This window comes from Hemiscyllium ocellatum, chromosome 28, assembly GCF_020745735.1.
Source record: "Hemiscyllium ocellatum isolate sHemOce1 chromosome 28, sHemOce1.pat.X.cur, whole genome shotgun sequence".
Lineage (NCBI taxonomy): Eukaryota > Metazoa > Chordata > Chondrichthyes > Orectolobiformes > Hemiscylliidae > Hemiscyllium > Hemiscyllium ocellatum.
Genome location: NC_083428.1, coordinates 33,254,306 through 33,398,484, shown reverse-complemented (window position 1 = coordinate 33,398,484; position 144,179 = coordinate 33,254,306). Strand labels below are relative to the sequence as shown.

The 144,179-nt window shown below is 43.2% G+C and overlaps 1 protein-coding gene across 5 annotated transcripts; it reads left to right on the top strand.

Moving 5' to 3' along the window:
* Positions 1-59,821: 59,821 nt before the first annotated feature.
* Positions 59,822-125,852, top strand: tnfaip8l1 (tumor necrosis factor, alpha-induced protein 8-like 1). Of its 5 annotated transcripts, none has more exons than XM_060846167.1 (3): positions 59,822-60,437; positions 90,753-90,884; positions 121,331-125,852. In XM_060846167.1, the coding sequence occupies exon 3, from the start codon at positions 121,336-121,338 to the stop codon at positions 121,894-121,896; it is 561 nt and encodes a 186-aa protein (XP_060702150.1). In that variant the 5' UTR covers positions 59,822-60,437; positions 90,753-90,884; positions 121,331-121,335; the 3' UTR covers positions 121,897-125,852. The 5 variants fall into 5 exon arrangements, with proteins under 5 accessions (XP_060702150.1, XP_060702149.1, XP_060702148.1 ...); XM_060846166.1 differs by having other exon boundaries at positions 90,753-90,901; XM_060846168.1 differs by lacking the exon at positions 59,822-60,437 and adding an exon at positions 77,373-77,426 and having other exon boundaries at positions 90,753-90,901.
* Positions 125,853-144,179: the final 18,327 nt, after the last annotated feature.

The window sequence follows — 144,179 nt, the reverse complement described above, 5'->3', positions numbered from 1 at the left end:
CCACTGGTCACAGGCCTCCAGTCTGAAAAATAACTCTCACCACCACTCTCTGTCTTCTACTTTTGAGCCAGTTCTGTATCCAAATGGCTCGCTCTCCCTGTATACCATGAGATCTAATCTTGCTAATCAGTCTCCCATGGGATACCTTGTCGAATGCCTTACTGAAGTCCATATAGATCGCATCTACTGCTCTGCCCTCATCAATCTTCTTTATTACTCCTTCAAAAAACTCAATCAAGTTTGTGAGACATGATTTCCCATGCACAATGCCATGTTGACTATCCCTAATCAGTCCTTGCCTTTCCAAATCCTGTCCCTCAGGTTTCCCTCCAACAACTTGCCCACCACTGAGGTCAGGCTCACCGGTCTATAGTTCCCTGGCTTGTCTTTACCACCCTTCTTAAACAGTGGCACCACATTTGCCAACCTCCGTCTTCCGGCACCTCACCTGTGACTATCAATGATACAAATATCTCAGCAAGAGGCCCAGCAATCACTTCTCTAGCTTCCCACAGAGTTCTTGGGTACACCTGATCAGGTCCTGGGGATTTATCCACCTTTACCCATTTCAAGAAATCCAGCACTTCCTCTTCTGTAATCTGGACATTATGCAAGATGTTACCATCTATTTCCGTACAATCTATATCTTCCATACCCTTTCCACAGTAAGTACTGATGTAAAACTCTTTTTAATGCTATTATCTTTCCAATAACCCTCACTACTATCTGTTTCTTTTCATCTTTGCTGCTTTCCCTTGTTTAATTTGCTGTTTCATCTAACTCTCCCAGTACCCAAGCCTTTTCTTTGTATTGCATTTTTGTCCTCATGTCTTTTTAAAATCTTTCTCCTTTCACCTTAAAAATATATCCCCTCAACTCGAAATACCCCACCCTAGGGAAAAATCACCTGCCATTCACCTTACCTAAACCCCTCATTATAAGCCTGTATAAGGTGACCCCTCAACCCACTCTCATTAATCATGAGAGAATTATCTCCTACGTTTCTCAGAGATACTTACTTCTTTTATAAAAATTACCTGCCTCAATATATCCCAGTTTTGATCTTCAGATTTTCCAATGGATTATTTCCCACATCTTGTTCCAGCTAATACCGGTCTCATCCTTTTCAGATCAAATCCAAACTCTTGATGGAGATTCTTTCCATTTTTCTGGATTTCTAACAAGTTTCAGTTCATTACATTCAAGTAAGTGGAATATGACCAGTTCCCTAGTTCACTTGAGAAAGACATTGCTTAACAAAACCGCATTGAATATATTCAATAATTATATGTCCTAGAGTCATAGAGATGTACAACACAGAAACAGACCCTTCGGTCCAACCTGTCCATGATGACCAGATAACGCAACCCAACCTAGTCTCAGTTGCCAGCACCAGGCCCATATCCCTCCAAACCCTTCCTGTTCATATACCCATCCAGATGCCTTTTAAATGTTGCAATTGTACCAGCCTCCACCACTTCCTCCGGCACTTATACAAACCTCTTCTTAGTTTGATAGAGAAGTAGAACCTTTTTTTTCTTTCTGAGGCACACTTATAATCTATAAAATAATCCCGGTGGTAATTCACCCTTCCCTTCATTTTTTTTAAGCCTTGGTGAATCACCATCATCATGAGAGAAAGGGACATCAACAGTGGCATCAGTGCTATTCTGGTCACCCTGTTATAGGAAAGGTATTATTAAGCTGGAAATGTGCAGAAAAGATTTGCCAGGATGTTGCCAGGAATGGAGATGCTGAACAGATTGGGACTGGTTTCACTTGCATGTAGGAGATTGAGGGGTGGTCTTATATAGGTTATAATGATGGGTATAGATAAAGTTGAATGGCAGGTGTCCTTTCCCTAGGATGGGGGATTTCCAGACTAGGGGGCATATTTCTAAGGGGAGGAGAAAGATTTTAAAAAGTCATGAGAGGCAAGCTCTTTTACACAGAGTAGTTCATGTGTGGAATGAACTGTCAGAGCAGGTGATAGATGCAGGTAGAGTTACAACATTTAAAAAGATATTTGGATAAATACGTGAATAAGAAATGTTTGGAAGGATATGGGCCAAGCCCAGACAGGAGAGACTTCTTTAGTTTGGGATTATGGTCAGTACGGACTGCTTCGACTGAAGGGTCTGTTTCCTTGCTCTTGATTCTATGACTCCAGTACTTGCTTAGCAATACCTTGCTCACCAATGCTCCATATGGGTTCAGGCAGGGCTAATCAGATCCTGACTTCATTACAGCCTTGGTTGAAAGATAGACAGAAGAGCTGAATTCCGGAGGTGAGGGTGGAGTGGCAGCCCAATGCAGTGTTTGACAGAGCACAGCATTAAGCAAACTGGAGTCAGTGGGAGCAGAGGGAAACTCTTTGCTGGTTGGAGTCATACTTGGCACAGAGGAAGATGGTTGTGGTTGTCAGAGGCCAGTCATTTCAGCTTCAGCGCATTGCAGCTGGGGTTCCTCTAGGTCCAACCATTTTCAGATGCTTCCTCCTCCACCATAAGGTCAGAAGTGGGGATGCTCGCAGATGATTACACAATGTTCACTTCTATTTGTGGCTCCTCAGATACTGAAGCAATCCATGCTGGATCAATGAGAAGTTGGATAATTGGACCGCAGATAATGGAGGTCCCACAACAACCTCACAGCTGTACCTTGGAGTCAATGTTCCTTAATTAAAATATCTTCAATTTCAGATTGCTGCATTTTTGCAAAAATTCCAAACTTTGAATAAAAATGAAATTAAAGCTTATGGCCAAAAAAGTCTCAGGCGGTTTCATTTTCACAAATGATTGGTGACTTAAAATCAATAAGTTCTCGACTGTCAATCACTGGTGAATTACATGAGTTACACTGCCAATGTACGTAAGTTGAGTAATACTATAAGGTACAATCAGGCTATTCATGATAACAAAAGCAACGCTGACTAGTCAAATTGCTTAAAGGGCAATTGGATATTGTAAGTGAGAAGAGAAGTTGAAAACAAGAGTGTAGATTTTTGTCTTCATATCTGAACAGGGGCTGATGATTCAGTTTGCTCTGTCAGACTATGAACTTTAATTCCATTTTGTTCAGTCTGATTGATGAACTGTGATATCCAGATGACATCCTTCACCTACATTTATTTTGTGAAGGGTGACATCTTTTCACTTTCTTTCTGCCAGCTTTTGGAAAACGTCAGCTATCTCACTAATCTTCATGGAGGGCTTGAATTATAAAGAGAGCTTGAATAGGCTGGGACATTTTTTTCCCCTGAAGCGTAGGAGGTTGAGGGATGACCTAATCGAATTTATAAGAGCAGAGGGACATGGATAGGGTGAATAGCAAAGGTATTTTTCTGAAGGTAGCAGAGCTCAAAACCATAAGGTATAATTTTAAAGTGAGAGGAGAACAATTTAAAATGGGCAACCTTTTCACACAGAGGGTGGCTGGTATGTGGAATACAGAGGACGTGGTAGATGCAGTTACAACATTTAAAAGACATTTGGTCGGAAAGGTTTAGAAGGATGTGGGCCATCCGCAGGCTGAAGGGACTGGTCTAGTTTGAGAAAACTGGTCAGTATGGATGAGTTGGACTGAAGGGTCAGATTCCGTGCTGTATGACTCTATGTTTAAATACAGCTAGTTCTGGATAATATGGCTTGTGCTAACAAGTGGCAAGTAACATTCACGCCACACAAATACCACCCAATCACCATCTCCAATAACAGAAAGTCTACCCATAGCCCCTTGGCATGCAATGGCATTACCATTACTGAATCCTTCACTATTAACATCCTCAAGGTTACCATTGACTGGAAACTGAACTAGACTTATCATATAATTATTATAGCTGTAAGGTCACAGGTGAAGATTCCTGCAGCCAGCAACTCACATCCTGACTCCCCAAAGCCTGGCCATGATGTGCAAGGCAGAACTCAGACAGGCAATGGCCTATTGGTAATAATCACTGGACTGTAAATCCAGAGACCCAGGGTAATGTTCTGGGAACCTGGGTTCAAATCCCACCACGGCAGATGGTGGAATTTGAATTCAATAAAAATCTGGAATTAAGAGTCTAATAATGATCCTGAATCCATTGTTGATTGTCAGGAAAAACCCATCTGATTCACTAATGTCTTTTAGGGAAGGAAACTGCCATCTTTACCTGGTCTGGCCTACATGTGACTCCAGACCCACAGCAATGTGGTTGACTCTTAAATGTCCACGGGGCAATTAGAGATGGGCAATAAATGCTGCCCAGCCAGTGTTGCCCTCATCCTGTGAATGAGCAAGAACAAAAAAGATCAAAACTGTGATAGAAAGCTCCCCGGTTGACTCCAACCACACTCAAGAAGCTTGACACCGTTTATGTAGAGAGGTGTATTCTGTTCTGGACCTCGCTGTCTAAGCTCACACGGTGGGGTGAACACCATTGGAAGGACTAGGCCCAGCATCACTGTTTGAAGGGATCATGGACTGCTCTCTGGCTCTACTATTATGACAGTGCTGAGCAATCAGAGGAGCTGTTTACAAATGGAGTCTTCCTTGGGCAGAGAGTCGATGGTGATCTCGGAAAGGGATCTGGGAGTAGCACTTGTGATGGTGTACTGTCAGCAGTCACCCTTGGGTTCCTGGATAACAGGGAGATGGAGGTTATAAGAAGATTGTCTACTCACATAGGAGGAAAAAGAGGAAATGAGAAATGTTCTTAACATTAAGTCTTTAGGGAATTTTTCACCTGAAACAGTGTGTATGTTGTCTACAAACCCCATTAGAACATACCTATACTTAGTCATAGAGCCATACAGTACAGAGTCAGGCCCTTCGGCCCACCATGTCTATAGCAACCAACAATCACCAAACAACACGAATCTCATTTACTTGGCTCATAGTCCAATATGTTCTGGCATTTTAAATGCTCACCCAGATGCTTAAATGTTGTGACGACACTTGTCGCTACCATGCTCTTAGGCAGCATGTTCCATATTTCTAACACCCGCTGGGAGAATGTTTTGTCAGATCTCCTCTAAACCCTTGCTCCTCACCTCTGTCTTAAAACAGGTCTGCCCTGGGGAAGAGACTCCCACCATCTACTCAGCTGGTGGCCTTGATAAGCCAATCCAATCATTGAGCTTCATTTCCCATCCAATCCATAGCTCCCTGAGGCCTGGGCTCAGCCCATGACAGCAGCCTCCACACCCTGTCCTGGATGGAGACACCACCCATTACAATTCCCCTTCCCATTCCCTTTCCGACATGCCCATCTTTGGCTTCCTTCATTTCCACAATAAACCAAACTGCAAATTGGAGGAACAACACCTCATCTTCCGCCTACAGCCTGAACGACACAACATTGAGTTCTCCAATTTCAAATAATATACCTTCCCATCCCTCCGACTCCATTCTTAGCCCCTCTCCACCACCAACTGGATTCATTCCTCCCATTGATGAACCAGGTCATGCCATCTACACATCTTCACCTAATCCCACCTCACCACCCTGCCCCTGCCACCCCCTTTATCCGCAGCTCCCCCAACACCCACCCCGAGCCCTAATGGGTTACACCCAAAACGTCAACTTCACCTCCTGACACTGCCTGGCTTGGTGTGTTCTTCCAGCCTCCTGTCTGTCTACATCCTCTTAGAGTCAGTTCTGATCAGAAAAAAATCAACTCAGATCAAGAGGTTCACAGCTAGATGTGCAATAGCTGTTCAGGGTTAACATTGCCAAGATTAGAGTGGTGCTGGAAAAGCAAACATCGATTTTCCTGCTCCTCAGATGCTGCCTGACCTGCTGTGCTTTTCCTGCACCACTCTAATCTTGACTCTGATCTCCAGCATCTGCAGTCCTCAGTTTCGCTAGGGTTAACACTGCATCAAATTAATAAACCCACCTGCTGTATATTTGTGGTCGTAGAGTCATAGAACACATAAACAGACCCTTGTCAATATTCTAGGCAAAAGTGAGGACTGCAGATGCTGGAGATCAGAGTGTGGTGTTGGAAAAGCACAGCAGGTCAGGCAGCATCTGAGGAGCAGGAGAGTCGATGTTTCAGGCAAAAGCCCTTCATCTGGAATATGCTGATGAAGGACTTTTGCCCGAAACATCGATTCTCCTGCTCCTCGGATGCTGCCTGACTGGCTGTGCTTTTCCAACACCACACTCAACTCTTGTCAGTATTCCCCGAGAGCTAACTTGGGAGCCTCAATATCAATGGATTGTAATCAATTTCCACAATCTCTCCGAACACCTTTAGTTTTGAAATGGGCCTTCAAGCAGCCATGTGGTTAGGGGATGGATTAGCTCCTTCTAACAAGGGCAGTTTAACTTGTGTTGCCAGAAAGCACGCAGGGTGAAATAAGTCCCAGTAGGGTCAGCTTGCTTTTAATCATTCACAGAATGTGGACATCATTAACAAGGCCAGCATTGGTTGTTCTTCGCTACCTGAACTTTGAGAGGGTAATGGTGAGCTGCTGGTTTGGACGTTAAGAGTGAGCAGGTTGGAAGTCAGCTCAGGCGAGAGGAGCAGATTTCCTTCTCTGTCATGAAACCAATGCAGGATCTTCAACATCACATCTTTAAAAGGGCACCACAACTGCTCTTAGTTCCACCATTAAAAAAACATACATGTTATGACTGTTACATTGTGTTTTGAACACATCTCCAGAATCAAAGGCCTCGGTAACAATAACACCAACAGCTCTCACATCAAACTGGTACTTAGGTCGGATGCTGTTGCTGGGGGAAGAAATTACAGTGTTCATTCTGAAAAATATCTCACTTCAACGTGTGAACAGAATATGTTGAGTTAATTCTTGGTGATAGTGAAATGTTTCCAGAGGTCACCGTTCTGTATTCACTGTCTTTCCTCCATTGCATTCTTCTGCAAGTAATATTATTTGCGGTAAACATAACAGAAAGAGATCAATATCCGTCAGCGAGAGTGGGACAGTATCCCACAGAAACAGTCAGCGAGAGTGGAATGATTTTGAAAGGGTGAATACTGCAAAATGCTGAAACTCTGAACCGAAAACAACATTTGCTGGAAATACTTAGCAGGGTCAGGCAGCAGCTGAAGCAGAAGAAACAGCTGTACCATTTTATCTTTATTTGGTTCTGGGAAATCATATCACTGATGCTTGCATTGAATTTGCATTGTCTGTTCATGTATAGTAACTGACTGCCACCTGCTGACAACTTTGTGAATTGCAGCAAAGCATTTGACAATAACAACCTCGTTGTAACAAGTGCGTAGGATACATTTGCTAGATGTTACATATTTGCTTTCACGATGCACTTTAGACAACTGGGGACACAGGAGCACAAGTGGTACACTGTGGCATGAAAGGCCAAGTTATATATTGCTGTCCTGCCCATCTCTCCTCTCCCAAGGTGGCTGAATCCAGCTGGGATTTGGTTCAAGGAATGACGACTGTCCAGAGAAAGGTCAGCAGCGTGCTCACCACACAGAAGTGTTTGATGAGGATTGCATCAGGAGATGAGAGTGAAGTCTGATTCCTAAGGTCCACTTTCCAACAGGGATCACAGCGATCAGGAATGGAAACAGCTAGTAGTTTGTGTATGAGGTCACTATAGCCCCTATGCTGCCCAGAATCAGAGTGGGAATCAGGGTGAAGGTGAAAATATATATTTCAACTAACAAACTACATGTTATAACACTTTGAAGGAAAGGGATATGGGGATGTATTGTTGTTCTGCCTAGAATGGTGCCTTTGCTAGAAACTGAATAAAATTATTTTGACATCCAAATAGTGGATCATTCTGTTCCATTCACACAATTTGACTAGAGAGGTGCACCAAACTACCTGAGAGAGTTGGGAAGAGAGGAAGAATTGAAAACCATCTACATATACGTAGGGAAACATAGACAGACAAGATTCTATACGTAACATCATTGAGGAACCACATGAGATTGACAGTGACATAGCGGCAATATTACAGAATCAATAATCCACAAACATCACCAGTGGAGTTTCTAAATAGTCCTGAAAATCCACTGGTAGGATCCAGACTCTGACATCAGCACCTTCCCGCAGGCCCACATCCCTAACATCAAGGCACCGGTTACCATCAATCAGCTACACTGGATGGGTCAGATTGTCCACATGGCTGACAAGACTTCCCAAAGAAGCTGTCTACTCCCAGCTTCATCATAACAAGCGATTACAAGGAGGACAGAGGAAATCCATCAAGGACGACCTCAAAGCTCCCCTTAAACTACATAACCCTCACTGACCTTTGGCAATCGCTTACTCCAGACTGCTTCAACTGCAGAAGAAGCATACTGAAGGTGCCACCCATTTCAAGTCTCTCTGGCAAGGCCCAGGCAAAAATTGCAGGTGGAGTTTGCATCGCACCCAGCCACCACTTCAAACATCACCTTTTGGATCCAGCATTGAATGTTATGGTCACCTCAAGAAACATAACACTGGAGGGGAAGAGCATCATAAGACAAATAGGTCAGGAAGCATCTGTGAAGAGAAGTCAGAATTAACGTTTGAGGTCCAATGACCCCTTCTCAGAACTCTTTGGGTCACCGAATCCAAAATGTTAACTTTGATTTCCCTCCACAGGCGCTGCCAGACCTGCAGAGCTTTTCCAAAAACTTCTGTTTTTGTTTCTGATTTACATAGTTCTTTTTAGGAAGAACATCATCATCTTCGATTTCAAGGGACTGCCTAAAGAAAACTTTGAGTCTGGAGACCCGATCTCATGTTCTGGAGACAGCAACTGATTGGATTGAAATTCTATCAAGAAAATCTAGCCTTTGTAATAGCAACCGTAGAGCCATCGCTGACTGTTGTAAAAACCATCAGGTTCCCCAATGTTCTTTAGGGAAGGAAGTCAGCCATCGATATCTAGTCAGGTCTGCATTGGATTCCAAACCCATAATGGTGTGGTTGACTCTTAACTGCTCTCTGGAATGGCACAAGAGACAAAACAAACTGCAGATGCTGGAATCCAAGATAGACAAGCAGGAGACAGGTAGAACACGAAGAGTCACACCCAAAACGTTGACTTCCCCACCTACTATTGCTGCCTGGCTTGAAGTGTTCTTCCAGCCTCCTGCCTGTCTACCTTAAATGGCACCAGAAGACCATTCATTTCAAGGATGGTCAGAGCTGGGTAAAAAGAAATGGCAGTCTTTGTCAGTAACACTTAAATCCCATGGTCCTGAGAAATTCAGTCATAAGCAGTAGAGGAAGGCCAGCTCAAAAAATAAGGAACAGTGACACACCATGATCTTAATCATAGTAAAGGCCAATGGGGATCTTGAACAGCATAGTCCCCACGCTGTAGCCTGGACTAACAAGGAATGTAAAGGAATTCAAACAGAGTTTGGATCAAGAGATCAACCCAGTAACCTGGTCAAGAATTTTAGGCAGAGTTTTACCAGGAGATGGGCTGGAAAAGCACAGATACTTTGCCAGTGACCTGGCATGGTTCCAAAGCAAAGGCATGTTCCCAGCAGTGGACCCATCGATCTGTATGTATCTTTCAGAGGCTCTACCATCACTGCCCGCAACCACAGGAACACATGGACGGGTTTGCTGTCAAAGAAATCAAATTGTGAGAGCCATAGACTGATGAACGATATTCATTTTAAATTGAAATTGAGCTGGATGCAAGCTTTGTTTCACAGTCAGATATTCAGGGTCTAAAAGGTGGTCAGAAATGCTGATATTCAAAATTTTTAAATCAGATTCCCATAGTGAGGGAAACAGAGAGGAAGAGAGAAAGAGACACAGACAGACAGACAGATAGGGAGAGACAGACAGACACACTCACACACACGCACACACACACACACACACACACAGTGAGAGGCAGGCAGATAGAGAGACAGGGACAGAGGCATGAACAGATAGAGAGACAGTGAGGACTGTAGACGCTGGAGATCAGAGCTGAAAAATGTGTTGCTGGAAAAGCGCAGCAGGTCAGGAGGTCAGGCAGCATCCAAAGAGCAGGAGAATCGACGTTTCAGGCATGAGTCCTTCTTCAGAAAGGCAGGCAGGCAGGTAGAGAGACAGACAGACAGATTGAGACAGACAGAGATGCACTTCCAGAGGGTTTTTAAAATATCCTTCTAGCTTTATGAAAATAAAGTACAGGTCTATAAAATGTTGTTTGGCAACCATCAGCGCGGGTGTCATTTCAAAGCCAAGATTTCTGACTATTAAGGGCCATAAACTCACCGTTTTATCTCCCTCAAAGCTTTGCTGGTCTTTTCTCCAAAGTCATTTGGCTCTCTGTAAACAGCAGTAAGCCACGTCACACCTTGAAGTATTAACTTCATTTCCAAGAAATCACATGGCAAAAAATATTTTCAATCCAGACAGTTCTATATATCCCAGACTTTTCCATTAGAAATAGATACAGACATATATTCCTAACAATATGGCCTTGGTCAAGAACCAGAGGCATTACAAATAGAAGTCTACTTCCCCCACCATCTTTGAATCTATTTGCACTGTGAGTTCTAATCAGGCCTGCTGGTGACTTATTCCAAATGCGAGCATCTTTTGGCTGAACAAGGTTCAACCTGATATCCCTGTTCACACTTACTCTTTAGCCTCCATCCTTCTGTTTTGTAGGTGTTTTAAAGCCACAACCAACCTTCTGTTTTTTTTTGATCAAACAGTGAAGGGGATCTCCTGTTTTTTTTTTCTTCTTTTTTTTGGCAATGCTGAGTATCATTCCTGTTTTTATTTTATTAACCCCCCACACTACCACCCATGCGATAGTGCTTATTTTTTTCCCCAGCACCCATGTTGTGTGTGTGTGTAAAGGTGTGAGACACAGTGAGAGACACAAGGTGCACAAATCTTTATTCAATTTCCACCACCAGGAAGATAGGAAACACCAGTGACAAGCAGCGCCCTTCACATCAAAGGGCAATGCTGTGTGATCAAACAGTGAAAGGGAGGGCAGGGACTAAATCAAAATGGAGTTGGAGGGGGAAATGATGCACTCCACTCCCTGCGGCGCCCACCTCTCCCTGAACAACTCCAGGGTGTTGGTGGACACCGCGTGCTCCTTCTCCAAGGACACCCGGGCCCTAACGTAACCGCGGAAGAGGGGCAGGCAGTCGGCCCTAACGACCCCCTTCACGGCCCGCTGCCTGGACCTGTTTATGGCCAGTTTGGCCAGGCCCAGGAGCAGACCCACGAGGAGGTCGTCAGACCTGCCCTCCCTCCGTACCGGGTACCCGAAGGTCAGGAGCGTGGTATTCCTGTTTATTTTTTTTACATCAATCACTCCTTTTTTTTATACAACCCCCACACTACCGCCTAACTGCGGTAGTGCTTATTTTTCCCCCAGCACCCATGGTGTGTGTGTGTGTGCAGGTGTGAGACACAGTGAAAGACACAAAGTGTACAAATCTTTATTCAATTTCCACCACCAGGAAAATAGGAAAACACCCGGGTGGCCAGTGACAAGCAGTGCCCTTCACATCAAAGGGCAATGCTGTGTGATCAAAAACAGTGAAGGGGAGGGCAGGGACTAAATCAAAATAGAGTTGGGGGAGGAAATGAGGCACTCCACACCCTGCAAAAGAACCAACCTTCTGTTTTTTTTTCTTTTCCCCCACACTACCGCCTAACTGCGGTAGTGCTTATTATTTTTATCCCCAGCACCCATGGTGTGTGTGTGCAGGTGTGAGACACAGTGAGAGACAAGGTGTACAAATCTTTATTCAATTTCCACCACCAGGAAAAGTAGGAAAACACCCGAGTGGCCTGTGACAAGCAGTGCCCTTCACATCAAAGGGCAATGCTGTGTGAACAAGATCTCCTGTTTATTTTTTTTTATTAATTTTTTTTTAACACTCCTATTTTTTTTATTATTAACCCCACACTACCGCCTAACTGCGGTAGTGCTTATTTTCCCCAGCACCCATGGTGTGTGTGTAGTTGTGAGACATAGTGAGAGACGCAAAGTGCACAAATCTTTATTCAATATCCACCACCAGGAAAAGTAGGAAAACACCCGAGTGGCCTGTGACGAGCAGTGCCCTTCACATCAAAGGGCAATGCTGTGTGATCAAAACAGTGAAGGGGAGGGCAGGGACTAAATCCAAATAGAGTTGGAGGGGGAAATGATGCACTCCACTCCCTGCGGCGCCCACCTCTCCCTGAACAACTCCAGGGTGTTGGTGGACACCGCGTGCTCCTTCTCCAAGGACACCCGGGCCCTAACGTAACCGCGGAAGAGGGGCAGGCAGTCGGCCCTAACGACCCCCTCCACGGCCCGCTGCCTGGACCTGTTTATGGCCAGTTTGGCCAGGCCCAGGAGCAGACCCACGAGGAGGTCTTCAGACCTGCCCTCCCTCCGTACCGGGTACCCGAAGGTCAGGAGCGTGGTATTCCTGTTTATTTTTTTTACATCAATCACTCCTTTTTTTTATACAACCCCCACACTACCGCCTAACTGCGGTAGTGCTTATTTTTCCCCCAGCACCCATGGTGTGTGTGTGTGTGCAGGTGTGAGACACAGTGAAAGACACAAAGTGTACAAATCTTTATTCAATTTCCACCACCAGGAAAATAGGAAAACACCCGGGTGGCCAGTGACAAGCAGTGCCCTTCACATCAAAGGGCAATGCTGTGTGATCAAAAACAGTGAAGGGGAGGGCAGGGACTAAATCAAAATAGAGTTGGGGGAGGAAATGAGGCACTCCACACCCTGCAAAAGAACCAACCTTCTGCACACTAGTCTCCCGCATTCCAATTGGCTTCCTGGTGATTGCCCTCATAAAAAATGAAAGCAACTTATTTAAGTCCAGCTTTAATGATTAGGGCTTGGTAATAGTCAGTGAGCTTGTAATGAGTTTGACGAGCCATCGATGAATTGGGAAACAAGTCTCTCCCTCACTGAACAATCAATTACAACAGCCATGAATATCAGCTTATTATCACGGTCCGTCACTCGGTTATCTCCTTCAGGAGCTATATCATCAGTCAAAGTGGCCAATCAATTTCTATAATTTGTTTAGGTCACCCTTCATTTAACTTGGGAATCATCTCTTTGCAACCTGAGCAGGTACATTATTCAAGGGGATGGGATCCTGTTGTTCAGGGATAAAAGAAAGGGGAGGTCTTTTCTTGCTGTAATTACTGCTCTCTGCCACACCTTCAACAATGAAGGATGGGAAAAGTATGCCTGATCTTGTCCTGTGAATACAGGGTTGTGTAACTAACTACATCATCCATGGCTTCATGGAGTATCACCATATTTTAAATTAAACATGATCTGCATGCATGAAATAATGTGAAATATTAGGTCAGACAGTGGACACAACAACATCTTGCAATTATATAGCATCTTTAGCATAGCAAAATGTAGAAAGACTCTTCAGAGAAGCATTATGCAATTTGCTGGAGAGATCCATAAGCTGACTTTAGGTCAGACAGTCAGGCCCCTGTTAACAGCTGCCAGTGGTGGAGAGGGTGGCATAAAGAATTCCAAGCTGTCTGTACAATATCCAATAATAGCAACGGGGTTCATACCAGATACTCTGACATTTGAATTAGGTGTACATGTTATTTTCACAATGTGTTTGTGATTTCCTTTTAGTTACACCTGAGAAGATGGATGGGGCCTATAATGTAGAACACAGAGTAGTACAACACAGGAACAGGCCCTTTGGCCCACCATGTCTGTACTGATTCTGATGCCATTCCAATCCAATCCCACCTGCCTGCACATGGTTCATATTCCTCTATTCCCTGCCTGCTCACATGTCAGTCTAAGTTTCTCTGAAACCTTGCTATCAAAACTGATTCTACCACATTCCCTGGCAGCGTGTTCCACTTTCTGAGTAAAAAAATCTTGTCTTGAACATCTCTTTTAAACTTTTCCACTCTCACTTTAACCTGATGCCCCCTAGAATTTGACATTTTCAACCTGGGAGAAAGACTCTGACCAGTCTATCGATGCCTCTCACTATTTTATATACTTATATCGGGTCACCCCTCAGTCTCCAACACTCTCGCGAAAACAATCCAAAATTATCCAACTTCACCTGTTAGCAAGTGAACTCTAATCTAGGCAACATCCTGGTAAACCTCTTTTGCACCCTCTCCAAAGCCTCCACATGCTTTCCATAGTGTGGTGCCCAGAACTGCCCACAATGCTCCAAATGTGGCCAAACTAAAAGTTGCCACATGGCTTGCCAACTTTTATATTCAATGCCCTGGCCAATGAAGACAAGTATGCCTTCTTTATCACCTTATCCAAAAGTGTTGCCACTTCCAGGGAAACAGGGGCTTGTACCCTCTCTGTGTCATTGCTCCTAAGGGCCCTGCCATATACTGTATACTTCCTTCGTGCATATCCCAAAATGCATCACTTCACACTTGTACAACTTAAACTCCACCTACCATTTCTCTGCCCAACTATCTGACAGATCTCTTACCCTTCTGCACTCTTTGACAACCTTCCTCACTATCCACAACTCCACCAATTATTATGACATCTGAAAACTTGCTATTCAGGCCACTTACAATTTCATCCAAATAATTTATTATATATTACAAACAACAGAGATCCTAGCACTGATCCTTGTGGAACACCACTATTTACAGTTCTCCAGTCAGAAAAACACCCCCCCCCCAACCCCCCGCCAACTACCCTCTGTCTTTTATGACCAAGCCAGTTTTCTATCTAACTTACAACTCAGTGTTGATCCCATGTGACTGAAACTTCATGAGGGATTTCAACAAAAGCTTTAATAAAGACCATGGAGACAATATCCACAGCCTTATTCTCATCAATCACCTTCGTCACCTCCTCAAAACATTCAATCAAATCTGCGAGACAAGACCTAACCAGCAAGAAGCCATGCTGACTATCCCTATGATAACTTCAATCTGTTCTACACAAGGCCCCATCGCGGTTTTGGTCACACCTATTTTCCATTTCCAGGCTGCGTTTCCAATTCACATGAGAACATTTGACATTGCAGGTCATGTTTAGCAGAAGCTGTTTAACAGCTCTTTGGAAAAGCAGCACCTCCAACAGTGCAGCACTCCCCTGAAGGCTCAGTCTTTTAGATTCTGGACACAAATCCATGGAGTGAGACCTGAGTGGACCATCTCAGGGACTGTGAGTCTTACCACAGAACCAAGGCGGGCACTTTAGAGGTTGCCCTCAGGAGCACTGGATGAGAAAGGTGTAAATTGAGAACAATCCGGGCTCTATGGATGCCAGGCAAGGACTGGGCCAGAGTTGTTTATGGTCCCCCATAATCACCATCGTTGGTGGCAGCCATGGCAAAGGCGAGGAGCTTGTAGTTACTGCTCACTTATAGAACTGAAACCCCAGCAGGAGAATTGTTTTTAGAAACACAAGGCTCTTCATCTATTTCTGCACCCTGATGTTTTGTCTGATTCGATTAAATGTTCCTGCAGTGACAATGAAAAGCCAGATACTGGACAGGTCCTCATGCTGGAATCAGATTGTCCATACATTTATAACCTTAAAGTAAAACAGAAGAACACCTGAAATTGTCCGCCTGCACTCCCAGCCCAGAGTTAGGCACAACAGTTAGCTTCCTGGATTCCTGGTACAATTGCCAGGACTTTTGGACAGCAGTGAAACAGGGCACTGACCTCCAGACCCAATAGTCTCAGTTGTGCTCCCATTGGTGGAGACTTCACAGAGGGAGCAGAGTAATTTCATTTCAAATTCAATCCGGTTTGACCATGTGGAAAACTGAGCGAGGTGACATCTTGGAGTTGGATGCCACCTGGTGGTCACCATGCCACACTGCTTTGAATCATTTACTGACTGCAGCGAACTGGTTGCCCTTTAATTCTATTTCCCACTGTCCTTATCCTCTCTTCTCCTGACAGCCAGATGGAATACCAAAGCTACCTGCTGTCCTTTGGTATTTCATTCAAGTTTTAGTGGTTCTGTTCGCCGAGCTGGAAGTTTTTGTTGCAAACGTTTCGTCCCCTGGCTAGGAGACATCATCAGTGCTCTGGAGCCTCCTGCAAAGCGCTTCTTTGATGTTTCTTCCCGTATTTATAGTGGTCTGTCCTTGCCACTTCCGGGTGTCAGTTTCAGCTGTCCGCTGTAGTGGTTGGTATATTGGGTCCAGGTCGATGTGTTTGTTGATGGAGTTTGTGGATGAATGCCATGCCTCTAGGAATTCCCTGGCTGTTCTCTGTCTGGCTTGCCCTATGATAGTAGTGTTTTCCCAGTCGAATTCATGTTGCTTGTTGTCTGAGTGTGTGGCTACTAGGGATAGCTGGTCGTGTCGTTTCGTGGCTAGTTGGTGTTCATGTATGCGGATTGTTAGCTGTCTTCCTGTTTGTCCTATATAGTGTTTTGTGCAGTCCTTGCATGGTATTTTATAAACTACATTAGTTTTGCTCATGTTGGGTATTGGCTCCTTTGTTCTAGTAAGTTGTTGTCTGAGCGTGGCTGTTGGTTTGTGTGCCGTTATGAGTCCTAAGGGTCGCAGTAGTCTGGCTGTCAGTTCTGAAACGCTCCTGATGTATGGTAGTGTGGCTAGTCCTTTTGGTTGTGGCATGTCCTCGTTCCGTGGTCTATCTCTTAGGCATCTGTTGATAAAGTTGCGCGGGTAAGCGTTTTTGGCGAATACCTTGTATAGGTGTTCCTCTTCCTCTTTTCGCAGTTCTGGTGTACAGCAGTGTGTTGTAGCTCTTTTGAATAGTGTCCTGAGGGATTTCATATACCAACCACTACAGCGGACAGCTGAAACTGACACCCGGAAGCGGCAAGGACAGACCACTATAAATACCGGAAGAAACATCAAAGAAGCACTTTGCAGGAGGCTCCACAGCACTGATGATGTCTCCTAGCCAGGGGACGAAACGTTTGCAACAAAAACTTCCAGCTCGGCGAACAGAACCACTACAACAAGCACCCGAGCTACAAATCTTCGCACAAACTTAGAACATTTCATTCAAGTGTTGCACTTTGTCTCGAGCCTGAAAAATGAATTAGGAGGAGGACCACAATTATCCTCTCCTGGGGCTTGGCTTGCCGATCCCATCGAGGTGGGTAATGGAGGTGAATGCCAATGAACAACGATGGGATCCCATGCCCGTTCTTTCAGGGTTATCAGGACGAGTTGCCCCCACAAGGCAGTTTAACTGCTGGGCAGACAGCAGCACACTGGATTGGATGTTGGGGGGCAGGGGGAGGGGGAGAAGCAGAGGTGAGTTGGGGAAGAGGGAAGTGCTTCAGCAGGACCTATAGACCTTTCCTGTCTGTCTGGGCATGAGGAGAAACGCCAACCATGAGGAGAAATGCCCAGGACCATGTGGCATTTACCAACAGAGGCACCACAGAGACAGTCCTCAGCTATGATCAAGAACCATTATACTGATTCTTCTCTTATTGGAGAATTATATGTTTCGATGTCCCAATTGTAATCAAATGACAATATACCTAAAGTGAGCAAACATCAGCAGGTTGTAGTACTTTGGGCTGCAGGTGTGTACTCTCTGGATACTCATTCCCATTGGCTGTTGTTCCATGATGGGAACATATTATTGGAATATCAATCTCCAACATATTTCCAAATCATGAGCAGTTATCCTGGCTCTTTTTGTTGTTTCTGTCTGACTATAATTCTCAGGGTGGTGATAAAGGTGAGGAATTTGTTTGAATGAATTCAAGTTTTAATTTGCTTTATTCAAGTTCGATTTTGTTTTGATTAGCTGGTCATGCGTGACACTGCCTCCCATAACTGATGGAGATTAGAGAAACAGAAGCTGATTCTCCGTCTCTTTCTTCATGGCTGCAGCCATTTTATTGTACTATTTTGATGCTCCTTCCCCACCTTTTCCAATTTCTACCTCTCACTGGGAAATGGGTTCCAAACGTATTGTTCATTGTTATTCATACATTGGATGTGGGCATCATCGGCTAAGCCAGTGTTTATAAGATGGTGGTGTGCCACCTTGTTGAACAGAGAGGAAACCAAGCTGAACATCAGGGAGTAAGTGATAGCACTCTCATCAACAGCTTCAATGATTTTCATAATGATTGAGCGTAGACTGATTGGACTGTAATTGGCCAAGTTGGATTTGTCCTGTTTAATGTGATCAGGATGTACCTGGGCAACTTTTCACTTTGCAAGTCGATTTCAGTGCTGCAACAGCTTAGCTCCTGGTGGGGAAAGTTCAAGATCAGAAGTCTTCAATACTATTGTCAAATGCTGTCACAGCCCAGAGCCTTTGCAGTAACCAGTATGACCATCCACTCTTTGATATCATTTGGAGTCAAACAAATTGGCTGATGTCTGGCATCTGTGGTGCTGTTGATCTCAGGAGTAAGGTCATCCGTACAGTAGGGTGCAAGTGAGGGCTGCAGATACTGGAGATCAGAGTCAAGATTAGAGTGGTGCTGGAAAAGCACAGCAAGTCAGGCAGCATCCAAGGAGCAGGAAAATCAACGTTTCGGGAAGGAGCCCTTCATCAGGAATGAGGGTGAGAGCCTCCGGGGCGGAGAGGTAAATGGGAGTTGGGGGGGGGGGGGGGGGGGGGGGGGTGCTGGGGAGAAGGTAGTTTAGAGGGCAATAGGTGGATGGAGGTGGATGAAGGTGATAGGTCAGAGCGGAGGCTGGAGCAGATAGGTGGGAAGGAAGATTAGCAGGTAGGACAGGTCATAAGGATGGTGCTGAGCTGGCAGGTTGGAACTGGGGTAAGGTAGTGGGAGGGGAAATGAGGAAACTGGTGAAATCCACATTGATGCCTTGGGGTTGAAGTGTTCCAAGGTGGAAGATGAGGCGTTCTTCCTCCAGGCGTCGGTGGTGAGGGAGCGGCAGTGAAGGAGGCCCAGGGCCTCCATGTCCTCAGCAGAGTGGGAGGGGGAGTTGGAACGTATGGCCATGGAGCGGTGGGATTGATTGGTGCAGGTATCCCAGAGACGTTCAGGTCTGGCTGAAGATGGATGCAAATGCTTCAACTTTGTCCTTTACACTGATGTGTTCTGCAAATCTGTTATTGAGGATCGGCATATTTAGGTTAGATTAGATTAGATTAGATTACTTACAGTGTGGAAACAGGCCCTTCGGCCCAACAAGTCCACACCGACCCGCCGAAGCGCAACCCACCCATACCCCTACATTTACCCCTTTGCCTAACACTACGGGCAATTTAGCATAGCCAATTCACCTGACCCGCACATCTTTGGACTGTGGGAGGAAACCGGAGCACCCGAAGGAAACCCACGCAGACACGGGGAGAATGTGCAAACTCCACACAGTCAGTTGCCTGAGTCGGGAATTGAACCCAGGTCTCTGGCGCTGTGAGGCAGCAGTCCCCTCCTCCAATGAGTTCTTTACTCGTCAGTCACCATTCATAACTGGATGTGGTAACACTTTAGAGCCTAGATCTGATCCTTTCATTGTAGGATATTTTAGCTGTTTGTTGAATGTTGCTTTTGTCGCTTGGCACACAACTACTCCGGTATTGTAGCTTCAATGGGTTCATTTTTAGGTTTATCTTGGTACTGTTATGTAGCAACCAATTGATATTTGTGTGTAAGCTCAAAAGCCTAAAGCAGAATAATAGCCAGGCAGAGCACACGGAGGATTTAAAGATGGACTCTATTAAAGGTCAGAAAGACATACCACACCTTCCTGCACTCTTCATTGAAGCAGGGTTGATCCTCTTGCTTGATGGCAATGGTAAAGTGTGGGATGCACTGGGTCGTGAGGTTACAGATTGTGGTTGCATGCAATTCTGCTGCTACCAATAGCCCACAGTGTCTGATGGATGCTCAATTTTGAGTTGACAAACCTGTTCAAAGTCTGTCCCATTCAGCATGTTGGTCACAACACCCAGGCATGATGGCGGGTATCCTCAATGTGAAGACCAGATTTCATCTTCAGATGGACTGCGCGGTGATACTGTCTTGGGTAGATGCATCTACAACAGGCTGTCAGTGCTGATGAGGTCAAGAGATTTTTACCTCAACATCTGCAACACACCCAGTCTAACAACTTTGTCATTTAGGATTACTTTGTGGAAAGGTCATTTATGACTGACAGGGGTTTGGGGTTTGAGTTACTTGTGTATTGTTTCTGAGAAAGTCATTTGAGGTTGTAGACTGCCCTGAGAAAAATCAACCCAACTCAGCTTCCCCCACCATTTATTAACAAAGGTCTCTAACTGTCCAGTATGAGAGCTGGAAAATCGATGTGGCTGTTCTCCTGAGAAGCTTCTGGAAGGCTTGCTCTCAACACCTCCTGAATGACCTGCTTCAGAAAAGATCTCTATGGCAACTGCCTGAGTCTAGTGACTTATCAATGTATACTAAGGCATTAGACAAAAGGTCATCCGGAAAATTTCATAACTTATCCTTCTTTCTTCAAGAATTAACAATTATTTAATAAAAATATATTTTATAAAATCGATCTCTGCAAAGAACTTGTTTTCCTTTGACTGTTTTTTTAAATGTATATATATGTGTGTGTGATAGGGTACTTGGAAGAGTTAATGTTAATACTTTCATATTTCAAACTGTGCTTTAATCACCGTTGCTCAGTAAATCTTGTTCTTATTATTTAAAAAATTGTTTATTAAAGACACCTGGGTGATATATCTTTTGTTTGTATCCTAAAAGTAATGTAGATAAAATATATAATTGGCCATAAAAGTTATTGGGTAAACATTTGTATGTGTGTGTATACACACGTTTGAATATTCCTGGTGGAAATACAGAAAGAGAATGCACTTCACCAATCTCAGTCATAATAATATATTCACAGGATTAATATTAAAAACAAATGGCAAGCCTTTCAAGCCTGTAATTTCTTCTGAATATGGCAATCTACAACTTTCTGCACAATGTTATTTTTATTATCTGTCTCATGATGTTTAACACTAGCTAAATGATAAACTGTAAGATCAAATGGTTTGAGGTGGTATGGTAAGATGAGGTCCTTTCCAACATCTGCAGTAATTTGCTCCTTCAATAAACCCTATGCCCATTAGTAATTATGACTAATACTGGTGAACAGAGCATTTTTCTAAGGCTGCTTCTATAATTTAAAAACCGTAACGTTAACCCAAACCTTTAACAATGCGTCTGTTCTGATCAGTGCAAGAGGATAAGCTTGAACAGTTTGTTTCTGTTTCTAACGAGACCATTAGGAGACTGATGGATGATATTAAACAGTGCAATACTTGCATTGAAAAGAAAACATCATGTTTGGAATACTGAACTTTACAAGACTGATCTGGTTTATTTGATTTAATGTTGCTGTCACATGTATCTAAATACAATGAAAAGTTTTGTTTTGGGAGCAGTTTAGGTAGATATGGACCATAGGGTTTTTAGCCAAGGCAAGTAATACAAGTTATGCTTTTAAATATACATTTAATGTAAAGTAAAACAGAGAATTCCAAATATATGTATTCTCTCGAGACCTGCCTATGTGATCTGGTTACCAAAGAGTCATAGTTTCATACAGCATGGAAACAGACTCCTTGGTCTAACCAGTCCATGCCGACCATAATCTCAAACATAACTAGCCCCACCTGCCTGGTCCTGGCCTATATCCCTCCAAACCTTCCCTATCCTTATACTTATCCAAGTGTCTTTTAAACATTGTAATTGCACCTACATCCACCACTTCCTCAAAACGTTCATTCCACACACAAACCACCCTCCGTGTAAGATATTTGCCCCTCATGTCTTTTTGAAATATCTCTCCTCTCACCTTAATAATGTGCCCGCTAGGCTTGAAATTCCCCATCCTAGTTGAAACCATCATGATTTTAAAAACCTGGTCATTTTTATATCTTTTCACAGTATCGCAGAGAAAGTGACAGCTGCTGTTTGAGATGTAGAAGCAATGGGAAAGTAAAGTGAATTGTTTTGCATTAGGCACAGTTGAGATTTGGTTTCTGTTCAAAAGGAAGGGAACCAAATAGACAGAGAACGTCATGATTTAAGGAACAGGCATCCCTTTGAGATGGCCTTATAGGTAATAATCATATCTGGGAAAAGTCAGGCTGAGTGGATTAATTGTCAAGCAACTTTGGAAGAACCATTATAAGAGAAGCGAACCTGGATGGGTTTCTCTTTGGAGGGTCGGTGTGGACCTGTTAGGCCAAGGAGGGAACCTAATCGAATCTAATCAGAGAGCTGTTCCTGTAATTCTGCATTTCAGCAAGAAATATGGATTTTGATAAATGCATTTTATAAGACATGTTTTAATTATATTTGTTAGTGCAGAGTAAAACTTCTTTTCTTTAGTTGGTCATAATAGTTGCTTGTTAACTAATATCTGATCAATGCTGGTTTCGGTTTGATTGTTACAGTAAAAGTCTTAAAAATCAAAATCTTGACTACCACATTATTTCTGTTAATAGTTTGGGAAATTCATTTCTTTTTAAAATTAGAAGGGTCTCTGGAAATATTAATACTGCTTTTTTAAGCAAAGGCAGGAAACGAGTCATAGAGATGTACAGCATGGAAACAGACCCTTCGGTCCAACCTGTCCACGCTGACCAGATATCCCAACCCAATCTAGTCCCACCTGCCAGCACCAGCCCATATCCCTCCAAACCCTTCCTATTCATATACCCATCCAAATGCCTCTTAAATGTTGCAATTGTACCAGCCTCCACTACATCCTCTGGCAGCTCATTCCATACACGTACCACCCTCTGCATGAAAATGTTGCCCCTTAGGACTCTTTTATATCTTTCCCCTCTCACCCTAAACCTATGCCCTCTAGTTCTGGACTTCCCGATCCCAAGGAAAAGACTTTGTCTATTTATCCTATCCATGCCCCTCATAATTTTGTAAACCTCTATAAGGTCACCCGTCAGCCTCCGACGCTCCAGGGAAAACAACCCCAGCCTGTTCAGCCTCTCCCTATAGCTCAAATCCTCCAACCCTGGCAACATATCCTTGTAAATCAAGTCTGTTCCTTGAAGTTTCACAACATCTTTTCAATAGGAAGCAGACCAGAATTGCACGCAATATTCCAACAATGGCCTAACCAATAAATTACACATTGTGCACACGCTGGCCATACTGGTGAATTAAAAGTTGATAATTCAGCTCAACAATACCAGAATGCTAGGATTTCTAAGGATAGCGAGAAAATAATGAAATGCTGAGAAAAATAGATCCCACAATGTTCCAGAAGCTACTTATCATCCATAGGGAATGTCTGTGTGAATGGAGGTGTTGGCAGAAAGGACTTTGACCATGATAGATTAATATATAACTTTAGTGAGTCATGTAATTAGTGTTATTCTGAGTTCATGGAAAGTGGGCATCACTGGCCAGGCCAGTATTTCCTGCCTATCTCTAATTTGCCCTTGAACTGAGTAACTTAATAACACATTTCAGAGGGTTGTTAAGAATCAACTACATCTCTAAAAAAAGTAAACACGGGGATAGAATTAATCAACCAGCATTTGAAATGATGACTTTGCAATTTCAGTAAATACTCTATCTATAAGCTGTCCTCGGGAAAGTCCAAGAACAAACAAACAATGAATTTTAATCTGGAAATTGCTTGTTAGACAATGTCAAATTGAGAATTTTAAGGACTTGTCCTGGAATTGTTTGGAGGCTGCTGAGAGACATCCATTGCTACACATTGGATTATAGGGAGTGACATTAGATTACTTAGATTAGATTACTTACAGTGTGGAAATAGGTCCTTTGGCCCAACAAGTCCACACCGACCAGCCGAAGCGCAACCCACCCATACCCCTACATTTACCCCTTACCTAACACAATGGGCAATTTAGCATGGCCAATTCACCTGACCCGCACATCTTTGGACTGTGGGAGGAAACCGGAGGACCCGGAGGTGCTGCTTTAATGCATGAAGTTTGTTCCTCACACTCAAATTGTCTCGGAAAGGTCTTACTCGAAACAGACGAGGGTGGAGATTGCCTAACAGTTGTCTCAAGACTCAGGGCACCCAAACAGAGCACGTGCCTTCCATAGTTCCAGGTGGCCCACTGCCAAGAAGAACAGTGAGCTGCCAACATATTTATGCACCCTACTGCACCCTGTCAGAGTTGAGCGCTGTGTAAACTCCTCTCAGCATGGTGGCTCTGTGGTTAGCATTGCTGCCTCACAGCACCAGGGACCTGGGTTCGATTCCAACCTCGGGCAACTGTCTTTGTGGAGTTTGCATATTCTTCCCATGTCTGTTTGGGTTTGCTCCAGTTTCTTCTCACAATCCAAAGATGTGCAGGTTAGGTGAATTGGCCATGCTAAATTGCCCGTAGTGTTTAGAGATGTGAAGTTAGGTGCTTTAGTCAGGGGAATAAGTTAAAAATCACACAACACGAGGTTATAGCCCAACAGATTTATTTGAAAGCACTAGCTTTTGGAGCAGTGCTCCTTCATCAGTTGGTTGTGGAGTATAACACAAACACATCGGGGAATTGGGACTTGTGCCTGAAACTTTGATTCTCCTGCTCCTCGGATGCTGCCCGACCGGCTGTGCTTTTCCAGCACCACACTCTTTGAGATCTAGGTGGGTTACTCTTCAGAGAATTGGTGTGGACCTGTTGGGCCGAATGGCCTGTTTTCACACTGTAGGGATTCTATAATTCTCTGATTCTCACCTGGCAGGAAAATCCTGGTGACGGGGTGCAATCGTGAGGAGGGGGAGCCCAGGGAGGCAGCTTGTTTCATGGGACCCGGTTGAGTACTTCCATTCACACACCCCACCCCCACCCCCAGCCCCACAGCCATGACGCAAAGCTGAGTTTTTTTAGTCCTCTTCAGCTGTACCATCAGGACATTGTGTAGAGGCAGCAGGTTCCATCCAGCTCTGTATTGATAGTCAGGCTCCTCTGGGACATATTAAAGGGGCCTCCTGCCCGAAATAGGCAGAAGGTTTGTCCACAACAGCCTCTCACAACACACAACTCACAGAGTCCATTTTCAGTCTATTATGCTATTGCCCATGCGGTCAGGGGAAAATCAACCCTTGGCATTAACTCCTAGCCCTTGCAGAGTAACTCCAAACAAAAGCAGAGCAAGCAGAACTCAGTCCTTTCCAATTGAATCCAGCACTTGCAGGGTCTCTTTGACTCCATAAACTTTCCAGACAGAGTTCTGCTGATTATTTCAATGGGTAACAATGGAGCGGTCTGATCCGGGAAGTCAGCATCCTGTCCCAGAAAGGAACACAGCCAGGCTGGGCGTGATTGCTCATTGCAGCTGCTATTGTGATCAATGGGAGAAAAAACAGCAAACACAAGATCTGGTGAACAATGAACGGTGAAATCACCCTCTCAGGATGCAGAACAAGGCTTCCTGTTTATTAATGGAACCGAAGTCCCCGAGGGGCTCTGGAGACATGATTGTGAAATCTAAAGCAAAGGCTGAACAGCATTGAACTAATCCAAAGAGACGCCAAGATTTGAAGTTTTAAGTGGATGGCAAAAACATACTTTATCCCAGCTAAGAAGTGGATAGATTACAATAAGAGGTGGTGGCGATGGTGTGTCTACATTCATTCAGGGGTGCCCAGTTGCAACATATAATTTCAATAGGAGATGACAGTCCAGTGACACAACTAGTGATGATAACGGTTACAATTTCTTCCCATCACACAACTGACCAGCAACCTCTCCCACTCTCACCATTGACATGCTTTGGAAAGGTTTGCAAGTTGATGCTCAAACTGTTTGGCCACATTATGAACGCATCTTCCTTAGCTATCAAGTTCCTAGGGTGGAACATAAACTTGGAGCTTCCAGCTCAGAGGCAGGGACACTACCTACCATGCCAAAAGACATCACAAGCAGCAGTTCAGACTGCAACCCTGAAGTAATGCATATCATTTCCCTAGACACTCACAGAGAAGAAATAGAACAAAAGTTTAATAGTGTAATGAGGAAAGTTGAATTCTCAGGAATTTGAGGACCAAGTAATATGTAGGTAAAAGCTTTGCTTTGGACAGCAAGTGTATGGACAGCTTCTACAGTAAAGTTGATATTGGGTAGACTATTGATGGAGTTTCATGAAATAGAATTACTGCCTACAAAATAAACTGCGTATGATTAATGGGAAGAGCAAAGCTGAGAAACTAAATAACTTGTGTAGTTGTACGTTTTTTTGTTCTCTCCTCATTCTGAGGTCCTTCAGAACCACATGTGAGGAATATTTTATTATTTTTTCATCATCATGTCCTTTGTGTCTCATCCTCTGACCACAGGAAGAAATCTGTTTCGGAGAAACGCTGTGAGACATCGTGTTTACAGTGCCTTTCTGGAGCTAAAAACTTAGCCAAGTGCTGTGTCCAGTCTACAGGCAATATCTTACATGTTCAAAAATGATGTAATTCATTGTAACTGTGTGTGTGCTGATTAGCCACATACCAGTAGCTCAAAGCACCACTTGTGAGCTGCTATAGGAATGAAGGGAGCATTTACTCACACTCTTGCACAACTATGAGGTAATTTTACAATCATGATTCATTCTTGACTGGTTTCACTATTGCTAAGCACAGCAGTCATTAACTTTAATTATATTTCTCTCGAGTCATAATGGTGGAAGATAAATAGATTAAACACTAAAGATGACTGTTTGCAGCTTATTAAGGAGGCAGCAGGATATTCTAGAGTTGAGTGTGATGTAGAATGCACATGAGTAACTCTTTGGTTAGAATGTCATTTTGTTTTGTCTGAGTCAGATACTCTCCCGACCTTATAGCCTATCTTTCTATTTAAATTCATACACCCAGATTGGCCATTGGATCGTGCATCAAAGAGCTATCATTGGCTGTGATTAGCTTTACCAAAAGCCAGTTCAGAATCCACAAGATACAAGTCAGGAGTGTGATGCAATCCCGCCCCTTGTCTGGATAAGTGTAACTCTAACAACACTCAAGATGTTCAGTACTAGCCAGGATAAAGCATTCCATTAGATTGATATCCAACCGCCACCTTCAGCATACATTCCTTTTATGAGATGTTAAGTCGCACCTTCTGTAAGGTACACTGCAATAACTCACCAAGACTCTTTCACAGCATTTTCCAAACCTACCACCTCTGCAGAAAGAGAAGGGCAGCAGACACATGGGAGTGCCATTAACTGCAAGTTCCTCTCAAAGCCACACAGCATCGTGACTTGAAAATACATCATTGCTCTTTCACTGTCACCGAGTCAAAATCCAGAAATTTCTTTTCTCACAGAACTTTGGGTACAACTACACCACAAAGACCACAGCAGTTCAAGAAGGCAGCTCAACATGATCTCCAAAAGGGCAATTAGACACAGGCAGTAAATACCAGCATAGTGAGAACCAACCACACCCCATGAACAACTTTTTTAAAAAGTCTTCAGGAAAGGAGTAGAGAAAAAGGAGAGAGGAGCACAGATAGAGTTCAAATAAATCAAAAGGTGAATCATCTGTTTAGATTTTGTGTGTTGGTGTGACTGAAATGCAGAACTAAACATGTTATATTTTATGGTAAAGTGGCCAACTGCCTAAGCATCTCGACCCAACATAAAATTGGCAAAACAGTTCCTGCAAGCAAGGCCTAATGAAATGCAAAAGGGCAAGGTTCTGTGACCCATGCCCCGTAACCCCATTGACTGAAGCCAGAGAACATTCCAGAAGCACTGAGAAAGGGGATAGAAGAAGGGAGAGCTGACCGCAGTTCCCTCAGTGACGACTTAGCCTTTGCACCAAGAAGACCCTGTGTGCACCCATCGACGGAGCTCAGCAAATCAAATCGGCACGGTGGCTCAGCGGCTAGCACTGCTGCTTCACAGCGCCAGGGACCTGGTTTCAATTCTCATCTTGGGTGACTGTCTGCGTGGAGTTTGTACCTTCTCCCTGCGTCTGCATGGGTGTCTTCTGGGTGTTCCAGTTTCCTCCCACAATTCAAAGGTGTACAGATCAGGTGAATTGACCATGTTAAATTGCCTTGTGTTAGGTGCATTAGTCAGGGGTAAATATAGGGTAGGGAATGGGTCTGGGTGGGTTACTCCCGGGAGGGTCGGACTGTTTCCTGAATCTAATCTAATTAATCCAATCAAGCTCACCAGAGCAGCTCGTTTGAATGTTTTCAGGCAGTGAGCCTCGCCTGGGGAAAAGCGGACTTCATTTGTTACATCAGAGTTGTTTTCTTTAACTTGTGGGTTTAAAATGAAGTTTAAACCGTAGTTCATTTTTTTTGTCTCATACAGTAAGAACATGTTTTATGAGTAATAAGCTGGTCAAAGTGTCTGTAATAAATATTTCACATTGTAGCGTCCTTCGATAAGACGTAACTCGAAGTTACTCCGAAGTTGAAACCACCAGTCTTGTATTGTCCAAAACCCAGTCTGAGCCTGATTTCAGAGGGCAGCTGCCCCACATGATGGCCAAGACACAACTGGAAGAATGAAGATACAGGTGACCATCCTGGGGGGTCATAAACCCAAAGGTTTGTAAATTAAGACAAAAACCTGGCAGAATCTGAAGCTCAGTTCGTTAAGGGTGTGGGTAAATTCTAGAGTCAGCCACAAGAGGGGAGAAGACTTATCTTCTGGAGTTTCAGAGGGATGCAATGCACTTTTCTGATATACCTTAGCCTTAGGAGGGACTAGAATGGGAATTTAGTCAAAGATGGATCCTAACCCACATTTAGATAAACATGAGGTGTTGCATTTTGGGAAGCAAATCAGGACAGGACATATACACTTTAAGGCAAGGTTCTGGGAAGTATTGCTGAACAAAGAGACCTTGGAGTGCAGGTTCATAGTTCCTTGAAAGTAGAGTCACAGGTAGATAGGATAATGAAGAAGGCGTTTGTTATGCTTTCCTTTATTGGTCAGAGCAGTGAGTATAGGAATTGGGAGGTCATGTTGTGGCTGTACAAGACATTGGTTAGGCCCCACTGTTGGCATATTGCATGCAATTACGGTCTCCTTCCTATTGGAAGGATGTTGTGAAACTTGAAAGAGTTCAGAAATGATTTACAAGAATGTTTCCAGGGTTGGAGGATTTGATATATAGGGACGGGCTGAATAGTCCGGGGCTGTTTTCCATGGAGCATCAGAGGCTGAGGGGTGACCTCATAGAAGTTTATAAAATCATGAGAGATATGGATAGGATAAATAGACAAGGTCTTTTCCCTGGGGTGGGGGACTCCAGAACTAGAGGGCATAAATTCAAGTTCAGAGAGAAAAGATGTAAAAGAGAACTAAGGGATAACTTTTTCACGTAGACGGTGGTGTACGTATGAAATAAGCTGCCAGAGGAAGCGGTGGGGCTGGTATAATTACAGCATTTAAAAGGCATCTAGATGGGTATATGAATAGGAAGGATTTAGAGGGATGTTGGCCAAGTGCTGGCAAATGGGACTAGATTAGGTTAGGATATCTGGTCGGCATGGACAAGTTGGACCGAAGGGTCTGTTTCCATGCTGTACATCTCTATGACTCTATGATTCCCATATCCCTGTGATGAACCCCAGGGACGGTAAAAATAAAGATGCGGGGAAGCTGAATACAGGGTCAGAGCACCCACATGGTGGTGAGAAGTCCGATATTGGGGCTGGGGAGACACGAGGATACAGAAAAGTGAGAGTAAGGTCAGTGGCCCAATGTCACAGAGAAGTAAGAGTGCAGCTAATGTAGGATCAGGGCTGCACGAGAGAGAGAGAGCGTAAATTGAAAGAAAACAACAGGGAAAATGGCACAGTACGTGGAACGGGAGGAGATACTAAGAAAGGACCACAATAATAAGTGGCCCAGGGGATTGACTATTGCAGTGAGCAATTATCAGGACTAGGACCCATGGGGGTGCAAAAAGCTGAGAGGAAACGTTCTTTAAAGCTTGGCAAGGCCACTCTGATAGCCAGCTACATGGAGTGGCTCAGGGAGAAAGATTGCAAAAATACTCAGCTAACACAGGGGTTAGATGAGATGAAGCAGGAGGTGGAGAAAATAAAGATTAAAGTGATAGAACAGGAACAGTGAACCAGGTGAATTTATTGTCCATGGGCCAGTTCCAGAGCCAGTGGGAAAAGGCTATCAGGAAGGGAGAGGCAATAACCTGAGGAAATTATTGCTGGACTTTTAATCCAGAGACCCAGGTAATGCTCTGGGGCCCGAGTTCAAATCCCATCATGGTGGAATTTGAATTAAAGTTTTTAAAAATTTGGAGTCTAATGTTGTCAGAGGGTTCACCGGGGTATGGTAAGACCAGCTTGGTGCAGGACTTTGAGTGCAACCTGTAAATTAGCACCTTCTTCTGATATCTTGCCCCAGTTTTTAGTTGGTTTGATCACGGTCACTAATTGCATGCTGTGCTGTTTAAAACATTTATTCATACAATGTGGGCATTACTAGCTAGGCCATTGTCAATTGTCAGGAAAACCGATGTCATCTAGGGAAGAAAACTGCCATCCTTACCTGGTCTGGCTACATGTGACTCCAGACCCACAATATGGTTGACTCTTAACTGCCCCTTAGGGATGGGCAATAAATGCTGGTCTAGCTGGTGACTCTCACGCTGTATGAATACATTTTTTTAAAAAGCACAGCATGTGATCAGTGGCTGTGATCAAACCAAAGGTAAGGTATCCAAAAAAGGTGCTAATTTACAGGTTGCACTCAAAGTCTTGCACCAAACAGGTCTTACCGTGCCCTGGTGAACTCTCTGACAACAAGCTGCTGGGATAGCTAAAATAATGAAAATCCAATCACAGACACAACCTCGTGTACAGGGGTACAATTGGCTGAGATAGCGAGAAAGAAACCCACATATGAGCCCTCTGCTGATCTTGATGTGTTCTTAGAGATTACCCATCAATAAAGAATTTTACATAGGCCCAATGACACAGGGAAAATAGCGTGAATGTGCTTGAGTCCTGTGGTCCATTATGCCTAATCCAATCCCAGAACGTCAGGGCGAGGGCAGCTGCAGGACAGGAAAGCAGTGACTTTAGCAGCAGTCGGCTACAATAAAGGAAATCCGCTGGGAGGTTTAAACAAATGTAGTCTGAAGGAAGAGGGACAGCTGACAGCAAGCCTGCGGACTTGCTTCACTGGAGTCTTTGGGAATAACAAACAGAGCGAGGTTAAAGGGGCAAAATCTCTCAGATTGGGCCAGGGCTTTAGTAACACTATGCCACTGAAGGGGGTAGAAAGGCACGCAAAGATTTTGACCCTACAGATAATACCCGCACAGAAACATGGGCATTCAGGAGAATGGCCTGAGATTGGAAGAAGGGCTTCCAGGAGGTAGATAAGATAAGCAAGGTTGGAAAAGTGTTCCCAGTACAAGGCCCAAACACTGATCCTTATGGAGAAACAGGGGAGGGACAAAGAGGCAGAAGGAGAGTCACTTAACCCCCAAATGGTCCACCCCACCCCCCCAACCAATTTCACCGCCACAGGGAGAGGCAGTGATCAGGCCCAACATGAACAGGGTGGTGTGGCTGAAAATGCAGAGCAACAAACCAGGAACAGAGCAGGGGTATCGGACCATGCCGCTATAGGGACTGGCACCCCAGCCCCCAGAAACCCTGATGGAAGACACCACAAGCCCCTCTTCCCTGTCCCTTCAGCTGAACGTAGGCCCAGAGGCATGATAGGGGTAGACCACACCAATTGGTATCACAAGGTGGACAGTGTAGGATCACCCTTGGTGGATGGTGAGGAAGGGGGACACCCCTTGAATACATGTGGGACATAGAGGACTCCTACAGAATGCTGAATACATCCCTAAATGTCAGGGCACCATGACACCCAAAGAAAAAAAGTCATTTTTTAGTGGGTTCACTGGATATTTAGAAGAGGGAGCAGAGGCCAACCCATTAAAATTTAAATGCCCCATCAGAGAAATCAAACCCTGACTAGGACTGAACTTGTCAGAGCTTCAGGTCACAGCCCATAGCCACATAGAACAATGTACTAGCTGTACAGAAGGCAGCAGCTATCAAATTAGTGAAAAGGCTCATCCTGAAGAGAAAGTGACCCAGTAGAAAGTCGGGCAGTGGGTAATGCTGCAGGTTTTTCAGCCAGCAGTGTTCCTGCTCCCCTGGGTTTCCAGGTCCCTGTTACAGATAAGACAAGCCCATCAGTGGATAAAGTTTTATTGAACTCCAGGAAGCCTGGATGGTATCATGTGAATCAATTAAAGTCGTGTGGAGCCCAGAGCAATAGTAACCAGTTGGACCTGTTTTTTTAAAGGGTCTGGAAGAAGCAAATCCTAATTCTAAACGTGTGGCCCCTGCTGATCCAGTGCCAGTCCCAATTACTGTTCCTGATCCCGATCCCGATCCTGATCTTGATACTGGGCAAGACCCAGTGCCTGTTCCCGATCCTGATCCTGATCTTGGGAAAGACCCAGACCCTATTCCTGATCCTGATCCAGATCCTAATTGTGATTCTGGGCAAGATCCAGTGCCTCTTCCTGATCCCGATCCCAGGGTAAGCCCAGTCACTGAGGGCAATGACTAGCATCATCACTAACATTGTTCATTCCCAGGCATTGACCTCAGGATCCAACTCAGAGCTGACCCTGCCCACCCTGGCCTGGTGAGTAAGGCCTCAGCATACAGCAACTCTGAAATGAAAGAGGTGGATAAATATGAGGAAGCATCCAGTGTGGTGTTCCAGTCCAGAGGCCATGAAAGAGACAGTCCCTTTGCTGAGGTACTCACTCCAGTGTTCCAGCTGAGCTATCATGGAGGAACCAATCCTGGTCATCTGGGTTCTCCTACGTAGGCCAGGGCCCCCCTCAGCACAGGTCCAGACACAGCGAGCCCAATTCAGACCCCGACCCAATCTGATACTAAAGATCAACAATACCCTCAACTACCTTTTATTCATGTTCATTTTCTTTCAAACTGGCCCAGAGCCTACAGTCTCTGTCAATCTTTTATCTGCTCATTCATACCCACAACTCTTTAGAAAGGTATCCATCTTAGTCAGACAAGAGCATGGGCTCCTGCTCTCACAGCCCCCCATCTTACAATAGGTATTGATTATCAGCAAGCCACATCATGGTACAGTACGATTGGTAATCATTACCCTGCACTCTCCTGAAGTTGGCTAATCTCTGCCTCCATTTTCCATGCTTATATCTTCACAACACGGCATCTCTGTTTATGGGAGTCGTTGAATTTTCAAAGTGTCTGCCCACTGTTTGTCCTTCTCATTCTCACTATACCACTCTGATGCCTGTGAACTTAACGTTGTTCTTCATTCTCAAAGGTGTCCATGCGCCCACATAATCCAACTCCAAATTTTGGGTTAAATCCCCCCAAAACATTGACCAGGAGAAATAGGTACCTGACAAATTGGTGATTTTAGAATAAAAAGGGAAATTGGGAGGAACCAATTCTTAAAGAACAAAATTACAAGTGGGAAAAAGATTTGATCAAGGAGCGTGGGTCAACTGTATGTCTCTATGTGTGGGAATACTGTGAAGATGGTAATCCATATTGGTATTAAATAAGATAATGACACATGCGACCTTGACCTCTTTCAGAAATTGAGCAGCATGTAGTGACCAGCTCTTCTTCTTATCGTCTACTTTATCTCCAGGAGATCAGATGAACTGGAGAGAACTACCCTGGCTGCATTTGGTTCTCCCTGCCATGGTGGCCAAGTATGATAATGGTATTTTGTGGGTCCACTTACATTCATTTGATAGAAGTAAGAATTACTGTAAAGTATGGGGTCGATGTTCAACCAATCCTCTCCACATATATATTAAAGTCTTTCTTGTACATATTTATAAATATTTATGTTGTATTTGAATTCAGAAAGGATGGTACAAGACCAATCTATTTTTGATTTTACAACGTTTGAGATTTGTATTGGCATTTGAGAAAATGTTTAAGATTAGGACGTATTTGGCTTTGGCTTTTGCAATGCTTAGTTGTTCTGTGCATGAAGTTTGAAGTGAATATTTTTAAAGAACTTAATTAAGGGTGTTTGTGTAGTGAAAGAGCTGGAGATTTTGTGTTTACTGAGGCTCAGATGCGTGCCTGTGAAAGGATTTTGACTTGAGTTGTGTGACCCTATTTGCTGAGGCTCATGGGAGCAAGAAGAGGGACTATGGCCATGTGACCAAAGACCTAAGCCCAACATAAAAATGGCTCAAGGGTTTTTGCCAGCAAGGCAGGATGGAATGCAAAAGGTCAAGGTTCTGTGACCCCTGCCCTGTAACCTCATTGGCTGAAGCCAAAGAACATTCCAGAAGGACTCAGAAAGGGCATATAAGAGGGAGCTGACATCCATTCCCTCAATGAAGAACTCAATGTGAGACCCACCTTCTTCCCATCAAGACCCTGAGTGACCTGTTGACAGAGCTCAGTGAATTGGATCCAGGCAGTCAGCCTAGTTTGGGGAAAAGTTAACTTCATTTGTAAGAGTTATTTCTTTAATTTGCAAGTGTTTTAATAAGGCAATGTTTAAATAATGTTTGAACCGCTGTCCTTTGTTTGTCTCATATATTAAGAGCACCTGGGTAAACGTGATTTATGATAATAAATTGATCGAAGTGTCTGTCTAGAATATTTCACAGGCAACAATTTGAACATGCATACAATGCTTGAATAATCTCATTTCAATTACATTAAACTAATACTAGCCATCTGTCACAACAGTGCAAAGCATAAATTCCAACAATGGCTTCAATGCAGCTACCAGAGCTGACAGATTAATAACCAGCAGCGACATGGGAAGGAGTGGTGGGGGGGTGGCAAGGTTCATTACAATAACAGACCTGGTCGCTATATTCATTCATTCATTGGCAGTCACAGATGAGGATGACTCTCTTCCAGTCTCGGGGTAACCCCATAGGTGGCTATCAGATACCGCAGGCTCTGTTTTACTTGGGCGGATGGTAGTCATGGGAAGAGCTGGGTGGGACATTGTTTTCCGCTGGCTTCTGCTTTTTCTCAATGGCAAGTCTCAAGGTGCTCGACACCTTCCCAAATGCTCCTCCTCCATTTTGGATGATCTTGTGCCAGTGATTCCCAGGTGTTTATGGGAATGCCACACATTGCCAGTGAGACCTTGAGGGTATCCCTGAAGCACATCCTCTGTCCACCTGCCATTTCAGAGCTGGGAGTAGGGCATCTGCTTGGGGAGTCTCGTGTTGGTCATTGAGATGAGGTGCCCAGCCCATCAGAGCTGATCAAGGGGTGGGGAAGACACTGTTGTTAGTGACAGCAGGTACAGGGGGTCATGTGCAAGCAGCACTGGAGGTACTGCTCCAGCCTTCTTGAGATATCTGCTATAGACAGTCCACATCTCAGAGCTATAAAGGAAGGTGGGAACCACCACAGCTCTGTAAACCATGTGCTTGGTGTTGGATCTAATGTTGCTGTCCTCAGACATCCTTTTCTCCCAGCCGGCCGAAGGCTGTGCTAGCACACTGGAGGTGATGTTAGATCTCTTCACCCACAGCTGCTTTGGCCAACAGGACAATCCTGTGGTATTGGAAGTGATCAATGTTCTTAATGGCCTCCAAGTGGACCTTGATGATCAGCGATCACTCCACAAGGCCAGGATAGGTTGATGGAAGACCTTCATCTCGTGGCTGTTCAGGGTGAGACACTTGCTATGATATGCTTTCATAAAGATGCTGATGATAGTCTGGAGTACATCCTCGGATTGCACACACACACAAGCATCATGTGCGGACTGCAGCTCGATGACACTGGTTGGGGAGACTTTGGTTTTGTCTTGAAGGTAGTGGAGGTTGAATAATTTCCAGCCGGTTCTGTGGATTAGCTCCACTTTCGTGGGGAGCTCCTCGGTTGTGAGATATTGCAGCAAGGTAGATTGCAAACAGTGTTGAGGCAATCACACAGCCCTGCTTGACACCGGTCCAAATGGGGAATTGGTCAGTGGTGGGGCTATTTGTCATTATCACAACTTCCATGTCATTGATGGTTGCACCATGATGTTTGTCACCAAAATGGAGAAGGGCAGTGTCAAAGAAGGCCATGTACAGGGTGGGTTCTTCTCTCTGCATTTCTCCTATAGCTCTCACACGGTGAGAATCATGGCCCTCCATGGCTGAAAGCTGCACTGTGATTCTGGGAAGGGTTCCTCAGCCACAGGGAGAACATGGTTGAGGAGGACAGTTGACAGGAGGGAGGTTCCCTTGTCGTTACCACAGTCCGACCTGTTCCCTTTCTTGAAAATGTTGATGACTGTGTCAACTCAGAGCTCTCCCAGGATGCTCTACTCTTTCTAGGTAAGGAAGACAAAGGTGTGTAGCTGTATTGGGAGGTCTGTGCCTCTGTACTTCAACGCCTCAACAGGGATACTGTCTGCTCCAGCAGCCTTGTTGTTCTAGAGCTGGCAAATTGTCTTCTCTACTTCATGTGGGGCTGGAGCATTGCTGACATCGTGGAGGGTAGGGAGAGTTCAAGGACACTCAGATTGATGATTGAGCCATGGTTGAGGAAGTCTCTGAAGTGCTCCCTGCACTGTTGTTTGATAAGTGCCAATCCATTCTTGGCCAGCAGTGGGGTAGGGCCTTGGATGTTTGGTCCATATGTGGTCTTGACAGAAGAAACCTTGCACATCATGGCTGTCAGTTATTCATTGAGCCTCCAATGCTCTCCCAACCCACCGCTTGGTCCTTATATCACCGGTTTGTTGTTGGATCTTAGGCATAATTCATCTGTCAGCCTGCCTTTTCCCTTCCGAGAGCATTTGTTGTTTTACACTCAGAAATGCCACATACTTTGGATGCCAGTTCTTGGATCTCCTGATCATTCTCCTCAAACCAGTCTCAGTCATTCCTGGATGAGCGACCAGCCAAGTTTCTGCAGGCATTGATGATGACGGCCTTGAGGGCGGACCAGGGACTGTTGGGATCCTGCAACTTGGTATTGCCAAGAGTTGCTAGGTTTGTGGAGAGGAGCTGGTTGTATGAGGCTCTCTTTTTGGGTTGTTTAAGTGGCTCAGTGTTGAACCTCCTGCGGCAGTAGCTCTGTTGTCTCTGCTGCGGTGGGGCTGTATTTCTGGTAATCTTGTCTCAGATCAGGTGTTGGTCCGATCATTCAGCAGTCATCAGTTCATGTCCCGTGCTACGTGTGATTTTAATGTCTTTCCAATCCCTCACTCTGACGACAACTTAGTCAAGGAGGTGCCAGTGTTTGCAGCTCTGGTACTGCCACGTTGTCTTGTGTTTGTCCTTTTGGCGGAACAGTGTGTTGGTGACAAGGAGGTGATGGTCGTTGGTCAGGAGAAGTGTGTTGCTGGAGTTTTGCTTCGCTACTCTCTGTTTGCCAGTTATTCTGGCTGAGGTCAGCAAGGATGATTAGTTTGTCCACTGCAGGCAACTGAGAGTGGTTGGTCAAGACTGGAGTAGAATTCCTCCTTGTCCTCAACTGATGTACTGAGTGTTGGTACATACCGTGATATATTGCTCTGAACAAAGGCGAGTTGGAGTGTCACGAGGTGTTCACCTATTCCACAGGGAGAGTCTGTAACGCTTAATGTAAAGTTTGATGGTAAAGCTGACTCCATGGATTCGGGGCTCTCCTTCAACATTGCCTTTCCAGACAAAGGTGTAGCCCCCACTTTGCTCTCTGAGCTGTCCTTCCCCTGCTACCCCTGTCGGATGTCACTCAGGATCGTAGCGGCTGAGTTCCCGGGCAATGATGGCAGTGTGGCATTCCGATCTGTCACTGGCAGGACTGTCCTGGTCCCAAACTCCATCCTGAGGGTGTAGAAGGTGCCTGATTGAAAGTTCCTTTAATGTGGGGAAACCGTTGCACACTGACTACCACAGGGGATTGGTAGAACAAGGCCTGTCACGAAATGGGTCTAAGAGAGAGTAGGCACTGCTGTTCAACCTTGGATTGACTGTGGTGGAGTGCAGACACACAGCTCGGTACTGGGCAACACCTCCTACTGGGGTAGTGCAAGGTCCAAGGTGAGGAGAGTGGGGAAAAAGGGGAAAGAACAAGACGTATAGTGTGGTCATTGTGGTTGGTATCTGCGCCATGATTTTGACCTACACCGTCAAGCAGAAGCACAGCACCTAATAGCACCAACAAAGAAAACAAAAAAAAATTGCCACAAAGCATGCATTGCCTGACTGAAATTAGAACTGAAAGGGGTAGAAAGTGGAAATCTCCAGGATTTCAGGGATCTCAGACACACCCATGGTCAGATCCCTAACACTGACCTCAGCACCTGTGAGCCAGAGGCAAATTCAGCACCCCAACCCCCAGATCACTATCCAGGGGAACCTTGTTGGTAGGTGATGTGGTCATTATTGAGGACAGTTCAGTGTGGATGCCTCATCAGTGAATAGGTCAACGACACTGCCGAAGCTCATATCTTGATATGACGGGGTTGCTTTTAGAGTGCAAATCTGCCTGTTCATATTTCAAGGCTGTTCACAAAGTCCCAGAACAACAGCATACATCGACTCTCATTCCTGCCTGTGCAATTCACACCAGAGCGGTAATGGTGGTCAGTCCAACAAGCCAATCTGAGGAGTTTACACAATTCCTACATATAGGACTGTAAGCTCAGATCCTCACCCCATTGTGAACTGAAGTAGACGATGTGTCTCTTGCAATGTCCCCACGTACTCTCGCATTAGTAGAGGATGGAATATATACGGTAATATAACAAGCAGACTGTATATTCCTGCCAATGGTTTTACATGAAGAAGTTCCAGATTGATTACCTTCATAACATTCTTCTGAACCTACTCTGCCACCTTCATTAATTTGTGCACTAGTTGCCTCAGGTCACTCTGATGTAAGATTTATAATTACTGTTACTTCAGTCCAACAGATCCAGATCCTTGGTTGGATGGACAACTCAGGGCAAAGGAACAGATTTCCAAAAGGCCAGGCAGACATTAATCCAGTGTAGTTAGCAGCTAGCCATTGGGAATCCCTGGCATAATACTCTCTGAAGGAATTGCTCAGGAAATTGAATTTTCCACTGGGCAATTCATGTACGTTTGGAACTCTGAAAGGCTCCATGGAAATAGAGGCTTTGAGCGATTCCAGTGAAATTAAGTAAAATAGTTATTCAGTAAACATTAGTCTGTTTAGTACTGAAAACAACAAATGCTGAAGATCATAGTGGGTCAGGCGGCATCCATGGAGAGAGAGTAAGCTAATGTTTAGAATTTAGATGACTCCTCAGCAGACCTAACTTGAGGTGTGGAGGGGACAGCAGATATGCAGTAGTTGGGAGAGTGGATTGGAGAGCTGGGGGAGAAAGGATGTTGATAGTTCAGGTTAAGTGATTGGAATGTGAGAATGACAGGCACACCATCATTCTAACTGCAATCGTCAGTGGGGAAGCACTTTGGGGCCAGCGACCATAATTCTATTCGTTTTAAAATAGTGATGGAAAAGGATAGACCAGATCTAAGAATTGAAGTTCTAAATTGGAGAAAATCAATCTTGACGGTATTAGGCAAGAACTTTCAAAAGCTGATTGGAGGCAAATGTCCGCAGGTAAAGGGACGGCTGGAAAATGGGAAGCCTTCAGAAATGCAATAACGAGAATCCGGAGAAAGTATATTCCTGTCAGGGTGAAAGGAAAGGCTGGTGGTAAAGGGAATGTTGGAAGACGAAAGAAATTGAGGGTTTGGCTAAGAAAAAGAATGAAATATATGTCAGGTATACACAGCATAGATTGAGTGAATCCTTAGAAGAGTATAAAGGAAGTAGAAGTATACTTAAAAAGGGGAATCAGGAGGGCAAAACGGGGACATGAGATAGCTTTGGCAAATAGAATTAAGGAGAATCCAAATATATTACAAATATATTAAGGACAAAAGGGTAACTAGGGAGAGAATAGGGCCCCTCAAAGATCAGCAAGGCAGCCTTTGTGTGGAGCCACAGAAAATGGGGGAGATACTAAATGAATATCTTGCATCAGTATTTACTGCGGAAAAGGATATGGAAGATATAGACTGGAGATGGTGACATCCCACAAAGTATCCAGTTTACAGAGGAGGAAGTGCTGGATGTCTTGAAAAGGGTAAAGGTAGATAAATCTCCAGGACCTGATCAGGTGTACCTGAGAAATCTGTGGGAAGCTAGAGAAGTGATTGCTGGGCCTCTTGCTATAGACCTGTGAGCCTGACCTCAGTGGTGGGCAAGTTGTTGGAGGGAATCCTGAGGGACTGGATGTACATGTATTTGGAAAGACAAGGACTGATTTGGGATAGTCAACATGGCTTTGTGCGTGGGAAATTTTTTGAAGAAGTAACAAAGAAGATTGATGAGGGCAGAGCAGTAGATGTGATCTATATGGACTTCAGGAAGGCGGTCGACAAGGTTCCCCATGGGAGACTGATTAGCAAGGTTAGATCTCATGGAATACAGGGAGAACTAGCCATTTGGATACAGAACTGACTCAAAGATAGAAGACAGAGGGGGGTGGTGGAGGGTTGTTTTTCAGACTGGAAGCCTGTGACCAGTAGAGTGCCGCAAGGATCAGTGCTGGGCCCTCTACTTTTTGTCATTTACTTAAATGATTTGGTTGCGAGCACAAGAGGTACAGTTAGTAAGTTTGCAGATGACATCAAAATTGGAGGTGTAGTGGACAGTGAAGAGGGTTACGTCAGATTACAACAGGATCTTGACCAGATGGGCCAATGGACTGAGAAGTGGCAGATGGAGTTTAATTCAGATAAACGTGAGGTGCTGCATTTTGGGAAAGCAAATCTTAGCAGGACTTATACAGTTAATGGTAAGGTCCTAGGAAGGCATTTGGTATGCTTTCCTTTATTGGTCAGAGTATTGAGTATAGGAGTTGGGAGGTCATGTTGCAGCTGTACAGGACATTGGTTAGGCCACTGTTGAAATATTGCCTGCAATTCTGGTCTCCTTCCTATTGGGAGGATGTTGTAAAACTTGAAAGGGTTCAGAAAAGATTTACAAGGATGTTGCCAGGGTTGGAGGATTTAAGCTATAGGGAGAGACTGAATAGGCTGGGGCTGTTTTCCCTGGAGTGTTGGAGGCTGACGGGTGACCTTATAGAGGTTTACAAATTCATGAGGGGCATGGATAGGATAAATAGACAAAGTATTTTCCCTGGGATCGGGGCTCCAGAACTAGAGGGCATACGTTTAGGTTGAGAGGGGAAAGATATAAAAGAGACCTAAGGGGCAACTTTTTCACGCAGAGGGTGGTATGTGTATGGATTGAGCTGCCAGAGGATGTAGTGGAGGCTGGTACAATTGTAGCATTTAAGAGGCATTTGGATGGGTATATGAATAGGAAGGGTTTGGAGGGGCCAGGTGTGACTAGATTGGGTTGGGATATCTGGTCAGATATCTGGTCAGCATGGACAGGTTGGACTGAAGGGTCTGTTTCCATGCAGATCTATGACTCTATAACAGACATTCTCACTGGGCTTGGGGGGAGAGGACATGATGACAGAGAATGTAACAGGTCGAGCAAAAGGAAAGGGGAAAAATTGGAGTTGGTTCACAATTTGAAGGTGTTGAACTGACTATTACATCCAGAAGGCTGTAAAGTGGGGAGTCTGATGAGATGTTGTCCCTCCAGTTTGCGCTGTGTTTCACCAGAGCATTACAGCATGCTGAGGACAGACAGTGGGTATGAGAGCAGGACACTGTGTTAAAATAACCAGCTACGGGAAGGTTGGGGTCCTGTGTGCACACTGATTGGAAGTTTTCACAAAGCTGTTACCCAAGTCTACGTTCCGTTTCTCCAATGCAAAATAGGCCACGTTGGGTGCAGTGAATACCCAATGTGGCCTACTCTACATTGGAGAAATACCCAGTGTTTTTTCTCCAATGAGGTGAAATTCTGCTTCACCTGGAAAGACTGGTTAGGCCCTTGGATGGTGAGCAGGGAGGTGGTGAAGGGGCAGGTGTTGCTCCTTCTGCGGTTACATTGGAAGGTGCCGTGGGAAGGGGGTGTGGTGTTAGTGGTTGATGAATGGACTAGAATGTCCCAGAGGGAACCATCCCTATGAAATACACACAGGGGCTGAGGGGAAGATTAATCTGAACTATCAACAGCCTTTCTCCCCTACACTCTAACTCTCCCCCCGCCCCCCAACTATTGCATAAATACTGTCCATTCCCCACATCACTGCAGCTCTGACAAAGGGTCAACTAGACTCAAAACGGGAGCTTGCTTTCTCTCCATAGACGCTGCCTGAGCTGCTGTGATTTCCAGCATTTGCTGTTTTCAGTACAGATTCCAGCATCTGCAGTAATTTGCTCCTACAATAGTCTATTTAGTACTTAGTCTAACTCCTGAGTAACCATTAAACTAATCCCCATATTTATCTCCTGCTCCCCAACTTTACCCATTCTCAGATCCCTTACACCATCTAGATCCTGACCTGACACCCAAAACCCCATACCTCCCCCAGCATCTAACACCCCTGGCCTGGGACACAACACACCTCTTTCCGTTGAACTTAATCTGACCACATCACCCCCGCCAATCCCAGCCCTCCTATGTCATTGCCCCCAAGCCCCACCATCAGGCATGATCTGACCCAACACCACTACTGATGGACCAACCATCCGTTCCTCTCTCATCGCTATACCAGACTCAACCTCAACACACAGCGCAATCCATTGTCCCAGACTACTCAATATATGACCCGAATCTCTCAGACCTGGCGTACACCTTGCAAAACTCGATTTCTCCAGCCCACCCCAACATACCCTAAATACTCACCTGTCTCCCCCCTTGCCACTTTGTGCCCTACCCCACCCCAACTCCAGCTGACACCTTACCCTAACACAGATGGTTGGAGATAGTGAGGACTCAGATGTTGGAAAGTCAGAGTCAATAAAGTATGGTGGTGGAGAAAGCACAGCAGGTCAGGCAGCACCCGAGGAGTAGGACAGTCAATATTTCAGGTAGAACTCTAGTATCCTACCCACCTAGTGCCCTATCCCCTTACTATCTGATACCCTGTCCTCCCAGCAGCCGAACATCACACTCCCCTGCTAGACTCACCCTTTGACAGCTGTCGTCACAGTGGCTGGCAGGGCTTTGACATTTCAGATTATTGAAGCTGACTGTTGTGAAATGGGGATACGCTTCACCTGACTCTGACAGGTCCATAATATGAAAGGACTGTCAGAATGGAAGCTCACCACTGCATTTCTGAGGAAGGCCTGGGCAGAATCTCCTGTCAGAAATGCAGAGCTCCCTTTTTCGTTAAATTTGTGTGAAATTGTCACTGCCAGAAAATCTGGGACAACTTTTTCAAGGTAACTGCTTATTTACTTAAAACTAAAACTAGCTACCACAATCAAGCATCATGCATGCTTAAACCAACAAAAAAAAGGGCATCTATACATCCGTCCTCCTCCATGTCTCAAAGTACTTACAGTCAATGAAGTGCTTTTCACTGTAGTCTTTGTTGACAAATGTAGGTAATGTACTATTCAGTTTGACCCACAGCAGACTCCCACAATGTGATAGTAAGCACAGAATCTATTTTGGTGATGTTGACTGACTGCTAAAGGTTGACTTGATGACCATGGATAACCTCACACAGTTTCTCGTATCTGATTAAATGAACATCCAAGCAAAAGTTTACCACATCCCTTCAGAGAAATGACTATACCACCATGACCTTATCTGACCTATGCAAAACTCCTGTCCCTCACCATGTAGTTAGCTCCTAGTATCTTCCCAAATTTGTCTAACAAAGCACTCAGTTGTGTAAATATTTGCAACCACTGGGTTAAGAAATCTCACCTTCTCAGGGCAATTAGGGACAAAAGGTCACTGGCCTGAAATGTTCAATCTGTTTTTCTCTCTCCACTGCCTCTTCAGCTGAACACATCCACCATTTCTGATTGCCAACATCCACAGCGTTTATTTTTGGGAAAATAGCCATTGCCCACAATCTGAGAACAAATAAACATGAGGTTTCTCAGGTACTCATCTCATTTCCAGTTCGGACTTACCCAACATTGGCAGCCAGGGATGGAGCAAGCCAGAATGGCAACTGTATTTTCATACCACCGAGGAAGGCTAATGATCTCCGGATGTAGACAAACTTGGATTTTGACTTCCAAAAGAGTTACTGCCTCTAGAAGGAAGAAATAAAAATAAATTTTAATTGGGGGAGGAGAGTAAAATTTAAAAAAATGAATTTTCATTAGAAAGGAAAATTGAGAGGATGTGAAAGAGAGAAACAGCTGCAATGTCTGCTTTTCCATTGTATTATTTTCTGAAGTTATCTGAAAGGGGATTGAAATACTAGAGCCTTTGTGCAGACTTTGTCAAATGGGTGCAGTTAATTAATAACTGATATAATGGTCAACACAATTGAGAACACTTTGAGAAAGACAAGAAACATTGAACAATTCTCAGCAAAAACAAGACCAATTCTCTTAAAATTTCTGACTGAAATTCAATCTTCAATAGATGGAAAGATTACAGGTGTTCAGATGGTCAGACCATCCAGCTCTAATGTGTCAATTCTGGTAGGCAGTAAGGTGACACAATGGTTAGCACAGCTGCCTCACAGCACCAGTGACCCAGGTTCAATTCCATCCTTGGGCGACTGTCTGTGTAGAGTTTCTCCCCCACGTCATTGTGGATTTCTGCTGAGTGCTCTGGTTTCCTCTCAGTCCAAAAATGTGCACGCTAGGTTGGCAATGCTAGTTTGACCCATGATGTTCAGGCTAGGTGGATTAACAATGGCAAATGTGGGGTTATAGGGAAAGAGTGGAGGTCTGTGTGGGATGGTCTTTGGAGGGCTGGTGCAGATGTGATGGGCTGAATGGTCTCTTTCTGCAGTGTAGGCATTCTATAAACCACCAATGATTTCCTCAACAGTTTCCCAGAGTGGAGACTTGTTCAGAGTTTCTTGAGTCATGTCACAATGTGGAGCCATGGCCATATTAGAGTCATAGAGATGTACAGCGCAGAAACAGACCTTTCAGTCCAACCCATCCATGCCAACCAGACATCCCAACCCCATCCAGTTCCACCTGCCAGCATCCAGCCCATATCCCTCCAAATCCTTCCTATTCAGATACCCATCCAAATGCCTCTTAAATGTTGCAATTGTACCAGCCTCCGCCACTTCCTCTGGCAGCTCATTCCATATACGTACTGTGTGTGAAAAAGTTTCCCTGTAGGTCTCTGTTATATCTTTCCCCTCGCACCCTAAACCTATGCCCTCCCCAATCCCAAGGAAAAGACTTTGCCTAGTCACCCTATCCATTCCCCTCAAATTTGTTAACCTCTGTAAGGTCACCCTTCAGCATCCGATGCTCCAGGGAAAACAGCCCCAGCCTGTTCAGCCTCTCCCTCAAATCCTCCAACCTGGCAACATCTTTGTAAATCTTTTTTGAACCCCTTAAAGTTTCACAACATCTTTCCGATAGAATTGCACGCAATATTCCAACAGTGGCCTAACCAATGATTCTAATCAGTTAGGGTCTTCTTGAAAGGCAGACTAGCTCAAGGTGTTGAACGATCTACTCCTGCTCCTACTAAACATGTTTGTATGTTTTTCAATCCCTGGAATCTAGCCACCTTCAACACCTCTTAAAGAGGTTGAAGACACCCAGGTAAAGCAAAACCCAAAGCACCACTCAAAGATGCAGTGCGTCCAGGGGTTTGTCCTGGCCTCTCCATGCAAAATATTAAAACGTGCAGATATTCTCTGTCTGTCTTCCTGTGTAGTGATGCATTGTCCATATCCCGCAGGGGGCTGGCTTATTTGGCAGTTCAGTCAAAATGTTCATTTTAGTTTTTGCTGAATGACTCATTGGTATTTACAGACATTATCTTTATATCAAAGATGTAAATTACAAACTCTTGTATAACTAATGGAAACTACACCCACTACCTGTGTTTCAGTTTGAAATAACATGTTTTCTATATAATCTCTGATGTTACAGCAGTGACTACACTAAAGAGTATTTAATTTGACTTGGAAAAGTTTTCAGGTTGTGCTAGCTGAATGAAAGTTTTTTTTCTTCTTTCCTAAAACTAATATTAACTGATCATGTAAAATGACTGATATCTATTCAACAGAAATTTTCTTTTCACATTAATTGAATTGAATCATTCTTATTAATATTCACATCATCAAAATCATAATTACACCCAAAAGTGTTTCACACTTTAACGTGCAGAGCATTGAATTCTCCCACAGTCTGCTTTTAAACAAAGGCTAGGCCCGGAACAAAACCCAGCTGTTATTCTCTGGCTTTTGGCCAGGGCTGTAATTTTTACCAATCATTTACTCAGATATCCGGATGGCATTCAAGAACTGCCCATACCATTTGCTTGATCAAATAAAGCCCATTCATGGTGAATGCCTTCCTCATGAAAGTTATTCCAGCAATTTTGCAGGAATTGGGAGGAGAATTCCGCAAGCAGTGTGTTCTGGGTACAATGGCTCAGGCAAGATCATGTCCCATTCAGATTCAGACCTGTAACCCCATCACTCTGACCATTCCACTCAGTTTGGTCCAGTTTGATGCTAATTGAATAACAGAGCTGAAAATGTGTTGCTGGTTAAAGCGCAGCAGGTCAGGCAGCATCCAAGGAACAGGAAATTCGATGTTTCAGGCAAAAGCCCTTCATCAGGAATGAGGAAAGTGTGTCCAGCAGGCTAAGATAAAAGGTAGGGAGGAGGGACTTAGGGGAGGGGCGATGGAGATGTGATAGGTGGAAGGAGGTCAAGGTGAGGGTGATAGGCCGGAGTGGGGTGGGGGCGGAGAGGTCAGGAAGAAAATTGCAGGTTAGGAGGGCGGTGCTGAGTTAGAGGGAATCAACTGAGACAAGGTGGAGGGAGGGGAAATGAGGAAACTGGAGAAATCTGAGTTCATCCCTTGTGGTTGGAAGGTTCCCAGGCGAAAGATGAGGCGCTCTTCCTCCAACCATCGTGTTGCTATGGTCTGGCGATGGAGGAGTCCAAGGACCTGCATGTCCTTGGTGGAGTGGGAGGGAGAGTTAAAGTGTTGAGCCACGGGGTGGTTGGGTTGGTTGGTCCGGGTGTCCCAGAGGTGTTCCCTGAAGCGTTCCGCAAGTAGGCAGCCCGTCTCCCCAATATAGAGGAGGCCACATCAGGTGCAGCGGATGCAATAGATGATGTGTGTGGAGGTGCAGGTGAAATTGTGGCGGATATGGAAGGATCCCTTGGGGCCTTGGAGAGAGGTAAGGGAGGAGGTGGGGCTGCAAGTTTTGCATTTCCTGCGGTTGCAGGGGAAGGTGTCGGGAGTGGAGGTTGGGTTGGTGGGGGGTGTGGACCTGACGAGGGAGTCACAAAGGGAGTGGTCTTTGCGGAACGCTGATAGGGGAGGGGAGGGAAATATATCCCTGGTGGTGGGGTCCGTGTGGAGGTGGCGGAAATGACGACGGATGATACGCTGTATACGGAGGTTGGTGGGGTGGTAGGTGAGAACCAGTGGGGTTCTGTCCTGGTGGCGGTTGGGGGAGCGGGGCTCAAGGGCAGAGGAGCAGGAAGTGGAGGAGATGCGGTGGAGGGCATCATCGATCACATCTTGGGGGAATCTGCGGTCTTTGAAGAAGGAGGCCATCTGGGCTGTACGTATTAGAACTGGTCCTCCTGGGAGCAGATGCAGTAGAGACGAAGGAATTGGGAATATGGGATGGCGTTTTTACAGGGGGCAGGGTGGGAGGAGGTGTAGTCCAGGTAGCTGTGGGAGTCAGTCAGTTTATAGTAGATATCTGTGTTGATCCGGTCGCCCGAGATAGAAATGAAAAGGTCAAGGAAGGGGAGGGAGGAGTCTGAGACAGTCCAGGTGAATTTGAGGTCGGGATGGAAGGTGTTGGTAAAGTTGATGAACTGTTCAACCTCCTTGTGGGAGCATGAGGCACCGCCGATACAGTCATCAATGTAGCGGAGGAAAAGGTGGGGGGTGGTGCCAGTGTAGTTGCGGAAGATGGACTGTTCCACATATCCTACGAAGTGACAGGCATAGCCAGTGTAGTTGCGGAAGATGGACCTGCACCCACACCTCCTCCCTTACCTCTCTCCAAGGCCCCAAGGGATCCTTCCATATCCGCCACAAATTCACCTGCACCTCCACACACATCATCTATTGCATCCGCTGCACCCGATGTGGCCTCCTCTATATTGGGGAGACGGGCCGCCTACTTGCGGAACGCTTCAGGGAACACCTCTGGGACGCCCGGACCAACCAACCCAACCACCCCGTGTCTCAACACTTTAACTCTCCCTCCCACTCCACCAAGGACATACAGGTCCTTGGACTCCTCCATCGCCAGAACATAACAACACGACGGTTGGAGGAAGAGCGCCTCATCTTCCGCCTGGGAACCCTCCAACCACAAGGGATGAACTCAGATTTCTCCAGTTTCCTCATTTCCCCTCCCCCCACCTTGTCTCAGTTGATTCCCTCGAACTCAGCACCGCCCTCCTAACCTGCAATTTTCTTCCTGACCTCTCCGCCCCCACCCCACTCCGGCCTATCACCCTCACCTTGACCTCCTTCCACCTATCACATCTCCATCGCCCCTCCCCTAAGTCCCTCCTCCCTACCTTTTATCTTAGCCTGCTGGGCACACTTTCCTCATTCCTGATGAAGAGCTTTTGCCCAAAACGTCGAATTTCCTGTTCCTTGGATGCTGCCTGACCTGCTGTGCTTTAACCAGCAACACATTTTCAACTCTGATCTCCAGCATCTGCAGACCTCACTTTTTACTCGATAACTGAATAACAGTCAACTTGCTGGAGTCTCGTTCCTGATGAAGGGCATATGCTCGAAACATTGATTCACCTGCTCCTCGGATGCTGCCTGACCTGCTGTGCTTTTCCAGCACCACACTCTGATCTCCAGCATCTGCAGTCCTCACTTTCTCCTCCCTGCTGGAGCAGGGAGTCAAACTACATACAGCAATATGCTCAAGCAAAGTTAAAGAGCAGAGGATGACTGGAGCCAAATGGGGTTGGGGAAAACAAAGCAGATGGAAAGAAGGGTTCAGTGAGAAAGAAGGGAAAAGGAGCTGGAGATCAAAGGAGAAAATAAATAGACACGGGAAAGTATGGAAGGGTAGAAATTCAAAATGGAAGGTAGGAAGTATCATGTGACTGCGGGAGCTGTGTTACCAAAACAAAGGGACATTCAAGCAATCATTAAATGTTTATGAATATTTCTGTTTCTGTTCTGCAAACAACCATATTTTCCTAAATAAAAACGTAAAGAGCTGAGAATGCTGTAAATCAGAAACAAAAACAGAAGGACCCAAAACGTTAACTCTGATTTCTCTTCGCAGATGCTGCCAGACTTGTTGAGCCTTTCTAGCAACTTCTGTTTTTGAATCGTATTTTTCTGTTTTTTGTTAAAGAGGTGTTTGTTGAAGTGACTTTGGCCAAGCGGCCATGAGAGTGGCCATCTTTTTAAACAGGACCATGAGATCTTTAGCAAACAGCTGAACCAAAATAAGTGAAGAATCCACGTGACACTATCGGTCAGGTTTGCAGATGTGATTGCAGCAACTACGAGCATCGCCAAGTATGTATTTTTCAAATTATTCGTGGGACTTGGGCATTGTTAGCCAGGCCAGCATTTATTGCCCACCCTTAGTTGCACTTGAGAAGGTGGTGGTGGTGAGCTGCTTTCTCGAACTGCTGCAGTTTATTTGCTGTAACATTAAGTAAGGAGTTCCAGGATATAGCATTGTGACACTGAAGGAATGGCGATATATTTCCAAGTTAGGATAGCGAATTGCTTAGAGGTGTACCACGTTGTAAAATTAGAAGGAGCTGTCTTAGTGATCATCTTTCTTTTCAGTTAAGGCACTGCGGCCTTATCTTGCAGTCCTGTGTTGTATGCTTAAAAACCCACAGGATAGAGGTAAGAAGAACTTTATCTTAATTCTTTCATCCAAAATTCATCACAACTCCTGAAACATAGCATTCATAAGGATTTTTAACAACAGCAGAATATTTTCTTCCACTATCCAAATTGTAAATGAATTTCCTATGTTGATCCCCCTTTTTGTGAAGTAGTTCTTCCTGATAGAATTCCTAAATTCATCTGTCAGCAGTTTGACCCTGTGATTCCTTGTCCTCATGTGACAAGTTAACTCAAACGCCTGTTCCAGGTTTACAGACTTGATGCGTTTTCAAACTTCTCCAAGATCACTTCTCACATATTTGTTTCAAACACGAAGAGCTCATATTTCTTCAGTCTGTCCTCACACCTCAAACTCCTAATTCAAGGGCCTGTTCCAGGCACCATCTTTCAGCACTTGAACATCTGGACTGAATCTGAATGGCGAGAATTAAACATGCTGCTGTTACTGATGGGATAGTTGACTGGTTTGCTTGCTGGATGAATTTTTGCTGAGATACAGTTAGGTAGTGTGTTAAAAATCTTTTCGAAAATCACACTTAGTTAGATCAGCGGCATTCAAAGAGATTGTAAATATAATGTTTGTTCCTTACCTTATGCTTGTTTTGTACTTGGTGTATTTTTTCTGCCACTGACCTATCCAATCATATTTTCCTTGGCTGCCTCTTCTGATTGAATTACCCCTCCTGGTCTGGTATTGTCTGCAGGTTTGATTAGTTTGCATTGAGTTTCTCGCTGGATGTTTAGTAGCTGCAGGCTATGCTAGTTTCCCGTTTCTCTTTGCTACTCTTTTTACATGTTTCTGAGGGTTTTTTGTTTTTATCTGACTTGCTCCCTGCAGGGATTTTAAAAGTTTATTTTACTTCCTTATTTCACTTCATTCATCAAGTGTGACATTTGTTTACTCAATGCTGGGGATGTATTTCTCCTTTGACATTCAGCTGTATGAACTTAAACATATTCTATTTATCCTCACAAACAATGCTTTAAATTCTTCATTCATTCCCCCCTGAAACTGGCCTGGTTAAAATTGTTTCCTTGAAGCTTGGTGATGAAATGGTGAAACGAGGATCACATCGATTTCCACTGATGCTACGCAATGATTCACAACAGAAATACCTTTATATTTTCCCCTGTTTTTTCTGTTGTTATTGAGATCTGGGTGTATAGACTCCAGCTACTGATACTTTATCCAAGGAGGTATTCTTCCTAGTTGAGCCAAGAGGCAAAAGAAGAACAATTTAAAGTCACTCCATCTCGAGGGAACCCACAACTGTTTAAACTCTCCTCCAATAACCTACAAGCCTCATTGTGTTTCCAGTCTCACTCTTCTCTATGGTACCTTGACAATTTCTTCAGGCACCCAAATCAGGGGAGAACCTCATTAGACCATGCAACATTTCATATTGTTCAAACGCTGCTTTGCTTCAACAACAGCAGTCACTCCATTCAGAGAAACCTAGCCTACAGGAAAAAAAGGTCAGATATCACAAGGGTTAAGTTTCCCTAAGTGGATGCAGGGGAATAAGAGCACCTGATTTCACCTCCTGCTGTCCAAACCCTTCAGTCTTTACAACTGAACTTCCTTCACCTACCCCCAGCGGAGCAGCTGGACCTTTACTTTGTGACATGAACATGAGATAGGAGCAGGAGCTAGCCGTACGGTCCCTCAAAGTCTGTTCTGCCACTCAATTAACCCATAGCTGGTCTGAAAGTGACCTCAAATCCACATTCCCACCTATCTCCCGTAACTTTTCACCCCTGCTTTGCTTATCAAAAAACGATCCATGCCTGCCTTAAAACATTCAAAGGGTCTGTGTCCACTGTCTTTAAAGGTCAGGACTTCCAAGAAAAAATCTCACCTCATTTTTGTCTTAAATGGGTGACTGCTTACAGTTAAACAGTGCCCCCTCCATTGAGATTCTATGAGAAGAGGAGACAGCCTTTCCCCATCCACCTTGTGAAGATCTGTCAGGACCTTATATATTTCAGTCAAGTTACCTTTTGCTCTTTGATACTCCAGTGGATACAGGCCTCATCCATCTAACCATTTCCTCATTAAACAACCCAGCCTTTCCTGACTTTCATCTCCTAAGCATTCTGTGAACAGCTTCCAACATAGTTACATCCTTCTGGAAATAAATGGAGATCAATGCAGTACACAGTACTCCAAATGTGGTCTCACCAATGCCCGGTATTACTAATTGAAGCATAACCTCCATTCTTTTGTATTTTCTCTAGTCAGGTAGTTAGTAGAATCTAAATTGGGCCCGAAGTTAACCAAGCCCAAACCTCAAACTAACAATGTCAGGGGAGGCAATGATTGAAGTTTCATTCGCCCATTAACCGTCCAACGCTTGTTCACAATTAAATCCTCCACTCCCAGATGGCACCGAGCTAATCCTATCAAAGAGGCAGTGTAGCTGATACTGATCCTGCCAGCATTTGTCATCTACACACAGGATGGCAATCTAGTGGAGAAACCTGGCTTGCTTTATTTGCCCTATCTACGTTCAAAGGTGCTGGGATTAAATGAAGCATCGCCACTGTCATTGCAGCTGAGATAAAACACAGTTTGATCAACTTCTGCACTGACCTGAGTACATATCGATTGGATTCCAACTGCCTCGATGAAATAGGGGAATCAATTTAAACTCACACAGTGAACCTTATTAACAGAAAATCAAATCTATTAAATCAAAATTAGACTCCTTTTCAGAGCCTGGTAAAAATAACAAATGTGCAGGGAGTGTATCTTTGCTCCAAACCTATATGTACTCTCAATATAGAATATGTGGACCTGGCATTTTCTCACGATTGAATGTTTTCCTTCGGTACAATTCTCCCAGCACCAGTGAAATCAGTGCAAAGAAGTTGCAAAAACATTCGAGCAAATTGCACTCATCATCCTTTACATTCCCCCAAAGTTTTACACAGTTCTTAAAAAATATTGGTTTAGAAGCAGAGCTTATTGACAGAACTAACCACACCACAGATAAGTTAATAAGCATTGGCACTTACACTAACTATACTGATTTGTTGGCTTTCAAGGAGGCAGCAAAGATCATATGTTAGAATGTCTTAAGTGCAGAAGCGCTAATGTGAACCTTTTAAATTATTTTCTTTAAATTTACAAAGAATTTTTCATGATGATGTGAACTACTGACCCATAATCTTTAAAATATCGATGCTTGGAAATGAATGTGAAAGTCAGTTGAGCAGAAAGTATCCAAACTTACAGAAAATGTAAAAGGCTTATCATACTGGGGAACCCGGATCAAATGCAATACCAAGATAAGGCAATCCAAAGGTTGATTACCAAGACATTAATATTCATCAATTTATAACTTGCAATGAGGCTTTCAAATACCCCTCAATGAGGGTAAGACTTCTCAACTATAGGCATTGCAGGAACAAAGATTTAAATTTGAATTCATGCAAAGAGAAGGATCTATATCAAAGGACAACAAGGCAGCTTTGATAACAGATCATTGAAAGTATTTATAAAATTGGATTGTTCCTATTGTGGGCCACTCCACAGCTTTTAGCTCATCGAAACCGATCAAAGTCTCAACAGACAGTAGCAAACACCAAGTGTTGAACATTAACATATTGGCTGATAGAACAACATAAAGAACCTCTTGGACATATACTCTGGAACTAGTATTTCAAGGGAGGTTCCAAGAGCATTTTGGCAGGTAAATGGTGAGAAGCTGCTGTCCATTTTCTGGGTCATTGAAGGAATTGATTCCCAGAGAAACAGCTACAGGGAAAGATTATCAAAGAGCCAAGAATTTTCAACTATCACTGACTGTGTTTGCTTGTGTGTGGGCTCACATAATTGTGTGAAAGCTGAGTGCCTGATATTGTGGCTGTGGAACTCAGATTTCTCCAGTTTCCTCATTTCCCCTCCCCCCACCTTGTCTCAGTCGGTTCCCTCAACTCAGCACCGCCCTCCTAACCTGCAATCTTCTTCCTAACCTCTCCGCCCCCACCCCACTTCGGCCTATCACCCTCACCTTGACCTCCTTCCACCTATCACATCTCCATCGCCCCTCCCCCAAGTCCCTCCTCCTTACCTTTTATCTTAGCCTGCCTGGCACACTCTCCTCATTCCTGATGAAGGGCTTATGCCCGAAACGTCGAATCTCCTGTTCCTTGGATGCTGCCTGACCTGCTGCGCTTTTCCAGCAACACATTTTCTGCTCTGATCTCCAGCATCTGCAGACCTCACTTTCTCCTCTATGATTTAAAATGTTACTTCATTCTAGGGTTAAGCCCATTTTCAGCTATCATAAATAAGCTGAACCAAGCTACCACTCAAATACATGGACTATTTACATTTTAAAGCAAGTGCTCTTTTTAAAAACAAATTCATACTTAAATGATGCCCGCTTGCTGTGGTTTGTTGGACATTTTGCATTAACAATATGCAAATAATTTCAAGTGGTGGCCCAGCAAGAGAAACATAGTATTTGAAATGGGTAGAATTTTGGCCATTATTCGTATTGGTTTATAAACTGCATCTGGCAGAAAGGCCAGTGCATATACTATTTGATATATTAACATGAATCACAAATTCCAACTAATACCTATTCTCCTTCCTAACAATCATTGTAAGGAAAAAAGATAAGGAAATAACAAAAAGCCTGTCTTCTCTATGTTTGTATTTACTTTTACCACAGTCCAAAGATGTGCAGGTCAGGTGGATTGGCCATGCTAAATTACCCACAGTGTTAGGTACATTAGTCAGAGGGAAATGGGTCTGGGTGGGTTACTCTTCGGAGGGTCGGTGTGGACTTGTTGGGCCGAAGGGCCTATTTCCACACTGTAGGGAACCTAATCTAGTCTAATCTAAAATTTGTTATCCGGCTATGCTGAATGAAAACCACACAAAATTTCAATTTAGAATGTCAAGGTCACTGAAGTTCACAATACATTACCCATCTTTAATTTATCCAGTTACCATTTTACCTCGATGGCACTTGACCTTCAAGCTATGCATGGGTACATGCAGCAATGCTCATGGGAATCTGAGGGTGAGATTGGATGATAAACAGGAAGTTAGCCAGACAATGTCTAATAGTTCCTGACTGGGCATGCTCTCTATAACGCAACATTTTTCTTCACTGATACAAACAGATAAACAGAACTGTAGATTACTAAGCTCCATATTTAAGGAAACAGACAAAATCTGACTTATACAATCCTCCATCCCCTGTCTCAGAATGCTTCATGTAGTTAATCCCATGGAGGCATAGTGACTGCTGTAGTGTGTGGGTAAACATGGACTTTTGCACATAGCCAATTTTCATAACAAGCAAATGCATTACACGACCAATTAGCCTGTTCCTTGACAGTTAGTTGGGAGAGGTACGTTGGCCAAGCTGCTTACTTGTCTTCAAATTATAGTGTATTTACTGTACGTGTGAGCTAGGAAATAGATGTTTCAGATAATGTTGCAAGCAAAACTCTGCACCATTGACAAAGGCAACAGTTCTCAATATGTCACTGGATTGTCCATCTAGAGTTTGTGCCAAATTCTCAAGTGGGAATTTAAATCACAACTTAGGCACAGATATATCCAATTGAGCACACCATTAGGATCAACTAGTATTCACACAGGAACAGAAGGGAGACAATCGTACAATCAAAATTCAACAGCATATGACCAGTTTGGTACAAAAACAGTGTCATGCCTCAGCTTGCATGCAATATGCTGCCTTTCACTACCACAGGGCATCTCAAAGCATTTCACAGCTGACTATAGCCGGAGTTATAATGCAGGAAAACATACACGGTGATGTGTGCACAGCAAACTCTCAAAATTGCAATGAAGTAAATTAACAAGTCATCTAATTCATAGGTTGTTACTTGAGCAGTAAATCCTGGTCAGGACATGGAGGCTAATCTTCTCCTCAATTCTCTTTCAAATAGAACCAGCATTCACACCCAGTTGAGGCAGTAGACAGGGCCTCAGTTTAATGTCTCCTCTTGAAGGCTGTACCTCTAAGAGTGCAGCATTCCTGCAGTATGACACTGGAAAGGTATCTGAGGTTACGGTTCAAAATCTCAAAGCTATAATTCAAAGACAACAGTGGTGCCAATGAGGCAATGCTGAAAAGTAAAGGAAAAGGGCTCAGGGGAGAAAACTCAACCATGAAAACACTGACATCGGTATGTAAAATAAATTAAAACCATACTGACAACGTCAAAAATATCATTTCAACAGAATAATTTCCAGAGCCATAATAAAAACAAAGAAAATCTATTTTATCTTCAAGTTTTATGAAGAACAGCAAAAGATAAAATGTTCTGAATTAGATTAAATGTAAGATCCAGTTTCACCAGAGGCTTTTCACTACTTGTGACTTGCTTCAGAATTTAATTGGCAGGAAACTGGCAGGAGTATATGATGTAACCTCTAGCCTTGGGGGATAAAAGACAGCCAGGATTGAAACACACTGATTTCTTAGTAAATATCATGATTCATAAAGACAAAGGAAGAAAAGGGGGAAAGCATTTGCATTTATGATGTGGCTTTCTAAGTCTTCAAGGTATCCTTTGCACCTCATCTGATTTTTAAATGATTATAATCATTGCAATTATGCAGTCCATAGCCAATTTTCACACAGTCAGATCCCGCCAATGTTACCTAAGTTAACTGAGAAATCCATGTTTATCTGGGTGGTTGATGATTCTAGTTGAGGGAGCAATGCTGATCAGTATAATAGCAAGAATCATAAATAAAAACCTGCAATGCTAAAAACCTGAAACAATGCTGCCAAGATAAGAAAAGGTCAGTTAACATCTGTGAAGAGTAAAGCCTGGTTACCATTACAGGTGAAAACCTTTCTTATGTTCTGTTCTCTCTCCATCAGGAAAATGTCAAGCATTGAAATGACACTATTAAAAGATTACACGTGATTTCCTTGATTCTCTGATATCTGCTCCTTCCTGCACTGCTTGGCCTCTCTGCAGTGAATTCACCAAGCCACCCCTCAATTGGACTGTTTTGTCTTGACTGTACCTGTACCTAACCAAACCGAGCCAAAGCATGTGATGTACTGATTTCCCTCCCTAACCTGGCAAAGTTAACTGCAGAACTGATCCGAATTCCACCCTTGGCATCATCCTCTTATCAATTTATTTGCTGCCCCAAGGCAACATGACACGCAGACATGGTGCATGTCATGGACTAGAGAGAGATGTAAATTGAATTTATTTTTTACTGTTTTTTTTTCTCCTGTCTTTAACAGCATGTTATTTTAAACATTCTTTTCATACCTCTTTTCCCTTGGATAAATAGGCAATAGTGTGTTTCCCCAAACACTAGTTGGTGATGTCCATTTTAAAAAAAGACCCAGAACAAATTATTTAGGTGAACCACAAAGTAAACGTTTATTATTACATGCAAATTACACCGGGGGTGGTGGAGGGGGTGATAAAGGTTAGCAGCACAGACTCACACATACAAGCGTACAAGAAGAAAGAAATGAAGGAAATGTTTAAAAGAAGATTTACAATTACAAATTGTTTAAAAATAAAACATATTTGTGTTAATTCATATTTATTAGAGCCCAGTAAGTCAATATCTGGTGATGTTTTGCAGCTGGCTAGTCTGACAGAATTCCTTCGCATAGGTGTTCAAATGCAGTTGAAGTTAGTACAGCTACTTAGTTCTAGTAAGCAGGGAAATGGGTTCATTTACAGATGAAATGCATGGTTATTTCCAGAAATCAGGTTTCAAGAGGGGTTAAGACTAAAATCAAGCTGTAGCTGATTGTCATTTCTGTCTTGGTCTTAAAAAGGATATTATGGAAAATGTTAAAATTGCGAAATTAAACTTGTTCAGTAACTGTCTGTTTCAGTTACATGGCTGGGGCTGCTGCTTGAAAAAATCAACTAACAAAATGGCTGTGATGATACTTTTCAAAGGCATTGTGTTAGGAGATAACTGTGGCATCGTAAGTGCCTATCCATGTATGATGTTTTTCTGAGAGACATTGCAGTTGCAGATCCTTTCTGTTGGCTTGGCTGGAATATCAATACGATGCAAGAAGTGTGATGTTTCAGCAGAATGATGTAAGCTTTTGTCCCCTAGTTACTGCTGTTCAGAACATTTTAGAAATTGGGGTTAACATGCATCATGTGATGAGCAACAGTCATATTATCAATGCAGAAACATGTAGAAAATAGTTTTTAAAAACAGTTTAAGCAAGAACATTTTTTTAAAAATATGATCTCTTCATGCCTTCTAGACATGACAGTCCCCTCACGCGATTTTCTGAATATACTCACATGATTATTCCAAAAACAGTCTTTTATTTCATAGCAGCAATGTTACAAATAATTTCTTTAAAATTGCTAAGAGTGACTCCCTCTAGTAGGCTGTGATTCTGTGTAGAACAAGAATAGGTGCCTCCTCTTATGTGCAAGTGTTGGAACTTCCACCTGACGTCCAACAAGGTTCTACCTGATTCCTGTCATAATGGCAACCAGATCATCTCAGTTTATCTCTGTGCAGTTTGAATACAAGATCAGGTTGGACTGTATCCAGGCAGATTTAGGATGCAAACAATTGTTCCAAGCAGATTTCCTAGGAAGTCACCTTCCTTACTCCAAATTACTCATTTTACCTTAAGTTTAAGAATGTTACTTAAATGTCCACTGTTTTGCAACATCCAGCAAGTATAACATTAATCTTCAAGCCCCACCCTGCTCTATTTCTGTATTCTTTTCCACCATCGTTATTTCTCTGAATCAAACTGCCCAGTCCTCTGATTCTTCTCCAACACATTTCCATTACACAGCATTGTTAACCATGTCTTCAGCATCTTATTCATTGAAATTCCCTCCCAAATTCTTCCAACTTTCATTCCTTTTTCAAGAACTTGCTCAAAACTCATTACTTCAAGCAGCTTTCCTGTCACCCATTTCAACACTCCAGGCTCAGGGTACCGAGCACCTATCAATGAAGAGTCTCGTGACATTTTATTTGACTATAAATGCAAACTGTCCCTCTTCTTAAGTTGTAGAAGAATTTTATACAGCCAGCTTAACAGGCAGATCGGCTTGCCTTTGTAACAAATTGAAATATTGCAACTCGAACTAAGTCTTTCCTTGAAGGGTCAGCCCACATTATCTTACTGGACTCACAAGAGTCTCACACAAGAAGCAAAAACATTACAGTTCTGACCAAGCTAACCAGTTCTAACTAGGTTTTGTAGTAACTCTGCATGTTTGCTGGTTAGCTTGACACAAATGGGAACTAAGCTGAAAATGTGTTGCTGGAAAAGTGCAGCAGGTCAGGCAGCATCCAAGGAACAGGAAATTCGACGTTTCGGGCATAAGCCCTTCATCATTCCTGATGAAGGGCTTATGCCCGATACGTCGAATTTCCTGTTCCTTGGATGCTGCCTGGCCTGCTGCGCTTTTCCAGCAACAGATTTTCAGCTCTGATACTCCAGCATCTGCAGACCTCACTTTCTCCACAAATGGGAACTAATCCAATTAGCAAATGCCTCTAATGTGTGACCCTGTGTAGGTTTGAACTCTTGCAGGTGGCAATATTCTGGAATAATCCCATTTACAATTCAGATCTTGGAACTTTCATCCAATACATTTTACATCCAATATTTGTTACATCCAGTATGTATTACATCCAAACACCTTCCATCTCACCGTATATTACTTAATCATAGGCAATTACTTTCCAGTACAGATTGTAGCTCACCAGTGGGCAATGTGCCATACATATATACATACACTTGATAATATAGTTCCTAAGTCATTTTGGAATAATATAATCAAACAACAATCAACCTCCAAAGAGTTTAATTGCATTTGAAGTTATTTTCAACTAGTCAAAATGTTCACGGAGTTGTGTGAGTTATCCAAGTGCAACAAACAGATGTGGTTGCCTAATTCAACTGTAGGGATACATGTGTAGAAATGTTCATTATTCCAGTATTGTATGTTTGCCCTTGGGTAAATAAGTATGCCGGAAGAATATGTGGGAAACAGGAAAAATCTGATCACGGTTTACAAGGAAAAGATGTGTAAATATTTGTTGCAAGATTCATTCAGAAATTGCAAGCCCCTACAAAGCCGCCTGAATTTGGCGGATAAGGAATGAAATCTTTAAATGGGAATGGGCTGGAGAAAGGAAGTGTACCGAAAGAAAAATAAACCACTAACATTGAAACTTGGCCTATGTAGACAGCTCTGCTCAGTGCCCGCCCTCGTTCAATTCCATAGCACGCTGCCAGCGATATTGAGCATCTGGATTGGCCACATTGAATGTCGATCAACAACTCCTCAGCCGTGTGGATATGACAGTTCCTTGCAAATTTGAAACTTTTTTCTCTCTCTCTGCTGGAGTCAAGTTTCCAACTCGGCTAACAAGGGGGTTCAGTTTCTGAGTACCGCCGGTTCTCGGCTGTTTATTTGGCGAATGATTCACCCTCCGAAACCTGGAGCCTGCTACGAATTTACAGCCTTTCAATCTTGATCCGTGGAAACGAAAAAGGGCTTCTTTTTGTCTCTAATCCACCCCCTCTCTGTTTGCAAAAAAAAAGTTGTGAGGAGTTCGCGGGGAGCCGGATCAAAGTTCGCGGTTTAAGGAAAACAGGTAAAAAGAATGATTTTAGCGGAACAAATAGAGAAGAAGTAAACAAAGAAATATTTATATAGATTGTATAAATATAGAGAAAGTAGCGTGACAGAAAGAATCTATGAAGGTGGGTATAAACTTTACATTAGAACCAATACAAATACTAAGCAAATGAGTTCTTGAATGTAATCCGGTTTAAACCCCTTTAAGTCTTACATAAACCCATGTAGAGGGTGCAGTCTTGTTCAGTCGCTCACTTAGAATAACTACTTTTACAAAGGTTCACTTGCGGAAATCCCCAATCTCGCTATATTTTTGATATTTGTTTACTTTTTGGTCCCTGTATTCAAAGGGTATTTTTACGGAACGATGGGTTTTCCCTCACTGCAGGAGTTGCATTTTGCCCGATAAATATACATCAGGGAGAGAACAGGTCAATTTGTGTTTTTGTAAAAGGAAGTCAGTGAAGCCTGGAGATAATAGAGCAAGTCAGATTTTTTTTCCTCCTTTGCTGTAATTGAGCGAGCAGGAGAATCTATTCCACTATCCCTGCAATTAAACCTGTGTTTTTGTTTGGAATTGTTGCCAATTGTAATGTCAATTTCATCCTATTCGAAATGTATCCAATTAATGTGACGTGAAATAGAGCCAATCAGAGACCACCAAGTGCTTAATTGTACCAATCAAGAGCTCTCGGAAGCAGAGGAAGGGAGGGGAATAGTTTCCATGGTAATGAGTAACAAACTTTAGCCAGTCTTACTAATTTACCTGAATCACCTTTCCTCTGTTCAGTTGCCTTGTAATTCCAAACTACTAGAGGTAGCAATGGATGTTAAATGGGACCTTAACATGTTTTACACAAGTCATCTTCTTAAGGAGGATAGGTGTTTAAAAATGAAGGAGCCAAAGCAAGACCCCAGTAAATTTATGAAACTTTCAGACTCAATATGGAAATGTACTTTACACTCTTTAGATACTCAGTGGTGAATACATTGTCCTGACTTGGAGGCCTTGCAGATCAGGAAGTAGCTTTCCAGTTTTTGCTGACCTGAAGCAGAATTGGGAATTGCTAAAGTAAACAAAAAAAAACTGGGGATGCTGGAATTCTGAAACAAAAACAGAAAGGGCTGAAGAAAATCAACAGGACTGGCAGCTCTCTGGAAACAAAAGGAGTGCTAAAGTTTCAACTCCAATGATCCAGACAAAGTGTCACTGACCTCGAAATGTCAACTCAGTTTTTCTCTCCATGGACACTGCTGCACATTCTGTTTTTGTTTGTAAATTGTCACAGAAGGTAGCTGGAATGGACAGCATATACGACTTCAGCAAAGGAGGAAATGTTCACGTCATATAAGTCAGTTGCTAAGCCACAAAGACTCAAACTATTTCTATTGTTCACATTCCAAGTAAAAGAAAATTTGTTACTGCTGTTTCAAGCTAGTCTATTGCAAAGAGATTGTTATCTTGCTGTGGTTTTTATTTGAACCAAAGAAGCTTTATTTCTGAGTCATTTGTGATAACAGAGTCATAGTGAAAATGTAACCGATCCAACTTTCAGGTCAGCTTGGCACATATTGTTCGGACTTTGTACTGAATTTGTCATCTCCTAGTTTTGCCCAGGAGTTAGGCCATGCTGGGAAGGTAGTTTTCTCATTGAGAGAGTCTGACACTGGCTTGTAATGAAGGAGGTGGAACCTGTGTTTAATGTCTCACCCAAAAAAAGTACCTCAAAGTTATGCAGCCCTTTCTCAGCATTGCATTCTGACTCTGAAATGGGGTTTGAACTCAGAATCTTGTGACTCAGAGCTGACAGTAAGACCCACTGAGCCACACTGATCTGTGGTGAGCATCCCCAGCATTTACAGATGAGAGAGAAAGTTGTAAAGAATGTTCATTTTATCCTAAGAATACATTAAAGGAAGGATCAAATAATGTCCTTCATTTATTTTGTTCTCATTTTGAAAGTACACACACTTCCTGGGGTCACAGGTCTTCAGTTGTGTCATCATTGTCCCACCTAGCCTGAGCAGTCAATCTTCCCATGTCAGTCTGATCTTGACTTGTGGAGGGCATAATGACCAGACAGCATCTTGCCTTCATTTGATACCCACATTCAAGCAGTCACTAGCATGAATTGGTTACTTTTCTCTCTCCCTTTTCCCTAGCTCAGGTCGCAGAACCTGATGGCAGTGTGGAAACAGGCCCTTCGGCCCAACAAGTCCACACCGACCCACCGAAGCACAACCCACCCAGACCCATTCCTCTGGATTTACCCTTTCACCTAACACTACAGGCAATTTAGCATGGCCAATTCACCTAACCTGCACATTTTTGGACAGTGGGAGGAAACTGGAGCACCCGGAGGAAACCCACGCAGACACGGGGAGAATGTGCAAACTCCAGTTGCCTGAACCCGGGTCTCTGGCGCTGTGAAGCAGCAGTGCTAACTACTGTGCCACCATGCCGCCCAGTTGTTCAGTTACAGCCTTGGCTAAGGTCAGCCAACCCTGGAGAGGATCAAATCTGCGATTCTTCTTCACCTGGTGTGGTTCCAGTCCACACCAGCCTGTCCATTTACCCCAGTAAGCCACTTAAAATGCTGCTTTATTTTTCTTAGTTTCTTCCCAGCTCCCTTTTCTTTTTTTTTTTGCAATGCTGGCTTTGTAGGCAATGCCAAACAATCTGATTTTATTCAGACTTCTTCTGGAAAGAAGCCAACTTCTTTCTGCATGTGTGAAAGCTGCATTTCGATTGCTTCCCTCAGTTGCACCCAATATGTTGGATATTTTCCAGTGAGGCAAAGTATTTGTGGAAGATTTGTACGTGCCCTGTTAATCGTTCACAAGAAGTTATTCCTCCTGTCTTATTGCTGGAAATGTCCCCTATTTGAAGATACTGAATTTTGGCTGGATTGCAAGGCTGAAGATGTCCTAAGGCATCTACCTATGTAGTCGTTGTCTTTTGCTGAGATCTACTTGCTCCAAGTTATTTGACTGTAGTGGTATTGCTTCACAGCTGAATGTGTTCCTATCTTCACCCAGTGTCGGCTGACTAACAGGGAATAGAAGCAGGAATCTTTGCTGATTGTGTTTTTTGGTAATCCAAAGGCATTGAAGCCAACAATTGCTCTTGCAGATGTAATCAGAACTCTCACCCAAACTAGGAATCAAATCTGGGCTATCCAGATTTTTTATTAATTAAAAGCTTTATGAAATATGGATGTCACTGGATAGGTCATCCTAACCCTCTTAAAGAGCACTATCCTGGGAAGCATATTTCATCAGGGAGCCATTTGGATAAAAGTGGAATTACCTGCTAAAGTTTGAAAATAGTTCCCCATCATGCAAGTTTTATTTTGCTTTTTTGCCTGCTGTTGGATATTTACCGCAAAATTGTAAGACATTCATTACGCTGTTAGTAATTTGGACCTGCATGTCATCTTATATTGACTGATGAGTCCAGTAAATTATCTGAAATGAAGGACTAACTGACCATGATAAAATACATGATATCTGGCTTGACGTTCCAACAAGATCACTGACTTATTTTCACAGTTTATCACGGAGAGGTTATGGTGAGAACCGGAGGCAGCAAATGTGCGGAAATCAATGCTCTTCCTGTTTCTAACAGTTTTCTTTGCTGAAAAACTGGTTACATTATTAACTCTGATCCAATCACTTGACTCAGTTCCAAAATTGTAACTAAGAACACTGCTCAAAGGGGACTATTTTGTAGTTTTCAGCAAATTCCAACTCCTACCCTGCTCCCAGCAACCTCCATGCACTCCAAAGGTCAACCTCCCAGTTTCAATTTGTCATATAAGGGCTTCTCCAATAAGAAAAAAATGAATTTATATAGCGTTCTCATTGGAAAGAGACCCTGGCTACTTTCCTGATTAGATAATTGGAAATAGGCACCAAATAAAGAAAAAAGGTGAGTGGATTCAACAAATGTAGTTCAAGCAAAGGATATTTTGGAATACTTTGAAAGCTTGGACGTAAGGGAAGAGTTGTTGAGAAGATGTTTCAAGATAGCAGGGCAATGATGAGCTTTCACCAGAGCTAGAGTGAAAGAATGGTGCAATGTCACACTGATGTCTCAGGGTTGAGCGTTATGAGCGGGAGTATGGGGTTGATACAGGCAACTGCGATAGACAAGGTGAGCCTGGGGCAATACTTAAAGATGAGAGCAATGATGGTTTCATTTAGTACTGAAATAGAGTTCCTTCAGCAGTGTGTTTGTACTGTGGAACTGATTCACATGCACACATTGTAAATGACATTGGAAGAGCTGAGAATAAGGCAGAAACCAAAGAAGAAACCTTCAGAACTGAAATAACGAGAATCCAGAGAAAGTATATTCCTGTCGGGGTGAAAGGAAAGGCTGGTAGGTATAGGGAATGCTGGAAGACTAAAGAAATTGCGGGTTTGGTTAAGAAAAAGAAGGAAGCATATGTCAGTTATAGACAGGATAGATTGAGTGAATCCTTAGAAGAGTATAAAGGAAGTAGGAGTATACTGAAGAGGGAAATCAGGAGGGCAAAAAGAGGACATGAGATAGCTTTGGCAAATAGAATTAAGGAGAATCCAAAGAGGTTTTACAAATACATTAAGGACAAAAGGGTAACTATGGAGAGAATAGGGCCCCTCAAATGGCAGAAAATGGGGGAGATACTAAATGAGTATTTTGCATCAGTATTTATTGTGGAAAAGGATATGGAAGATATAGACTGTACGGAAATAGATGGTGACATCTTGCATCTATATTTCAGAGGAGGAAGTGCTAGATGTCTTGAAACGGTTAAAAGTGGATAAATCCCCAGGACCTGATCAGGTGTAACCTAGAGCTCTGTAGGAAGCTGGAGAAGTGATTGCTGGGCCTCGTACTGAGATATTTGTATCAACGATAGTCATAGATGAGATGCCGGAAGACTGGAGGTTTGCTAACGTGGTGCCACTATTTAAGAAGGCTGATAAGGACAAGCCAGGGAAATATAGACCAGTGAGCCTGACCTCGGTGGTGGGCAAATTGTTGGAGGGAATCCTGAGGGACAGGATGTACATGTATTTGGAAAGGCCTGGACTGATTAGGGACAGTCAACATGGCTTTGTGTGGGAAATTATGTCTCAGAAACTTGATTGAGTTTTTTGAAGGAGTAACAAAGAGGATTGATGAGGGCAGAGCAGTAGATGTGATCTATATGGACTTCAGTAAGGCAGTCGACAAGGTTCCCCATGAGAGACTGATTAGCAAGGTTAGATCTCATGGAATACAGGGAGAACTAGTCATTTGGATTCAGAAGTGGCTCAAAGGTAGAAGACAGAGGGTGGTGATGGTGGAGGGTTGTTTTTCAGACTGGAGGCCTGTGACCAATGGAGTGCCACAAGGATCGGTGCTGGGCCCTTTACTTTTTGTCATTTACATAAATGATTACATTAGATTCCCTACAGTGTGGAAATAGGTAGTTCAGCCCAATAAGTCCACTCCAACCCGCTGAAGAGTAACCCACCCAGATCCATTTCCCCTCTGACTAATGCACCCAGCACTATGGGCAATTTAGCATGGCCAATTTATCTGACTTGTGCATCTTTGGGCTGTGGGAGGAAACCGGAGCACTTGGAGGAAACCCACGCAGACATGGGGAGAATGTGCAAATTCCACACAGACAGTCGCCCGAGGCTAGAATCGAACCTGGGACTCTGGTGCTGTGAGACAGCAATGTTAACCACTGAGCCACCATGCCAACCCAAAATGTTGAATCAAATTATCTGTCAGGTTTCCAGCATCAAGATTAGATTCCCTTTAGCCCAACAAGTCCACACCAACTCTCCAAAATATAACCCACCCAGACCCATTTCTGACTAATGCACCTAACAGCTTGGGCAATTTAGCATGGCAAATTCACATGACCTGCATATCTTTGGACAGTGGGAGGAAACCCACGCAGATACAGGGAGAATGTGCAAACACCACACAGACAGTCACCTGCGGCTGGAATCGAACCTGGGACCCTACTGCTGTCAGTCAGCAGTGCTCACCACCAAACCACCGTGATTTGGATATGAGCATAAGAGGTACAGTTAGTAAGTTTGCAGATGACACCAAAATTGGAGGTGTAATGGACAGCGAAGAGGGTTACCTCAGATTACAACAGGATCTTGGCCAGATGGGCCAATGGGCTGAGAAGTGGCAGATCAAGTTTAATTCAGATAAACGTGAGGTGCTGCATTTTGGGAAAGCAAATCTTAGCAGGACTTATACAATTAATAGTAAGGTCCTAGGGAGTGTTGCTGAACAAAGAGACCTTAGAGTGCAGGTTCATAGCTCCTTGAAAGTGGAGTCGCAGGTAGATAGGATAGTGAAGAAGGCATTTGGTATGCTTTCCTTTATTGGTCAGAGTATTGAGTACAGGAGTTGGGAGGTCATGTTGCGGCTGTACAGGACATTGGTTAGGCCACTGTTGGAATATTGCGTGCAATTCTGGTCTCCTTCCTATCGGAAAGGGTTGTGAAACTTGAAAGGGTTCAGAAAAGATTTAAAGGATGTTGCCAGGGTTGGAGGATTTGAGCTATAGGGAGAGGCTGAACAGGCTGGGGCTGTTTTCCCTGGAGCATCGGAGGTTGAGGGGTGACCTTTATAAAGGTTTATAAAATCATGAGGGGCATGGATAGGGTAAATAGGCAAAGTCTTTTCCCTGAGGTCGGGGAACCTAGAACTAGAGGGCATAAGTTTAGGGTGAGAGTGGAAAGAGACCTAAGAGGCAATATTTTCACACAGAGGGTGGTACGGGTATGGAATAAGCTGCCAGAGGATGTGGTGGATGCTGGTACAATTGCAACATTTAAGAGGCATTTGGGTGGCTATATGAATAGGAAGGATTTGGAGGGATAAGGGCCGGATGCTGGCAGGTGAGGCTAGATTGAGTTGCGATACATGGACGGGTTGGACTGAAGAGTCTGTTTCCATGATGTACATCTCTATGACTCTAACCATGAGCCTAATTCCTTCTGCCCCAGGTCAAAATGATGAGGAAAATCCTGATAAACTCGAATGGATCAGCGAAGACAGGTGCTTCTAAGATTGTCTTACAGACATACGTATTGATCCATGGCCTTGAGAAAATTACTTTCAATTAAATTCACCTTGGGAGTGTTGCTGAACAAAGATCTTGTTGTGCATGGTCATTGCTCCTTAAAAGTAGAGTCACAGGTAGCCAGGATAGTGAGAAAAGTGTTTGATATGCTTTACTTTATTGATCAGAATATTGATTACAGGAGTTGGAAGGTCATGTTGCTGCTGTACTGGACATTGGTTAGGCCACTGTTGGAATGTTTCATGCAATTCTGGTCTCTTTCCTATCAGAAGGATGTTGTGAACCTTGAAAAGGTTCAGAAAAGATTTACAAGGATGTTGCCAGGGTTGGAGGATTTGAACTATAGGGAGAGGTTGAATAGGCTAGGACTGTTTTCTCTGGAGCATCGGAGGCTGAGGGGTGACCTTATAGAGGTTTATAAAATGATGAGGGGCATGGGTAGGATAAATAGACAAGGTCTTTTCCCAGAACTAGAGGGCATACATTTAGGGTGAGAGGGGAAAGATATAAAAGAGACCTAAGGGGCAACTTTTTCACGCAGAGGGTGGTAGGTATATGGAATGAGCTGCCAGAGGAAGGGGCGGAAGCTGGTACATTTGCAATATTTAAAAGGCATCTGGATGGGTATATGAAGAGGAAGGGTTTGGAAGGATGTGAGCCAGTTGCTGGTAGGTGGGACTAGATTAGGTTGGGATATCTGGTTGGCACGGACGATTTGGACTGAAGGTTCTGTTTCTTTGTTTTACGTCTCTATAACTCAATGACTCTAAATTGAGATTAAAACAAAAAGACACAGTCTCGAACTCTCGGATTACAATACTAAATACAGTATTGGAATGATATCATTAAATTCTTCATACAACATATGATTTTACTTTTCATGGGATGTCAACGTTGCGGTCAAGGCCATTACATATTGTCCATCCTTATTTACTGTTGAGAAGGCCATTGCGAGCTGCCTTATTGAATGTCTGACATTTACATGTTATAGTTGCATCTGCAGAGTTATTAAGAAGGGATCTTAATGCCTAGGAATCTAGGATCTAATGCCAGTGAAATTGAGAGAGTATTGATAGCATTCCAAGTCAGGTTAGAGGCCAACTTAGAGATAGTGTTGCTTTTGTTGCCAATTAATGGCAATATTATTGAACTGCAAGGACACTGGTTAGGTTCTCTGTTGTTGTAAGATGGTTACCGATGGACACTTAGTGTGGCGCAAATATTATTTGTGCTGTTGGAGAGGTGCTCAGATACATGCTGGTGGTGAGTATTCCTTGTAGATATTGAATGGTCTCTTGAGAGGCAGGAAATCTAGTTCCTCACCACAGAATTCATGATCTCTCACCGCATCATGAGAACCAATTTGTAGGATTTAATTTCAGGTCGAAGAGAGATGAAGATAACTCCAATATTATTTAATAACATGAGCCATTCCTCAGTTGATCTCAAAGTAGTGAACTCAAAGTTGCCTCTGAATAGATGAAATGGCTTTGTAATTGCCTTATGATTCCACATTTCTTCCTAATTCATTCACAGAATATGAGCATCACTAAGCAGGCCAGTGTTTATTGTCCGTGCCTAAATGTCTTTCAGGCAATTAAGAGTCAGCCACATTGCTGTGGGTCAGAACTCACATGGAGGCCAAACCAGATAAGGACAACAGTTTCCTTTCCTATGGAATATTAGTGAACCAGATGGTAATTGTCAAATGGACAATTGGACCCTTAATTCCAGAGTTTTAATGAATTAAAATTCCACCATTGGCCATGGTTAGATTCAAACCCAGGTTCCCAGAATATTATCTGAGCCTGTGGATTAACAGTTGACTGACAATGCCACAAGGCCATCACATCCCCCTTATTATGCCCTTACTCTTGATGCTTTGGGCACACTGCATTTGCACAAGAGAGAGAAATCACAGCATCAGCAGCAACACTGAGATGGCTGAGGGTACACAACTGCTCCAAAGTAGTGATGCCACCTTATGTTTGTTGTCAGGTTTCGTGAGTTTTGGAGGAAATATGTTTTGACTCTACTGGCCTCACTATATTTGAGGAAACGAAGGTCTGTGGTTCTCATTTGTATTTGATAGACTCAGCGTTTTGCATCAAACAACCCAAAGACAATTATTTCATCAAGAGAGGTCACTATTATAAAAGAAGATTTGCATTTATCTGTATACAGAGCCTTTCATAACCTGGGACTTATGCCAGTAAAATGAAGCAAGATATACTAAATCCTGACATCCCACTGACATTTATTTTACTATCATGTGCCACTTCGCACCAAGTCGTTTGTATACAAAACTTGCATTTTTCCCCAATCACTGAGTTACAAACCTCAATGAATCTTTATATTTTAATTGAATGGCAGTGGGACATTGTAACTATACTCCCCTGCACAAAACAAAGCTGGCAAACCTTGGCCAATGAACAAAATTTAAGGAAATGTAGGTTTCCACTGCTGCTCTGAAAAGATAGCAAGGGTTCTGCATCCAATTACTCAACTGCCATTGGCTTTGTTCAATAAATGTGAAAGAACTAGCAAAGACACTGTCATCAGGGGATCTGATTGAGACGTATAAGATTATTAAAGGACTGGACACTCTGGAGGCAGGAAGCATGTTTCCGCTGATGGGTGAGTCCTGAACCAGAGGACACAGTTTAAAAATAAGGGGTAGGCCACTTAGAACAGAGTTGAGGTGAAATTTCTTCACCCAGAGAGTGGTGGGTGTATGGAATGCTCTGCCCCAGAAGGCTGTGGAGGCCAAGTCTCTGGATACTTTCAAGAAAGAGTTGGACAGAGCTCTTAAGGATAGTGGAATCAAGGGTTATGGGTATAAGGCAGGAACAGGATACTGATTGAGGATGATCAGCCATGATCATAATGAATGGCCTACTCCTGCACCTATTGTCTATTGTCTATTATCACCGAAGTTATATCACTTACATCTGTAACACTAATAAAATGTTTACATCTTTAGAACACAAAATGTTAAAGGATGAGATATGACAATTGTTTAAATAGTGAGGGGTTGGGATACATGAAGTAGAAACAGACTTTGACCATTGATTGAGGCAGCTTAAACAAGGTAATATGGATTTAAAATTATATATAATATGTCTAGGACAGAGAATAGGTGAATAGTGTTATCAAGATTAGAGTGGTGCTGGAAAAGCACAGCTCATCGGATGCTGCCTGGCCTGCTGTGCTTTTCTAGCACCATTCTAATTTTGACTCTAATCTCCAGCATCTGCAGTACCCACTTCAGCCCAGAATATTGTTATCATATACTGTTAAGAGAACATGGAATACACTTCTGGAGTCAACAATTGGACGAGTTGGACCAAAGGGTCTGTTTTTGTGCTCTACATCTCTATAATGCTATAACTCTATAACTAGAGGCCATATCATCATTTAAAGAATGGCTTTGTTGCTGGTTGAAGGAAAAGGGAACAGAGCGATTTGTGAGCAAGGTTTACTGTCCACCTGGAGATTTAAAATTGACCGGCTGGTTGAGCCAAATGGCAAATGTCCATGTTATAACTTCTCGATGATGTGATTACTTTGATTTCAGACTCGAGTGTTGACATTTATGAGCACACCCCGTAGGGGCTATTTTCCTTGTCATAGTGTATAGTGCCTGTCATTTAAGCTTCTTAGGTGACCAAGATGGAAATTTGAGTTGCTTGAATAGTCATCTTTGAAAACGCAATGCTAGCTCGCTGAAGAAATCTAACTGAGCACGAGCAATAGAGATAATTAAGCGTCTGAGTATCAATTGGATGGCTTCAAGTACCTACTAAAGAAGCCACCTTTCATTTCTCAGGTTGGTTCTGCAATTACAGACCTTGACGAATGACTAGGAGTGAAAAACAACATTATGTGGATTGTGAGCCAGGTTCAGCCTCCACTTGCTGATTGAAATTGACAATGTTTGAAAAATAATTTGGATACATATTCAGACTTATGGGACATTTCGTCAAGACTTCACCAATGCATGAGCAACATCTGTCTGGAAATTCACGACCACATCACTTAAAGAGAGTGAGTGATGTACCTTATTGAAAATATATTGCGGTGACCTGGAGAAAGGGAATACCTGGTCATATTAATTTAGTGAGGGATTCTCTTTGGTCTGGAGGAGATACTAGGGGTAGGTGGAACAGTGCTGGCTGCTGGAGGAGGGACTGGAAGAGGACAACTGGAAAGCTCCAGATTCCTAGTGTTTTGCTGTATATTCCACAATCTGGCAATTGAGAAATCAGCTATTCACACCATTACTGGTGTGAGAGGGTCAAAAGTCAGGAAGCAAAAGAGAACGAGGACAAGGATGAAGCAAGCCAGAAGACCTCCAGATTTCAGCACAATGATCCACACCTGATAGGAACATGCATCACCATCTAATTATAATCTGCTTCTGAGAAGTAACCTTCAGCATCAGACTTGAAAGCGCCGCTGTCACATGCCTTAGTGAAAATCCATCGACAATTCACCATTGACATTCAATTGTTTCTATTCCTTCACCAGAAAGAATAAGACAAGAGTCGAATCACCAAATCTAACACTTTACAATTTGCATTCTTCTAGTACTCAACACATCCAAGGACACTTGTAGCTTTACCTTGTGACGTTTATATTGACTATCCTGTGGGTGCTATCAGATAGTCTGGCCAGGAACTGAAAGAGCAGCAGTTTAATGACAGGGGAAGGAGCAGAAATGCTGGCATCCAGAGAGGGAGATATTTCTAGGGTTTGATCTATGACTCTGATTTCATTGCTTTGGGGCATTTGGTCAGATTATCTGATGGAGGAAAGACCTCTGGGAATCTGAGACACACTGCAAGCTCCTTTCAACCCATAGCTGCAGTAGTAGCTGCCTGAGCTTCTGTTGCAATCCCCTGCCACCTCTTGCCAGCTTCTTGGCCTTCCATGGAAGCAGCGAAGTATTATCTATTATGCGATGCTCCACTATGTTTTGGCTCCATCTGTTGCTGACTCCACGTTAGGCCAACTGGCCAAGCCAGAGGTGGACCCCACCATGTCCTACCTCCACCAACCTTCAGGCAATCCATTGCGTCAAACATTTGGTTTGTCAAATTCATCCACCATCTTCTTAAGCCTGACTTTTCAAATATAATTTCCACTCCCTACACTGAACAAACCCTGCATGAACCCTTGGCCTTCTTTCCAGGTGCAGAGGAGCTACCATTTACAAGCAGTAGGTGTGTGACCCAGCCAAGTCAATAGCCCCTTTAAGGCCCATTGACAGAGGATGGTCTGCAGTCTCTCTGTAGCCGGGGAACAAACCAGATGGCTCGAGGTGACCTTCCTTTTGCAAACCAGGGATGCAGCACTCACCCCAGACAGGAGCTTGGGCCTTCCTGCCCCCCTGGTGACAGAACCAGCTACTGACTACCACCACCACCCAAGATGGTGGCCATACCACTGTTGGCATTTTTAAATTTACAAGTTTTAAACATTGCTGAGAAATACTCCAAGATGGCAGGAATCTCTTACCTCAACAGCAGGCGGTGGTTTCTTCTGAGCAGGAGGACTTCTTATTTAGCTCCCTAACTTCAGTATTCTGCTCAGTGTCCTTAATGGGGCAAGGAGCATGCTCTGTGGCCAATCAGGGAAACTCATTGTCCAATGACTATTCGCCACACAATGCAGGGTCAGAACCTTCACTTAGCATCAACCGCAAACACAAACACTAAGAATTCTGCCCCTCTGTCACACAGGACTGTTGGCCCAACTTAAACCCAGCAAGGTGGCATCTATGATGCCACTGCTGTTCTTCAGTGCCAGCATGTACAATTGGCTACACTTCCAGATGTTTCATTACCTTACTAGGTAACATGTTCAGTCAGCCTCAAGCAAAGCAATGCTGAAAATTCCTGCTTTCTATTTATATGTTTGGGTTTCTTTGGGTTGATGATGTCATTACCCGTGGTGATGTTATTTCTTGTGGTGAAGTCACCCCCTGCCCCTTTTCTCAGGGGGTGGTAGATGGGGTCTAACTCGACGTGTTTGTTGATTGAGTTCTGGTTGGAATTCTCATGTGTGTCTTTGTTTGGCTTGTCCTAGGATGGATGTGTTGCCCCAGTCAAAGTGGTGTCCTTCCTTAGCTGTATGTAAGGATACCAGTGAGACAGGGTCATATCTTTTTGTGGCTAGTTTGTGTTCATGTATCCTGATGGCTAGTTTCCTGCCTGTTTGTCCAATGTAGTGTTTGTTAGAGTCTTTGCATGGTATTTTGTAAATGACATTAGTTTTGCTCGTTGTCTGTATAGGATCTGGAAGTGACTTCACCACAGGAAATGACATAATCAACCCAAAGAAACCCAAACATATAAATAGAAAGCAGGAATTTTCAGCATTGTTTCGCCTGAGGCCCACTGAAGATGTTACCTAATAGGGTACCGAAACATCTGGAAATGAACCTTCCAGCTCACTGCAGAAACCTACATCCAAACCCTCAACCTGAGCTACAAATCTTCTCAAAACTCACTAATTGGTTACACATATACACATGTGCACATAAACATGCACAAACACACACATACACAGAGACGCATGCACACAGGCAAAATACAATCATTCACAATCATCACTTTATCCCTTTTGGAACAAAGATGGCAGCTGTGATCTTCTGAAGGGTGAGAAATGCCCTTGAAATGAAAGTGCTGGCAGTATTTATGTGAAGAGCTATAGATGCTGCTGCCAGAAGATGAGCAGGGCTGTCATCTAGCAGTATGAAGCCACTCTGGGCTTCTTGCACGTTTGTACTATTCCCAATCCCTCGTCCCCTAACCCACTTGAGATGATGTGAGATGCTGGTTTCAGAGCTGATACATCGTACTAATGGGAACAATGTCTATGTCCTACATTCCTTGCACCCCACTGAGGGTCAGGTGGCTCTTCCTCATTTTCTAATTAGACTGGAAGGAAAAGATGTCTCTTGTTCCTGGGAGCATGCAATGACATGATGAGAAGAGTTCAGGGTACAGCGTGTGTGGCTATCATCAAAAGAACTGGGTGAGCAACCATTCTGGAGCTTGAGAATGAGAGCAGGTTCAGGGAATTAGGAAGCTGAAGTAGTTGTGAATACAGAAGGTCTGGACACCACATTGCAGGAAGGATATGATTGCACTAGGGAGGCGATTTCAGAGGGTGTGGCAGAATTGAAGAATTTTAACTTTGAGCAAAGATTGAATAGGCTGAGGTAACTTTCCTTGAAAATGAAAAGGCCAAGGGAAAGACTGATTTGTGTATAAAACTATGAGAAGCCGACATAGAATGGAAAGCAAGGTCATATTTCCTTAGCAGTGAGATCAATAACCAGAGGACACTGTGATTTTTTAGAGTGTAGTTGGAGTGTGTTGAGTTTGTGACGGTGTAATTATTTGCAGCACAAGAGACGAGATATGGATACTGCACTCCTCACTACTGGTCTCACATATTGCTTGCTAACTCTGAAGCTTTCATTCCATCCCTTTCTGCGATCCCATTGCTGATTTGTGAACAACGCCATTCCCTCTACACTGTACCACCTCCACCAGACCCTCGAGTGAGAACCATCCAACCTTCCCTCTCATTCTCTCAGGGAAACCATTGTCTGTTGTCAGCAGACTCAAGTGGAAATATGTGTGGAGGTTGCAGATACCACTGCACAACAAATGCACCTAATCAGTATTTGAATGCTAAACATGTAGGACTCCGTTTAGGAACCTCAGGGCACGGTTAGATATGGACATCAGCAATTGCCCATAAAATTGTGGACTAAATTCAGACAGATGGGTTTTTTTTTTGGAGGAAGTGAGAACTGCAGATGCTGGGGATCAGAGTCGAGAATGTGATGCTGGAAAAGCACAGCAGGTCAGTCAGCATCCAAAGAACAGGAGCACATTCCTGATGAAGGGCTTATGTCCTGCTCCTCGGATGCTGCCAGAGGTGGATTTTATTAGTATGGTACCCATTTAATTTCTGTTTCACGGTTCCTCGGAATTACTCTGTTGTATTTTATCATTTTGGACAAACTAAAGTACATAAAAGCAAATAGTAACTTGTCCGTGGTGTTGCCCACTATCAACTGATACTTGCATTTCCTCATATTTCAAAATGGAAATGGAATTAGGAAATCAAAGGAACTTCCCAAGACTGCCAACAATCAGTCAGAGCCTGCAAACACATCATGACAGAATCATGGAGCCATACAACATAGAAACAGATTCTTCAGCCCACCATGGCCATACTGATGAGCAAACACTTCGATAATCTCATTTACCTGCATTTGATCCATAACTTACTATACCCTGGTATTTTAAGTGCTCATCCAGATGCTTCTTAAATGTTGCCAGAGTACCTGCCTCCACCACACTCTCAGGCAATGCATTCCATATTTCTGAGTGATTTTTTTTCCCTCCTATCTCCTCTAAACCATTTAATCCTCACCTTAAAGTAGTGCTGTCTGGGCTTAGAAATGTCTGTGGTGGGGAAATTGTTGGGGTGTATAATTGAAGATAGGGTAACTGATTACCTCAAACCTTCAGCTAATCAGGGAGAGTCAGCATGGATTCATGAAGAGTAGGTTATGCTGATAAACCGCAGAAATACTTGGAGTGGTGGCAAAGGGTTGGACAGAGGTAAGTTGATGGATGGACTTTTGATAAAGATCCACACAACCAGACTATTAGCCAAGGTAGAAGCCCACAGAACAGAAGACACGTTACTGGCATGGATAGCAAACTTGTTGTGTGGCAGGAAATAGAGCATTAGAATAATAGGTAAGTACACAAGTTGGCAGGGCGAGATTAGTGGTGTCCTGCAGGGATCTGTGTTGGGACGTCATGTATTCAGAATATTCATTAACAACTTTGATAATGGCATAAAAAGTCAAATATCCAAATTTGCTGATATTGATTAGCTGAATGGGCAAAGCTGTGGCAAATAGAACATCTCACATTACATCATATTAAAATCTATTTCAGACCAAAAAAGGATATGTCAGAGTATTTTTTATGAAAAGGTGCAAAGTTAAGTACAGTAGATGTCCAATAAGACTTGGGGGTTCAAGTGCATAGCTGTTTAAAATGCCATGAACTGGTACAGAAAATAGTCAAGAAGGCTAATGGAATGCTGGCCTCCATATCTAAAAGGCCTGACCACAGGGCTGCAGATGTTATGTGGCAGATATACAAAACCCTAGCTCGAGCTTGCTCAGAGTATTGTAGGCAGACTGGGCACCACATCTAGGGAAGGGTATTTTTGGCTTTGGAAGGAATTCACCACAGGATTACAAGGATGATACCTGCACTTCAGAGATAACGTTATGAGGAGAGATTCTACAAATTAGGCCTTTCAAAGGTTAAGGGGTGATCCAGTTGAGGTCTTTAGGTTAGTAAGAAGAAAAGACAGGGTAGATAAAGATACACTGTTTTTACTGGTGGAAGATTCTAGAATGGGGAGGGGGGGGGAGATGCATAGTCTAATAATTAGGCCCAAACCATTCAGGAGAGATGTTAGAAAGACATGCAAAGAGTAGTGGAGGTTTGGAACTCTCTTCCCCAAATGGCTGTTGATGCTCAATCAATTGTTAAATTTAAATCTGAGAGATAGCCTTTTATTAAGCAAGGATATAGAGGGATATGGGTCCAAGGCAAGATCAACCATGATCTTATTGAATGGAAGAACAGGTTAGAGCGGCTGAATGGCCAATTCTTGCTGTTATGTTTCTATTTCTGCCATAGGAAAAAGGTTTTCATAATCTACCCTGACTGTGCCTCTCATAATTTTGCATATGTTAGTTAGATCCTCCCTCAGCCTCCGCTGTTCCAAGGAAAACAAATCCAGCCTATCCAGTGTCTCCTCATAACTGAGATATTTCATCTCCATTCGTGACAAACTGATAGGTAAATATTGACAGAAAACCGTGGCCAAAACGTGTGATAAGATGTAAGGATGTAAATGGGAGATTGCAGATCTAATGCAAAATTTGCCATGATACACAGGTACACTTCTGTCTTCAATGCAAATCCGAACAGGTTTTGATTGGGTTATGTTTTGCATTCCCATTTAACTGAGCTGTGTCAGCTTTTGCTGTGTTGGCTGGGAAGAATGTTAGAAATGTTGTTGCTGGGCACATCACTGTTAACTGTGATCCAACCGATGTCTTGCTGCAGGTTTAGCCTTTGTTTAAGGTGGCTGGTATCGTGTTTATCCTGGCAGCATCAGGAGATGGAGAAGTCAACGTTTTGGATCTAACCCTTCTCCTGGACTGGGGGTGGGTGTGGGCGGATAAGGGGGGGGTGGCAGAGGCAGGGTGGTGAAGTGGGAATTGGTGAAGACAGGTAGCAGAACTGGAAGAACACAGCAAGCCAGGCAGCATCAGGAGGTGGAGAAGTCATCATTTCGGGTTATCTGTTTTGGATTCCAGAATCTGCAGTTTCTTTTTTGTCTTGCGCTTATCCTGGCACCTGCTAATTGGACCATTGATAATTTCTAACTATTGTAAACCTTGTGAAGCAGAAAGCATTGCAAGTCCCTGTAGATAAATGTCTGGAATTCTGGAGCACTGCCACAAGCAAATGTAAGCTGGAAAGTTAGCGTTCCTTCTTGTACCAACTATTCTCCTGCCTGTGCCTCTCTGTTAACCTCCCTCTGCCAGTCTTGAAGCTGCTGAGCAGGCAGGGGTGTTCGAATGCTGACTGCTTTTCTGTAGCAGGTGAAAGTGAGGACTGCAGATGCTGGAGATTAGAGTCGAGAATGTGATGCTGGAAAATCACAGCAGGTCAGGCAGCATCTGACAAGCAGGGAAGTAGATGTTTCGGGAAGGGCTTTTGCCGGAAACATTGATTTTCTTGCTCCTCGGATGCTGCGTGACCTGCTGTGTTTTTCCAGCACCACACTGCTTTACTATAGTAGTCAGTGTTGACAGATGTTTGATTGGGAGGACACCTCGTGGCGTAGTTGTCCTCCCTTGCTATCCACGCACATTCATTTTGCGACAGGGGAAGTTGGACAGTGAACATGAACAAGGTTCTGGGCCAGTCTCCCCTGAAAAACCCCTCCCATGCTCTAGCTTATCCAGCCAAAGGCAGCTAACTTCAAACAGACCCAGAATCCAATTGCTGGGCATATACCTATTGGACCATTCGATAGCTACTAATTTGGCTGGGCATACTCCAGCCTAAATGTTAAACCTTCCAGGAGCATTTACACGTTATGATTGCAAATAAAGCTGCTGTCGGACACAAGCTGGATCAGCATCAAATTGTAATCAACTTTTGTTGGAACTCATTATGGCTCTGATAATTGCTTCACTGTGGGTGGATAGACCAGTATAAATCATCAACACACTCTTTCTTCCTTTTCTTGTTTATTGTTTCCAGTTTGTGTTGAACTGCAGTTTAATAGGAGCATTTCCCTCTAGCCTTGCTCAGTACTGATTTGGATCCTTTGTGGCTTGAAGTATTTTGACTATTTGACAGTTGCCAAGAAGGAAGAGGCTTTGTAACTCACAGGCTTTCAGAGAGATTCCACTTCTGCACCACTTGAAAATAATTGTGATGCTTTACAAAGGATTTGATTGCAGTGACCAGCAGAGAGTTGAGAATCTCAATTGTAATAGCTTCTATATTTCTAAAAGTGCTGACTCTTAGTTGGTATGAGTTTCTCCCAGAAGGCTATTCTTACCTGGAATTTGCCACAATTTACATTTAGCTCAATGGGTAAATTCTCCACATAAACCTTACCCGAATTTTAATTAAAAACTGAATGAACTGTGAATCCGAAACCAAAATAGAAACTGCTGGAAAAGCTCAGCAGGTCTGACAATATTTGTGGAGAGAAATCTGATTTAACGCTTCAGGTCAAGTCACCTCTTCCTCATAACTGATGGTAGCTAGGAAAATGTTGGTTTACCGTGCAGAAAATAGGGTGAAGGAAGGGTTAAGGGGTAAATGAGAGATGGGGATAGAGCCCACACACAGAGAACAACAGTTGGACAGGCAAAAAAGTGGATAACAATCCAGCTAGGAGGGTGAATAACTATTAATGGGGTCTGTTCCTGGCTAACAATGGGCTGTGTGTAATAGCAGACTGTGATAAGGCCTGGTGTGTGAGGATTGGGGTAAGGACATGGGAGAGCACAAACTCTGAAGCTGTTGAGCTCTATATTGGGTCTTGAAGGCTGCAGTGTCCCCAAGCAGCCTTGTTATCGCATCTGTGATTACATCCTTTGTCTATGCAAATATTCTTCTCTCCCTTTAGGCTCTATCCTTACCTATCGTTTATACCCTTATTCCCTATCCCAACCCTATCTTCTGCATACAAACCAACATCTTCCTAGCTCCCATCAGTTCTGAGGAAGAGATGACGTGACCTGAAACATTAACTTGGATTTCTCTCCGCAGATGCCGCCAGACCTGCTGAGTTTTTCCTGCAATTTCTCGTTTTATTGTTCCTAATTCTAAATCCTTGGAAACAACGAGCAGTTTCTTCTGCAGTTTTCTCACTCATGTGGTGTGCCTCAGTTGCAAGCACTCTTATCTTCAAATCATAGGCTTGAAGTCCAACATCAGGGTTAGAGCCCAGAAATCAAAGCTAGCACTCGCGCGCTGAGGGGGCCAGAGTACTATCGGAGATCTTTGGCAAGATGTTTAGCCCATGGTCCCACCTGCCTGCTGACTGCAGGTGAAAGATCCTTTTGTAGCATTTCAAAGAATGGCAGGAATGTTGTCCCCAATGTCCTAAATAATATTTATCACTCCATCAACATCATGAGCAGATTATCTGATCATTATTGCATTTGTGCTTGTGGGAGTCTGCTGAGCAGGAATTAGCTGCTGCACTTCCTACAACACTTCTAAAGGAACCTCCTTGTGAATTAAAGCAGGTTGAGATACCCAGTTGTCATGAAATATATTTTGATTGTGCAAGTCTTACTTTTCCTTCCCATGTGCTTATTTTGTTTCCCTATTATTATGCATCAATGCAGCCTCTGTGGCAGTGCGGTCATCCCGACCATTCTCTGGGTAAAAAGATTTCTTCCAAAGTCCATCATTAAATTGACTACTGAATACTTTACAATTACGAGCCCTAGCTTTGGACTCCATTACATGTGGTCTGTATGTCTTTCCTGCCAAGTCCTTTCATATTATTCTTACTCCCACAAAACTGTCTTCAGCCCCAACATTCTCTTCACCAGGAAAAAGAGTTCTAGCCTTTTCCTGAGGGGCCTTCGGACAGTGAATGTTGACATCGTAACTCACAAGCTTTCAGAGAGATTCCAGTTATAGAGTCATAGAGATGTATAGCACGGAAACAGACCCTTCAGTCCAACTCGTCCATGCCGACCAGATATCCCAACCCAATCTAGTCCCACCTGCCAGAACCCGGCCCATATCTCTCCAAACCCTTCTATTCATATACCCATCCAGGTGCCTTTTAATATGTTGCAATTGTACTAGCCTCCACCACTTCCTCTGGCAGCTCATTCTATACACATACCACCCTCTGCATGAAAAGGTTGCCCCCTAGGTTTCTTTTACATCTTTCCCTCTTGCCCTCTCGTTCTGGACTCCCCCACCCCAGGGAAAATACTTTGTCTATTTACCCTATCTATGCTCCTCATGACGCTCCAGGGAAAACAGCCCCAGCCTGTTCAGCTTCTCCCTATAGCTCAAATCCTCCAACCCTGGCAACATCCTTGTAAATCTTTTCTGAACCCTTTCAAATTTCACAACATCTTTCCGATAGGAAGGAGACCAGAATTGCACGCAATATTCTAACTGTGTCCTGTACAACCGCAACATGACCTCCCTACTCCTGTACTCAAGTTCTACACTGTTTGAAAACAATTGTGACACTTTACAAAGGACTTGATAGCAATGACCAGCAGATAGTTGAGAATCTCAGTTGTAGTAGCTTCAGTTGCATTAATGCAATCTGTCATGGTCCTTTGCCAAGATACACCATTGCCCACTTCCCAACAGAAGTCATTTAAATTATTCATGGAAGAAAAGCCTGTTAATTTCCTAACTTCACCCTAGCTGAGACTGATTCTAACTTGGCACACAGTCCTGACTTCAGAATGGCTAACACAATATAGACGTTTTCCAAGGTGATCCCAGTTTCATTCTGCATTGTTCCATTTGTGGTTGATGCAAGAAAATAATTAGCTTCATCCCTTGTGAGTGAGATTACTAGGTTAAATCTCAACTGGTGGTAATGCAGTGTGTGGGTTCCCAACTAGTGGCCAGAGTCATTGGATTGACACCCATCAATGTTCCCTGGAAGCTGCAGAGCTTTGTAACAGCTGGAAGCCTGCAGTGTTGATCATGCACAAGAATCCCCTTCAAGTTAACATTCACGCGCAGTTGTGCCAAAAAATTGAAAGAATCCATGCAAAAAAGAAAACAAGGGGTTATGGTGTTTACCCCCTATTTACTCCCCTCCTCCAGCAGCCTTTCCCAGCCCAATAGTTCAGAGGTCAGAGATGTTCTAAAACATTGATATCCACTATCCTATTGCTAAGGACTGTGATTATCTCATGTTTCAGTGTTTTCTCACCTACAGATTCAATAATTTGCTCAGTCTTGCTGTGGAAGACCTTTGATTTCCCCCGTCTGTTTTCATCTTGTTCGTTTTAGTCTTTGTAGGTCATACCAAACAATTTGAGATATTTTACAAGAAGGAACTGGGAGGAAACTTTGTGCAGAGTATGGTTGGGGTTGTTTACTTCTTTCCTATACTTGCTATCTTGGATTCCTTTCAATGAAGTAAAATATTGAAGGAAGATTTTTACGTAGGTGGTCACCAAACTGCAACTCCTCCTGATTGACCTGTGTAGGGTCTGTCTTGTTCTTCTTCCCAGCTTACAAGTGCTGGGAAACACAGAGTGACAGACACACTGTGTACTTTGGATCTCTGTCCAAAGTAACCTAGATAACTTAGATAATGAGTTTCACTGGCCAAGTTAACTGCTGGGAAAGGCCAAAGCCCAAGTGCAATTCCAACTGCAACTTATACATTTCAGACAGGCTACACTTCCTGATTTAATTTCCACACGCACCTCTTATTCCTTTACCCTGCTCAAGGCATTACTGAGTATTGTTCCCCTCCTGCTGCCTTTGTGGGATTTGGAACAAACGCAGCACAAACAGGAATCAAATGTGGGAATGTCTAGGCTTTGTGCTTTATTGGCACCTTCACGGAAGAAAGGACCGGCTACTCTCAAAAACTATTGAGGAAGCAAAATATTTCACTGCTACAATATTCTATTGGAAGGATGTCGTGAAACTTGAAAGGGTTCAGAAAACAATTACAAGGATGTTGCCAGGGTTGGAGGGTTTGAGCTATAGGGAGAGGCTGTATAGGATGGGGCTGTTTTCCCTGGAGCGTCAGAGGCTGAGATTTAGAGAGGTTTATAAAATCATGAGGGGTATGGATAGGGCAAATAGCCAAGGTCTTTTCCCCAGGAGAGTGGAGTGTAAAACTAGAGGACATAGGTTTAAGGTGAGAGAGGAGAGATCTGTTAAGGACCTAAGGGGCAGCTTTTTCATGCACAGGGTGGTGTGTGTATGTAATGAACTACCAGAGGAAGTGGTGGACGCTGGTATAACATTTAAAAGGCATCTGGATGGGTATATGAATAGGAAGGTTTGGATGGATATAGGCCAAAAGCTGGCAAATGGGACTGGATTAATTTAGGATATCTGATCAGCATGGATGAGTTGGTTATTCCTGATTAAGGGCTTTTGCCCGAAACGTCGATTTTGCTGCTTCTCGGATGCTGCCTGAACTGCTGTGCTCTTCCAGCACCACTAATCCAAGAGTTGGATCAAAGGGTCTGATTCTGTGCTGTACATTTCAATGACTCTATAAGTGCATCTTGAACATGAGTACAGAATGAAAATGAGGAAACTCAAGCAGCACAATTTAATAATAGATAGGTTCTAACAAAGTAATAACATCTATTATTGATACCGCTTCTGTAGTTTGACTCCACAAGCTTTAGTGTATTTCAGAGACACCGTGACAAATGGTTACCATATTGTGAATTACCAAATTTCCATGGCATGTTGTTGTGTTTGTGCTACATGCTTGAAAGGTAGTCATTATTTGAAAACCAAATACATTCCTTTATTAACAGCTTTGATGTACTGAAACTATTGGAGTTGATTTTTTAAAAATAATTTGGAGTAATATCATTGTGTTGGGGGTGTGGATTTAATTCATGAAGAGGTTATGAAAACCAAGCTGTATTAGAAGAGGTTAAATAAACTGGAGACATGACAATAGCCTACTGTCCACAAAAGACCATATTTCAACATTCAAATATGCATTGCACTAAGTATAATGAAGACCGATGGGATTCTAATGCTCACCGTGTCAAATGTATGATATCTGGTTAGGATCCCACTAGATTTGCAGTGTCATCAGATGTCTTTAAACATGAACAAGGCTGATCAAAATTCACATCTGTCAAAGCAGAGCAGACTTTTTTCACCATGTCCAAACTTCAGTAAAATTCGCAGAACAAGAACTCAAAGACTTTTTTTTTTTGGAGACTTGCTTCCTGGTCTTACTGTCACATTTACTTGCTTTCAAATTTATAACCCTGCCAATACTTCAATAATTCATGAAAAGAAAAGCATCACGGTGAGAAAGGTCAGCTACAAGTCTGGTTCTGTGCTGCGGAGATCAATTTTCAAGCCTTCCATTTTCCTTTTGGCAGCTAGTATGATCCTCAGGAGTTTCGCAAAGAGTACCTTGGTACAGGTGGGTCACTTCTGATGGTGTGCCAAATAGCAAGCCTGCTGTCTCCCTCACTTCAAACCTGAGTGACTCCACTTTTGATTTGTAGCTGACTGACCCAGTCTGGTAATGGGGCTAAAATAGCTCTTGTGCAGCACAGATATGCCTCAGATGTTAGCTGGCCTTGGCAGGCTGCAGGATGCCTCCTCGTGTATATGCCCCACAGACATCACCAGACTGGGAGCTAGGTAGATGAATTTATAAATTTGAAAGCTAGGTAGGTGGGGGCTGAAAAAGCACAGCTCCATGTCTCCTGCAGTGTCTGCACAGTAAGGTCTTCTTGGCCATCTCCTCGTCAATGGGCTCTCCCTATCACACTGGGAGGAACCCATCCCAGAGCAGGGGCTGCTACATCCCTCGTCATTACTGTTAAAGGAGGAATGATCCATCTCGTCATCCAGATGTTAGAATAACCAGTGGCACAGATGGAGCCAGTTGTGTCATAAAATCATAGAATCCCAATAATATGGAAGCAGGCCGTTCAGTCAATCAGGTCCTCACTGACCCTTCGAAGAGCATCCCACCCAGAACCACCTCCCACCCACACAATAGGCATTCTCCATGGCCTATCAAGTTAACCTGCACATCTTTGGACTGTGGCAGGAAACCGAAGCACCCAGAGGACATCCATGCAGACACAGGAAGAATGTGCAAACTGCATACAAAAACAGTCCCCTGAGGGTAAAATTGAACCTGGGTCCCTGGCGCAGTGAGGCATCAGTGCTAACCACTGAGTCACTGTGCTGCCCCATGTCAGCTGGCCGTGACAATTTGTGTGTGTGTGTATTCACATGCTCATTGGCCCATCCAATGGTGGCATTCACAATAAACATAAATGGAGAATGCAGTACATCATCTTCATTTGGATTTCATGCAGTAGCAAAAATATTATAAACCTGTGTCACAACATGGAGACGTTTAGTGCCCATTTCCCTGTTGGTAAAAGATAAAGTCACCTTAGTCCTCTTGGACCATAGAGCTGCTCTCTCATTAGAGAGATGCTTGGTGGTGGTTAAACCAGAGAGTCAGCATGCCTCAGGCAAAGGGAGAGATTGACCAGGAGGGTCCTTCATACTAACCTCAAAGTGAAGTCGGAATTGAACTTGTGTTTTTCCCATCACTTTGTATCACTAACCAACCATCCAGCCAACTGAACCCTAAATTAGGTTCCTTGACCAGGAAAACAGCTCAATAATGCCATCTACGATTTTAATATTTTATTATTCTGATCGGACATAAAGATAACAACTCATGATTTTATAGCTGGCATTTAAAAAGGCACTGAACAATAAGTTAACATCATTGCGCCTTACTGCTGTTGCTAAATAAGTCTGAATGATCGCGATAGAATTCAAGGCCAGCAATCTTAGGCTGGTGACAAGTCATTTCCAGTGACCTTGGTTACAATGTCAGCACTTTGGCTCCAGATCAGCGTTAGCTGTGGTAAGCCTGCTGACCCTGTCTGTCTAGCCTCTGGCATCAGGCTACACTGACCAGTGGGCTCTGTCAGTGCCTGAGTGAATGAAGGAAGGGAGGAAGTTGAGAGTCTAGCAAAACAGCCAGCAAAAATACAGAAAGACATTTTTATATGCAGGTGAGTAGTAAATTCTTTATTTGGAGCCCAGGGCAGCAGTAGGTGCTACCACCTTCTGCAGAAGACCCATGGGACAGGAACAGGAAATACTGACGTGCTTCTGGTCCCAGTGTATGTCGTTTTAGTTCTTTCAGGCAAGCATCTGGTTTCAACTTGTTTCCAGTTTGTTACAGCCTGGGATTGAGGGAAGGAAGAAAGTTGCTAAATTTGTTCTGATGGCTTTGTGTCTGGGAACGTTAGTTTGGTGAGATCTTACAGTTTATTTTCAAGCTTTCTCACTCGGGCAGCTGTACTTATGTGTGCATTGTAAAGCACCCTCCGTTCAGAGACAGAATGTATGTCTCACTACACAGACCAGAGCCTACTTTAAGACTGCCATCTTACTTCAGTAATTTTGGAGTGCCGCACTGCTGGAGGTATCATGTTTTGAAGGCCTTTCTCAGTCAGGCATGTACAAAGATCAGTGGGAAATCTCCCCAGTATCCTGTCTAGCATTTATCCCTCAACAAACACAACCTTTTTATCTTGAGGGATTATCTGGTGATGATCCCATTATGGTTTGAGAGTCCTTGCTGTGGTCAAACTGGCTGCCAATGTTCCTGCATTTCAGCGCTTTTGAAAGACCATGGTGTCGGAGAAGGGACTTAATAATACAACCAATGTCCTCTGCCTGGCTGAGCTCGTCCTCATTCTGAACAACCTCTTCTACAATTCCTTTCACTTTCTCCAGGTCAAAAGTGTGGCCATCGGTACCCACATGAGCCCCAGTAATGCTTGTGTGTTTGTGGGGTACATAGGAACGTTCCTTGCTCTGGTCCTACTCCAGCCCCCACCAAACTCCTCTTTCTCCAGAACATTGATGACATCATTGGTGCTGCTTCCCTCTCTCATCCAGAATTGGAAAGGTTTTCCAATTTCACTTCCAATTTCCTCCACCTCTCGTCTTCACCAGGTCCATTTCTGACTCCTGGAAATGGAACCAGAGATCTTGAGGAAGGGAAGGGAGGAACCCTACCACAGGCTAGCCACTAATATCCATTACTAAGAAACCAACTCCCACAGTTATCTTGACTATACATCCTCACACCCTGCTTCCTGTAAATACTCTATTCTATTCTCTTCTGTCTCCATCACACCTGTTCTGATAATGCCAACTTTGAGAAGAAAGCATCTGAAATGGTCATCTTCTTCCTTACTCGAGGATTCCCAACTACCATGGTTGACTAGGTCCTCAGCTGGATCTGACCCATCACCCAATTATAATAATTATAAAAATATAATATAAAAATAAAAATGGATTGCTGCACCCAAAATGTTAACTTTGCTTTCTCCCCATACATGTTGCCAGATCTGCTGAGTTTTTTCTGACAGTTTCTGATTTTGACATAATAGTTGTGTTTTTCTTTCTCAGCTACCTGGAGCTACAGCATTACTCCTTCATGAGGGGATACTGAAAGAGACATAGAGATCCCTAAGGATGATAGGGAGCAATGTCACAGTGAGAAACAATACAGTGGTCATTATAATTCCCAATATGCACAAAGACAGGGACAAAAGCCACATTATCTGGTAGACTTATATGTTATTTCATAAGAAAAAAACTAAGCATAAATCTTTATCATTTGTGTTTTTCAACAAACTTAGCATATAAATCAATTCCCCGTTTCACCATATTGTCCTCGCATTAGTAGCAGCCTCGATTTTTCACCTCATAAATGAATGTTTTACTCGCTGGTATCTTATACTGGACTTGACAGGTCAAGGAGATGATACAGGCTGTGTTGTAAAGACAAGGAGATGATACAGGCTGTGTTGTAAAGACAAGGAGTTTAAGACACGCCTACTCTTTGCATGGAATGCTGATGATGTTTCAAAATGTGACCACTCACAGTCTGACATCAGCGGTTTGTTATTTTCCTTGGCATTCAAGTCAATCCTGGTTTTTGGAGGAATTTGCCATGGCTTCAAAGATTGATTCGAAGAGTGTGGTGCTGGAAAAGCAGCGCTGGTCAGGAATGATGAAGAGCTTAAGCTCAAAGTGTCTCATCTCCTGCTCCTCTGATGCTGCCTGACCAGCTGTGCTTTTTCCAGCACCACGCTCTTCGACTCTGATCTCTGGCATCTGGAGTGTTTGCTTTCTCCCGTCAAAGATTGTTTGACATGTTGATATCTATGTTAGATTTTAAATGCATTGTCATCAGCTTCTGCAGCTGCTCTAGAGGTCTTTGTTGAGCTCTCATAAAGTTATCATGTCTTGAGAATTTGAGAGCAGTAGTCCACTGCTTCCATTTAAACTATACTAAGCCCTAGTTTGACTACTACACTTGAAATACTGAGTGATGTTGTGGGCACCATACCTTCAGAAGGATATTTAGTTATTGAAGGGAGTGTAATATGGATTTACCAGAACATTTCTATCTCAAATTCACCTGGACTGTCTCAGACTCCTCCCTCCTCTTCCTAGACCTTTCCATTTCTATCTCAAATTCACCTGGACTGTCTCAGACTCCTCCCTCCCCTTCCTAGACCTTTCCATTTCTATCTCGGGCGACCGACTCAACACAGACACATGCGTCTTTACCAGAATAATGCCAATGGTTAAATTACAAAGCAAATTTACACAAACCTGGATTTTAATCTCATTGATTTAGAAGACTGGGAAATGTTTTAGGATATTGTGCGGAACTGTAAATGGTAATCAAAGAGAAACTATTTCTGCTGATTGAGGAGTTCAGTACTTGGGAAATGTTGTAAAAATTACAGCTGGACATTTCAGAATTGCAATTGGGAAATACTTCACAAACAAATGGTAATAGAACTTTGGAACTCTTGTTCATACGTCACAAAAAGCTAAGTTGCAGATACAACAAGCAATTAGGTATGCTAGTGGAGTATCCATCTTTATTGCATTGGGGAGGGACTGTAAAAGAAAGGAAATATTGCTTCAGCTGTTAAGGTAAAGTCACTAATACCAGAGGATCAGAGGGTTGCTGTCTTGTTACAATGACTAGTGGTGGATTAACCTAAGGGTCCCCACACGCCTCTCACAAAATTGGTGGTGTAATGAACTGTGAAGAAGGTCACCACAGAATCCATTGATCAGTTGGACTGATGGGTCAAGGAGTGGCAGACGAAATTTAATCTAGATAAATATGAGGTGCTATATTTTGGAAAGGACTTGTGTCAGGGCAGGACTTATACACTTAATGGTAAGATCCTGTGGAGTGTTGCTGAACAAAGCGACTCTGAGGTGCAGGTTCATGGTTCCTTGAAAGCAGAGTTTTTTTAGATTACTTACAGTGTGGAAACAGGCCCTTCGGCCCAACAAGTCCACACCAACCCGCCGAAGCGCAACCCACCCATACCCCTACATATACCCCTTACCTAACACTACGGGCAATTTAGCATGGCCAATTCACCTGACCCACACATCTTTGGACAGTGGGAGGAAACCGGAGCACCCGGAGGAAACCCACGCAGACACGGGGAGAACGTGCAAACTCCACACAGTCAGTCGCCTGAGGCAGGAATCGAACCCAGGTCCCTGGCGCTGTGAGGCAGCAGTGCTAACCACTGTGCCACCGTGCCACCCCTAATTTGCATGTAGTCAGAGTGGTGAAGGAGGTATTCGGTGCGCTCATTTTTATTGCTCAGTGCATTGAGTACATGGGTTGAGAGCTGAAAATGTGTTGCTGGAAAAACGCAGCAGGTCAGGCAGCATCCGAGGAGCAGGAGAGTCGACATTTCGGGAATGAACCCTTCTTCAGGAATGACTGAAGAAGGGCTAATGCCCGAAACGTCGACTCTCCTGCTCCTTGGATGCTGCCTGACCTGCTGCGCTTTTCCAGCAACACATTTTCAGCTCTGATCTCCAGCATCTGCAGTCCTCACTTTCTCCTATATGGGTTGAGAGGTCATGTTGCAGCTGTAGAGGACATTGGTTAAGCCACTTTTGGAATACTGTGTTCAGTTCTGTTGCCCTGCTATGGGAAAGATGTTGTTACACTTGAAAGGGTGACAAAAACATTTACAGGGATGGTGTCAGGGTTAGAGGGTTTGAGCTACAGGGAACAGCTGACCAGGCTGGGGCTATTTTTCTTGGAGCATCGGAGGCTGAGGGGTGACCTTCTAGAAGTTTATAAAATCATGAGGAGCATGGTTAGGGTGAATAGACAAGTCTCTTCCCCAGGGTAGGCAAGTCCAAAACTAGAGAGAATGGGTTTCGGGTGAAAAGGGAAAGATTTAAAAGGGATCTAAGGGACAGCGTTTTCACACGGACAATGGTTATGTATGGAATGAGCTGCCAGAGGAAGTTATGGAGGTTGGTACAATTACAGCATTTAAAAGGCATCAGGATGAGTATATGAATAGGAAGGGTTTAAATGGATATTGACAAATGGGAATAGATTAATTTATGATGTCTGATCGACATGGACATGCTGGACTGGAGGGTCTATTTCCTTGCTGTACATCTCTCTGACTGTATGACGGGTGGGCGGCACAGTGGCACAGTGGTTAGCACTGCTGCCTCACAGCGCCGGAGACCCGGGTTCAATTCCCGACTCAGGCGACTGACTGTGTGGAGTTTGCACATTCTCCCTGTGTCTGCGTGGGTTTCCTCTGGGTGCTCCGGTTTCCTCCCACAGTCCAAAGATGTGCAGGTCAGGTGAATTGGCCATTCCAAATTGCCCATAGTGTTAGGTAAAGGGGTAATGTGGGGGTATGGGTGGGTTGCGCTTCGGCGGGTCGGTGTGGACTTGTTGGGCCGAAGGGCCTGTTTCCACACTGTAAGTAATCTAAGTAATCTAATCTAATCTAACTTCAGACAGAGTTGAAAAATTGCTAACCTCAACTGGCGTGGGAATTGAATCCATCCTGTTGTCAACACTCTGCATTACCAACCAGTCATCCAGCCAACTGAGCTAAGCAAACCCCAGCTCCAGCGTACAAGTCACTGGTGAGATCACACTTTGAGTACGTCATAGAATTTTGGCCTCTTTTTATTATTAAGAAAGGATAAAACTGGCCGGGGTTGTTTTATGAGAAAAGATTGAACATGTTTTGCTTTATCCATTAGAGCTGAGAGGAATGAAAGCTGATCTCATTGAAATATAAAATTTGAAGATATCTTGACAAGCTAGATGCTGAATGGCACATAACTTCAGCTTAAAGTATCACACCTTTCCGATGCAGATGAGAAGGAATTTCTTTTCTCAGAAGAATTTATTTGGATTTCTTTCTCCCCTACAGCTGTGGAGTCAGGGATATAAAATCTGTTCCAGGCTGAGTTAGAGAGATGTTTCAGCCATGGGGGTCTCCAAGGTGACAGCAAACAGGCTGGAAAGTGGAATTAAGCCCAAGATCAGCTCAGACATGATCTTACTGAACGCTCGAGCATATTCGGGGGCTACGTGGCCAATTCCCTGAACTTGCCAATGATAATTGATGATAAATCAACTGTAATTTTTGTTTTAAAAAGAGATTGATAGATTTTTTTGTACTGCAAACATGTTAAGAGATATGGGACAAAAAGGAAGTCAGTCAGAGATCAGCGTTGTTAAACGGCAGAATCGCTAGAGGGGTTAACTGGGATCTTCCTGTTCCTAAGTTTCTTGACAAAGTTAAAATGCCACAATGTCAGGAGGAAAAAATCTTCAATGAATTTCTTATGCCCAGGCTTGCCTTGAAATAGCTTTAAATGCCAGAACAAGAAATGTTTCAGAGACCTGGATATGTATCTAACATTGTCTGTTTGTAACACATCGTAATCGAATGGATAGTAAACCTGATGTAGCTGCTATCTTAGAGAGAGAAAACGTGCCATTGATTATAAGGAATGGTCATCTGTGGACTCTGTTTCTTGCATGATCTTGGGCCAGCATCCCTTCACATGTGATCCTGTATGTGAGTATGAGATTTTCCTGGAGTTGCCAATAGTCTATGTGGCTTCGAAAAAAGTGAATAGGACCCATAAATGAACACCCCACTCCTATTTCTGACTGACTGAATTTCTGCGGATAGAGGAAAGGGAGGGTGTAAAGATGTAATTCACACAGGAGGGGAACCCGGATCTCAGTGGTGCCATTTGAATGCAGTGCTCAGTTCAAACAGCAGACAGCATTTTGTCAGCCACGTGGGACTTAACACGCATTATGGGAGTCATGAGTGGACATAAAGATTCTTCACCTGTGGAGTCTGAATAACTGTCATGATATAAAGTTATTTAAACCCCCACATCTTTGGAAATGAAAACAAATCAGTGGGAGTTTTAAAAATAAACTCCGTTCACATAGTTTAAATAGTTGTTTATTGACATTTCCCACATGGCTAGCATTATATTATGTTGATTTGCAGGCAGATTTCCAAAAGCTACACTTGGCTGATGAAGGCCTATTCTGATGTCTCATTTTGGTGACAACTTTAACAAGCTAATTAGCTGCCTTAGACACAGGGACAAAAAGAATTCATTTTTAGAAAGGATCAAGCAATTAAGATTTTAAGAAGTTTGAATGGGCTTTGATAAACTTTTTTTTAATATCTAGTCTGTCTCGTAAAATCTATATAAAATTTTTAGCATTTTATTTGATTTCACCTCTGCATGGCTCCTGATGCCATCCAGGTTAAATACTGGATGTGTTGGCATGGTTGCTAAAAGATACCACGGAGTTGGTTGGAGGAAGGATTTGACATTAAGGTTGCATGGGGATGGGTAGGTGATGATGAAGTGTGAGCAGAGGGCTAGAGGACCTAGGGACTGAGATAGGCCTTTTAGTCAGGCCGCCTGGGCATTCAGCCACCTCTTTGGCCATGCTTCCAACGTTTGTGCATTCGACTGGAGCCTGCTGCAGAGCCAAGGTCCTTCTATTTGGAGTCTTTCTATTGAGGCTATGGGGACAAGTCAGGAAATTTCCACAAAAGTGAAAACCAAGGCTTGAGTCTTTGATTATGGTCCACTAATTTATCACTGGTGTTGAAATGCAATTTGTCAATCATTCCCACAGTAGAATGATAAAATAAATAATTACATTTATATATCACCTTTTATGTCATCATAGTGCTTTACAGCTAATGAAATACTTTGGAAGTGCAATTTTTTTTTGTGTAGGAAATATGATACCCAATTCATGCAGAGCAATTTCCCACAAACTGCAGTGTGCTAATGACCAAGTAATGTTCTGGTGTGCTATTAATTAAGGAAGAAATGTCAGTCAGCACTGCAAGGATAAATCCTCTGCCCTTCTGCACGTTAGAGCCTCAGGATCTTTTCTACCTGTCTATGAGGGTGGATGGTCTGATGGTTTACGGTTTGCCATGCCTGGTTTTAGAGGATTAATTGATGGTAATTACAGAGACTGTGGTATAACCTGGCTTAATGCAGAGCAGGGATTAAACTTGGAATTTATTGGTGCATGTGAATTCAGAAAGGGGAAAGAGAAATTTCCTCTTTGGTCTGTGTGTAGCATGTTTTTAAACACTTTTATTTACACTTGTGCAGAAAAGAAATTGGAAAAATGTCAGAAATACACAATATTTCCTTCAGTGTAAATACAAAACTCTCTAACATTTTGGGTATTACCCTTTCTCTATTCTGAAGAAAGGTTTATCTCTAAAACAAGTAAACTCCCTTTGTGCAAAGTCTGACAGACGTGCAGGATATTTACTGCATTTCCTGTTTCAGTATAATATGCAAAACGCATCAAACCAAAAGGAGAACATTCAATGTCTAGTTTATGAAGTTAGTGTGCCTATCTCCTGTGATTATCTCTTCCCTGTGCCCCCATCCTCCCCACCGTCAGCGAGTGGTGATCATATCAAGGAGGGAAGAACGTTTTCCAGCTGTCTGCCTGACCGGACCTGAAAGGGTGTCTGTCGTCAGTCAGGGTGGAGGACAGGGCAGGGCAGGGCCAGCTTCAACTGACAGATTCCAAAAAAAAAACATTTTCTGAACTCCTCTCAGAAGTGTCTTAACTGTTGCACACTCGGGATTCAAGTGTGATTCAGCCCCTTTGCACAGGTACTTCTTGAATTGGCTGGGAGTGCACTGTTCCGCGGTGATTTAACCAAGTTGTGCACGTTACTACAGATCTTTACCAGCCATGGAGTTGGAAGACGAGGTAAAAGAAGGTAAGGGATGGACTGGAATTTCACTGCAAGTCATAACAAGTCAGATTGTCTCTCCAAACTAAAAGTGTTCTGAAGTTTTCACTTGTTATATACCATGTATCTTCTGCATGCTTGGGCAAACTTTAAAAATTCATTAATATGTGAGAATATTGGGAATAGATTTTGAAATGCCATAATTCTGTAAGTAGCACTGAAAGTGAATTTCATGAAGACTTGGTCGCTATTTAAAAACCTGGTAGATAAAGTTTCAGGAAAAATGTATTTTTGTTCTCTGTATGCCCTATAAGAGGTTACCACTGCCAGAAAATCGATCAGTAAAATGAGTTATGACTACTGGAGAAAAATCTGGGTGGAGAAGTTCATAACAGCATTTAAACGCCTCAAAAACAAGTTCTAAATTCAATTCTGAAGGTGTAATGTGAAATCTATTGATCTGTCCACAAATTAGACCTGGATCAGGCAATGCAGAAATGATAGTTATGAAGGGTGAAAAAGTCTCTCTGGCCTGTAGAACCTCATAGTCCATGTATTGACAAAATAGTATGAGGAGGACACAAATCATGAGTGAGAAATTGTGAGGGCCCCTTTGAATCCAGAGTATCAATGTGAATCTGGCACCTCCCAACAACACCAAACTGAGTTATAAACTGCCAGCTACATACTGCTATCTAGCAGAGGGAATGGAGCTGTCCTTTTGTTTACCTTGGGTATCAAATGTTACATTTAAAGACATTTGAACCCTATTTTAATATTCAAACAATTCAAGAATCAGTTCTTTTTAACAGTTCCTAATTCTAAAAGTAGTCAACTTTGTGAAAGTCTAAAAAAACCAAGCCGTGTCATCAGCATCAATTCACCCACCTGTTCTTTTTAATTATGTTCTTTTTAAACCCACATCCTCTGGATGAGAGGAAGATTAGATTAGATTACTTACAGTGTGGAAACAGGCCCTTCGGCCCAACAAGTCCACACCAACCCGCCGAAGCGCAACCCACCCATACCCCTACCTTTACCCCTTACCTAACACTACAGGCAATTTAGCATGGTCAATTCACCTGACCTGCACATCTTTGGACTGTGGGAGGAAACCGGAGCACCCGGAGGAAACCCACGCAGACATGGGGAGAACGTGCAAACTCCACACAGTCAGTCGCCTGAGTCGGGAATTGAACCCGGGTCTCAGGCACTGTGAGGCAGCAGTGCTAACCACTGTGCCACCGTGCCGCCCTATTTGATTGCCCTGGAAAAGAACTCGTCAAAAAGACTGCATTTCCATTACTGGGAACACAGGAGATAAATGGGGAGACTAGCCCAGTCAGATAGCCAGCCAGGCTTTGGGAGGAACCTTTGTCAAGCAGGGAGTAGCGTAACGATCTCACATTCAAAACTAGTCTGAATGAGTAAGCTAATCTTAAAAGGTTAATCAAATCTGCTCAAGGGAATTAATGTGACTTATAGTTATAATATTTCTTGGCCTCCAGGAGGGTTTGAGAAACACTTTGATTATATTGTCACTTTGTACACTAACGTGCTGTCTGTAAAATAATGCTGCTCAACAATAGGCAGAGTATCTAGTTCTGAACGCAATTGGATCCTTTTGTTCTAACCCAGATTGTCCTTTGTACAATTAGACGTTGAGCAGGACCAACTGTGAGTGAGTCTGATTGGATTGCTTAAGAGAATGGCTGTCATTGCTGTACCAGTTTCTAAGGTGCACCCAAAACGAGTGACATTATCAAATAGCCAATGAGACGGTCCGTTCTCTAAAAGGAATAAGAGGATTCAAATTGAAGTTTGAGACTTCTCCTGTTGTGTGGTGGCAGTTTAGAACTGGATATTACTTGCTACCACTGGGTGTTTTCAGTGGGTGACATGTAATATAGATCGGGGGTTTAGCTCTCACCAGTGAGGGCATCCACCATGTGAAAACAATTGAGGGTTTTTAAGAGCTTATTGATTGTGACACTGCCCACAAAAGGAATACATTGGGTTGGGTAGAAAGGTAAAAGGAGGCAGGTAGTTTTTCCAAACTGATTAAAACAGTGAGAAGAGAGAGAGTGTACTATCATCATTGCCCCTATTGGGCAGTAGGCACTCGACTGACTTTCTTCTTAGCCACAATATAAAAACCAGTGCCGTCCACCCACCTTTCTCACCCACCTTTCTCACCCACCTTTCTCACCCACCTTTCTCACCCTCCTCCCGAAGCTGCCAAAACCCCTGCTGCCTTCACTTCTGGCGTTACTGTAATTGTCTGCCTTTAAACTTTATTTTCCACTCTTTCTACATTATCTACACTGCAGTGCGTGTGCAATTGAAATGAGGTGAAACTATCTCCTTCAGCTGATCTTTGTATCTGGGCAACTGAAGTTACATCACACAGTTTATCTTGATGCAAGCCTGAAACCAATTTTCACCAGCTCAAGTTACATGTTTCTCCCAACTCTGCAATTGAAATCTTCATAATGTAATTGTATGTTTATATTCCATTAATACACTGCTAATATAAAGGTCATAATTATAAGACATTTCAATAATTATCATCTCCACATTTCCCCTTTAACAAGGGGTAAAGGATTGTCTTGTTTTTGCAATGCATCACATTACCCCGGAGGATGTAGAAGATCAATTGTTGAGCAGGTTCAAGTCAAAGATTGATCATTTCTTGAGACTGATTGATTACTTTAAGGGATATTAAATGCAGGAAAAAGGCACGGAGGAGACGATCAGCCACGATCCAGAATGGCAGGGCAGGCTTGATGAGCTGAATGGCCTATTCCTGTTCTTATGTGATTGGTATCATTCATTCTAAGTTGCCCCAGTACAGCATTTTGAGTACGAATTGTAGTAACTCTATGCAGATCCACGAATCTAGTTGCTATTGTGATTTCTCAGCCCCCTGGTACACGTTTTACGCCTAGTACAAGTGACTGTTCATCTTCAAATCCATAGCAAGTTTGCAGATAATAGCGTTCATTAGTCCATCTTAGCTCACCTCTCCAGAATTTCCAAAATAATAATTGTAGGATCCCTACAGTGTGGAAGCAGGCCGTTCAGCCCATCAGGTTCCTACCAACCTTCCGAAGAGCATCCCACCCAGACCCCCCACCCCCACCTTATATCTATAACCCTGCATTTCCCATGCCTAATTTACCTATTCTACACATCCCTGGATACTATGGGCAATTTAACATGGCCAATATCCACCTAACCTGCACCTCTTTATACTGTGGCAAGAAACCAGAGCACCCGGAGCAAACCCATGCAGACAGAGGAAGAATGTGCAAAATCCATACAGCTATTCGCCCGAGGCTGGAATCGAGCCCAGGTCCCTGGTGCTGAGGCACTGATGCTGATCACTGAGCCACGTGCCACCCCTGTCCCATTGCACCTTCTCAGTTCTTGAATGGGCCAAACTCTTCATCTACTCTATAAGAAAATGTAAATTTTACTAACTGCACGTAATTGTACCATTATCAATTTTACAGTGTTTGATCAAGTCTTTGGCACATGCAATGTTTCGACAGAAAGGACATTCAGAGAAATAAATGAAATTACTGTGCTTCCCTGGGTAGAAAGGTAACCTTCATCAGTGTGAACAGTTTTGATCTCCTTATGTAAGGAGGGTTATATTTGCCATGGAGGGAAGTGGAAGGGAAATTCGCCAGATTGTAACGGCAGGGTTGTCAGACGATGGGAGGTTGAGGAGACTGGATTTGTATTTCCTAGCATTTCAATGAGGAGGTGATCTCTTTGAAACTTACAAAATCCTTATAAGCTCTCATCCAGGTGGATGTAGATAAGACCCGTACCCTGGTTAGTGAGTCTAAAACCAAGGGACAGAATCTCGCAAAGGGCAGGCCTGAGATGAAGTGGAAGTTTTCACACAAGACAACGAATCTCTGGAATTCTCTACCCCAGAGGGCTGTTGGAGCTCAATCATTGAAAGGCAGAAATTGATAGATTTCAGCTGTGATCTGCAACAATGGTAGCACAGGTTGAATGCCCACTCGTCTTTCTTTCAAATTTGACTCAACATTTCTGAAAGGAAGCACGAGATCTTTCTAGCCATTGTCTCTCACAAACACCATTCTTGCTGATTTATTATTGCGTGACAAATGTGATTGTACACAAGCCCCAGAAATGATACTGATCCTTCAGTGGCCAGATGTAAACAGCTTATTCACCATCTCCGATGTGACTAATCACCCTAAACTCCACTGTGCTGCACTTTTATCTCAAGATTGTCTTGGCTATCTCATTTCACAATGTGGCCACAAAAATAAATCGACCGACATAAATCACACATCCTGCGTCACAGCAGAAGCTAAACAGCATCGTCAGCTAGATTACAACCCAACACTTGAAACCATATTGTGTCCTGGGAATGAACGATTTTAACTATTTTGTTATCTCTAGATTTATTACAAATTCACAAGCTGTTTCCTTTGAAAAGAAAGCAAAAACACAAATCATTTAAATTAAAGCAAATCCTGTCCCTGTGCCTATATGTTAAAACAACTAGGATATCTTACAGAATACTAAGACCATTCCAAATCCATAATTTATTATCTTTTCTTTTTGTAAAAGAGTCTCAGTTATGTCCCCTCACAGTTGGTGCTTCAATTACCCCAATCTTTCCTCTTCACTTGATCATATGAGGCAAGTGACTGGCCTTAAGTTCTCTTCTACACTGACAATTTTTTACTTTGCCATGGTGACCCAACAGAACATTCTGCTGAAGGTGACACCTGACCCAACCAGAATGATTTACAGTTTTAGCAAATCTTCTGCCAATTTATATGCAAGTGATCAGGTAATATAATGAAATAGTCAGTAAACAGCTTGCTTCCAAGCGCATGAGAAATAACAGCAGGAGTCAACCATGGGCCTCATGCTGAGATATTTATATCATCGATAGTCACAGGTGAGGTGCCAGAAGACTGGAGGTTGGCAAAAGGGCGGTAAAGACAAGCCAGGGAACTATAGACCAGTGAGCCGGACCTCAGTGGTGGGCAAGTTGTTGGAGGGAATCCTGAGGGACATGATGTAACGCATTTGGAAAGGCAAGGACTGATTCGGGATAGTCAACATGGCTTTGTGCATGGGAAATCATGTCTCACAAACATGATTGAGTTTTTTGAAGAAGTAACGGTGGCACGGTGGCACAGTGGTTAGCACTGCTGCCTCACAGCGCCTGTAGACCCGGGTTCAATTCCCGACTCAGGCAACTGACTGTGTGGAGTTTGCACGTTCTCCCCGTGTCTGCGTGGGTTTCCTCCGGGTGCTCCGGTTTCCTCCCACAGTCCAAAGATGTGCGGGTCAGGTGAATTGGCCAAGCTAAATTGCCCGTAGTGTTAGGTAAGGGGTAAATGTAGGGGTAAGGGTGGGTTGCGCTTCGGCGGGTCGGTGTGGACTTGTTGGGCCGAAGGGCCTGTTTCCACACTGTAAGTCTAATCTAATCTAACAAAGAAGATTGATGAGGGCAGAGCAGTAGATGTGATCTACATAGACTTCAGTAAGGCGGACGACAAGGTTCCCCATGGGAGACTGATGAGCAAGGTTAGATCTTATGGAATACAGGGAGAACTAGCCACTTGGATACAGAACTGGCTCAAAGGTAGAAGACGGAGGGTGGTGGTGGAGGTTGTTTTTCAGACTGGAGGCCTGTGACCAGTGGAATGCCACAAGGATCGGTACTGGGTCCTCTAATTTTTGTAATTTACATAAATGATTTGGATGCAAGAATAAGAGGTACAGTTAGTAAGTTTGCACATGACACCAAAATTGGAGGTGTAGTGGACAGCAAAGAGGATTTCCTCAGATTACAACAGGATCTGGACCAGATGGGGCAATGGGCTGAGAAGTGGCAGATGGAGTTTAATTCCAATAAATGCGAAGTGCTGCATTTTGGGAAAGCAAATCTTCGCAGGACTTATACACTTAATGGTAAGGTCCTAGGGAGTGTTGCTGAACAAAGCAACCTTGGAGTGCAGGTTCATAGCTCCTTGAAAGTGGATTTGCAGGTAGATAGGATAGTGAAGAAGGCATTTGATCAGAGTATTGAGTACAGGAGTTGGGAGGTCATGTTGCGGCTGTACAGGACATTGGAATATTGTGTGCAATTCCAGTCTCCTTCCTATTGGAAAGATGTTGTGAAACTTGAAAGGATTCAGAAAAGATTTACAAGGATGTTGCCACCCACATAGCTAACCCACCTAGCCTGCACATCCCTGGACACTGTGGGAGGAAACCCACACAGACACTGGGAGAATATGCAAATGCCAAACAGACAGTTGCCCAAGTCGAACTTGGGACCCTGGTGGTGTGAAGCAGCAGTGCTAGCCTCTGTGCCTTTTATTGAAAGACCGCAAGCATAGATTCCAATGTCTAGGTTTTAAATATAGAGTTATAGAGTCCTACAGCACAGAGTCAAGATTAGAGCCGTGCTAGAAATGCACAGCAGGTCAGGCAGCATCCAAGGAGCAGGAAATCGACTGCATCTGCAGTCCTCACTTTCTCCTACAACACAGAGACAGGCCCTTTGGCTCAAACTGGTCCATGCCAACCAAAATATGCAGCAACGCTAACCCCATTTCCCTGCACTTGGCCCATATCCTTCTAATCCTTTCCTATCCACGTATTTGTCCAAATGCCTTTTAAATGTTGATAATGTACCCACCTCAAACACTTCCGCTGGCAGCTCATTCCATATGTGTAACACTCTCTGTGTAAAAAAAACTTGCACCTCAGGTTTCCTCTTATTCTTTCCTTTCTAACCTTTAAACTGATGCCTCTCATCCTCGATTCCCAACCCTGGGTAAAAGACTGAGTGTGTTCACCCTATCCAGGCCTCTGATGAATATTTCTGTTCATCAAGGTTAGGAATGTTTGGAGCTGCAGAATGAAATATTATCATCCGGTGTTTTGTCAGAATATTGTAGGTTAAAATTTGAGGTTGCATAAACTTGGCCTATATTCTTGTGATGCCAACCCTCTTGTGCAGTGCTTTGTATAACCCTGGGGAAAAACAAAACCATAGGAATACTTTTTAAAAAAAAGAGCAACTCTTGTTTTGTAATTTTCTTAGAATAGGTCTCTTAGCCAGGTATATAGGTATTGAAAATAGGAAAGGGAAAACATTGTTTGGTTGACAGTCAGGTAGACCCCGATAGGGGAATACATATTTTTGCTTTCCAGTTGGCATGGGAAGGCAGTGTGTGACAAGGGTGAATGTGGCTGGAATAGAAGGGCCTGTCATGTGATGAAACCTCCCAGAATTAGTGAATATGGCAATCATGGTGAATTCCCTTGGTTATAAAAGTGTCGTAAATTTTCTGCTTGGCTACAAGTGTTAACAGGATTCAATAGGATGGACACTAGGAAACTGGTTTCTTGGGGATGGGGAAAAGAGTGTGGGAATCAAGAACAAACATAACATTATTCAGGCTTCACCATTTAGTGGCGAAGTCAGAAAGTACTGTTCCACACCACCAACAATGAAAATCTGGAGATCTGTCCTGCAAGGAGGCTGAGGATGTGGAATTGATTGGAGTTTTGAGTCTCATTTAGATAGCATTTTGACGGATCGAAGTATGGAGCAAAGGGAAGTAAATGGAATTGTGGTGTAGCTCCGTCATTATCTAACTGAATGGTAGATCAGGCTTACATCTCCCCCTGTTACTCAGACTCCTAGGTCTGGTATTCTGCATCTATTTATGAAGTAATACTCCATGTATACTGTGCCTCTGCCTCCAACTATAACAACTCAGTGACTAATATCATTATGGTCTACCAGCCTGACCCCCAAAGTTCCAACAAACACTACATTGTTCTAAATTCATTTGTTCTGAATTTGCAGTTCACTACAAATATTCACCAGCCTGAAGTAATTCTCATAAATCTAAACTGGTCACAGTTTTCCCTCTCATGAGCTTGAATATTTGCTAAACACAGTGCCTTCTGATTTCACTGCTATGATTATTTCTCCCTAGACTGACCATCCCGAGTCCTCAATAAGTAAAGCTGTCAGGTTAAAGCAATCTTATACTGTGGGCTGTTCTCCATACTTCAGTTTGGTATCTGAATTCTTTTAATCTGTAGACTTACTTGCCACCCTGTTTCTGAATTCCCATCCTGGCCATGGATAACTTGATGGCCCACACCACACAGTCTCTCTTTCTGTTCAGCTTAAATGTAGTTCTTTATAGATCATTTCCAGAGTATTAAAGTTCAAGGCAAAGTTGGACTGGGAAGCTAGAAATCTTTTCCCACAAAGACAGTACGACGTTGTACAAGCTGTAAGATTGTCAAAGTAAAGCATTTAGCTCAACAAAGTGTCGAAATTCAAATGCCATTTTAACCTCTATTAATTTGGGACCTAATTCGGTGTTAGGTGTGGATGTCAGCACCTGGAATTTCCCCTTGTAACTTGAGGATAGATCCTGCTATGGCAACCTTGCATTGTTTGGTTGCTAGTTGCCAAGTCTGGACACATTCTTGGAGTGATCACCATGTGACCAACTGCCCCATCCATGCATTCCTGTCATTGGTCAACTGATATGGCCATCTTGATGGCACCACTTTCCTAGACCAGTCCTAAGGGTGCAGAGAGTTGCTGACATCTGTGTTTGTAGCTTCCATTTTCTGGTCAGATCCTTACCCTGCTGATGTCTGAAAACATCTTCAGAAGCTTCTTAGAAATGCTCTCCATAAAAAGAACACTTGCGAAGCCTCAGTTAAAAGAGCTTTAACTTGCTAAGAGTTTGTTGGTATTCATACATGTTATTGCTGCCAAAGAGCACCAAGGAACCAGCGGTAAATGGCATGGTCTATGTATATCAATACTACTTAGCTCCAGATCTTTTGTGGATCACATGAGTTGGTATCAGATCTCCAGTTAGAAATGAAAGTTAAGAGTGCAATCCTTCACTTTGAGCAAATTTGAGTTCTTGAAAAGTGGTGAATCGGAGTGGATCTAATCGAGGTATCTAAGATAAATGTTTAGTGTAAATCCAGACACCAGTTTAACTTAAACTATGACAATTGGACAAAACTATTGGTGATACATTTTAATGCCAATGGTAACCTCTCAATGTAGAGTAATCCACATGTAGAACAGAAATTTGGGTAACCTAGTGGAGTGAAAAGTTTGGAATTGTCTTAAATATTTGGATGCAGATTGGAAGACATGGCTAATGTGATAGTCTGCAGTGTATTTCATAACGGATTGGTGAGGATAGGCTGAGCAAACCTTCTCAATCTGATTTGTCATATCGAAGCTATTTCCAAGTGTCTGACTTTACGCTGGTTCTGTGATAGCAGGAGCAGGTCAATATAAACAGAGACAGCAGCACATAAAAATGACGCCTTCTGTTTGAGAATCTCCTCCTCACTCAAGCAATGTTTAGCATGGTTACAAATGGTCCTTTATAGTACTGCTATGACTCCCAGCAAGCGTAGAAATATAATTGGTGATTGTAACAGAAATGACACAACAGACGTTCAATCTTTTGAATCTGCTGTAATGGAACCACTGAAGCTTATTTTTTTTCTTGTAAGTGGTCGGTGGATAACAAGGTGTTAAATTGCATTCATCAAACGGAGTAGGTTTGTAATATTGGCAATGAATTGTGAACTATGGAGATAGAAGTACAGTAGATAAAAAATCAAACCAGGCTGTAGATGTTAGAAATTTAGAGGATAAAACTTCCTTAGAAAGTGTTATGATGGTGAGGGACTTGCTGAGGGATTTATAAATTCCCTGGAAGAATATGGGCTCCCAATGGTACACTTCACTATCCCCTCCACCCCACAGACCCAGCTCCTTCCTCGTATTCAAATTCTAATCCCACGTGGTAACATTTATACAATGCACAATACACTGTATAGTGTGTACTGTTCTGGTTACCATGCCACAAGAATAATACCCATTACTGGAGAGGATGAAAAGAGAAGTTGCAAAACAAAAGATCACAAACTTAGTCCCAAATAAATCCAAGACAGAATTTAGGAGAATGTTCTTTACATAGAGAGTTGGTTTGAATGTGGAATCTGCTGCACATTTGGTGGTGGTTGAATGTGGGTATTGAAAAGGGAAGGCAGGTAAGTACATGAGAGAGAAAGGAATAGGAAGATCTGCTGATGTCTAGAATGGGAGGAGGCTCAAATAATGGACCAACACTAGCATTGGCCAGTTCGGCTGGGTGGCCTGAGTCTGTGCCTAAATTGTATGTATTAAGTTTGATTCCAGGCGTTAGCCAATGAAGTAAGAAACTGCATTAAAAGAGCTTTGATTTTACAACGTAAAGGGAAGACTTTTTAAAAGAAGGACCTACAGCAATTGCCAGCTGTACAGAACCTTTGATCAAAACAATAAAATTTCACATTGCCTCACCAAGGGGAGTAATGAAAATAGGCTTGGAACCAAGAGAAGTGACTTGAAGCTGGATCAATGTTAGGGAGGGTGAGGATGAAGAAGAACTAGGAGCAGGAGTAGGCCGTCTGGCCCTTCGAGCCTGCTCCGCCATTCAATAAGATCATGACTGATCTTTTCATGGCCTCAGCTCCACTTACCCACCCTCTCACCATAACCCTTAATTCCTTTACTGTTCAAAATATTATCTACCTTAGCTTTAAAAACATTTACTGAGAAAACCTCAACTATCTCACTGGGCAGGGAATTCCATAGAATCTCAACCCTCTGGGTGAAGAAGTTTCTTCTCAATTCAGTCCTAAATCTGCTCCCCCTAATTTTGAGGCTATGCCCTCTAGTCCTAGTTTCACCCATCAATGGAAGCATTCTGTCTACTTCTTTCTTATCTAGTCCCTTCATAGTTCTATATGTTTTGATAAGATCTCCCCTCATTCCTCTAAATTCCAATGAATATAATCCCAGTCTCCTCAGTCTGTCATAAGCAAATCCGCTCAACTCCAGAAACAACTGAGTGAACCTCCTCTGTACACCCTCCAGTGCCAGTACATCCTTTCTCAAGTAAGGAGTCCAAAACTGCACGCAGTACTCAAGGCATGGCCTCACCAGCACCTTATATAGTTAAAACATGATCTCCCTTCTTTTAAACTCAGTCCCTTTTGGCAATGAAGGATAAAATTTAATTTGCCTTCTTAATTACCTATTGCCTGTTACACCTATTACCTATTACTCCTGCAGAGCAATGATTCATGCACAAGGATACCCAGGTCCCTCTGCACAGCAGCATGATGCATTTATTTTTACTATTCACTTAATAGTCCTTTTTACTGTTACTCCTACCTAAATGGATGCCTTTACATTTATTAACTTTGTACTCCACTTGCCAGACCTTTGCCCACTCATTTAAGCTATCTATATCCTTTTGCAAAGCTTACAGTCCTCTGCACACTTTGCTCTCCCATTCATTTTAATGCCAGCCACAACTTTGACACACTACACATGGTGTCTAACTCCAGATCATCTATGTAAATTGTGAACACTGTGTTGAGGTAGTCAAGTCTAGTCTGTGATTAGAGTGGTGCTGGAAAAGCACAGCAGGTCAGACAGCATCTGAGGAGCAAGAAAATCAACATTTTCGGCAGGATTGCCCGAAATGTCGATTTTCCTGCTCCTCAGATGCTGCCTGACTTGCTGTGCTTTTCCAGCACCACTCTAATCTTGACTCTAATCTCCAGCATCTGCAGTGCTCACTTTCGCCGAGCCTAGTCTGTGGATGTGGTAAAATGCAGGGTGAGTTCAAAGCCTTCAAACGAGGACATTTAGCAGGTTAGTTCATATGAACCAATGACCATCTGTTACCAAGAAAGTGATAACCATAAATTTTCACCATTGGTACAAATGACATGCTTTAAACATTTGGCAGATTCTCACTTTTACACCTGCTTTCTGTGTTCAGTGATAACTGCTCATTAACTATTCATCATGCACTACCAATGAATTCCTTCCCTGAGGTTATATAATTTTAGAGATACTGGCTAATACTTTAGTTGCTTTTTATATTTGGTCCATTAGATTGTGAATGATGAAGGTGCTTTGGGAATTAAAATGTTGTTTTGGTACTCTATTGGTGAAATTGACAATTGACGTTTGAGATTTCTGGGAACTCTGGCTATTTAGTCAAAATTGCAGCTGAGACGCTTAGTCATTCTCTCATGTCCTTTGAATAATGTAATGGCCCTCAGTGGGTTACCAGAAAACCCAACAAGACCATGTACTGGAAAAAAGAATCTGATAAAAGTTACATCAATTCCTGAAGTCAATCATTGCATGAGAAAGCATTTCAAAATGGATTCATTTGACTCAGCACATGCAAAAGCAAAGACTCCTAAGGAAATCAGATTCTGAGAGCTCTTGTAGCAGAGTGGATAGTGTCCCTGTCTCTGAGCTTTCTCTCCCTTCCAACTCCATTCAAATTAAATGCCCTCCCTCTTTCCCTATCCTGTTAATTGACATTTTGGTTAGAGACTCAGTTAACTTGGTGATAATTTAATTCAAAAAGAGACTAGGGTTTTCTATCCTTGAACTCTGCCTTAATTTAATCTCCTCCCTCCCTTCCTACCCTCCCATTGGTGCTAGTGGGTAGTGCTTGTGATTGGTGAAAGTTAGTTTAAAATAAAGAGCTAGGTTTATCCCAAATGAGGAGGAGAAAGGATCCAGTAGGGGAATGGAGAATTTGCTGTTTGTGCTAAACTATAGATTTACAATAAAACCTTACTAAACCTCTAGAAATCTTTCGCTGCGTAGTTCAACTTACATTGTTACCTGTTGAACACTAGACACTGCTAAATCTTGGATTACTTGGTTTTTAAAAGGACATCTGGAAATTTCCCAAGTATAATGTGAACATCTTTTCCTTGAAATAACACATCGTTTAAATCTATTTACTATTGTGTTTTGCAATGTGGAGAAATCAGTAAATGGGAATTGCAGTTATTTGTATTTGTAGAACATCAGAATTTGAGCTATAATCCTGTCCCTGACACTCTATTTGTACAGCAGCTTTCAAATGAATGCATTTCAAAATGTTTTTTCATGCAATGATTGACTTCAGGAATTGATGTAACTTTTATCAGATTGGTGAAAGTAGTGATCATTCTTTGAGGAAAGTGAATGAGCAACTCATTTGATGGTTGACAAGAAATATTAGCTAGGACACAAGGAGAGATTCCTGCCTGACGTTTAGTGCCGTGGGATTTTTAACATCCACTTGAACTTGCAGGCAGAGTCCTCATGTAATGTCCCATCTGAAAGATGGCATTTCCAGCTTTGTAGCACTGTGACAGTATTACACTGAGATATGTCAAGCTTGGTCTAGACTCTATACTCTAGATGTACTTAAATCATCACCTGCAGATCCTATGTACGACAGTTCTCCCAACCAATTGAAGTAAACTGGAGCAATCTCAAAGTTTGGAATTGTTAGTGTATATGGTTGATATACTCCAGCTCAATAAAGGCATGTTGCTTCCTGTTATCGAAACAGCTGCTGTAGTTTGAAAATTACACCTGAAATTCCACACCTATGTGAATGTCACTGCAACATTCCCAGCACTGACATGTAGATGCAGTAAGTTAAATCAACTTATAGCTCACAACTAACTGCCTGAAATCTCTCACTGCTGTAAAGCTGAGATTGTTAGTTGGAAGCTTGTTTTTTGTGGTATTTACACGCCAAGTTACTTTCATTATAAAGCAGTGTTGACACTAAATGTGTACAGCACAAATTAAATGCCAAAGATGGAACACATTCCAAAGAGAAGAGGAGTGAAATTTCTTTCTCCCAGACTATGTTTCCATGGCATCAGGTCAAACTTTGGTTCTGGGTTCAGTCTGCATTTACATTGCACCTCATTTTCCACTTTGGATCCTGCAGCCTCAGGATTCAATATTGAGTTCAATTATTTTAAGGTCTGGGCACTTTCTCCCACATCGTTACCCTGACAACCACTCGCCAGGCCTCTCCACCCTTCAGGCTCTCTGCCTGTATTCCTGATGAAGGGCTTTTGCCCGAAACATCGATTTTACTGCTCCTGGAATGCTATCTGAACTGCTGTGCTTGTCCAGCACCACTCTAATCTAGACTCCTGTCATTACATGGGCTGCTACCACAAACAATCCCCATTGTCAGCCACTAATGATCCCTATTAGCAGCTATTTGAATTCTTCCAGGCTGACCTTTTACCCATCCTTTTTCTGTCTAACAGTTTTCCCTCTCTCTTTACCTATCATTTACTACCACCCCTCCACCACCCCATCTTCAGCATATATACCAACCTTTTCCTAGCTTCAATCAGGTCTGAAGAAGGGTTATTCGACCTGAAACATTTAACTCTGCTTTCTCTCCACTCATGCTGCCAGACTTGCTGAGTTTCCACTATCGTATTTGTGTTTGCATTTCTGATTTCCACTATCCACCAATCTTTAGCTTTTTTTGAACATTTCAGCACGTTGTGTTAGTGTGAAACTATGTCTGTCCAAAACCATGGGCAAAGTCTTACCTGACCCCGAAGGGAGATACATTGGAAAGGGAAGTCTCGCTCCACGTGGCTTTGGAATCAGGTCTACCTTGGGTCTCAGATTAGCATTACCCAAGTTTTCTGTTGACAACAACTTGATTGATTTTTTTTTCAGTGTGACCTTGAAAGCAATAGTTGCAGTTTATTAAAACTGAGATTAATCATAGCCTTCCACCGTCAACTTTGGTGAGGAGCACCAATGGAAACCGGGAGAGAGGAGGAAGGGAGGGAGGAGATTAAATTAATGTGGAGTTCAAGGATGGAAAACCTAGCCTCTTTTTGAATTAAATTATCAACCAAATTACCTGAGTCTCTAACCAAAATGTCAATTAACAGGATAGGGAAAGAGGGAGGGCATTAAATTAGAATGGAGTTGGAAGGGAGAGAAAGCTCAGAGACAGGGACACTATCCACTCTGTTACAAGAGTTCTCAGAATCTGATTTCCTCAGGGGTCTTTGCTTTTGCATGTGCTGAATCAAATGGATCTGTTTTGAAATTTTTTTTCTGCAACGATTGACTTCAGGAATTGATGTAACTTTTTGTCAGATTCTCTTTTCTTCCTTTCCAATACATGGTCTTGTTGAGTTTTCTGGTAACCCACTGAGGGCCATTACATTCCACCTTCAATGATCCTCTGTTGAAGTAGGATGTTAGGCGTCATGTACATCTGGAATGACTACTGCATGTCTTTAAAGTATTGTCACAGTCAAAAATAAACTTGCATTCAGACTTCCCACACAGGAAAGAGCACTTGGCTATTTGTGGCTTAAAGAAGATGGAACCCAGACTGTATATCTGGATACCCATCACAGTATGACAATCAAATATGATTCATGCCCTAGTTTGGAAAATGATGGTCTTTGTCTTTAAAACTGCCCGCCCCTTAATGTAGGAATGAATCTCATCTGGTGTTTAAAACGCAGGATATCCATGTAAATGAAAAGCAGCATTCAGTTTGCCTGGGAACAGCAGTGGAATTTGTGAGGAGCTTGATTCCAAATCATTATTTGATTGTCTATCTGTTGCTATTTTTAATTTCCTGCTTCTAGCAATCTCTGAATTCTACAATTATTGCAACACAGAGGAGGCCATTCTGTCTGTTGTCTATGGGGACCAGCTTTCTCCAACCACTTCCTGGCCTTTTCCCACTTAGCCCAGGAGAATATAACTTAGTACTTACCTAATTCCCCTTTGAAAGCCATGTTTGACTGCCACACTCTCAGGCAGTGCATTCAAAGTCCTAACAATTTGCTACTTGAGAAAAAAAGTTTCTCCTCATGTCACCATTGTTTCTTTTGACCATCACCTATGCCCTCTGACTCTTGAACGTTACGCCAACGTGAAAATCTCTATCTACTCTTTTAGGTCCCTCATGGTTATAAAGAGCTCTGGCAAATCTACTCTAAGGAGAACAGCCACATGCTTCTTCAATCTGTCCATTTAACCAGCTCCAAGTATGAGGATTAAGCCCTTATATATCGTTTCTGCATTGACTCTAAAGTCTTCATACTGTTCTGAAAATGTCCAGCACAGAATCTAACACTTGAGGTCAAAAATAGTCCAATGCCTTCTATTGAGTGGGACTTAATTCCATTGTTGTCTACATAACTGCAGCCAGAAAATTACCAACACTTTTTCTTCTGTTCCTTCTCCTCCACCATTACCTTCCTTTTGTCTACCAAGCATGGATCCATGTACATGCTGCCTCTTGGCAAAATCTATTGATGACATTGTATTGGTTTTCCCATGGACACAGATGACACCCATCTCGAAATCACCACAGTCTCTTGTGACTTCTCTACCAGTGCTCAATATTTAGACTGGACCCCTATTTGCTCAGCTGTGACATTGTGCAACTTTTCTCCAACTGAGCTCAGGAGCTGCTGGAATTTTTTAATCCATGTTGTTGTCACCTATAAACCTGACTATCTCCATTCATTCCTGGTTCCTCACCCACATTCTGCCCGCTCCAACTCGGGATTACCAAAAACTATGCCCCCATCAAATCCTGATTGCAATCACTCCTAAATTGTTTGACATACACTGGTTCCCAATCAAGTAACATCTTCATTTAAAATGATTTTCCTTGTTTTGATTTGTCTCCATGGCCTCTCAATCCCTATCTCTGTAATGTACTCCAGCCCCACAATGCTCCAAGATAACTACTGAAAACAAAAAATACTGGTGGTCACAGCAGGTCCGGCATCATCCATGGGAGAAAGAGCAAGCTAATGTTTTGAGTCGAGATGACTCTTCATCAGAGTTCTTCGTCATAACCGTATTGCTTCAATCACTCCACTATGACACCAGTTGCCTTGGTCTGGCCTCTGGGATTCCCTCCCTTTACCTCTTTACCCTATCCATTCCACTTTCTCTCTATTAAGCCACTCCTTAAAACCTACCTCTTAGACAATATTGTTAGTCATCTGCCTAAATATCTTATTTGGCTCATTATTTTACTTTACTGGATAATGCTCCTCTGAAGTGCCTTTGGAAGTTTAATTATATCAAATGTGTAATGTAAATATAATATTGTTTTTAAAGTAATGTTTTATAAGTGTTTGTCATAACATTCTTGCTTTTGAACTGTGCCTCTGTTTATAAAGTCTGGTGCCCTATATGTCTTTGAAATTACTTTCTTAACCTGCCCTGTCCCTTTCACTGATTTGTGAGCATACACTTGTGGGTCTCTTTGTTCCCTTATCGCCTGTAGAATTGTTCATTTGATTATAAATTCCCTCTGTTCTTTCTTCCTCCAAATGAATTACCATTTCACATTTCCTGGAGCAGATCTTTATCTGTTATTTTTCCACAAGTTTGCCAGGTTCTCTTGAAGTCAGTCATGATCCACCTCACAGTTGACAATATTTCCTTGTTTTGTATTTTCTGCATTTTTCTAATTTGTGCCCAGAGCACCCACCTCCATGCCATGCTTGACTCAAGAAAAACTGTGGTGTTCGTACCCTTGCTGAACCTGGCTGTATATGTGAAGCAGTCTAAAGAAGAAAAACCTCAGTTTCCCATCATTTAGGTATCTGTATCTGAGCTGCCCCTTTTTCAAGTGTCTTTTGGAAATCCATATGCACCACATCAACTGTATTTCCCTCATCAATCAATTTTGTTACCTCCTCCGAAGTTAGTCGAACACAATTTGGCTTTGTTTCCCTGCTCCTTGTTCTCCACTTGTCCAAGTGATTTATGTTTTTCTCGCAGATTATCACTTCATCCACACCAACAACACTAAACCGACTGGACAGTAGTTGTTTGATTTGCCCTTAGACTCATTTATTTTTCAAAGTAGATATGATATTTGCAGTTTTCAAATCCACAAACATCCCCCCCCCCACCCCCGTTTCTGAAAAGAATTGAAAGATTATGGGCAAATTCCAACCTGTACTTCCATCAATGTCCTGAATGCATTCCATCTGATTCTGGTAACTTTTCAACTTGTAAGTACAGCCAACCTTTCTAATATTACAACATATCAATTGTAGCCCACTGAATTTTTTTTAAATGCTTCCTCTTTCACTATGATGATCTTAACTTTCTTCCTGAAAAAAGATGCACGGTATTCACTTCACATTTCTTGCATACCCTTTCCCTCCCTGGAGGTTCTGTTTTTGATTCCTGATCTTTCCAAGGCCTCTAATTGCCAATATATTTTATTGGTTGTATACCTATAGGTTCCCTTTACATGAGCCGTCAGTCTTTCCTCATATTTTCTCTTTGTCTCTTTTATTTCCTTTATATCACATTTCCTTTGAACTTTATTATATTCAACCTAGTTCTCACTTGTATTATTAGTCTGACATATTTTTGTGTCATTATGTTCAGTGCCGTGTACTGTAGGGATAGCAGTCAGAAGCACAGAACAGGGGATCACATGCTCTCTGGCAAGCAAAAGCCAGGATTGAAGTTGTAACTCTCCCAGTTAAGAACCTGCTAAGAATGACAGATCAGAATGTTTGCTGCCCTCGTCAAAACTGAACTGACTGAACTCAGCTGGGGCAGGCTGTGTGATGTCATTGTTAACCTCAATATCCTGACCACAGAAGGACACACACGTGAGGAAAGAATGAAGCTCATTGAGCATTTTGCATCTGAAAGAAAGACTTGCATTTATGTCGTTCCTTGCATGACAGGATGTCCCTAAGTGCCTAATACGTGTGAGATAAGGTTTGAAATGTATTAACTGTTATAATGGAAATAAATGAAAACCAATTTGTGTATAGTAAGTTCCCACCAACAACATTGTGATTATGACTGAGTAAACTACTTTGGGGATGTTGATCGAGGGATGAACGTTGCCTAGTACATTAGATAATTCCCCTGCTCCTCTTCAAATACTCTCTTGGATCTTTAAACCAACCTGATACAACAGATAGGGTGCCGGTCAATATCTCATCGATTGCATCATGACTCACCCTCGTTTACTTTCTTGTTGGGCTGAAACTCATTTTTTTCTCTAATTTCATAGCCATCCCTGGAGATCAGTCCCTTGTTTTATTCCCATCCAGCCCTGGAGAGTGCATGTGTCCCACCATTTCAAACTTGCCTTTGGGGATGAATTCGTCCAATGGGCAAGAATGAGTTATGTAATAAAATGCTCTCAATCCACCAAAGAATGAGTTCAAAATTTCCAAAATATTATATTCCATGTCTGTCTGATCCACTTGAGTCAACTCCTATCTTTAATCAGCTAAATCTGCCATGCAAGTGAACGTGAAAGTATTCTTTAATGAAAGTACTGACTATATTTGTATTGTGGTTATCTTTCATTGATCAAATGACACAGCATCAAATTTCTACAATGTAACTTTTGTGAGAAACAAAACTGCCACTGAATCCAAACCAGAAATGACTGGAATTTCTCCCTCTTGGAGTTTGCGAGCGCTGTGAAGTAGATCACATCCTCTTCCACTCGTACCCTCTCTTACATCTCTTAATTTCCCAAAACATCCTCAAATACATACATACTTTATTGGTGTCATAGTAGGAATTGGTCGATTAACCTTTTTCTGATTCATCATTTTTAACCAGTGATGAAGCATTTTAACCTTTGAATTCCACTTGCCTGTCTCTTTATTTGCTGGGTGAGTATTTCTGTCCCTGGGAACCGGTTTAACTTAGTTGGCTGAATCATTGATTACAGTGCGGTAAAATGCCAACAGTGTGGGTTCAGTTTCCATCACCGGTTTGAGGTTACCATAAAGGACTCTCTTCAACCTCATCCCTCGCCTGAGGTCTGTTGGCCCTAAAGTTAAATCACCACCAGTCGCTTCTCTCTCTGAGAGAGCAGCCCCTATGTTCTGGGAAGACTACGGTGACACAAAAACAATTTCTGTCCCTTATTTCAAATGGTGCAACTGATTTTGATCTGTACTTGCTAATCTTTCTACAAAAAGGCAAGGACAGGAATTATTCCCCATCTGCTTTGCACATTCCCTTTTGTTAATTTTAACTTCTTGATCAAATTGCTCCTCATGTCCTCACTCCAGGGAATTTTCCTCAGTGCCACATCATATCTCAATCCTAACAGTTCCTGGACTCTCCAGAGGCCATGCTTGTCTTTGCTAACATGAACCAAATGACTGACTGCAGTACTCCAGAGTTCTTTTACATTTTTCCTAGACTGAATCTTGTTCGCTCTGAGTTTTTTCTTTTATATCTGTAGGCCAGCTTTCTGTTAATTACTAATAGAAACAGTTGAAATGCAGAGCAGGTCAATCATTGTATCTGGTTTTACAAAAAATAAGTGATTGTTGCTGATTTTTGAGAATAAGTAAGCAACTTCATATGTTTTGGGGAAAAAGGGAGGAGACACAGAATATATCAGCCCCCAATCTCTGAGAGGTAATTGACGGTTAAATGATTGATTGTAATTGCTTTATATTAACTTTAAAAAGTTGCAAAACGTTATGGGTGCTGAAAATCTGAAATGAAGGTGAAAAATATGGTGGGCCAGAGAGAAAGCAACAGAACTGGCATTTCAGATTAATCATGCAACAAATCTGCAAAGTGGAACATCTTGTGGTTTTTTAAAATTTTTGTACTGCATAATAAAAACTGTTAGATGGTATAAATAGTCCTGATTGGAAAGACATTACAAGAACAAATGAATAAGTAAATATCAAAGGAGAGGCCTACAAACAAAGACAATGAGGTGAGAGTTGTGAGGTCTATTTGGTGTCATCATAAATGTAGGAGACCATGGAGAGATTCAGGTGTTGGGTTCGATGTCAGATTGTTTTGGCAAACAGCGGGCAGTGACAAAATGGTTTTTTAGGTTGTTGTGAATCTCTGTGGTTTTACAGAAATGAAACCAGGAAACATTGGCAAAGTGAGTGAGCTAAACAATTGGGCCTGGGGTCAATGGATTAATATCCTAATCTATACTGTTATGACTATGCCCTGAGCAAATTTCCATAATTTGATATGATTCCAGAATGGATACCCAAATCATTGCGCTTCAGGGAGAGAAAAGATGAATTGGTTCCTTTTCTCTATTCACTCATTCTCTGTTTGTTGCAAAAGGGCAATTTACAAAGGATCTTCTCACATTTCTCCCAGATCAAATGATTATATATTTTAAAAGGAGCCAATTTTACCAGATTTTCTTGAGTTAACAAAGGAGTGAATTTATTAGTTCCTAAACATGAAATAGTAATGCGACATATATACACATAGATTAGGGCTAAAAAGTGAGACCAAAAAAAGCTTTTTTTCAAAAGGGATCAGTCTCATGGTCATTCATGCAGTGGATGTTATTCATTGCATTGACATTGGCAGTTGAATAGGAGCTTTGGTTGATTGGAATGCTTTTGGCTTGCTTCTTTTTGACAGCAGTTGGTTGGTAGCACTTAGAGCAAGGTACAATATTCCTCTCGTTTCCTGCTGTGCAGTGGTGTTTAGCAGGTCTTCTCAAACTGTAACCTTCACAGGACACTAGTCCACACGTTAGGACATCAGACTAGTACCCCACACTAACAGCTTGCTTTTAATCCCAATATTATGTATATCCCTAGAAGGTAAGATACAATCATGTATGCAGAAGGTGTCCTCCTGTAAGAGGGGATTGAGTAGTCAGCCTTTTGTTAGATCTTCCCTTTTATTCTTTCTGTTTGAATTTCCCCTGACTCTGTATAGATGTGACATTCCAGACTTCCGCTCCATACAGCCACTGATTTTACATTCGCAGTTAATTTTTGGCTTTGTCTTCTCTTTGTTAAGAAAATACATACATACTGCAATTAAAAGTTTAATATGGCCATTGGTGATCTCTGTTATGGTTCATGGTCATGATGATACAGAACCCTTTTACTCTTCCCCTGTATCTCACCTGTGTTTTGTAGACTGCTGACAAGATTTGCACCATACTGCACAAGAGATTCCAAGATAGTTTTGGAAAGTTGGAAACCCCTCTGTACTGTCTGTTGGGTTGGTGAAAAACCCACTGCTGTCTTTATTTCTCCTGCTAGAGAATGCATGTTAATTGAGGACATCAGACATGGTAGTGCTGCCCTTCATCACCTGTCCAGTGTGAAAATGACCTGCCAATGTTCACTCTCACAGTGCCTGAGTGCCACCTTGACCAAGATTAAAGGAAGGCAGTGGGTGGCCCAGGAGCTAAAATAGCAAGAGTCACTGTCCAAGTGAGCAAAATAAATCATATATTCTGCCAAACTGTGCCCTGTGGCTTTGAGATTGGGATTAGATTGGCAATCAGATGTGCCCCAGTGGTACCTTTGGATTGTGACTAATAAACATTTGGCAGACCATTCAGTGCAGTCTTCTCATTCAAGCTGCAGAAAGTATAAGCATTGATATATAGGCAAATTCGGCTGCTGATTTACACCCATCAGGAAGTTAAATGGCCAGATCATGTGACTTTGGTGGTAGTGTTTGGTGAAAGATTGTTGCCAGGAAACTGGAAGAATATAACGTTCTCCTTTTGAATGCAGCCATAGAGACCAGCATTTAAAAAATACACATATAGATAAATCTGATGAAAGAAAAGGCACTAAAGGATAAATGTGCATTTAATTAGCTTTCTTCACAATCTCAGAACATCCAGTTTGGTATATAGTGACTGACATAATATAGGAACCACAGCAACCAGTCTGCACACAGGAAGCTGCTGTAAACAGAAGTGAAGTAACTAATGACCAGGTTAAGTTTCTTTCATGGTGTTGGTTAACGATAAATCTTGACCAGATTACTGTATGAAGTCTTTTTTTTTGTTTTGTCTTGCGATCTTTTATATTCACCCGGGGGATAAACTGCACTAGAGGCTGGAGGCTAGATTTTGTGTTTGAGTCCGGACTGGGATTTTAAACTCTCAGACTTCTGGCTCAGGCAGAAGTGCCAGTCCTCAGGTCAGGGCAACGACAGCTTCAAATTGAAATGTTCATTTGCCTTCGCTCTGACCGTCTGTGTGCTGCTTATACGTTCTGCTCTTATTTGATTTCCAATACGTGGAGGTTTATGTTGATCTGAAAGAACATAGGTGTTGCTGAATTGTGATCAGGAGCAGGAAGTGAAGCTTCCTGAAGTCAGGCTAATATTAACCTAATTAAGGTCACCTAACATGGCACTAGGTCTTTCAGTTGACCAGCTCAGTTTGCCCGATGGACCATTGGGAGAGCTGATATTTGGTTGACCTTGCCACCAGCAGGAAGGTAGAAGCCATCTCTATCATTTTCTGCACTGTTAGGGCTGTGCCAGGGGATTTATTGAATTGATTTATTTATTGTCACGTGTACCAAAGTACAGTGAAAAGCTTTGTGAGCAGTACAGGAAGATCACACAGTAAGGATGTACAGAGCAAAGCAATTTTGAGGTTACACTGCACAGGTTACACTGCATGGGGCGTGCACCAGGTGAGATCAATGTTAGCAAGTTCAGCATTACTTGAGACTTCAGAGTCCACTTGTTCATCTAATAATGGCCAGGGGGTTCAGGCTTAGGGTTTATACATTAGATTAGATTACCTACAGTGTGGAAACAGGCCCTTCGGCCCAACAAGTCCACACCGACTCGCCGAAACGCAACCCACCCATACCCCTACACTTACCCCTTCACCTAACACTACGGGCAATTTAGCATGGCCAATTCACCTAGCCTGCACATCTTTGTGACTGTGGGAGGAAACCAGAGCACCCGGAGGAAACCCCCGCAGACACGGGGAGAATGTGCAAAATCCACACAGTCAGTCGCCTGAGGCGGGAATTGAACCCGGTCTCTGGCGCTGTGAGGTAGCAGTGCTAACCACTGTGCCACTGTGCCGCCCACCAACAGTGCTGAATCGGTCGTTCTTAATTGGAACAGTAATGTGTACTGAATCTATATACAACATAAATTCAACTAGATCGTCCTATGAGAACACACTGACAGAATTTTTTCTGTTGTGCTCTCGATGTTCTGCTCGTGATCTTTGTAACAAACCTCAGCCTTGTCTTCACTAGCTGGCCTGTCAGGACAGGCCTGTTTGTATTGTGGTGCATACTAATTGCCAATCACAGAACCTTATTTATGAGTAATAGTTATTCTCAACAATGCAGAAAAATAGCGAAGCTTGTGCCCAGTAACCTGCCTGTTTGTTTCCAGCTGGGAGGAAAGGTAGTGGATATTTGGGAAGGGGCCCTCCAAAATCTGCCAAATACTCATTGGCAGGCACTGCACGCCATCTGTGAAGCATGTATAAGGGCTGATGCAAACATCTTGGAAAAATTCTGGCCCTGAATCAGTCATTTCACAAGCAGGCATTTGCAAAGTCTTTGAACAAGCCTGTTCTGTCTTCTGGTTCCCATCAGTTACAAATAATAATACTTTACACACACTGCTGGGGCTTCACTGATTCTATATCTTGCTGCTGTCCATGTGACTGATATTGATCGGCTGACATATTTAATCAGCACATGACTGCAGTGCGACAAAGAAATAACAATCCTGGTGATAGATGTTCCCAATACAATTAGTTCCTAGTCCTGTATGAATAATAGAACAGCATTATAAGGCTTGTTACTGAGTAATACTGTATTTCTACATGTAACTATTATTGCGATGTTCTAACACTGAACTTAGTTTGAACTTAGTAATATTGTCCTGTTGTGGTCAATTTAACAAGCTGTCTTTGTTTCTATCCTAAAGAAAAAACAAAAGAACTGCTGCTGCTGCAAATCAGAAACAACAAAAAAAGAAATTGCTGGAAAAGTTCAGCTGGTCTAGCAGCATCTGTGCAGAGAAATCTGAGCTGGCCCTTCATTGTGAGGAAGGGTCACCGGACCAGAAACGTTAACTTTGATTTCTCTTCACAATTGCTCCCCGATCTGCTGAGCTTTTCCAGCAACTTCTGTTTCTGTTTTTGACTCTATCTTACTCGACCTTGGTTCAGTCGATAACTGTACCAACCTGAAAATGCAGGAAAAATTGAACTCTTGAAATATCAAAACAAAAGTTTTTGAAGAAGTAACATAGAAGATTGATGAGGGCAGAGCAGTAGATATGATCTATATGGACTTCAGTAAGGCGTTTGACAAGGTTCCCCATGGGAGACTGATTAGCAAGGTTAGATCTCATGGAATACAGGGAGAAGTAGCCATTTGGATACAGAACTGGCTCAAAGGTAGAAGACAGAGGGCGGTGGTGGAGAGTTGTTTTTCAGACAGGAGGCTTGTGACCAGTGGAGTGCCACAAGGATCAGTGCTGGGCCCTCTACTTTTTGTCATTTACATAAATGATTTGGATGCGAGCGTAAGAGGTACACTTAGTAAGTTTGCAGATGACACCAAAATTGGAGGTGTAGTGTACAGCGAAGAAGGTTACCTCAGATTACAACAGGATCTGGACCAGATGGGCCAATGGGCTGAGAAGTGACAGATGGAGTTTAATTCAGATAAATGCGAGGTGCTGCATTTTAGGAAAGCAAACCTTAGCAGGACTTATACACTTAATGGTAAGGTCCTAGGGAGTGTTGCTGAACAAAGAGACCTTGGAATGCAGGTTCATAGCTCCTTGAAAGTGGAGTCGCAGGTAGATAGGATAGTGAAGAAGGCGTTTGGTATGCTTTCTTTTATTGGTCAGAGTATTGAGTACAGGAGTTGGGAGGTCATGTTGCAGCTATACAGGACATTGGTTAGGCCGCTGTTGGAATATTGCGTGCAATTCTGGTGTCCTTCCTATTGGAAAGATGTAGTGAAATTTGAAAGGGTTCAGAAAAGTTGTACAAGGATGTTGCCAGAGTTGGAGGATCTGAGCTACAGGGAGAGGCTGAACAGGCTGGGGCTGTTTTCCCTGGAGCATCGGAGCTGCGGTTTACAAAATTATGAGGGGCATGGATAGGATAAATAGACAAAGTCTTTTCCTCTGGGGTTGGGGAGTCCAGAAATAGAGGGCATAGGTTTAGGGTGAGAGGGGAAAGATATAAAAGAGACCTAAGGGGCAACCTTTTTATGCAGAGGGTGGTACGTGTATGGAATGAGCTGCTAGAGGATGTGGTGGAGGCTGGTACAATTGCAACATTTAAGAGACATTTGGATGGGTATAAAAATAGGAAGGGTTTGGAGGGATATGGGCCGGTTGCTGGCAGGTGGGACTAGATTGGGTTGGGATATCTAGTCGGCATGGACGGGTTGGACCAAGGGGTCTGTTTCCATGCTGTACATCTCTATGACTCTATGAAAAGGGTCTTCATTATTTAAACCTTGACCTGTCAATCTCAGTAAGACCAGTGACTTAAAACAGTTGACCTCCATACACCACAGGATTGTTTTGTGGTGGAATTGAGGGAAAAGAAATTGGTTAGGGAGCTATTGGATCGGGAAAAGATCAACTGTGGCCCCCTTATGTAGTTGAATAGTCTTCCAGCAATAATTGTGTAAGGTCATTCTTAAATCAAGCTACTTGAGTGACACTAATAAAATGGCTGTATACAAGGTCAAACACAAAATTGCACTCTCAAGAGACAAAAAGTAATAAAGTGATCAAGCAATCAAGCAGATTCTTGCCTTTACTCACCGAGGAATAGAATATAAAAGCTGGAAGGTTATGCCAGTACATTCTAAACTGCTTGACAGGCCACAGCCTAACTACATGCATGATGTGAAGGTGCTGGTGTCAGAATGGGATGGACAACGTTAAAAAAACCATGCAACACCAGGTTATAGTCCAACAGGTTTATTTGGGAGTACCAGCTTTCGGAGTGCTACTCCTTCGCCAGTCTGGTCACCACATTGCAGGAATTTGTACTTTTACCTGGACCAGAGAATTTTAGTTACAAAGAAAAAAAATGGGTATGTTGGGGTTCTCTTCTTTATAGCAACAGAAAGCAAGAGAAGAGCTCAGTGATGTGTATAAAAATGAAGGCTCCAGATAGTGAGTAGGAAAATCCTATTGCCCTGGATTGCAAGGGTAAATATTTAAGGTAAGAAACGGAGGCTTCACAGGGATTTGATGGGAAATCTCTGTCACCCAGAGGGAAGTGAAACTCACTGAGATAGACACCTTTATTTAAAAGGCATTTGAGTAGGCAATTGAAGTCCCATAATCTACAATTCAACAGACCAGGCATTGAAAAGTGGGACGATACTGGATGGTTACTTGGCTAGCAAGGATATAATGGCACAAATGCCCAGTTTCTGAGCTTTAACTTTCAATAATTCAAGTAAAAGTGGTCCAGGAGCTGGTAGGTAGTGGGGGTATTTGTAGTCCTGGCTTAGGGTTTGGTGCTGAGATCCTCTCATGTGGAATTGTGCTTTGCTTTCCTTCCCCAGAGACAATGGATGTCTTCAATACCAAAAGCCTGGCCATGCAGGCACAGAAGAAACTCCTGGGCAAGATGGCATCCAAAAGCATGGTCAACATCTTCATCGACGACACGAGCAGTGAGGTCCTAGATGAACTTTACTATGTGACCAAGGAATACACGCGAAACAAAAAGGAAGCCCAGAAGGTCATCAAAAACCTCATAAAGGTGGTGGTTAAACTCGGAGTTCTCTACAGGAACAACCAGTTCAATGCAGATGAGCTGGTGTTGGTGGACAAGTTCCGCAAGAAGGTCCATCAGTTGGCTATGACAGCCGTCAGCTTCCACCAAATTGACTTCACGTTCGACAGGCGTGTTCTTGCGAACATCCTGAATGAATGCAGGGAGTTGCTGCACCAGGCCATCAAACGGCACCTAACATCCAAGTCCCACGGGCGCATTGACCACATCTTTAACCATTTTGCGGACTGTGAATTCCTGGCGACACTGTACGGCCCCACAGAGCCCTACCGCGCACATGTGCAGAAGCTTTGTGAAGGGGTCAACAAAATGCTGGAAGATGGCAACATTTGACTGGGGCATTTGTGAGAATGACTGACTGTGTGGGTGCACTGTGAGGTGGAGGGATTTTTTTGAAAACAAAAATGCGCGGCAAAAAACGTTTGTTTTGATGAGATTCCTTTTTTCATACTGATGGCAAAGTACCCTAACCACAACTTGATGCTGAAGTATCTTTCTACAGGGATCCATTTAATAATTAGGGCATTGAACTGTAGTCTACCCAATTCCTAAGCCTGATCGCACATTATTATACACTCAGGCTCTGCAAGAAACACAGAGGTCTTCCTTAAATGGGTACTTTTAAAGCCAAGCCCTTTGCCCAAGCAATTGGAAATAAGTGTGGCCTTGTGAGGGAAGTAGCTTTTGCATTGCACTGGACATATCATTTTCTGTCCAACTGATGGATGGATAATTTACAGCAGCTGTGTTGACCCAAATAGTTTTGTTTCAAATACAATCAAATCCATCAATCCCTATTCTTAGACAAACCAGCTGTTGTTGGCCACAAAATGAGTAAGTAAGATCAGATGTATCTTGCTTGTCCTGGGCAGGTAGAGTACAAGAAGGTTAGTGAGTGGGCATTCAGTCAGGTTTCCAGATTGGCTATTCAATAAACCTGGCTCAAAACTCTGTGAAGGTGAGATTCAATTTGACTGTCCTGTTCCTTCAACCAAACCGCCTAGCCACTTCCCTTACCTGGGCTCAGGTGCATGATTGAGATACACGGTGGGGTGTGATTCCCTTCAGCAAGTTTCAGTGCCTTTGAGGGAGGAAAGGATAAAAATCAGGATGGACATGGCCAAGGAAGAGTGCAAGCCAAGTCAGTCAAGCACTTCCAGCCACCAGAATGGTCTTACAATTACAAACCCCAGCCTCAGGCATATTAAAAACACCAACTCTGAGTAAGACTATGGTTTTAGCCTGAAGCCATTAATTTAATCCAATGTTAAGTGGGCTTACTGTTTCTGTTCCAGACTTGTACAGTTGACCTTCTACCACCAGTGTCAGGCGATTACTGTATATACCGTGTATATTTGAAATGGAACGATGCCAGCTATGATGCATGTGATCTTTTCTTTAGGCTTTGAGACCTGTTTGTGACTGATTGCCCATCAGCTTTCTGTACTTGGACCCATTTTGAATCATTGAATTTTTTTTGGGGGTGGGGAAAGGACACTGTATTGGTTTTCAAACCTGTTCTAATGTGAAATGACTTAAATGCTGTGGTTCTAATCTATATTTCTATCACTTCTCTGTTTTACTTATTTGTATTAAGTTCACAAACAAAAAAAAGGTCAAATTTCCTTCAACTCTCCTCTCTTATTCAGCTACTAACTCTCACTTCCCTAACAGTACTGTTGCTAAATCTATGTTCATGTTTACTGAGCCACATAGTGTTTGTAGAGTTAATCGAACACCTAACTAGCATCAGAAGTATTTCAACTGCCTTGAGAGAGGGATAAATATCAACCAGTACCACCAGCTGTGGCCCATCTGAGAAAGTGAGTGTAGGTATTGACCAGGACAAGTTTGAGCTGAGCACTGATGGCCACAGGATTTGATTATTGTGGCAACGCTTGCTATCTGGGCACATTACAAAAAGACCATTTCAGCATCAGGGTTGTACTAAGCCACATCAGTTTTATTTTGTTTCAAAAGTATATTTTATTCATTAAATTAGTAGATGTGTTTTACAGTACAATGCAAATGTGAGAATTCTCAATGAAATACTAAGTTAAACATGGTATGCAGTACATTACAACTCCTCAATCAGCTTACAGTGCAGATTGCAATTACATTGCATTAAACATTCTCTGGTTCACATTGCCCAAGGACTTTTGCACTGCTTCCAGCCTCTCAGTATACAATAGCAGTCAGACTCTGTTTACAACTATTGTAAAGACTGGATGTGTCAAGGTTCAGTGCTTTGCTCAGGAGGGAGTCCTGGACCTGGGGCTGTGCTGGTCTGCAACACACCGTCTTGAGCAGCTCCTGCCACTGGAAGCAATCGCAAAACAAGTCTTTAATGGAGTTGATGGGCTTTGAGTAATAACTGATGTTTGTCTTGACTTGCATCCCTGGGAACTGTCCTGCATTACAAAGCTGTTCGGGATGAAGTTTGCCAAAAAATCATCTTTTTCCAATTGCTTTTTGGGAAGTGTGCAAATCATAAGGTGGGGTGTAACAGTCTCCTCTTCAGCTGTCTCCAGGGCAACATACCGTGTTTCTAACACTTCAAGTCATAGAGTCATAAAGTCATACAGCACGGAAACAGACCCAAACTAAACTCGTCCCACCTGCCTGCTCCAGACGCATATCTCTCAAACCTTTCCTATTCATGTATCTATCCAAATATTTTTTAGTGTTGTAATTATACCTGCACCCACCACTTCCTCAGGAGGTTCATTCCATGCATGAATCACTCTCTGTGTAAAGAAAATCCCCCATGTCTTTTTGAAATCTCTGTCCTCTCGCCTTAAAAATGTGTCCCCTAGTCGTGAAATCCCCCATCCTAAGGAAAAGACAACTACCATTAACTCTATACCCCTCATTATTTTATAAACTACTACAAGGTTGCTTCTCAACTTCCTATGCTCCAGTAAAACAGTTCCAACCTATCCAGCTTTTGTTTCTAACTCAAGCTTTCCATACCCAGCAACATCCTGGTAAATCTCTTCTAAAACCCCTCCAGCTTCCTACTATCCATCCTACAGCTGGATGACCAGAAGAGGCCTCACCAAAGTTCTGAACAGCCTCGAATGACTTTCTAACTCCCATACTCCAAGCACTGAACAATTGTGACTGAAGCATGTGAGAGGGAGGTCCCTCTCACTACCAGCTAGAAACATTGTGCTGCTTGTAGAAAATTTGGAGAGATGAGGCATTCTGCCCAGGGAACGATCAGGAACAATCAGAAAAAATTGCTTTGTCCCCAAGAGCATTAAATATATTGAATGTGCATTGCGTTGTGATCAAAGTTGTTTTTAGCACAATTGTTTCTAGAAATGCAATGCCTTATCTAAATCCTACAGCAATGTGTCCAGAACCAACTTTCACTACATTGAGCTCAGACAGGACTCAGAACACAATGCCACGTTGGTGCTTACATAGCAGGGATCTACACAGAGTTTGACACAGCCACACACAAAGATGGTCATCGCGTTGAGGGCAATGTGTTGTATATTTATCAGCTTTCACTTGATGGTTTTATATATTGTGTCTGTGTGAATTTTCGACTTCCCGATCAAGTGAAAACAGAGGCACCGAGAGCAGCTTGAAGACTAGCTTCTTCCTCGCAGGGAGACAGGAGCATCACTGTCTCAGTCCCAGTATTCATTTGAGCTACAAACTCCTAGATACTGATCTCCTCCCCAGTCCCCCTGATTCATATTCACAGCACCTTCAGGTATTCTGAGCTGAAGGTGAAGGTGACAAAAGAATCTGTCAGCTCATTTGCACATTACTGTGCTCTGATCTGGATGAGCTGACAGTGAATCTGAGCAAATCACAATGATATGGTCCATGCACAGGGAGATACTGACTTGAACCCTTCTGCCTAGGATCATCACATCTCTTACACACACATCCTATTTGGTTGACTCAGCAAAAGTGTCGATACAAACCAAGCACAAGACAGGAAGAGAGTAAATCCTTATCTAACTCCAGATTTAATTGGAAAACCTTTAGTTCCGACCTGTTGATTAAAACTGATGCCTCTGTAGTAATCCAGTTGTGGATCCCTTCCTAAATCCATTGCAGAGAGAATGTGCATTGTAACATTCTGTGAAAGGCCATCTTGTCCAAGGTGATAAGGCAGGTTTTCACTCTCTCTGCACCTTCCCAACAGCTGGAACATCCTCTGTTACCCTGGTGCACATGGATAGTACAGTCTGCCTGTAGAGTACATAAGATACCACTTTTCACTGTATCTCTGTACACTTGACAATAATAAATCAAATCAAATCCTTTTCTGGATGTACATGATTGTATTGTGGGCTGTTAGAGTCCCTGGAATGGGTGCAGTACTGGTCTGATGACCAACCCCACAGCAGACTTGGCCAGATTGGTAATGACCTCAGACAGGGTTTTGCTGCTGATATCAAGTCTGAAGGCAGGAGCCACTGATCTCCGATTTCCTTCCTCTCTGCCTTCTGTTTGTAGATGTGTGATGATACTATTTTTCATGGATCGTATCAACCAGAAACGTACTTCTGCACATTCCCACAGCTGGGAGCCAATCTTCTCCCACAGAGCTGTTGGCGTAGTGGGGGTTTAACAGGTGATACAGAACACTCTTTCACTCCTTCCACCTCTCGCCCCCACCCCCCAACTCCATGTTGCTGAGGCCTAACAAAGCTTCAAGATGGAGGATTGAAAGGCCATGCTATCAGTTGGCTTCACGTTGTACAGTTCATTGCAAAAGGGTTTATTGACCCTTGACTCTGTGATGTCCTTGCCTCTTCACTACATTGTCTGTATTCAGACTGCTAATCACAGAGCTACCAGTTATAGCTGTGTGCTTGGCTGATAGCTGACTGTGCTTCAGCTGGTGAGTTCATGAAGTTAGCTGTTTCCTACTTCCCAACCCAACCTTCCCCTCCCAGTAACGGAGAGGTCAAAGTCACTCTCTCAAGTCCAGATCTGGTAATGATGAAATGTTGAGCAGATGGGATTACAAATCATTGCCACTGAGGTAGCAGAGTCAGTAGGAGAGCTGTCATCTGTGATTGTATTGGAGGATGTGTGCTAGGGAACTTTACCCCCTCACCTATATTTACTCACTGCCAAGGGATCACACTGTAGGCTAGCTGAAGAAGCTGTGTGTATTATTGATGTACTGTTGCTTTTCCTGGTGACAGAGGGAATTATCTGACTAGAAGAATGTTTCCCTTTGGAATTAGTTAATTTGCCTGTCTACATTCCTTGTTTGTCCTGCTGTCAAGAGGTGGAATGTTACACCAGGAAGTAATGTGACTAACCCTGCATTCCTCTACAGTGAGGTCTTGATTTCAATTAACTAAACGTGGATATTTTGTCTCCACAGGAAAAGGGGGAAATCCAGTACAAGTCTAATTGTGTTGTTAAATACAGATACATTTGAAACTGGCAGGCTCGATACCAGATTATGAATTTTAGGTAGGAGGCTTTGAACAGTAGAGAGTTCAGGCTAATCCTCAGGTTGGTTGAGGAGAACAGGTTGGATGGGGCAGCATGGGTGGATCAGTGATTAGAACTGCTGTCTTACAGCACCAGGGACCCAGGTATGATTCCAGCCTTGGGTGACTGTATGAGTGGAATTTGCACATTCTCCCCATGGCAATGAATTCCAAGGCCCACCACTCTCTGGCTGAAGAAATATCTCCTCATTTCAGTTGTAAATTGGTCACTTCTAAGACTATGCCCATGGGTCCCTGTATTCTAGTCTAATAGAAACAAATTTATTAGATTTCCCCTCAAAACCTTCTAAACCCGAATGAATGCACTCTTAGGATCCTTAGCCATTCATCGTATGTTAGGCCTACCATTCCAGGGATCATCCATGTGAATATCTGCTGGACACGTTCCAGTGCCAATATGGTCCTTCCTGAGGTTTGGGGACCAGAATTGGACACAGTACTCTAAATGGGACTTTATGAAGTCTCAGTAGCACATTGCTACTTTTACATTCCACCCTCTTGAGATAAATTATGACATTACATTTGCTTTCTTAACCACAGACTCCACCTGTAAGTCAACCTTTAGAGAATCTTGGACTAGCGCTCCCAGATCCCTTTGTACTTTGGCTTTAGGAATTTTCTCGCCGTTTAGAAAATAGTCCGTGCCTGTATTTTTTTTCCAAAATGCAAGACCTTGTATTTTCTTACATTGAAGTTCATCAGCCATTTCCTGGTCCATTCTCCTAAACTGTCTAAATCTTTCTGCAGTCTCCCCACCTCCTCAGAACTACCTGTATGTCCTCCTAACTTTGTATCATCAGCGAACTTCGCCAGAATGCCTCCAGTCCCTTCATCCAGATCATTAATTTTTAAAGTGAACAGCTGGGGCCCCAACACTGAACCCTGAGGGACCAGACCGCACTTGTCACAAGCTGCCATTCTGAAAAGAACCTTTTATCCCAACTCTCTGCCCTCTGTCAGATAGCTAATCCTCAATCCATGCCAGTAGCTCACCTCGAACAGCATGGCATCATGTTGGTCATAGCAATATTTTAGGACTGTCCAACCCCTGAGGCCTGAGAATCTTTAGTAGTTGCAAACACAGGACATTTCATTTTCTGTATTCTTTTGTAGGACATGGGTATCACCAAGGTCAGCATTTATTGCCCATCCCTAATTGTCCTTGAGCTGAGGAGCTTGCTGGGCCAACTCAGGGTCAACCACAGTGTTGTGAATCTAGAGTCCCATGTAGGCCCGATGGAGTACAGACAATGGATTACCTTCCTAAAAGGGCATGACTGAATCGAATGGGTTAGCACAAACAATTAGTAACAATTACCATGAAACTAACTTTACATTCTGAATTTATTAATTGATTTTTAAACTTGTGTGGTAGGATTTGAACCCATGTCACCAGTGACGTTACCACTACATCTATTCAATATGTCACAAATGTATATTTTACTGGCATACATTTGTTTTTCAAACACTGCGAAACGTTTCCTTGGTAAGGAAAGAGAAAAATAAACATTTTACCGCATGCTGAGTTTTAAAAATATTGAGGTTGATTTAGAGAGAGGGTCATGCAGTGACATTACATCTGTGGTTTTAAAAAACATTAAAATCTGGTGAACACAGAGGTTTGAGCTGCTGGTGTTTGTGGATTCTGAAGATAGTAGCTGAGTTATGTACTCTGCATCCATAGAAACTGCAAGTAGCAATTATCCCTCCAAACATTATCAGCTGGAGAGGGAGGGGGGAAGAGAGAGAGAAAGAGAATATCTTGCGTTTTGGTAATAGGCCTATTGCTGAGCCTGGGTAAAGTTGCTAACTCTAATCCTGTTCCTGTGGCATGCTCTCTCCATCTACACAAGCCTGTCAGATAGACTTCCAATCACTCATCTCCCAATATTTTTATGACTAATAAACAAACATTCAAAGAAAATCACAAAAGAACCTTGTTTTTATGCTGCAAAAAATTCTCAGTATCCAAGAGATTAATCTTTAATTCCTGTTAACTCCAAAATAATCCTGGAAGATTGGCAATTCTATCTTGCGTGGAAGCAGTTTAAGGTGATAAGTAAAGACATGTGGTAGTATCACATTGAAGTGCAAAGGGTTAAACCATACTTGTTCTGCAGCTAAACTGAATGAAAACAGTGAGGGAATGAGCTATTGCTCCCTGAGCATTCATTCACTTCCTGAGCTGAGCACGAAGAAACACAGTCCACATCCAAACTGCTCCATTTTACTGAGTGCCTCAAATGCCCAGTTTTTCTCTTCTGATCTTCTTCTGTCATGTGGGTAAGCATTGGAATGTTATTGCGTCTTTAAGGAGGGAGGCCCACAAATAATCTGGGCCACTTCCAAATTATAACATCTCTACCCCTCCAGTCATGTCACCTCCTCCAGTTACTATGATTTCCCTTGTTGCCCCTTCCAGGGTTGCATCAGGATGCCTGTTTGGGACTTACCACATACATGATGAATATAAATCAAACTGAAAATGACATGGGGTTCCTTCAAGGTCTGAGAGGTTTCCTAATTATGTTGTGCTTATCTTCAGCTTGGAAATGTTCATGAAATTAAATTCCAAACAGAAAACATACAATCAGGGAGTCTCTGAGCATCTCGCAGAATTGAGGAATACTGATCCTTCTGGAAGTGACACAGCTTTGCTAACCCCATAATTGTCCTGGTATATCTTGTTATTCCATGCACCGCTCAGTCAGGAATTGAACCAGCATCTACTGTAGGTTCAATCCTCAGGCTCTGCAAAATTAGATGGTATCTGGAATGCTGCAGTTAGCTTCCTGCCCTGATTCCTCTCTAACAAGGGGTTCAATAATTGTTGGGGCCAGGTAGGAATGTGAAGATAAAGTCATAATCAGGTTAGCCATGAGCTTGCTGAATGACAAAACTGCTTGGAAGGCCTGAATGGCCTGCTCTTCCATGTGGTGTATGTGTCCCTGGGCATGGAACGGGAAACAGGAATCCTCTAAAGTTCCTCTTGATGGAAAATCTGCAACTTTAAAAGTGGGATTTCAATCAGATGAGTTCCTTCCTGTCGCTGTGTTGCCTCCCAACGTTCTCAGCTTAGACTCTCACGTGGAAAATACTCGTGTGGGTGAGATAACAGCAGGCACAAGGTCCCTGTATAGAGAGAGAGAGGAGTACATTGAAGCTAAAGAAAAATGACCCTGACAGCTGTAGAGAGTCAGTATGAAATCATTCTGTCCATATTAAAGTCTGTTAAAGAAACTGATGTGTGGAAGTGGATGCAGAGGCACTTGCTTGTCTGTCCAGGCTGTGCCAGCCTATATTGGGAAATGCAGCACTACAAATAGAGACGTGACTGTTGGCTGACCTATTCTAATATAAACTGTGGGAAACAGACTATAAATTCCATATCCATTTTAGCCACTTTTCCACCAAAGTTCTTTTCTGAAAAGTGCTTCTTAAATCTCTCTTTAAACTGTTTGATTAGAAACAGGAATACACCATCTGTTTGGGCTTATTCCACCAGTCAATTAGATTATGCTTATCTGTGCTTCAATTCCATTTATTAGCATTAACTTTATATTTATTGGTGCTGTTCCCTAAACAGAAATCTATCTGAGCCTGAAAATCTAATTGCCTCATCTCACACAGCCTTTGATGAAAAAAATGCCAGATTTTCTACTGTCTTTTGCAAGAAAAATTGCTTCCTAAATTCACTAAAGACTGTACCCCTTCATTCTTGAGCTCCCCACAACAAAGGAAAGGGTTCACTGTATCTCTCCAGGGTAGGTCTACTCAGGCCCTCTGGAAACAACATTTTACAAGCCAAACAAAGATATGTTGAGTGAAAACAAGTAAACATTCAACTGGGTAATAAAGAAAACCCAAGGTTTATTTTCATTGTGTTTGTTCAAACAGGCTTATAAGTTGCTTTCTTATTTCAGACTACTCAGAGTTAGTCTTCCAACGGAAGTATTGGGCAGTTTAGATAGAGAATCTTTCTAAACACGCATCTGAAATAACTCCACAAAGGCCAGTATACCATCAGCGAGTTACCCTTTATTTACACTGCATAGCACACAACACTAGACTGGATTAGATTCCCTACAGTGTGGAAACAGGCCCTTCGGCCCAACCAGTCCACACCAACCCTCTGAAGAGTAACCCACCCAGACCCATTTCACTGTGACTAATGCACCTGTCACTATGGGCAATTTAGCATGGCCAATTCACCTGACCTGCACATCTTCGACCATGGGACAAAACCAGAGTACCCAGAGGAAACCCATGCAGACACAGGGGAGAGTGTGCAAACTCCACAAGACAGTCCCCGAGGCTGGAATTGAACTTGGCATCCTGGTGCTGTGAGGCAGTAGTGCTAACCACTGAGCCACCATGCCGCAACCCAAGTAGCTCATAGTCTGTTTGCAGAGTGAGCAGAACCCCTGACACTCCTGTTTATATCTGTCAGCCAGGACTCTCTGATTAGGGTTGTTAACTTTGGGCCAGTCAGGGAACTCATTCTACAACATCTACCTGGCTGACCTCATTCCAATCACTATAACATCACTCCTCAGTTTTCCAGCCCAATCATGATGCCTCCAGTTGTTTGGTCAAGAGTCAAAGAAAAACAGAAAGAACTGCAGATGCCGAATGTCAGAAGCAAATGCAGAAATTGCTGGAAAAACTCAGGCGGTCTGGCAGCATCTGTGAAGAGAAATCAGAGTTAACGTTTCAGGTCTGATGACCCTTCCTCAGAACCTGCTGAGCTTTTCCAGCAGCTTCTGTTTTTGTTTCAAGTTAAATGTCACTTTGAGCAAATGTCATCCAGGAATTCACTCGAGAACATATGGAAGAACTTTGCATAAAGTTCATGCAGGCAAATGCATCCCTTTAGTCTTTGAATTCATGTTCTACAAATGAAAGGCAAATGTGTCACTTGATATTTAACCCAGTGCCCGCTGTTTTAATTATGAAGTCTCTCCCAGGAGCTGTGTTGATGTTTGATGGATGAGAATAAGCTGAAACTCTGCTGTGACCAGTGTGAAGAGCCCAAGGCTTTGGAATCCAAACCATCTTGGCCACCATCCAGCACTTATTGCAGAGCTGTTTCTGAGAATTGCTCACTTGCTGAACTAAGAATTGAAACACTCGAGTGTTAAAAATGCTCCGAGTAAATTAAATTAAACCATTTCTCACTATCATGATACACACTCATTACAATGTCCAAATGGGTTTAAAGCTGCAGTACAGATTTCTCAGGCTAGTTAAGTTATCATGTTGCGACATCTGATGGGCCAGCTGGTGAGTACCCTGAGCACACAGAAAAGAAAGCTCTCAAATAGATGCGCCTGGCTTCAGTTAAAAATCACACAACACCAGGTTATAGTCCAACAGGTTTAATTGGAAGCACTAGCTTTCAGAGTACCGCTCCTTCATCAGGAGCAGAGCTTTGAAAGCTAGTGCTTCCAATAAAACCTGCTGGACTATAACCTGGTGTTGTGTGATTTTTAACCTTGTATACCCCAGTCCAACACCAGCATCTCCAATTTCAGACTCCACTGTAATCTTATTGCAGTTTTAAAAAGCTCCCTCTCTCTCTCTCACACACACAGTGTCGTCTGACATGTATAAGATGAGATTTCAGGCAAAGTAAAAGTGTGCAGTTGTGCCTCTGGAACTAGATTGCTGCGGTTTTGTACGTTGAAGGTAAATTTACCAAAAAACTACTGTTCCTGATAGGTGTATTCTACAGTGTCACTTTCAATGTTGAGCCAATACTGGGTTCAACATCTGACAGGCATTCTTTAAGTATGACCAGTTTCTGTCTTTCAAATAGTTTTAATCAAAACTATTCAGATGTGTCAGGACAGATGTCTGAAAGCAATGAGGCTTGAACTCAGGCCTTTTAGCTCAGAGGTAGGGACTCTACCACTTCACTACTAAAGCTCTGTCTAATCGTGCTCATTGATTGCCAAAATAGTCCTTTTTTCTTCCAAACTATGTTTTTTTTTTCTAATCAACCTCTTCAGAGATGTTAGGTGAGACTTGCATTTGAGCTTCCCAGTCCAGAGGCAGGGACACCACCACTGTCCCATTGGGGACACCCCACATGAACTGGCTTTTTTCACACCACACCTTTACCAAGGAGGGAAATCGGTCTGATCACACCTGAGACCCAATTTGATCTCAAACTCCCAATTAAGTAATCAAATTTTCCTTTGCATTTCCTTCTCCACATCCTCCTATTCTGTGCGACATACTCTAACTCCCAACCCCCATGCGACCCAATGCACTCCCTCCTGCTCTAACTCTTTTTTTTAAAATTCAGAATTATAAGATTGTTTAAGAAACATTGCTCCACAATCATAAGTTGCTTTCACCTTGGCATAGTGATTTTGGGTTGAATCTTACCTTTCTTTGGCTAAATCAGAGTTCTGTCAAGTATTTTGGATGGATTTTCATTGTGAGGCCTAGTGAGGTTTCTCGCTGTATCTTACCAAATGTGTAACGTTAGCTTGATACCCTCCCACCATCATACACCATTCTGGGCCTACCTTATCATATACCATGCCCTGAGCTACTCACCACACAGCGGATAGTAGCTGAAAGAGCAGCATCCTTTGCACCCCTGCCAGCATTGGCAGGCTAATACAGCACCAGAACAAGTGTTGGTAATCCAACATTGCCCCTCACCAATGACATGGCAGAGTTGTCACAAAGGCACATGCTGGCATGGCTGACATTCCCTTACACCTCTCTCATTTATTTGATCATTAAGCCCCATACTCTACCTGTCCTCAGTTACATCCTGTCTGATGATCCTCTAACTAGGACATTACCTCACAGCCTGTTCCAACTGCACAGAGCACAGCTCACCTCAATGATGCAGCATAATGTTTCTGGACTATACTTCAGCAACTCCATGGTCTACTTTACCACATTGTCTGCTCCACCCACCCTCCCCAGTCCCTGCTCCACCTCCAGTCCCTTTTCGACCCCATTGTCTGCTCCACCCCAGCCCCTACCCCATTCCATCATCTGCTCCACCCCCAGCCCCTGCTCCACCTCAGCCCCTGCTCCATCCCATCGTCTACTCCACCCCCCAGCCCCTGCACCACCCCATCATCTGCTCCACCCCCCCAGCCTCTGCTCCAGCCCATTGTCTGTTCCATCCCCTTGTCTGCTCCACCCCCCAGCCCATACTACAACCCAGCCTCTGCTCCACCCTATCATCTGCTCCACCACCCCCAGCCCCTACTCCACCCCAGGCCCTACTCCACCCCCCAGCCCCTACTCCACCCCAGGCCCTACTCCACCCCCCAGCCCCTGCTCCATCCCATTGTCTGCTCCAGCCCCTGCTCCTCCCCAGGCCATGCTCCACCCCCCAGCTCCTACTCCACCCCAGGCCCTACTCCACCCCCCAGCCCCTACTCCACCCCATTGTCTTCTCCAGCCCCTGCTCCTCCCCTGGCCCTGCTCCACCCCCCAGGCCCTACTCAACCCCATTGTCTGCTGCACCCCCAGCCCTTGCTCCTCCCCAGGCCCTGCTCCACCCCCCAGCTCCTACTCCACCCCCATTGTCTGCTCCACCCCCAGCCCCTACTCCACCCCATTATCTGCTCCACCCCCAGCCCCTGCTGCACCCCATGGTCTGCTCCACCCCCCAGCCCTTACTCCACCCCATGCACTGCTCCATCCCCCAGTCCCTACCCCACTCCACCGTCTGCTCCACCCCATCAATTGCTCCACCCCCAGTACCTACTCCACCTCACTATCGACTACACAACATTATCTGTCCCACCCCATTGTCTGCCATGTCCCATTATCTGCTCCACTCCAGCCTCTGACATCAAGCCTGTGCTCCATATCCATCAGGGGGTGTATAATGGTGCCATGACCATGGCTGCAGTGGGTAGTCCTTCCTTCCACCCTCCACCTCCCAGTAATCAGCCTGGACCCTCAAACACAGCTGGGAGTGCTCCAGGGCAGTGCCAGGGCAGTGGATATACGCCTCCAGAAAGTGTTTGCAGAGGTCATAGATCACCTGAACTGGAATCAAGTGGAGCCCCTTCCTGTTGGTGATCTCCATGGTATGTTCCTCTCAGTGCCATGTGTGCGGTCAATGTCACCCAGTAATTCGGGAGACGCCTCGCTGTTCCTGAATCCTATTGCCTGGGCTGTAGCCTTGACATTGTCCTGGGGGAGAATGGAATGAACCGGAGTGACCTTACGCTTTTGGCATCAGTCACTGTCCTGATGGATTTGTGGGAATGTGACTGTGAGATCCCACACAGCTCCCCCTGGAAGGAGCCAATTACTTACAGCTTCAACACAACAGTGACCAACACAGTCACTGGGAGAGGATGGCTACCCAATCCTACAGCCTGCAGTTCCCAGTCCAGCGTCTGGAAAAGTCTATCACATACAGAACTTGTGTCATCACTGCATCTCACTCAGGCCTGGGGAACACAGTCATGGACAGACATTCTGGGTCTCCTACACAACCGACTTACCGTGAGGGACCCTGGGGCAATGAGGTCTCCCTGAGCTGGGTGCTCTTCACCCTGTGGAGGAGATTGCTTCAGCTCCTGGGCTTTCCATCAGGCCTGCTCCCCGTGCATCCACCTTCCCCTCTTAAGAAGGCAGCCTCATCATCCAACATCGGGTGGCACGGTGGCACAGTGGTTAGCACTGCTGCCTCACAGCGCCAGGGACCTGGGTTCAATTCCCGCCTCAGGCGACTGACTGTGTGGAGTTTGCACATTCTCCCTGTGTCTGCGTGGGTTTCCTCCCGGTGCTCCGGTTTCCTCCCACAGTCCAAAGATGTGCAGGTCAGGTGAATTGGCCATGCTAAATTGCCCGTAGTGTTAGGTAAGGGGTATATGTAGGGGTATCGGTGGGTTGCGCTTCGGCGGGTCGGTGTGGACTTGTTGGGCCGCTGTTTCCACACTGTAAGTAATCTAATCCCACCGGACTATCAATGGAAAGGAGGGAATAAAAGGAATGAAAGAGGTTCTCCGATCTCTGAGCAGTCATCGGCGATATTCCCAACAGATAAGGCTTGAGCACATCTCTCCACAAAGGGAGACACGCTACTTCCTGATAAAGAGGGACCTGACTCCATCATCCACCCACCCACCCACCCTCGGTTTAGTATCTGCAGGAATGGCTGAAGGTATTGCAGTGGAGGAGTGACCAACATGTGTCAGCAAGAAGGGAGTATCTGAAGCCTCACCTCACACTATCCTGTTGAATGAACGTTTAGTCAGATAATAGTACTCTTATTACACTCACACATACACACACACAGTGCCTTTATTACTTGTACTCAAGGGACTCAACCTTACAAAGGACAAAAGTCCCTCTTGCCCATAGAGTCTTCCTTTTGACATTTACAATCATGTTTATATACACAAATCCACGTCAATCATATAATTGGGTTCTTCTTATTAACCAATTGCATATTGATTTTCAAGCCTCGGCAACACAATAGACCAATCATATTCTGCTTTGGTGACGCCTTACATAAGATGAGGTCTTTCACCTTAGAATCCCACCACAGAAGTTAAATATGATTCATAGCTTCCTCTTTGCTTAAAATGGAGAATGTTGTGGTTTGCTACATGTCTAACTGCTCAACATCTAGCTTTGACACGGAGCAATGTGTTCAGTGCTGATCCATCCATATATTGTGTTGAACCTGTCTATCTTGTTTAAATTGCCTTTGTTTTATTTTAATCCCTGCCACAATCCCGACAGCCCATTTCAACCCAGATGGAATCCCATCACATTGAACCTTCCCTGCAACTCCTCCCAGCTCCATGAACCCCAACTGATGATGCCCAGCCCCGCTCCTCTCTGTTTCCCCTGTGGAGACCACAGTGGCAGTTAGTGCCAATAGCCAAGACAACCTTGCTATCCAATACTGCTCCAGCCCTGATTCCTCTGTCAATCTCACCTTCACAAACACCTCTTCTTCCAATCTCAGCCCTGACCTTCCCCAACCCCTCTTACATCCCCAATGCTCCTACAGGCCACCCCTTGCATCCTCCTGACAGTTTGCCAGGCAGAACCCCAGGACTCTCTGTGCCCCAGCCCTTAGAATGATTTTGACAAGTAGCTTCTAGACATTACTGGCCAGACCTCTAACCTCTGTCTTTATAGCTCCATGACTGATGGTTCTCAAAGCCTCTAATTGGTGATGCTGACCTGAAAAGACTGGTCACTGTAGCCTCCCAGGATTGTAAACTTCCCAAGTGGATGAGTGACTTTAAAGAAGCCCCTGAACTGTGTGTGGGCTGTGGTGTGACTGATAGTATTGGTGCCCTCTGACTGACAACAGCCCTACCTTGACTGGACTGACAACTAGCCCCCACCAGTTTCCAACGAAGCCATTCAGTTGAAGGAAGGTACAGTGTGTTTTGCTCTGTAGGCAGCTGGCACAGGTTGTAAGTCTTAGATTAGCATCTTCAAGTGTTGTTCACCAGGATGTCTGCATCCTGTAATCCCTGGACAGATCCTGCCTATGAGCATGATAAGCAGCCTGTCCATTTGTCTGGGACAAAATGAGGACTGTAGATGCTGGAGATCAGAGTCAAGATTGTGGTGCTGGAAAAGCACAGCAGGGTCAGGCAGCATTTGAAGAGTAGGAGAGTCGATGCCTCGGGCATGAGCCCTTCATCAGGAATGAGGCTTGTGGGTCGGGGTGGGGGAGGGCAGTGGGGCTATGGGGAAGGTAGCTGGGAGTGCGATAGATAGACAGAGATGGGGGTTAATGGTGATAGGTCAGAAAGGAGGGTGGGGCAGATAAGTGGGAAGGAGGATGGACAGGTAGGACAGGTCATGAGGACAGTGCTGAGTTAGAAGGTTGGATCTGGGATAAGGTGAGGGAAAGGGGAAATGAGGAAACTAGTGAAGTCCACATTAATCCCATGTCTGTGCTAAAGGGTATCTCATAGAAGCACTACAGTGCAGCACTGAGCCTCCAAAGAGCATCACCTCTGTCCCCTCTCCTAGCCCCCATCCCCCATTCCCTCATCCCAATGTCCCCATAACCTCACATTTCCCATAGCTAATCCATCTAACATTCATAACTCTGGACACAATGGGAATTTAGCATGGCACATCTTTGAGTAGAATTCCCTACATCGAATCCCTACAGTGTCAAAACAGGCCCTTTGGCCCAACAAGTCCACACTGACCTTCCAAAGAGTATTCCACCCGAACAAATTCCCCTACTCTATTAGTCTACATTTACCCTGAATTAATGCACCTAACCTACATATGCCTGGATACTATGGGTAATTTAGCATGGCCAATTCACTAACCTGCACATCTTTGGACTGTGGGAGGAAACCAAAGCACCCAGACATGGGGAGAATGGGCAGGTTCCACACTGACAGTCGCCCAAGGCTGAAATCGAACCTGGGTCCCTGGCGCTGTGAAGCAGCAGTGCTAACCACTAAGACACCATGCCACACCCATGCAGGAGGAAACCAGAGCATGTGGAGGAAATGCATGGGGAGCATATGCAAACTGTACACAACAGTTGTCTGAGGGTTGGCACTGAACCCAGAACTCTGGCGCTGTGAGGCAATGGTGCTAACCACTGAGTGTTACCTGTCGATATGGCTGTTTGAGATTCATTGCCTGGCAGAAGTGCCAATGCAATAACAAGTGTGGTATGGCAAGGCAATGCAAGGCCTGGATGTTGCAAGCATGTAGGTGGTACTAAGCTGTCAAGAGCCAAGAGAGTAAGCTGTCAGCCTAGTGATAGAGTTTGATCCCATTCTACCTCACATTTCACAAGAGCCCACATCATTCTGACCCCTGTAAGATTCTATCCAAAGTCTGTTTCCTTGGAATCTGAAGAATATGGATTTTGGATTGTGGTAGGAAGGTATCTTGTCACTTCAGTACAATTCTGAAGCAATGGTGCTGGTTTTCAGATGTTCCATTAGTCTGAGACTGTCGGCCTACTGAGGTGTACAGGAAAGATCCCATTTCACTATTTAAAGAGGAGAGTGAAGTCTTCCCTAGGACCCGGTCAACATAGCTCTATCTTTCAACATCAATAAAACCATGGGAACTCTGTATTTCTCACATTTGTTCTTCTTAGTACTTTGATGTACAGTTTCCTCCTGTAACATTTGATTATGTAACATTTCTGCAGGATATTCCATTGTCAGTGAAGTGTTTTGGAATGTGCTAAGGTATTAAAGAAATGTAGGATCTTCTTAGCTGCCTTCTTCCTGTCATTAACAACAATTTAAAACCCAACCTTGATCTCATCTAGTCATTACCTCTTACTTCATCATTTAAATGTTGTATTTGTCATACACCATGTGCTTTGTAGCTTCAGAATTATTTACATTGTGTGGGTTATCTGACTTAATATGTCTTTGTGGTCTAGTATCAAATTTAATTGATGAAGCATCTTGGGTTGACAGCGTCATGTAACAGTGACTAATGTTATATTACTTAACACCCACTCTTTGTTGGGTTGCATTGTGTAATCTATTTTCCCTTAATTTAAGATATTCAGTTGAGCGTAACATGACTCATTAACACTAGAAGTGACATATTTTCATATTGAAGGGTCCATTCTATTGCAAACAATATGTTCAGGCTTGTCCATTTCTTCAATTACCTGGAAACATAGGTGGCCACGATATATTTTGGCAATAAGTGGTGGTGGCTGGTACAATTATAACATTTAAAAGGCATCTGGATGGGCATATGAGGTTTAGAGGAATATGAGCCAAGTGCTGGCAAACGGGACAAGATTATTTTAGGATATCTCATCAGCATGGACGAGTTGGACCGAAGGGTCTGTTTTCATGCTGTATATCTCTATGACTCTATTACTCTAATATCACAACCAATCATAATTGATTTATCGAACAATCACCACTGATTCTTTTCCCTGTGATATAAGTTGTTGTGATCATTCAAAATTTGGCATTCTTGCATTTATTAGCAGGACAGACAGCATCTATGAAGAGAAATCAGAGTTGACATTTCAGGCCCAGTGACCCCTCCTCAGAACTGGTACTGTTAATGTCTAACAATGACAAAGGGACAGTACAATGGCTTAGTGGTTAGCATTGCTGCCCCACAGCACCAGGAACCTGGTTTCAATTCTACCCTTGGATAACTGTCTGTGTGGAGTTTGCACATTTTCTCTGCATGGGTTTCCTCCCAACATCCAAACATGTGCAGGTTAGGTGAATTGACCAGTCTAAGTTACACATAGTGTCCTGAGATGTGCAGATTATGTGCATTGGTCATGCTACATTGTCTATAATGTCCAGGGATGTGCAGGTTAGAGGGATTAGCCATAGCAAATGCAGTGCTATGGGGATGGGGTAGGGTGTGTGTCTGGGTAGAATGCTCTTCAGAGGGTTGGTGTGGACTTGATGGACTGAATGGCCTGTTTCCACACTGTAGGGATTCTATGTTTCTAAAGACTGAGAATGCTGTAAAAATAAGCTTTTAGCAGGCATGAAGAGTGCGTAGATTAGAAGAGGCCGTCAATGTAATTACAAAGGGGCAGTTTCTGGAAGTCTCCTGGAAATATCATAGAATCCCTATTGTATGGAAACAGGCCCTTTAGCCCAACAAGTCCACACCAACCTGCCGAAGCGCAACCCACCCAGACCCATTCCCCTACATTTACCCTTTCACCTAACACTACGGGCAATTTAGCACAGCCAATTCATCTAACCTGCACATCTTTGGATTGTGGGAGGAAACCGGAGCACCTGGAGGAAACCCACGCAGACACGCAAACTCCACACAGAGAGTCACCTGAGGCGGGAATTGAACCCGAGTCTCTGGTGCTGTGAGGCAGCAGTGCTAACCACTGTGCCACCGTGCCGCCCTACTTTGGATTGTGGGAGGAAACTGAGCACCTGGTGGAAACCCACGGAGACACAGGGAGAACATGCAAACTCCACAAAGATATTTGCCGAAGGCTGGAACTGAACTGGGGTCCCTGCAAGTGTCAGCTGGAACCGTCATTCAGGATTCAGGACAACAGCGGTAACAGCTGTTGTCAAAGAAAGGTTCCTGAGTTACTGCTCCTCTGTACCCAATTCTCATTTCACTGCCCAGCCCTCACCACCCACAGTGTTGCCCAGAAAGGGACATTCCTGGAGCTGCAAATCCGTGCCCACAGACCAGGGCTGCTGCTGAGCCTGTTCCCCTAACCTACCTACCCTTTTTGCTGGCCCCTCTTAATGGTTCCAGGCAGGCAGCATTTGGTATAAGTGACAACTGGTTTAAACATTACAACAGTTTTACTGGCAGAATCACATAAAGATATAGTCAAATTTTGCCAGACATGCCATATATTCCCATATACTGGGAAATTCCAAACCTCAATTAAACCTACAACCTTAGTTCCAATTCCAGCTTTTGATGAATGATTTAACAAGATCTTAATAGATTGTGTTGGACCCCTTCCTAAAGCAGAATTGGGAACCAAATCTTGTAATGATTATAAATTATGAAGCAATGTCTTTTGGAAAATCTTCTGCAAAAATTTGGCAGTGGAAAAATTGGTTCATCTTTTAACGAGATATGGATTACCCAAAGAAATGCAATCAGATCAAGGCTCAAAGTTTGTGTCATAAATATTCAAGTAAACAATGACAATTTGGGGAATTAAAATCATTTATATATTCTGCTTATCGCTCACAATCTTAAAGTAAGTTAGAAAGATGACTTCAAACTTTGAATCTTATTGTCCTAATGATTGGATGAGGGAGTTCCTTTACTAGTATTTACTATTTGGGATGCTCTGAATGAGCCATCAGGATTTGGTCCTTTAAAACTAACATATGGACATGAAGTGACAGAACTTAATAAAATGAAAGAAAAGTTATTAGCCCACAGCTCAGAAACTACGAGCCTAAGCTTTGTTTTAAAATTCTGACAGAACTGACCAATGCATGTCAGTTGGCTGAAGTAGGCCCAACTAACAAGGAAGACTAGAGTAGACATAAAGGCCAAAGTTTGAAATGTTGTCACAGGAGAAAAGGTGCTAATGTTGTTATGTGTTTCTGGGAAACCATTAAAAGAAAGCTTCAATCATTCTTAATAAATTAAAACGAAATACAATAATATAAAATACGTCATGAGTATACCACACAGGAGAAAGAAACATTTTAACATATTGAAAGGGTATATTGATAGGGATGATAGACAGGAGAAAAATGTACTGACAACAGTGGAAGAAGTGAGGAGTGGAATAGAAACATCAGAAAAGTTGGAGAATAAATCCAAAGTAAAATTTTCTAATGTTAACCCTCCAAGATCAGATTGGAAATAATGGAGGTGCTTAAACTGTTAGATAGCATTATGCTTTATCTTCCAGAAAACTATTAAAATATGAATCTTTAGAAACAAAAGTTGCCATGGTCCCTGAGGATGATAGGGTTGTTCTCTCATTAAAGAGAAATGATTGGCAATGGTTCAACCTGAGGATCATCACGCCTCAGGCAAGGGGCAAGGTTGAGAAAGTGAGACATTCATGACCCTCACCTGGAATGGGAAGTGAACTATGCTGTTGCTATTTCATTTGTTGTTGATGTTGATATGGGGACTGCATATCCTGGAAAGTAATGCCTGTACAGACAAAATCGAGACAGCATAGCTCAAGTGAGGGAAAAGATTAAGTTCATTATATCCAATCACATTATTGAATCGGATCAAACTAGCTGCAGCTCACCTATCATGATGACACAAAACTGGATGATTACAGAGTTTCTGCATATTAATTAGCACAAAGTCAATATGCTAACAAAAGCAGATCCATATCTGATACCGAGACTTGGGCCAGACTCTATGACAAGGCAAAGCAACCCATTCAAAAGCAAATGTACAGGCAATTTTGGATTTTATTATACCTAAAACAAAACATGAAATTTTGCATTTGACTGAGTGGATTCACTTGCATGTTTGCTCTGAATTTTAGCACTTTCATTGCACCAATTATAACACCTGTAGAGGAAAAAACAGAAAATATGAATGGATGCCGAAATAACTCGATGAAGGCTGGTTGGCCAACATCGAGTCACCCTTTATTAACAAATGCATTGTGCATTGTACATGACACTGACCCAGCTAGTACAGAGCTGGCTCGTAGAGTGAACTGAACCTCTGATGCTCCTGTTTATATCTGTCAGCCAGGACTCCCTGACTGAACCAGATTAACAGCCCCAATCAGGGAACTCATATTTTATGAGGTCCACCTGGCTGACCTCATGACAATCACTACAGATGTAATTCTGCTAGATTGTCATTTAAAAGTTTAAAAGCAAGGCTAAGAGTTGCATTAATTTTAACCATGCCAGAACCATGCAAACTAACTGTTGATGCCAATGACATTGGGTTGTTTTGCTACAAGATGATGAGATGAGGAATGAACAACCAGTCAATAATTTTTCAGAGAAACTGACCTTGTGTCAACAAAAATATTCAACTTTTAAAAAAGAGATTTGAGGTTTTGTGCTGGCTGGACACCATTTGGAATGTACATTTGCAGAACATAAAAGAAACTTTGATTTTCTTAGCAATATTTTGGGACAAGAACTTAAAATTATTTCAATGGAGCTCAATTCTTCAAATATGTAATTTGAAAATCAGTTATGGGTCTGGAAAGAGCATGTAATTGGAGATGTTTTATCCAAGAGATTTGGTGATGTGATGCAGATGAACTTAGGTAAAAATAATTATTGTGTAGCCCATTGTGCATTTAATGTTAACATGTTATTAATGTTAATATGACAAAATTAACAGTGATATAATATTGATGAAAAATGAAAATGCCTCTAGAAAATATGTTTCCATTGTTCTTTGGAGAATGTGTGATATAAACTATCTAACTTATGTGTTTGGATTTTGAGTCAGCAACACATAGCATCTGAAGTTAATAATTAACTTGTTTGTGTTGCTGTAGGCATCATGATTTATTTTATAGTAGTTTGTAAGAGCTACTTTGGCAGCTTAATGGGTTCTATATTACTGAATGATATTTTACAACTTTGCAAGGCAGACCATTGTCACGTAAAGTCTGTTTGAAATTTCTAGACTTAAGGGTTTTATTTTAAGCTTGGGCAAAATGCCTATAGC

Bases quoted from the DNA above. Each gene is read 5' to 3' on its own strand.
- tnfaip8l1 (XM_060846164.1), top strand. From the start codon at position 94,024: ATGGAGTTGGAAGACGAGGTAAAAGAAG. The intron at 94,052-121,330 runs GTAAGGGATGGA...TTCCTTCCCCAG, and splicing joins GGAAGACGAGGTAAAAGAAG to AGACAATGGATGTCTTCAAT.